Raw genomic sequence first — 144179 nt, forward strand, 5'->3', positions numbered from 1 at the left:
GGGGACTAACGTCCCCACAACATGCTCCATTGCCTCCATGGGGGCCACAAATATATTTGGCACCTGGCACACAAAAGGTTAGTCTGGCCCGTCTGCCCTTTCTGGAGCTACCAGTCTCGCATTAACTGCCAAGGGTGTCTGGCCTGTGCCCTAGCCAGAGGGATGAAGTAACAAAGTAATTTCCCAGTGGAAGTGACCCTGAGAGTGGCTCACCTTACACCAGAACTGAGCAGCGCAGACAGCTTCCCACCCTGCACAGATCTCAGGGCCAGGTGGGTCCCCAGGCACCTCTCTCTCTCTCTGCCCCACTGCATCTGGGCACCAACAACGCATCCCAAAGCTCTCAGTATCCAGAACACTCACCCACCCCTTCCTCCAGAGCAGCCACCCATCTGCCAGGGGCACTGACCATCTGCCCCTCCCCAGGACAACCACCCGCCAGGGCACTGCTCCCCCCAGGGCACCCACCCACCCGCCGGGGCGCCGACCATCCACCCCACCCCAGGACAACCACCCGCCAGGGCACTGCTCCCCCCAGGGCACCCACCCACTCGCCGGGGTGCCGACCATCCACCCCACCCCAGGACAACCACCCGCCAGGGGCATCGCTCCCCCCGAGGGAACCCCCCCACCCACCTGCCAGGGGCACCCATCCATCCGCCCCTCCCCAGGGCAACCACCCGCCAGGGGCACCACCCCCCCCAGGACACCCACCCACCTACCTGCCAGGGACACCCACCCACCTACCTGCCAGGGACACCCACCCCATCTGCCCCTCCCCCGGGCACCCACCCCACCTGCCCCGGGCACCGGCCCCTTCCCCGGGCACCGCCCCCCCCAGGGCACCCACCCACCTGCCAGGGGCACTGCTCCCCCCAGGGCACCGCTCCCCCCAGGGCACCCACCCGCCGGGGCACCACAGGACTGGAAGGGAGCTCGAGAGATCACCTAGCCGGTCCCCTGCCCTCGGGGCAGGGCGAATTACCTCGACGCGCCGCTCCCCGCCCCTGTGCCCAGCCCAGCCCCCGCGGCGCCGCCTGCCCCTGCCCCGGCCCGCGCTCCCGGCAGCGGCTGCGATAGTCACCATACACCTCGAGCGCTCTGTCCTGCTCCATGGCCGGGCCCCCCTGCGCATGGCCCCCGGCCCCGCTATGGAGCCCGGAGAGCCGCAGCACCCTGCCCAGCGTGTGCGACAGCAGCCCGGACACCAGCGACATCCTTCCGCTCCGCCATCGGAGAGAAACAGCCCCGCGCGGCCACCGTCCCTGCCGCCCTCCCCGGCAGCTTCCGGATAGGAGACGGCGAGCGGGCGGGGCCAGACCACGAGGGGCGGGGCATAGAGGGCCCGCTGGGGAACGGGCAGGGGTTAGGCGGGGCCCGGGCTCCTAGGGGCGGGGGAAGAGCTGGGGGCCTGGAGGCTACTCCGCCCCGCCCAGCGCGTCCCTGGCGTGCAGCTGGGCCAGGGGCAGAGACCTGACTTGAGCTTTGCAACGATTCAGTGTGTTAAAGCCTTGCCCAGGCTGGGGCGAGCAGCCTGCCAGGAGCCCCTAAAACAGTCATACCTGGGCAGCGTTTGTGGGGGTGCAACCCCTGCAGGGTGACAGCACATTCTAGAGATGTCAGTAGCAGAGTCTTCCCCAGGAATTGAAATTACAGGGGGTGTTTGAATTTCCGGGGCGGGGGAAAGAAGGGTTGGAAAACGACTACATTGGCAACACTGCGGGGGTAACTAGTTGACCACTGGAGGAGGATGGGACAGTTGGGGGGGTCTAGGGAAATCCCTCAGTGCTGTCAGTTCATTTGTACTGTAGTTTAGTGGCTGAAACAATCTGGATTTGAGCAGGTCTGAAATTCCATCCAGCACAGGGCAAGAGTGGTGCCTAGGCTCTGATCTTGCAACAACCTCTACTGGCACAAAGAACAGGAGTACTTGTGGCACCTTAGAGACTAACAAAGTCCCCTTCCTTGCAGCTGTCAACTCAGTGCGGAGCGGGGCCAGTGTACAATACAGTACAAAACTGATCAGCATCTAAAATCGTGGCTGCAGCAGACATAAAATCCCAGCTATAAACCATTTGTTGGGATTGTTGCTCCTCTGCTTTTCCTGCAGTGAGAGCAAGAAATAGGTTAACTGGAGAACAGCCTGGTGTCATAGATACATACACATCTATACTCCCAGTTAAACCAGCCTCCGACTTTATAGTTTGTGCACCTCACAATCTAGCTGCTGGAATTTAAATACTGTTGCAGTACTTGCTTTGGAGGACTACTAGGTGTTATTGTTTTATTTCCAGTGGGTATTTTACACCAGGAAATTTTATTATAGAATGTCTTGGTGGGGGAAGGAGTCATGGGAATGTTTTAGGATAATATTTTGAACCTATTAAATTTGAGAGTTTCCCCTCAAATAAATGATAGTGTTGACACACGCACAGGAGCAGAGTAAAAAGTCTCTGGCACTCCGCTTTGAGAAATCATGCTACTTTCAAACATTAGTACCCTGTAAGATTTTCAGAGAGCAGCTGACAAAGTGGTAAGCTTCATCGCCATTACAAAATGATTAGTCAAGGTCAAACCAGTTAGGAGTTACAAAATAGAAGATGGATGGTTGGACAATGGGAGTTACGGGTTAAGTTTGATCCAGGTTCTAGGCCCCTTCCAAACTCCTTGAGTCCCGACTACTTGCTCAAATGTGTGTCCCCCCCAGGCTCAGTGACTAAGACTGCATCTGAGATTAGGAGCCCATTGAAAACAGAAGTCACAACATATAATGCTTCATCTAAAATGGACTAGCTAGCAAGCAACCTATCCCAGAGATCCTCCTGATCTGAGCCGACAACTCGTCTCCATGTGGAGTGGCCCCAGACTACCAATTCCAATCACATGCTTCGTGGTTGCATTTCACAGCTAGCACGCACGAAGACTACAAATCCCAGCATGCAATGCTCCAGGTGGCGACAAAGAGCCTCTAGTCTTTACCGCATGGCATTCTGGGAGTTGTAGTCTCAGTGGCAGGTCCACTTCCTAAAGCGAAGAGAGAGATTTCCGGGTTTCCTCGGACCCAGCGAGTCGCATCAGATTGGCCGGAAGTAGTGCCCTGCGCAAGATGGCCGCGGCCCTTGTCCCCCCGCTGAAGCCGGAAGTTCGGTCGGGGGGGGAGCTGGCCGGCAGCCCCTAGGAGGATGGAGGGCGCGAAGGGGGAGCTGCGGGTGCTGCTGGTGCCCCTCGCCCGGGAGGCCCGGAGCCCGCTGGGGGACACGGCCCTGGTCAGGCTCAACAGGGCGCAGGACGCGCTGGGAAGCCTGCTGGCCTCGGGGGGGCTCCACCTCAGGTCCCTGGCTTGCGGCAGGGCTGGCCGGGCCCGCGGCAGCCCCACCCCGGGGCCGTGGGCGGAGTAAGTGGCGGGTCCGAGCGCAGGGGCGGGGGTCGGGTCCCGTGGAGGCCGGGGTCCGCGGCGCTTGGGGCGGGCACGCCGGGATCCGAGCCGCGCTCGGTCTCCTGCTCTCGGCCCTTTAACGCCGTCACGGGTTGTGGGGCGGCGCCCTGACGTGTCCGCGTCTCTCCCGGGGCTGGGTATGGTTTTCTAATCGCCCCAGGGATGCACCGAAGCGTGTTCTCCGGGGCCGTCTTCAAACCCTCACAGCCCTAAGTGTGGGAGACGGAATGGAAGGAGCGAGACTGCAGAGGGCAGTGCTTCTATAGCCTGGGAAATTTCCCCAAAGCTGGGAACTTTGGAGTCAAACGTTTTGAATGAAAATTCCCAATTTCCCACGTTGAAACATTTGACTCACATATTCGCAGGTTTGGGGAAATTTCCCAGGCTATAGAAGCACTGTCAAAAACTTTATCTGGGAATTTTTCACCAGATTTGGGAAATGTTTAGCACTAGGTTGGGAAAAGTTGTCATCACAATATAGAAGCACTGGGAGAGGGCTTGCTGTGACCCAGTAGCCCCCTCTGTTTGTCCTTTGACTGCAGAGATGTTAACCGGCCACTCTCCCTGGGATAAAAACACCGAGGAGTCCGGTGGCACCTTAAAGATGAACCGCATCTGAAGAAGCGGGTTTTTTACCCACGAAAGCTTATGCCCAAATAAATCGGTTCGTCTTTAAGGTGCCACCGGACTCCTCGTTGTTTTTGTGGATACAGACTAATACGGCTACCCCCTGATACTTGTCTCCCTGGAATGGCTTTTCCCATATGTGCTAACTACTTATTGCTAAGCTATCTGTTCCAGCTTGCATTTTGCTGTGACCCTGGGAGAACTTTTCCCAGACCTGAAGAAGAGCTCTGTCACTGTATAGTAGGTACAGCTGGAAAGCTTGTCTGTCTCTCTCTCTCACACCAATATGAGTTGGTCCAATACAAGATATCATTTCACCCACCTTATCTTTCTGAAGTATGGCAATCTCCTCTGTCTTGGAACACAGACAAACTGTTACAGCCTGCCTGAAAATTGAAGCATCACTGACAGCTTAAAAATCACATTATGTTTTGAAAGCGTTGTGCCTATTATTGTTACAAGTAACTCTTATGATCACTATAACTAAAATAGATAAAAGAGCAAGAAAATATTTTTCCTCTTTAGTGTTTAGTTTGGACATTTGATAGCACTTTGTGTGTGTATATTTCACTGTTTTCCTGTCAGTGTCCTGGTTTTATGTGTGTGTGTGTGAATAAAACACCACACTGGATATTTTTAAACTGCTTTGTTATGTTTTCTGAACTGTGGAATCGATTGAAGTTGGAAGAGAATAATGTGAATAAATGTAACATATTAAATATTGTTATTAAATATAGCTTCATGTGGGAGGATGCAGAAAATAATGATCCACAAGGAAACAAGCCAAAACTCCTGGCTCTTAGTAAAAACAATGAACTGTTTGTCTATGAGCTCAATAGAGAGGATGGAAAATCTGACACAACTGCCTTGTACAGCTGGAATGAAGAGAGACTTAAAAAACTTCTGGAAGTTAAAAATATTAGTGAGTACATTCAATGTATATTCCATATTTTTAATTTCTTGGTGATTATGGACCCAATCTTGCAACAACTATTAACATAAGAATGGGCTGCAGGATTGGGCCTTAGGAAGGTGTAAAATATTTTCATGCTGTCATTTTTAATCTGGTGGGTTTGGAACTCATCGGTAATGCTAATGAATTTGTTGAATGGCAATGATATAAATATTACAGACGATCATGCACTTCACCTGATCAAATGAAAATAAGAAGGTACTATAGTTGAGACTATTCTCCCTGATCCTGCAGAGACTTAAGCATATACTTAACTTTACACAGTGACTAGCCTGTTGAAGTCACTGAATAAAGTTAAGCAGATGTGTAAATCTTTGCAGGATTGGGGCCTTGATACATTAAATAACTTTAAGATCCCCCGCCCTGAAGTCTCCTTGCTAAAATATTTTATTTTCAAAATTAGTATTTTTAGTGCCTATCAAAATGTTGTTTTGTGTTCCCCATGTTGGCTTTGTGTAGTAGAAGTTGGTTAAACAAATTAGTGCTATTCTTGGAACTGTTCTGACCTCAGTGATCTTGGCACACTACATTGATCAAAAGGATAAGACAATGAATTTAAGCCATAAAGTGTCTCTCCAATCAAAACTACCAATTTGGATATGTAAACAACTTGATTCTTTAAAAATAATTTTACAGGTCTTTCTTCAATATCGTCTGTGAGGATTCTGTCATTTAAAAAGAACACAACTTTGCTACTGTTGAATAACTTTATTCTTGTGCACCTTGAGTTTCCTGGAGAAGATACAGAATTACAGGCACTTGACTGCTTTATCCTTGATTTGTCTCCACAAGCTTTGGAAAGAATAACAGATGTGAACTTTTGTAGAGGGGTTCTATTTTTGTTAGATAACTCTAGCTGGATATGTATCCTTTGCAATGGAGACTGTTTCCCAATATAATTGATCAAAAAATGTAAAGTCATCCTGTGAAGAAAAAAAATATTTCTTGAAACCCTTTGAGGATTAAACACAAATTTCGTGAAGGAAATTCAAGCCTCACTATTTTGAAGTTATTTCATCCATCTAGTCCATGTGATAGCATAGTTCAGTGTGAAAAGCTGAAGTACAGGTACCAACACGGTCTCACCAAGCCAGTGGAGCTTCATTATTACACAGTAGAAGCTAACTTTTCGGTCTCTTGTGGCAGGATGATAGCCATTTGCTTCACAAACTGTTCAGCTATCTCTATTCCCAGCTAATTTTTCTTACACTGTATAATAATCCCATTATTTTGTTCTTCCAACTGTGTTTTGCAATAAGCAATTGCCAAAAAAATGTGAATGCACGTTTAGAGAGGTCTAGCGTTTTTTAATAATATTTAGATTTTAATTGATTTTTAATTACATTCCTAATGGTTTTACTAGTAACTTCAAAATATTTGTTTAAAGCAATTTATAGGTTGTACTTTCCAAGACAACTAGATACAGTCGTTCAGATTTGAGCAAATTCTGTAGCTTGTTGTCCTGCTTAAATAGCAGTGGTACAATTTCTCATGAGAGACTGGAGTCCATTGCATCATTTTTGGTGGCTGACTTCTTGTTAATGCACCTACTCCAAGCTGTTGTCCAGAATTCAAAAACAGGCTTGTGAACATTTTTCAAGCAGTCTCTCACCAATACTCCAATATTGATTACGTTAATTACTATTCAGAGAGATTGTTTTACTTCAACTTCAGTCCACTCAGTCTGTTGTTCCAACAACCTTGCAATTTGTACTGCCAAAATTTAAAAAGACCTCTTCTGCTCTAGTCATCGCTAATTAAAACTGTACTTTGCACAGTTTTGCTTTTATAATCAAAAACACATATTGTCGAAGAGTGAAGTTTGGGGCAGCAGGGAGAGTGGATATAGAAATGGTGTTCAATATGTGCTCTGTTGGCATAGAGTTTCTAATTCAATTGGACTGTCAGCTTTTTATGAAGCAGGGCACACGTCATACTTTGCATTTTATACAGCACCTAGCGCAATGGAGCTCTAATCCTGATTGGGCCTTTGAGTGCTACTCAAAAACATCATAAAAAATTAATAATTATAAATACCTTGCTGTGCAAGAACTTGAAGACTATATACATATACACCTGCCTTGGGAAACAAAGTACAAGAAATTCACTGTCCTATTTTGTTATGTATTGTTTGCTTGTTGAATAGTTTGAAACCTGTCACTTTCTTTGACTTTGGTGTAAAGACATATTTGATACAGTAGATGGTGTGCATCTAGCAGATGTTGACGTTGCACTCTTCCAAGCAAATGTGGATGATGAGAACAAGAATACAACCATCCTATCTCCCCTCACTTCAGTAAAGGTGTCGCACGATCTCAATGTCGCTGTGATCGTTAATTCTTCTAATTATGCCTTTTCTATTGATCTAAATTTGTATTTCAGGTATGTTTGCTGCAAAATTTTAAAATACATTTTTATGAGGCTAGCTAGTTTTAAATTATTGCCAAACTTCCATCTGTTGCGATCAGAAGGCAAATTCTCATTAGCGTCCATTTGGGTAGGACTGGGCCTGAGATATAGTAAAAGCATATTAAAAAATCATGTTTCTTCAGAGTTTACAAATCAGTGTGCTTCAACATATGTTCTTCCACTTGAGCAAGCAGAAAAATAGCCTTCATGTACTATTGCTATCGGAGGCGAGGGATATCAGATAGCATTGGGTAGTAGCAGCTCCTTGAAGTATCTACAGGTATTATATTGGAACTGCCTAGCAATTTAAATTTACCACCTCTGTTTGATAACTGCTGACTGAAGATTTGACCCTGCAAGAATTCCACGCCTGAAAGAGGATTGCAGAATCATACTCTGGGATTGTATTATGTGAATGCGTTTATATGAAATGCTGTTGAGTTTAGAGAGAGGACCACTTCTCTGCAATATTATCTTCCAGTTTTTCATCAGAATAATTTTGTGACTTTATAGAATAAATATAAAAATTTGCATTTTAAAAATAGTCATTACAATTTTTGGAGGAGGTGTAACTTAAATTATTTTTAATATCTCTATTTGCAGAGAATTCCCTGGGCATTTATTTTGTAAGAAAATTTTTCAAAATCTTCCTGTGACACGACTGGAAGGAATTGATGAGGATGACCTTGCTAGCTCTGACTGCAGCATGAAACTTATGAGGTTTTCTTTCCGGACAGACAGGTATGTAAATATAAATACCTTCTAACACAAGCGGTGACAGTTCCTGCTGCATCATAATCTAGGTCAGAGGTTCTCAAACTGGTGGGCAGACCTCCCTGGGGAGGCATGGGATGTATTCTGAGGGGGCGTGAGAAGCTTTAGGAAAAAACTGCGCACATTTTACCCACAGCAATGAATAACTAGCAAAGCTGATTCCTCCAGACATACAAGGTCCTCCTTCAGATGGCGCTGTGCATTTGACTCTAGATAGCACTGTGCATTTTGACAGATTTCTGTTAAGCTTCCATAGTATTATACAAAGTTGTTGCCATCTGTACGTTAATCCGTTTGCTACGATGCGGTGTGCACATTTAATTGTAAGCATTGACTGCAATAGGAGTTTTGTTTTTGCTCTTATTACAATAGATCATTGGCTCTGTTTGAATCAATGACTTACTGTTTTTAATATTTAGTGAGAGTTGCATGTTAGGGTTTTTTTTATCAGTATATGTACTTGTGTCTAGGAGAAGGGGGCATAAACTACAGACACAAAGAAGGGGGCACAATCAAATAAGTTGAGAGCCACTGATCTAGGTGATTCAAATATTACTAGATTACTTAATTTTAATTACAAATTTTGCAAGTTCTGAAATCAGCTGTGCACAAATTTGTTAGCTCATCTTAGTTTAAAAATCGTGTGGTCCTTAGGTCACTGCTAGGAAATTAATTAGATGGTCTCAGTCCATTTTCCATAGGCCACTAACCAACCTTGAGACAATAGTGTCCTTGTCATACTACTTTGACTTAGATTTTAACAGTACCGACAGACGTGTCCTATTACAAGACCCCGCAAAACTTTTTATATGCTTGACATAGATGAATACATATCCTCTTCCATAAGAATGGCCATACTGTGTCAGACCAGTATCCTGTCTTCCGAAAGTGGCCAGTGCCAGATGCTTCAGAGGGAATGAACAGAACAGGGTAATTACTGAGTGTTCTATTCCCTTTCGTCCAGTCCCAGTTTATGGCAGTCAGAGACTTAGAAACACCTGGAGCATAGGGTGGCATCCCTGACCTTCTTAGCTAATAGCCATTGATGGACCTATTCTGCAGGAACTTATCTAATTCTTTTTTTGAACCCAGTTATACTTTTGGCCTTCACCACATACCATGGCAAAGAGTTCCACAGATGGACTGTGCATTGTGTGAAGAAGTACTTTCTTTTGTTTGTTTTAAACCTGCTGCCTATTATTTCCATCAGGTGATCCCTAGTTCTTGTATTATGTGATGAAGGGGTAAATAACACTTTCCTATTCACATTCTCCATGCCATTCATGATTTTATAGACCTCTATCATATCTCCCTGTAGTCATCTCTTTTCTAAGCGGAACAGTCCCAGTCTTTTTAATCTCTCCTCATATGGAAGCTGTTCCATACCCCTAATCATTGTTGTTGCCCATCTCTGCACCTTTTCCAATTGTAATATATCATTTTTTTGAGAAGGGCAACCAAAACTGCATGCAGTATTCAAGGTGTGGGCATACCATGGCCTTGTATACCAGCATTTTAATATTTTCTGTCTTCTTATCTAATCCTTTTCCTAATGCTTCCGAACGTTCTGTTAGCTTTTGTGACGTCCGCTGTACATTGAGCAGATGTTTTCAGAGAACTCTTCATGATGACTCCAAGATCTTTATTGACTGGCAATAGCTAATTTAGATCCCATCATTTTACATGATGATGTTTTCCAATGTTCATTACTTGCATTTATCAACATTGAATTTCATCTGCCATTTTGTCACTCAGTTTAGTGAGATCTCTTTGTAATTCTTCACTGTCAGTTAAATCCAAAGTTATCTTGAGTAATTTTGTATCATCTGCAAATTTTGCCTCTTCGCTATTCACCCCCTTTTCCAGATCATTTATGAATATGCTGTCACAGGTCCCAGTACAAATTCTTGAAAGACCCTGCTATTTACCTCTCTCCATTATGAGAACTGACCATTTATTTCTACTCTTTGTTTCCTATCTTTTAGCCAGTTACTGATTCATGATAGGACCTTCCCTCTTATCCCATGGCAGCTTACTTTGCATAAGAGCCTTTGGTTAGAGACCTTGTCAAAGGCTTTCTGAAAGTCCAAGTATACTATATCGACTAGATCCCCGTTGTCCACGTGCTTGTTGACTTTTTCAATGAATTAAAATAAAAATAGTCTGAATGTGTCTTGTTCACATGTAGTATTTTAATTTTTGTATTTTAACTATGATGTTTAGCTAGTCTTAGAGATAAACAATATACTATTAATATTAACTTCTTAAATCTTAAGCTGTAACAGCTTTATGTAGTCAGAATAGTTCTCTTGATTCGATGAATGTCTTATTTACCAAAAAACCTTACGAAGTCCTTGAGTAATTCTATGAGAAAATTAAAAACAAAGATCAACACTGAACTTAGTGAAATTTATGAGCTACTGTAGCTGTAAGCATACAACTCAGTTGCACCAAGTAAATAATCAGTATTAAAATAGTTTTAGGTAGATTACTTTGCCAGTATTTTGAGTGCAGGATTTTGGATGTTGTCCATAAATCTTAGTTTATGGTTTTTGGTCAAAGTAACTTTCATTATCATGATTTTGGTGGTTGTACGTTTTTCTCTCTTTCTCGAGGTCATGGAAAGCACACTTGTCCTCGCTATATAACACGTCAAAGAGACCTCACTCTCCAAATTTGGTGTCTAACGTTGGCTTACCTTGGTACCAGTACCTTCCCCATCTTGAACATTATGATTATAAAATCTCTGAGACATCTGAGAAGATCTTGTCCTCCATACCACAAGACATTATCTATATCCTTTCCGAATCAACAAAGAAAGATTATGCAAATATCAATGACGTAGGAAGACAATGGAAAAAAATCCATCCAGGAGGCCTAGAAGAAATGATGAAACTTGAGTGTAAATCTGTGACGGGATTTAGTGCACTGTTTGCATTATCAGCAGGTGACAAAGGATTGATTGTTGCTCTGTGGGACTTAGAGACACAAGATGTGACATATTATCACATTGGCAAAAACTGTATTTATGTGGATTGCAGTGGAGAGGAGCAGTTGTGTGTCATTCAGACAGGTGAGTTTTTTGGTTTTAACTAATATGGTGAAGACTTCTGTTGAAAACATTTTGATCTGTACTAACAATATGCTTCCCCTGTCTACCTAATATGATTCTCCCCAATTCATAATGCTTTTCTGCTGAGGCTGAGTGTCATATAGGGCCCTACCATAGCTTTGTGGCCCTGTTTTAACAGAAATTCAGTATGTGTAAATTAAACAAATTGGTGCATAGTTTGTCATTTTTTCATATACTGATTTAGTATGAATTCACCAATTATAGTGAATAATTACATTGTATAGAAAAATCTATAACCGTCCAATTTTATTTTCAGGGTTTAGATAGGAAGTACAGTTATATTTGCTAAATCTATGCTTTATTTTAAACCCTGCCATTTAGAACATTGTTTCAAAGACAGCGATTTATCATATGTCTTGTTGTAAATGAGGGGCTTCATGAAAAGTTTAGTGCCAAATCCTGCTTTGAGGTATACATTTGCACCTCATATAAACTCCACTGGGAGTTGTGTGTGCTATATTTGAAGGCAGAGTTTGGCCCATAAAACGTGGGCCCTTCCTCATGGCTAGGGTTGCCAACTCTGACTGAAGCTATTCCAGGAGATTTTTTCCCCCCAACATGACATAATGTCATTTTCTTAAAATATCCTATTAAAATCTCCTGGATTGCTTTCAGTGGTCTCCGGGAGATCAGTGCCAATTCCGGGAGACTCCAGGCCAATCCTGGAGGATTGGCAACCTACTCATGGCCTGTGACCCTGAATCTTAATCAGATTGGGGTCTTTCTGTTCAGTACATTTTTCCTTTCTTTTTTGGCTGCTTTGTTTCCCCTGTATTTTCCCTTAGTTTCTCCTTATGTTACCCTCAGCGTGGATGTTTTTACTTTTGCTGCAAAGTGAGCAAGTGGCAGCCTCTTTTGATCTAGGAATGGGCCTTTTGTAATTGCTGCACAAGCAGGTAGTTCATGCTTTCCTCATAGGTCACACACGCAAGCTCCATGGAGTGCTTAGTGAGTTTCCTTGCCTCCATGGATCTTCATTATGAAACCTGAATCTGTCTACTAACTGATATTCTTAGTATAGTGTACATCGTATTAACTAGTTTGTTAAATGCATTCTTTTATCTGCTGGAGAATCTTATGTTTTGAATATCTGAATTTGACCTTAATCCAATGATTGTTTGTTTTTTTTTCATCTGAATCCGTGAACCGTTCTGACTTAGTACCAGGAGAGAGAAGGTAGGTGAGGTATTATCTTTTACTGGACCAGCTTCTGTTGATGGAAGGGATAAGGAGGAAGGAAAGCTCAAAAGCTTGTACCTTCCACCAACAGAAGTTGCTCCAATAAAAGATATTACCTCGCCTAACTTGTCTCTGTCATGTCCTGGGAACAAGGCTGCTACAACAACACTGCAAACATAAAACACAGATTCTATGGATATTTACATAGGTAAATCACTCTGCCCAGGATGCCTTCCAAACAATGGTCCTCTGCTGTGTCACTTGATTCTCTGACTCAAACTACATTCTTGTGTTCTCTTCTGCTTCTTCTGGACATGAGCACATGTAATCGTATATTTCAGTGGATAAGGATTTTGCTTATGACTGATTTCTTTGCTATGTTTGGACATGAGGGTTTCTTTCAGGAATGGGACACTAGATTGTCATGCAAGTATCATGTATTTTTAGTTTTGATTAAAATACTTATTTTTTTGTATGAGAATTTATATCACCTTGTAACTTTGATGTTTATATACTTAAGTTGTGAGTTTAGAGATGTTTTCTTTTGAAAGTCGTAAGAAAATTAGTAAGATGGGTGTGAAAAGATGATGGTGTGACATTCTCTCCTCAGAGAGCCCAGAACTGTAAGCTGCTGTGTTACCTCTCTACCTCAGCAAGAGAGAGCTTTGCTGGCGCTTAAACTGTGTCAGCTCCCAGCCACACCAGTCTGTCTGTCTCACCAGCAAATTCCTTGAGGCTCTGCCAGCCATAACCTTGCCTTGCAGGTGACATTGAGTGCACCCCAGTTCCCAAGTTCCCCAGAAACGTCTCTCTGCAGTATCCAGCTTCTATCACTAAACAGTCACAGAAATGACCAAGTCTGCTGCTTCCAAAGAGACTGTGCACACCCCAACCTGTTAGTTTACCTGAAGACTCCACTTACTTTAATACACAGCGCTGAGATGGGTCAGAGTAAAACGAAGCATACATTTATTAACAAAGCACATAGATTAAGTGATACTGAGCAAGAGAAGGCGACAGGTCTGGTTACAAACAAAACAAAATCTCGCTTGAACTGTAGCAAGCTACAGTCTTTGCCTACACAGCTTTCTCACTTCCCTCAAGCTATCAGCATCTCCAGCCCCTCAGGCAGGAGGACCCTCCAATCACAGAACCAGAGGGTGTTTGGTCCCTTCGTCCCCAAAGTGATGGATAACAAAGGAGTTCCCTCTCTTTCCTTTGATGGTCCAGAAAATCTTTGACATGTATTCTTTGATAAGTAAAGCCAGACAGTTTTTCTCCCTGGTTGCTTGTTCTTTGGGGTGCAGGTGCCAAGCCGCCACTTCTTCATCTTCTGGTCAATTTGTTTTCTCAGTTGGCTTGATCACTTTGTTTACCTGGGAGGTAAATGGCCTTTCATTGTTCTTGACTTGTAATCAAGCCATGCTGTTTTCTCATCCGCCTGTTGGCCTGATCTGTGCAGACAGGTAAATCCACATTCCTTTCACTAGGACAGACTTAATTATCAGCTGCTTCCACAATTTATTTTAAGAACATATTTCCAGCACACCTACATAACTGTGTGTACACCACCCATCCATAGATCACACAATGATATTCATGACCCACATGTCACCAGGTATATGATACTTTACAGGACATTGTTTGGCTACATATTCTGACAACAGTGTGATGGATGTACCCTTTTCATCTGTGATGCCCCTTTATGCCACTGGCAAAGTCCAGTTTTAAAAATATTAAATGTAAACAATATATTGACTGTCATTTTGGTTCTTTTATTTAGAGCATGGACTCTCCTTGATTCTGTTTGGTTTAACTCAAGAGGAATTCTTGAATAGACTGATAATCCATGGAAATGCTGGCATTGTAGATTCTCTTTGTCATCTCAATGGGTGGGGAAGATGTTCGATTCCCATACATGCGTTAGAGGTAAAATAAAATGTAGTTTATCTATTATAGGTCAGGAGAATATGTCCTTAAAGTAGTGTAAGTAACTTATTTTAGTCTCTCATCATTAATAATGATTTTACCAGTCCAAAAAACAAACAAAAAACCCCACAACAAGTTGAGTTAAGGTTAAGAATGTGTAAGTGTGTATCAGTCACTTAAGGGTAAAAAAACAAAGTACAAGAATATTGTAGTTATTAAAAAACAAGCATTAAAAATCCAAGAAAATAAGGAAATGTGAAGTAAAGGCTAACATACTGTAGAGAGAGTGACATTTTTTTTCCTAGGCGAGAGCCCTGGACGAGTGCATGGAAAAATATTGGTCCTGAAAGCATTTGTACTGATCTGCCAAATCAACATGTTTACAACTCTCTCTTTCCTGTGATTTTAACAGTTGATATTTCACAAGTCACTAGTACTAGATTTTTGCTTTTACCATTTCAGCCTTACAGATCCAGTATGAAAATTTATAAGCTCAGGCACAACATTAACATTTACTTGCCTGGCAAAACAAACAAACTGCTTGTTTCTCTAGAATTTTTCAAGGCTGCAATTCCATCTTTTAGATGAGGGCATTGGTTAAAAGTCCTGATGGCTGGTAAAATGTTGGACCTTTAAAACTGTCGACCTACACCAGTTCCTTAGTAAGTGTCTGACTATTCAGAACTGGATCTTGGACAAGTTTTATTTATTTTTTAAACCCTGATGAGATGTATAATATTCATTGCTGAATTGATACTGTGTCTAAATTGCTTTGTTTTTTTCCTGTCCCATATGCTTCCACTTTATTATCACTGAGCTTAAAGAAAAAATATTAGCAGTAATTCACCAATGCACCTTTTTAGAATATTTGTGACAGCGTGGTTGCATCTTTCTTTAGGCTGGTTTGGAGAACCGTCAGCTAGACACAGTTGACTTCTTTTTAAAGAGCAAAGAGAATCTTTTCAATCTTACTACAGCCTGTTCCTTACCAGAGCAATCTACCAATATCACACCCCAATTTTACTTAAGAAGTAAGTCAAATATTTTCAGCAACATTAACATTTCAATTGAATTGCTTTTTTATTTGTAGGTAGTTATTTTTTTGTTAGGTCAAATTGCCACTTCATTTATTCCCACTCTGGTGTATGTTTGGATGGCAATACTCAGTCTAGGCTTGTCCCCTACAAGTGAATGAGAGAAAATTTGTACAAGACTTTCAATATTTAAGCTGCTTCGCTGTGTTCCAATATTGTGCTACACTAAACATTTTTAATGTGAAAAGAAAGTGGTGTATTTGCAAAGTGTGACTGGGTTAATAACACAGTGTAAAAGATTTAGGTGACTTACCTTTCTGGCCTATTAGTTTAATTCTTGTTATGTAATGTGATCCATCATCTTTTATTGTGTGTGGTTTTAATTTCCTATATGATTATAGGTGTGGAAGAATTGAAGCCAGCTTTAGATTTACTTTGCTCAGCAATCAGAGAAAATGATTTGGAAGCTCAGAGTAAACACTTCTCTGAGCAGCTGCTAAACCTTACCTTGGCTTTCCTTAACAAACAAATCAGAGAGATTTTTAGCCACACAGAAGGTAAGATTACGAACATGGATAAAACGTAGTAGCACATATCTGGCCTTGTTTCCATGAGGAAGAACTAAATAGCACATCTTTATTTTTAAGATTCCCAAACTCTGTGCACAGGTTCTAAGTTTTTCAAAACTATACTCTTAGGATTCTCACTCTCACAAATGAACTTGGGCTGGAGATTAGATTGAATCAGAGATCATATTTACAGGGAAGGGGGAGATGAAAAGTTAGGCTGAATAAGATGCACATGTCGGCTGAAATAACTAAGATAAATAACTGACCAAGCTCGAGGCCAGTAGGAGTCTGATTCAGCAGCCTTAACTCATGTGTAACCCCCATTGAACTTAGTGGGAGATTTGCATGTATAAGGATGCAGGATCAGACCCTAAAAGGGCCAATGTGTAACATAAGAGTTGATATCTCTGTAAACTCTTAATCCTGAATTCCAAAAAGTAGCTAAGTATTATTTCCCCTGCTCCTTTCTTCTTGGGTGGAAGACTTTTCCCTTCCCTGCTCCCCAGGTTACAATCCCACTTCCAAAGTCTTGTGTCGTGATCTTTCTAGCCAAAGAGAACAAGGTAGGACTCTTTAAAACCTGTAAATGCTACCCCCATATCAACTGGAAGGATTGTTGTGGACCAACACAGTGGTTCTTAACCAGGGGTCTAAGGCCCCCTGGGGGGCCGCAAGTAGGTTTCAGGGGGTCTGCCAAAACCTACAGGAGTTTTGCAGGGCCAGCATTAGAGTTGCTGGGGCCCAGGGAAGAAAGCCGAAGCTTAAGCCCCATCGTGTGGGGCTGAGGCTGAAGCCGAAACCCAAACAACTTAGCTTTGCAGGGCCCCCTATTGCGTGTGCCTCTGGGCAATTGCCTTGTTTGCCGCCCCTTAACACCGGCCTGGCTTTTAATCTAGTGGATATACAGAAAAACAGTTGTTGTGGCACAGCTGGGCCAGGGAGTTTTTATAGCATGTTGGCAGCAGGGCCAGCTCCCGGGTTTTGGCCGCCCCAAGCAGCCTAAAAAAAAAAAAAAAAAAGCCGTGATTGCGATCTGCGGCGGCAATTCGGCGGGAGGTCCTTCGCTCCGAGCGGGATTGAGGGACCGTCCGCCGAATTGCCGCTGAATAGCTGGACGTGCCGCCCCTCTCCGGAGCGGCTGCCCCAAGCACCTGCTTGGTAAGCTGGTGCCTGGAGCTGGCCCTGGTTGGCGGGACCCCAGAAAGAGAGAGGTTGAGAACCCTGGACCAACACATTGGCTCACTCTCCCTTCTCCTGAGGCTGAGCTCCTGTCTCGAGTGCTTAGTAGTCCATGCCAGCCGGGGGAAAAGAGATTATAACCTAGAAACTGAACTCCGATCTCGTGCAGTAGTGCACAGAGCCACGGGGAGGCCATGACAGTCATTGTAACATGTTATGCACTATAAGTAAGGCTGTGAGTCTTTCACGGAAATCACCGTGACCTCTGCAGCGGCCGGTGCAGCTGACCCTGCGGGAGAAGCCAGCCGCTCCAGCTGCCGCTCGGACAGCCCCAGGCAGCTGGTCCTAGGCTCTGCTGTCCCAGAGCAGTGGTCTAGGAGCAGCAGCGGCGTCCTGGGTCTCCCCCTGCCTGGAGCAGCGGCAGGGCCCCGGGCCGCCCCCCAAGAGCAGCAGCGTGGCCCCAGGCCACCTCCCCGCCAGGAACAGCAGCGTCCGCTAGAGTTCACCCCACCCCAGAGCAGCAGCAGCAGCGTCCGCTGGAGCTCCCCGCCCCCCAGCACCTAAGATTTAGTTATGGGTATTTATAGTACAAGTCATGGACAGGTCAGGGGCCATGACTTTTTGTTTATTGCCTGTGACCTATCGATGAATTTACTAACAATACTCATGACTAAATTGTAGCCTTAACTTTAAGTAGCACTTGAATGTTATATTAAAATGTTCGTATATTTTAAAGGTAACTTTTATAAATAAGAGTTGGTTGAATACTGTATAACTTTAATGTCAAAAATTAGGGCTCTGATCCTGCAGTCAAATCAATGCAGGTGGGCCTTTGTGGAGCACCACTGATATCATGGGCTTGCCCACACAGGTTGGGGTCTCTGTTTGTACCAATGTGCTTTGTGATCATTGAGATCAGAGATAAATGCTAAACTTTAATGAGCTATAAGGGTTAGTGCTGTAGTGTTCATTTTTATTAAAGTGGCCCATTGTTGTCCCCTACAGAACTCGATGAGTGCTTGCAGAAATGTGTGGATATTTTAACTACCTACATTATTGAACTTAGAACGTTTATGATAAAGTTTCCTCGAAAGCAGAGAAATCTCATAAATATAAGATGTGATTTTGATGAAGACATTCCCAGAACAGAACAAAGCCAAATGTGGGAAACGCTCACTCCGGAGGTAAAAACAAATAATCAGTTTGGGGATATTAAATTCCCATGAAATGTATTAAAGGAAATGATCAGCATGGAGTTATCTTCCAACTACTGACAAAATAAGCAAAAATTAAATAAACTTGGGTTATATTTGCTCAAAACAAAGAGCGCAAGGATCATAAGCAGCGTAGCCTGCAATCTCTATTGGAGAACAGATCTGTAGAAATTTTTTTGTTTTCTTTCTTTTTTTCTTGTAGCAAGTTATTTTTGAGGCCATTTTAAACAACAGAATACCAGAGGCTCAGACATTCTTCCGAGTGAATCAGAACCCTGCACAGAGTCTTCAAGAGCTGATTCAAATAGGTTTTGAACTTGTTTATGACAGTCTTCTAAAGGGCAATGTCAAAGAGGCCTCAGAACTCCTAAGGAATATGGTGAGTGGTGTGTGATTACAATATTGATAAATCTGAAAGAATTTCCTTATGGCTAAAAAACAAACAAATGTACATTAGAAGTGGGTTTTTTCTTAGCTTCCCACAGCTGTTATGATTACACAAAACTTACTTTGAATATTAAATAGTCTAATGAACATTATTTGTAGGAAAAATTATCCACTAACAGTCCTTCAAAACTCTTATGTAATATGCTGTGAATGTATTATGGCAGATATAATGGTTAGGAAAGAATATAAAGACAATTCTTTCAACTGAATAATGAGGAGTTGTTAATAGCTTCTTAAATACAGTTAACCTAGCTTTCTGCCTGCAGTGTTTAGATACAGTATGCTGCTGCTAGGTTTGTATAGAAGAGAAGTAAAATGTTTTTCTTTATATTTTCCTTGCTCTTTCAGTGTCTGTTTTGTCTGAGTAAAAACAAACAAACAAACAAAAAAAACCCCTAGACCTTCAAGTCTAAAATGCATCTACAAAGAAGTGAAAGTTGCCAGTGTAATAACTTTTTTCAGTCTGGATGTCATAGCAAGAAGCTGGGTAGAACTCTCCTGGCAGAAGAGGGAAAGGAAGCAGCTTTACTGGTTTCCTTGTGGGTTTTTAGTCGTAGAGCCCCTAAAAGACTTTCTAGAGAAGTGAAATGCATAAGAACTCTTCGGAGGGACAGACATTCAGCAAGCTAAAGCACTTCAGGAATGGGATTAGAGAGTGTTCTCATAGGAGATGACTTTGTCCCAGTGCAATTTAATCATTTTTACATTATCTAGGTATCTTCATGGTCTTTCTGCTGCACAGCTTCTCTTCTCATTCAAGACTAACATTTAATGACACTCCATCTGTGGAATTCAGAGGTGGTCCACTATTGTTAATTTTTATTTTATCTGATCTAAAATATATAAAAAATTCGAAATGAAGTAGTTTCAAAACAGAAAACTAAAACATTCTGTTTCAACCTTATCGAAAAGCATTGTTTAGATTTTTTTCTCCCCAAGTAAAATTTTGTCAAAATAATATGTTCCCGCAGAAGTCTTTGATAGACGTATTGACATTTTTCAACAGAATGTTTCTCACATTATTCTTACATTATAATGCGCTTGCTTTAAATGGGAGGATCTTCCATTTCTACCTATTATTCTACTATAATAATTATAACTCTGCTTATCCTTTCCCCCCTACTTCTGTGATTCATTGCTTGCTACTTTTCATTAGTGATGAATAAGGATAGAAGTTGTGCAGCAGAATAAAAATGTTTGTTACCAGATAATTTTCTTCGTTAGCAACTTTTCTCTTCATTCTACTTGTCACCCCCTGCCCTCCCGTATTCTGGGAAATGATTGGAATATAATTTGTAACCAATTAAAGTTTTTCTCTAAAGGGAGACTTATTTAGACATGTAATTGCTTTAAGTTTAATTAATAGATCAAGGTTTTGTCATAATAATAATCAATTGGTGGAGGGTTCTCCACCTTTGGAAGAACTTTTCTCATGGCCTGAGATGAAGAGTAGGGTTTAGCCCTGATGTCTCCAGCACCAACAGTGGCCTGCCTCCGAATTCCACAGGGGGGTGTGTGTGTGTGTGTGTGGGGGGGCATTACCCATTAGTGATTAGTGAGAGAAACTGCTAACAGAATATTATGGCATAAAAACTTTCTCTACTTATTGCCTTATGTTTTGAGTTCAGTATACCCATGCTTAGTATACATAGGGGCGTGCATTTTCTGGACTTGAACACTAACAGCTGGCTATAAATTTTATATCCAAAGGGATTAGAGAGATCAAACAGGCCCCAGGGCATTTGCAGTACTTCTGTTGGCTATATGCAGACTAGGGGAATGGAAGTACTGAATTCTCTCTTCTGATCTGTGGAGGGAAATATTATGATGCACATATTGAAGATGCTGTGCTTATGAAAGAAAATATGTGCTCTGTCTTGAGTGATGAAAACTACTTCTACATATAGAATTTGTATTACACTGTGTGATCTGTAATGGAAATCTGATTTTTTTTATAGGGTTTTGATGTGAAAGAGCAGTTGCACAAGATATGTTTCTACACTATTGATAAAAACATACGTAACTTGTTGGTAAGTGGAGAAAAGGCTTTTCTGACTTACATTATCAGTTGCACAGAACAGTTAACCTTTTGTACATCTGTATGTAGAATACACACTCTTTGCTATTCCAAAACCCATCTGATACAAACTCTATTGTGCCTCCTGCAACCAGGCATTTGTCTTAGATTTGTCATTGCCTTTTTTTTTTTTTTAGCCATCTGCAGTTGAAGTTAAAATTGGTTGAAGTGACAGGTTATCCTGTCCCAGGTGTATTTCTTGCATGACTTTATACACACGATGAAATTCTGACCCTACTGAAGTTGCTGTCAAAACTCTCATACTGACTTCAGTAGGGCCAGGATTTCACCCATAGTCTGTTGCACACTGCACTCACAGATCCTCGGGTTCCTTCCCCTGGATCACTTCTGTCTTAATGTTTTATAATCAAAGAAGTCAGCAAAAACATTACATTCTTTTTTATGTCATGACAATAATTTGTGAAATATATTTGTGATCAAAGGTAGTATTTTAATTTTACTCAAAGGTGAAAGTGTTGCAAGAAGAAAACTATTTTTCTGAAAAAGAGAAGACAGTGATAGACTTCGTGCATCAGGTTGAAAACTTTTATTCAGGATTCTTCCAAGACAATAAAGTGATTCAGCCTCTTTCCAGGTAACATGGTTTAATTGCCTTTTTATCTTAAGTGAACAACATCGATGCAGTTTTTAATATGCTAAGAACAATGGCAATCTGAGACGTGTATTCTATAGGTTTTGCTGTGCTAACAAATGTGGACTTTTGTAATTCGCCAACTACAGTGTCATGGGGTTCCTGTTACATAGTGTGAAGTGTTTTTAAGAGATCTGGAAGCTGATTATTTTCTTCATGGACAGGACACTTGTTATCCTGAACTTAGTGTAAAATCTTTGCAGACTACTCTCGGTCTATTATTAGTCTTAGAAGGAGACAATTTTTTTAATGGGCAAATATCAGTAAATGTTGATTTTGCTGTATACACAAACCAACAAAAAATATTTCCATCGATCATAATAGAAATTTACAGATAAGCTGCATTTTCTTTCTTTGCCTGAGAACTTCTTAGAGTCACAATCCAGTGATTTAGACTTTGGAATTAGGCTTGTTACAAATGGACTAGCAAGCGAATAGTAAAAATAGGTACGATTTGTTGATTTAAGGATACTTACTGTGGATATTGTGACGTGATGTTGACCGTTTGTATTTTTAGTGGTTCATAAAGCTTTTTTTGAATCTCAGCATCTACTGTCATTAAATAATTGTCTGGCTCCTCCATAGCTTTTGGTAACTGTGAAAATTTAAATTAATAAAAATCTAAAAAAAGTCCCTTAAATATATAAACATTGATATTATCTGTCAATTATTTAAAAAAAAAATCTGCCAGGCCTACTTCTTACTGCCAAATTAGTGGCGGCCTTTTTATGTCACCACTACTGTAAATAAAACAGTGGCTTATGCTGCTAGTGGCGGGGAAAAAGAAAAAAGACTAATGCGATCCTTAGATGCATAAATGGGAATCTCGAGTAGGAGTAGAGAGATTAATTGACCTCTGTTTGGCACTGGTGTGACCACTGCTGAGTCCAGTTCTGGTGTCAACAATTCAAGAAGGATGTTGATAAACTGTAGAGAATTCAGAGAGGAGCCACGAGAACAATTAAATAATTAGAAAACCTGCCTTATAATGATCAAGGTCTGTTTAGCTTAAAGATCGGGTTAAGGGATGAGTACTTACATGGAGAAAAAATATTTGAAAATGAACTTTTAGGTCCAGCAGACAAAGATATAACATGATCTAATGGCTAGAAGTGGAAGCTAAACAAATTGAGTAGAAACAAGGTGTACATTTTTAACAATGAGGGTAATCAACCATTGGAACAATTTACCCAGGGTCATAGAGGATTCTGCATCACCAGCAATTTTTCAATTAAGAATTGGATGTTTTCCTAAAAGATCTGCTCTATGGATCATTTGGGGGAAGTTCTATGGCCTATCTTATGCAGGAGGCCAAATTAGATGATCGCAGTGATCTCTTCTGGCCTTGGGATCTATGAAATTTATACTATTGATAAACTAGGTATATGAAACCAAACTAATGACATGTTAAGGCCTACTGCATGCATTGCTTACATTATGGTATTTCTTTATTCATTGCTTGAGGCACAATAGATGGCAGTTAATTTAAAAAAAAGTGTTTTGGCTTTTGGTTATTTTACTTCTGTGGGTAACTACCATGTGGAACAATCCTGCACTGGCAGAGAGATGAGCTCAGTGACTTAATAGGACTCTTCCATTGTTAACCTCTAATGAGAGTTCTGTAAGCTGTAACATTCGGTGAATGTCTTTGTGTGTTGCAAAACATTTATCCATCTATGTCTTGTACTAAAACCAATGGTTCTGCCGTTACCTGTAATACTGCTGTTTGCAGCACTCACGGGAGAGGTGCGGCACCAGCCAGTACAGACTAAGGCGCTCTACCAATGTTGGAATCACATGGTGAACCCTTTACTAGAGCTAGTGCAGTGTGAATAACTGACTTTTCAGTTAGCTGGCAGTTCTGAAAAAGATTTTTTTTTAAATTATTCAGTTCAGGATGAACCAAAACTACATTTCTGGCAAATTGAAAGAGTCAGAAAAATAAAACTTAATTTTTGGGTTGAACAAAATATTTTGAGCATTTTTAAGAAAAGCAAAGGCCATGAAGAGCTAGATTTACAAACCTGAGGCGGTGGTAGTGCTTGTGCCCGTGTGTAATTGTTAGCCCAGTGGTTAAGGCATTTACCTGGGAAGTGGGAAACCCAGATCTGAATCCCTGCTCTGGAGCAGGGACTTGACACCAGGTCTCCCCATCTCAGGTGAGAGCCCTAATCATTGGGCTTATAGAATCATCCTCACTCTGCCCCAAAAATGACTATTCAAGTATTTTATGAAAAAGTAGAACATTATGGGGTTCACAATCTGGTTCTTAATTTTTATCTTCTCTCATGATAGTTCCTTAATGGTAGGCTGGAACACACATTCCCTAAATATTAGTGTTGCTGTTCAGGTGAATCATTTTTGTTTCAACGCTATGAGTGTTCTATAATATTGCAAACCACAGAACTTTGAAATGAGAACACGCTAAGAGGCTTTATTAATATCATATTCATTATAAAGCACGCTTATTACAGTGCCTGTGATCTCAGTTCAGTTTTTACAGCATTGAATATTTACTACTGTGCCTAGCAATTAAGTAGCTCCCCCCCCCCCCATTACATTCATTTGTTCTGAAGCTACTAGTACATTATAAGCATTCCCCAAATCTTTTTTGAAGATACAGATCTTGTTGGTATCCCTTGTAAAGCACCACTAACAATTATAAATAACAAAGAGTTAATGAATTTGTTAAATGTATCAATATTGTGAACTACAGTTTGTAAGAAGTTTAGTAAAACATCTTAATGGGTAAATATTTCTGCCAGTTTCAGGAATTGGAAAAAAGAACAAGATCTGTCCAGTCACACAGCTGTTTTGGATACATTCTTGACTTGTGACAAACCGCAGATTCACAACAGGGAGCACAGAATTATGTTAAACTGGGGTCAGTGGTGGGATCAGCATATTCAGGAAATGATTCTTCTTCCCAAAAGATCACATGAAGGCAAGTATTCCAGGCCGAAGGAGTTGAAGAAATTAAACATTGAAAACTAAAGGTGCCTTTGTAGCATTGAATTGCATTTGGGCTGGTGGAGCATAGATGTGGTGAGTTCAGGATGAGCAAAAGGGAGGCTCAGAGTCAGGTTAACTTTATTTTCGCAGTTCCAGTGTGAGGAAAGGTTAATTTGTGTTTTGGGAGAAAAAACTCAGATAAATTGTGAAATTCGTCTGAACCAGCCTTCAGAATGTGGGCAAGAAAATCAGTCTACCCTCTGATGCTTTGGGGAATAGAGGAAAGAGGCTAGCTAAAAAGGACTTCTCAAAAGAATTTATTAGATTGTGAATGACTTGCATGATGTTTTTTGTTCCAGAAAACTTCTTATATTGGAGCATTTTGTTTTTCCACCATAAAGTTCTAACTAGTTATGACAGTGTATTTAATTTAGCATTGTAGTAGCAAAGGAAGAAACCTTGTATCCATTCACAAGATGTACATATGCGACTATAAAGGGATTCACTGTTCTCTAAAGTTGTGTGTGTGTGGTTTTCTTTTTTTTTAAACACAGAATTCAAGTCCTGTAATCCTGAGGTTCTTTGGATGTATCTGACATCCCAGCATGATTGGCTTAACATTTGCTCATGGATTGAAGAATCCCAGCCACATAGTCATACCTCATTTCAACAGGCTAACTGGCCTTCTCTGACACCAGATATTATTGACCAAAATACATTATGCAGCAGCTATATGAGAAATGAAATATTAGACAAGTTGGCTAGGTATGTGTCCTTACTGTGTTAATACTAAGTTTATCTTTTCTGGAGAGCCAGAATCTGATGGAGAAATGTATGTGTGTAAAATCGTAGATATACATTTAATTTTAATGATGTGGTATTTTTATTTAAATAGATTTAATCATTTACGAAGTGTGGGCTCAGTCCAGGATTCTTCGCATGCCCAAAACTCCCACTAAATGTAATAGAAGTCTTAGAAGCATAAGAAAATGCACGATCGGCCCTTAGCTATCATGCACAACAGTTTCTACTACCTATTTTAGCTGCCAGAAATCCATAAATGTAATATTTCTTTCTCTTCCACTTTTTCACAGTGAACTCCATCAGTTAAACTAATATATAGTGCATCGTAAAGAAATGTACTTTTGCATGTTATGTTCACTTCTGCAGTAAAATAATTCAGTGTCAGCAGAAGATCTCTTATTTAGCCATTCAGTGAAGACATCTTCAGCTGAGACAACTGCTTTTAAATTAAAGTGTGTGGTTTCTCTTTTTCTTGCTAGAAATGGAATTTTTGTCCCATCTGAACAAGAAGACTTTGAACTCCTCCTCCTAAGATTGATCCACATTGGAGGAGTGATGCAAAATCCACATCCTGTTCCAAAATACAGTACTGCGAGTGGTTTAGATTTCCATGCCCATTTCATCCTGTATTGTTTAGAACGTAGTCTGCAGCATCTGCTGTACACATATTTAGACTATTACAGGTACAAGTACTTGGATTTATTCATCAGTATAAAAAAAGTGTTTTATATGCAGATCTTTATAAACATGGAAACTGGTAAAATACAAGCTTAAATAGTTGATGAGAATTTTCCAGTGCAACTTAGGTCCTCGCTGTTTGGGAAGGACTGTTTAAAGGTGGTTAGAGTCAGTACAGTGGTGACTCGGTGAAAAGTTTGGAGAGCGAGAGATACTGAGCTTTGTCCCGTAACTAGCACTGTAACGGCTTGCTGTTGTAATTGCAGGTTTGGCTCTCAAATGTAATCCGGAGTTTAACACTGAGCTCAGACTATCACTTCTTGAGTTCCTCTTGCCATCTGATGTTAGTTTCCTTTGTGTCATCCTTGATGGCAACTGTTTTCAAACCATTTGGGATTTAAGGGGAAGCATTATAATTGTGACCATTTGAAACAGAGCAATGATTTAAATAATTTGATCTTAATAGTGAGTTAGTGCTATTTATTTATTTATTTATTTATTTATTTTATTATAAACAACAGCCGGTCTGGATCAGACTCAGGTATGGCCAAACTCTTGACACACGTTGGCTGCTAAATTCATTGCAAGATTACATCTAAATCAGAACTAGTTAAGGCTGTGGAAGAAGAGAAAATGTATTTGCTTTAAGAACGATTCCCTGCTCCCCGCCCCTCTGGCTAAGGAGTAAATAGTAGTTTGAAGCAGATCGTATTTGTTGAGATTACTGTTCTATCCTGTCCTAGCAGAATGAAAATTCCCCAGCAGTCATTGCTAGGATACGTCCACTCTTTGGTCTGGGAGGTGTAACTCTCATCTACTTAGTGCTCTAAAAATAATGTAGTCACAGTGGCACGAGCAGTGAGAGCTGCTCCAAATAAGCACCTGGGACAGGCATGTCTTGGGGCAGCGAGCCCTTTCTGCTGCTCGTGTCACTGTGGCTACAGTCTGTTCTCAGTGTGCCCGCTCACTCAGAGCTCAGCAGGTATGTCTCCTCAAGCTGGGAATTACACTCCTGCTCTGAGTCTAGACGTATCCATGGAGGGAATGGTGGGTAAAACAAGTGAGTGAGTCCGTAAGTTTAGTTCTTTTAGAAATGCCTGTCCCATAGAGTGCAACATAGTAACTGTTTAGAGGAGAGGACGGTGATTGTACATTGCTGCTTTTTATGAATGCATTTTATATTTTCATTATGCTACTGTTCTTGCCTTGTTTTCAGTTTAACTCCTTCGAATTGTCCTATTCTGGATAAAAAGGAATTGCATGAGGCTCACCCCTGGTTTGAATTTCTAGTGCAGTGTCGAGGGGTTGCCAGTAACCCAAGAGGTAGGATCCCAACTTTCATTCATTGCACGTTCTTTGGATGAACTTACCCTGTGTGCTGTCAGCTGGAGGCAGCGATGATTGCCTTAGTTAGTAAAAGTCTGAACAGAAACAGCACACACAGCAATACATTTACAGCTAACGCCTCCTCTGGGTTTTCTGGCATGTGCTGGCTTATCAATGTCTTCGATGATATGGTCCCCTCAGCAGGATGGTTTTTAATCAATGTCCCTGAAAGACAAAGGGACTTGTGCTCTTAAGTCATTTAGATACTTTGGAAATCCCATTCACCTTTTACAGGGCCAAGCATATCATCATTGCTTAACAAATTAATAACTCTTGAATGAAGCTTGCATTTATTATTTCAGAAAATATGTACACTATAGGATAAAGAATTGCTTTGAAATGCATTGTAAAAATATGGGACCTGATTCCCATCCTCTTTCTATAGGCTGAATTCCTATTTAAGTTCAATAGGAACATTGTCAATACATTGGAGGGGTTTTAGGATCCTGTCTGCCCATCTATATAGTGTGCCATCTGCATGAGTTTAATAAAGTACTTTTTCTTAATCCTGAATCAGTTTTAAAATATGAATCATTTAATTGTTTTTTCGGAGAAGAAAAATCTCACTTTTCTCTTTTTCCAGATCCAAAGATGATATTTCAGGCTAGTCTTGCAAATGCTCAGATCTTGATTCCTAGTAATCAAGCTAGCGTGAGCAGCATGCTGTTGGAAGGACATACACTTTTAGCACTTGCAACCACAATGTGTGCACCCGGCGGTATAGATCAGGTACTTAATATATAAAAAATGTCAGCTATTTCTGGAAACTTACTCCTGTAACTAGGAGCTGAAAGCCCGTGCTGTCACAGGGGTGTAATTCGTAAAGTCACGTGTGTTTAAAATAAAAAAAAAAAAAAGGCTGAAAATGGTTGAGAACTTAAAAAGTTGGGGATGGTAACAGACTGCAAATCCCAGTGATGATTGAACAGGTAATGTTCTAAACAAAGAGCTCTCCGCCAGGCTTGTAGCTGTTTCCATTGCTTCATTTCCATAGGCTTCAGAGTGATGATTGGGGTTATTGTGTGTGCAGGCTGTGTTGTGTGGGTAGTTGTTGATTTGTGTGTGGGTTGAGTTGTGCTGGGACAGTTGTGTGGGTGGCAAATCAGGGATGTATGCTGTGGTAAGGGGCTATGTCTAGGGTTATTGCATATGCTGCTGTGTTGTATTGTTGTGCTAGATCTCTGCTGATTTGTGTGGGTGGCAGTTGGGCACACAGACGGGCTGAGTAATCCACTATCCGCACAGTCTCCCTCACAACCAATGAAATTGTTGCATGCAAATTAGATGTAGCGTAAGGTAATTGGTTGAGTTATCTCTAATATCACAATAGTCTAGGACTCCTGGCATGGCGTAGATACCTGTCTTACTGTATCTGTATAACTTGCGGGTGTAATTTGTAAAATCAAAATGAGAACTTAATTTGGACAGTAACAGACCACAAATCCAAGTGATAATATAAAAAAAAAAATAATAATATATTGAGATATCCCTATCTCATAGAGCTGGAAGGGACCTTGAAAGGTCATAGAGTCCAGCCCCCTGCCTTCACTAGCAGGACCAAGTACTGATTTTTGCCCCAAATCCCAAAGTGGCCCCCTCAAGGATTGAACTCACAACCCTGGGTTTAGCAGGCCAATGCTCAAACCCCTGAGCTGTGTGAGCTTTCACAGAACCCAGTGATATTCTGAACAGAAAGGTCTCAACCATGCTTGTAACTGCTTCTGTTCTGTCACACTGACTCAGACATTTCGGCTTCAGAGTGACACGGGTGTGATAATCCTGGTCTCTTTTTACATAGATTATGAAAACAAAATGGGATGTTGTCTCAACTCAATACAAAGAAATACACAAATGCAATCACATAACTTCCTTTCATAGAGATGAGAGTATTCCTTTGGAGTAGTATGTTTGACTAAATAATGAAAAATTGATTAAAGGTTACTCTAAGTTTCAACATAATGCTACTGATGAGTATAATGCCTTTTTTTAAGTGGTCATGTTTCAGGTGTAGATAACAATGAAGTACAGAAGCCATTAGGATTGGCTCTTAGGGTGGTAGAATGTGTTTTTATATTTTTTTCCTATATATTTTTTTTAAAGGTAGCTGTAGTTAATAGATATTGACAGGGTTATTTTCCACACTTATACTTTTGTCATAGAAAAGTTTGTTGTACATGTCAAAATATGTGCCCTTTGTTTCACTTAGTCAAAACCTCTGACTTTGTACCACAAAGTCTGTGCTCTGATTAAATGGTTAGTGGGAATATGTGTGACTTAGCTGGTATGGTATTTTGCTCTGAATAGGTGGGATTCCGCTTCCACTTTTCAATTGTTTGTCAAGTTATGAATCATGGCACGTAACAGAAAATATTGTGCTTATTGGTTTATTGTTTTGTAAAGACTTAAAATATAAGCATGTTTAATATCTTTTTATTAAATATACTGCTTCATGTTTCAGATGTGACTTCATTTAATACAAACAGTTTAGTTGTTTGTGTATAATAGTGCAGTGATTGCTGAAAGTGGTGTTTTTAGAATAATTCTCAGGGATATCCTTGGATATTTTTCTGGACTGTAAATCATGAAAGTTTTGCAACAAATTCAACATCTAGTGCCCTGTCTTGCATTTCTTGAACACCCAATATATTTCTATTGATTTGAGGTAGATAAGGTAGTTTGGGGTCTTCAGTTTCAGGTGTACAAAGAATGCAGGATCGTGCCCATGTACAGTAACTTTTTTTTATTAGTGAAATGTTCTGTTCTTATTTCCTCTCAATCTAGGTTCTTCAGAATGAAGATACTGAAAAGCCTCTGAAGAAGGTGGATCCACAGCTGTTAAAAATGGCATTGACTCCTTACCCCAAACTCAAAGCTGCTCTCTTTCCACAGAACACTTCACATGGAATTTTGCCACCTGATATCTCACTCTACCATCTTATGCAGGTATATATAATGCAGCGTAAATTAAGCTGCATAGCAAAGTGAGCATAAGAATTTCAGAGAAGTTCCATTTTGAGCAACAGACAGTTTGAAAGTATGTGTTCCCATCTCAATTTATTACAAGTGTGAAGGAGTGACTTGCTGGCTGGTGCACCCCCTCATGACTAGGTGTGGCATAGCAGGTGCTTCTCCTGTTATGCCCCCTGCTGATGGGTGCTCCATTCTTGCAGTGGTCTGCTTCTTCTTGTGACTCGTCCCTCCAGACAGGTCCAGTCCTATCGCATCTGGGTAACAAGAGTCCCACAAAACAGTAGTCCACTGTCTGTACACCAGGTCTTCAGCCCAGCTCTGGGCTCAGTGGTCCTTATGCTTTTTATCTCCAGAGGCTTTCACCACATTTTTCAATGGTCGGTAAAGTAACCCAGGCCTTCCCTTTTCTCTAGGTTCCAGGCTCAGCTTCCTCATACTCCATGGTAGCTCCCTGAACTACTGAGCCTGTCTCTAGGCCCTTTTCCTCAGCCCCTTCCTGAGATCACTCCTCCACAGGTTATTCGCCCCTTCCCAGACTCTGCAGAGCCCTTTCTGGCTCTTGTACTGAGTGATGCCTCCTAGGACTTTTACTCTGGAGGCCCAGCTCCTGTCTGCCTCTCACAAGGGTGTGTGTGTGTGTGTGTGTGTGTGTCTTTCCTCTGTAAACCCGACTCCCTGGCATCTGCCCTTTTGTTAAGGCTTACTACTGGAGTTTGCTCCTCCCCTGTAGGTTCCCAGTGCCTCTCCTGGCCCTTTGCCTCAGGAGAGGATCTCAAGGCCTACTCTCCCCCGACTTCCTGTCTCCCAGCTCCCTCTCACTGCTCTGAGCTGCTCCCTATATGAACAACATCTACTTCCTCCTTAACTGCATCTGATAATGAATTGGTTCTTGTGCCACCAAGTGGGCTAATTGAACCCCCCGGCTCCTGTTATCCCTTTCGCTGCCAGCGTGGAGTATACACTTCATCAGAACAAAAATTATGAAACTTGTATTAAAGCATCCCTATTGTAATTTTATAGATACTTTTAAAATGTTGTATGTAAAGGCTCAAACCCGATCATTTATGGACAAAGTCTCGACTACTCTTCAATATCTCCTAGGCTGGCCTGCTTTCACAAATGACCATAGAATAATATATTGTTATATTTTACTCCTTGCAAATCCTGGGACTGACACTAAAGTTTTAGGCCAAGATTTTAGACAGTGGGTGCCTGAAGTTAAGCACCTGAATCTATATTTAGGCACCTAAATAAGCAGCCTGATTTTTCACATATGCTGCAACCCCAGACTCCAATGAGAACTGGCAGTTCTAGGATTATGTTATTAGTGGTTTCAATAGGCAGGTTATCAACTATGACTGAAAATGAGTTATTTTTTAAATTAAGTGGGGGAGGAAGGAGGTTGAGACCTAGATTGAAAGGATGGGTGAAAATGGAGGGACCCCATACAGACAGTCATATGAAAGCTCCTTGTTGGTAGATCTCCGTGGTGTAAGTTAGGTGGGTGATGAGATGACCCCCTAATAGCTGGGAATAGTCTACTGGACTAGTAACTACTAGAAAAGTATTAGCCGCACTAAGGCTACCATTCAGCAAAGCAATGCTTTCCCACTTAAGTGTGTGCTTAAAGTTGCAGTCACAATCAGGTCTCACATGAGTTGAAAATACGGGTTTCTCAGAAAGAGTTGCCCAAGATATTTGTTACTGCAGCATGAGCAAGCACTTCACTAACAACTGTTGTAGATACCTGATGTGTATTTTTGTTCTAGTTGGCTTTAAAATCATAGTGCTTTGAACAGTTTCTCTGAATATATTTTGTTTTTAATTTTTCAGTCATTAGCGCCTTTTGATCCCACTAAATTATTTGGCTGGCAGTCGTCAAATACTCTTGCCATAGCAGGTAATTAATTTTAAAATGTAAAATATTTGTGTTTAGGCTGCGAACTTTGAATGAAGTACTTTTCAGTGGATGTCACAATTTCCCCCTTGCTGGGCACACACCTTGTTCAACCCCGGTTCTCTGAGGTGCTAGGACAACCCTCTAACTTTCCTCTCGGGACACTTGCCTGTGAATATCCTGGCTGCTTTCCCTAATTCTGTTTTGAAGGTCTTCCGGAGCTCTTCAGAACCCACCAATTGACTACACCTCTGACCCTGGGTTTCAAAAACCACTAAACTTTTATTTGACCAGAGTAAACATAACATAATCAGAACAATAGCTTTCAGCGACCTTCTGCAGGGCTGCTGGAACAATTTGTATAGTGGCGGTGCTGAGAGTCATTGAACCGAACTGTAAACCCTGTGATGTGATGGAAACCACTTCAAGCCAGGGAGTGCAGCAGCACCCCCAGCACCCCTAGTTCCAGCACCTTTGACCTTCTACTTCTTATTCCCAGAGGGAATGCCTAGACTTATAAGAGCCCAGCAGTGCTTCCCTCCCAGAACACAGTCTAGCTATCCAACCCCCTGTGTGATCCTGCTCCCTCCCTCTCTGCTCAGGAGCCAAATGATGACCCATCAAATTTAAAACCCCCGAAGTTCTGAACATGCAGTTGGGGTGAAGCTTCCATCCAGGAGTCTGAGACTTTGTGTCTCTGTGCACCAGTGATATGTGCTCTTTTGGTCTTCAACAACATACCACTATAACAACACTTAACAATGTTGGTTGACAACATTTACCCTACAACAACATCTCATATCATGCCATTTCAAGTTAATATATTCCTTTCTCCACAATAGAATTGCCCAATAAATTACTCTTTTCAATAGGTATTCCTTTGTATAAAAAGATTTCTTATATTTTTCTAAAGGTTTTGTTTTAAAATGGTTGTTTACAATGGTGTTATTGGGTTTGGCTACAACACTTAGTTTCTGCAAGATAGAATGGGGAATATCTGAATATTAGTGGAGCTTTTTCCACAAGAAATGTTTTATAAGACAATAATCTTTACAAATCTTCTGTGAATTAGATAAGTAATATGATCCCTCTGACAGCGAGAGCCTCCTTGTCTCAGTTTACTTAAGTGACCTGCCCATGGCAATTTAAATAGAAGTCAGTGTCAGAGTTCCAGTTGTACTGGAACCAGAATTAGAATTTGAGTGGTACTGGGAAGTTTAATAATTTAAAGCAGAGCCAGTGTGGTAGTTGGTTTCCTCTTCCATAGAAGTTGTTGAGTAGCTGAAAGATAGCTCCCAATTTTTAAATCAGACGTTTATGCAATTAAGAAACACTGTGACATTCTTTCCAGACATCTCAAGTGACCTCCCTCATTTCTCGTCCCCTGATTTGGTAAACAAGTATGCCATAATGGAACGACTGGATTTTTCCTACTACTTGCACCATGGACGCCCATCATTTGCTTTTGGCACCTTTTTGGTCCAGCAATTAGCAAAGAGCAAATCCCCAAAGCAGCTGTGAGTATTTAAAAAGTAATAGTTGCCATGTGACTGTATAGAGGCATGCTAGGAAAAAATTAAAATGAGAAGCAGGAATGTCCTGCTAGAAATACTCGCAGCTTTCTATTTTGAAATGTCATTTATTTTGCATCACATCTAGATGTTCACTACAAAAATCATTTTAAAAACAAAAAAAGTAAAGAATGGTGAAAATGAAAAGTATAGATTAAGTAGTTGGATGGTGGAGTTTTAGGCCCAAAGAAGTTGATTTTTGAAAATTGCTTTATGTAAGTAAATTGGGATACAGAGTGTTTGTATGAGTTAGTATACAAGGGGTGGAATATAGAAAGGATTGCCTTTGGTTAATAGGTTGTTGGGTGTGTAATTAATATATAAAGTCTACTCTTGGAAACAAAGGGCATTTAGTTTCTTCATACATATGCCAAGTCTGTTTTACCTGAGTGGAGTACTCATGTTAATGATTGCAGGATTGGGCCTAGACTTGAAAATTAATATTAGATAAAGGGAAAATGCCTGTTATTTTTTTCTTTCCTTATCCATTCCTTCACTAACTGTATTAATTTCCATTTCCCTATTTAAACTAAAGAAAATGTAAATCAAGTGTAAATTTAATCTCGCTTTTAATTTATAGAAGTTATTTAGCTAAATACACCTCTACCCCGATATAACGCTGTCCTTGGGAGCCAAAAGATCTTACCGTGTTATAGGTGAAACCATGTTATATCAAACTTGCTTTGATCCGCCGGAGTGCGCAGCCCCCCCCAGCCGGAGCGCTGCTTTACCGCATTCTATCCGAATTCGTGTTATATCGGGTCGCATTATTTCGGGGTGGAGGTGTATAAAATGCAATCCCAGAATCTGACATACAAATAAGAAATCAGTCTTAAAGTACATTAACCAAAACAATAGGAAAAGTTGCTTTTTTTCATCTTCAGTGTGTGTGTGTGTGTGTGTGTGTGTGTGTGTGTGTGTGTGTATATATATATATGGCATTTTATTTGTATTAATTAGTGTGAAAATGTCACCATCAATCTGAAATCTAATAAACTTCAAAAAGTTAAAAGTAGTTACACTTAGTACACCTGCCTTTGGGTCTCCATCTTCTGTTGCTGTGTGAAACATAAGCAAAAAGGTAACTTCACTGACTATATGAGAGAAACAGTGAAAATGTCTATAAGGGAATTGCTGCCAACTGTACAAACTAAACACTTTGGGGAAATAGATTATTTCTTCTCTGATCTCTTTAGTATAGTAATTTTCAGTGTTGCTTGTAACATCAGTAGGTTATTAAACATCATCAGACAGAAGTGTGTCTAATTTGACTGTGTCACTTTTAGTGTGGATGGGGTTTTGATAATGTATAAACATTCATATATTCACTCACTTTTTATGGTACAAGGATCTGGAGCTGTTTTCTCCTAGTGCCTGAACTGAAAGAGCAACATTACTGGGAGACTGTTCAAAGAAGGGACATCTTTTCTCTATACAGAGAATGTACTTTTATGCTGGAGTTCAGGTCATTTTTCAAGAAGAAAACCCTGCCTGAGGTTGATAGCAATGTAATGCTATTCATTCCTAACTTTGACTGCACAAATTTAATTTATGTAAATAAAGGAAAGCTCATCCCATGACAAGTGTTTACTTTACTACCAACCTGCTGGTGTAGAAAGTTTTTCTAGAGAGTTAAAGCTTTCAAGTACTAATATTTAAATCATACATTTTTCTGTGCTCTTGGTAATTCCAGTCCTGTGAAAGACTATAGCATTTGACTCCCTGTTCACTGTTGGAAAGTATTGCGGTCACTCCATTTGCTAAATTATAACATCAAAGTAATTATGTTGTTACATTTCACCTGGGCAAAGCCAAAGAGGCATTAATGTGGGGTCTTTAAATAGATGGTGAGATTTTTCTTATAGTCCTATAGCCTCCAAGTATCCTACATTATTATGCTAATTACTATGGTAATTTATATGCACATAAGTACATACATGAGTTTCTGTAAGTATATATGTGCATATATATTACCATAGTAATGACCATAAGATACTTGGAGGCTACAGGACTACAAGAAAAATCTCACCCCCTTATCTGTCAACCCACCCACACTCTGTAGGTAACAAATGAAACTTTTATCACTCAGTATTTGAAATAAAGTACATTCCAAATATTCAGTGGGAGTATTAAGGTGCCATTCTGAGTATTCCCTGGTTGCATTGTCACTAATAACATTGCCTAGATATCAGAATCATTTTTCTAAATTATGGAATCATTTTCTTTAGCTTCAAGGTTTTATAAAAGCTTATTGAAACAAATTGCAAATTCTGGCCCAATTTTAAGGTATGTCCATTTAACATTTTTCATGTGGGATGTTTTATTCTCTTTCCTATGTTCAGGTCCACATTTGCCCAAGGCAGTTAACGTATTTCCAGCACAATTAAACTTATTCCAAATTCAGTTGATGGTATTTTTCAGCAATTGTAGGTATTAGTTTATATTGTAAATTACTGTGTTTTGAAATTTCAGTCATAATTTCTATTGAATTGATTTTAACATTTCCTTTGTTTTAGGATTCAGCAAGCAGGGAATGAAGCCTACGCTCTAGCTCTTTCTTTCTTTTATATACCGTCGATAGGAGCAGCATGTATTTGTTTTCTAGAGTTACTTGGCCTTGACAGCCTTAAACTTCGGGTTGATATTAAAGTTGCAAATATAATTTGGAACGTCAAGTCTAGAAATGAAGAGTCTCAACACAATTTAATAAGAGAATCCATGGGTAGAGTATACTTTTGCATATTTTATCATTATTGAGCAGTATAAATCGCTATCAGAGGATGAAGGCAGTTATGTGCCCAGCCTGAATAATGTCCAAGGAGTGTAGGAGGAGCCCCCCTCCTTTAAGGGGTCAAGAGCTTTGCCATTCTTACATACCCATTTTTCACTAATCTGCGGAGGGGTAATCCCATGGTTAATCCAGACTCAGCCTACTGATAAAATAGTAAAGGGTCTGTGTGCCAAAGGGGCGGCTGGAACTGGAATAGTCTACATGACTCACATGCAACACATTGGTGTCAATCTGCTACCCAAAGGCATAGAGTAAGCGCTCTTCCAAAAATGGTAGTCAGTTTTTGTTTAATATTGTAACGTAACAAGATGATTAGAAGAAAAATGCCAAATTCCTCCTCCCTTGCTGCATTCATTCTGTAAACTACATAGAAATTAGATATTTGCACTTGACAGTGAGAATTTTTCTAGGAAGAACTTAAATTAAGAAAATTACATTTTTAACTAGGGTTCCATGTGATGTAGCTTTTGTCTCCAGTTAGGAAACCTAACTAGTTTTCTGGTTTGTTTAGCTTTTGTGTGATAAAGCTCTTTAAAGTATGTTTATTTAAATATAGGGCACATTTTTCAAAAGTGCCTGAGTTAGGAGCCTAACTCACATTTTCAAAAGTGATGTAGGCACTTAGGAGAGTTTACCTCAGCACTTTTGAAAAATTTCCTTACTATAATGTGAAAACTGAGCCCCAGTAATATTATTTTAATTTTTTTAAATAGTTGAAAAGCTAACTAAATTGGTGGATGGTGAAAAAACAGCAGCAGCAGAAGTGCTTATCTCCTTGGAAGAAGCTTTTTGGGATAAAATCGAACATCAAGAAATAAAGAAGTGAGTGAACTACGCTTTTAATGCTCTTTATACCGGCCAACTGATATAAAGCACTGAATTTTACCCTCTATGTGGTCAGGCATTATCCATGTGTCATAGAGACAGCTACTTTGCATGGCAGGTACAGTAAACAAAACCTATGAGCAACAAGCGTTTCCACATGTTGGAGGTAAGAAATGAATATATCGAATACCATAGGCAGTAGTCCTCCATCAGCACTCATAATAAGGAAGGGAAGCTAGTGCATAATGTTGACTGTGTTACCTTTACTGCACTACTGGGACTTCCTGAACTAGGAGCAAAGAGTGATCTGGAATTCCTTGCAAGGGCAAAACGGTTATGAAAACTGGGAATTTGGATGGGCAAAGAATGTAGGGTTAGGCCCCCCAAGCTCAAATCTGATCCAGTCCCTGCTGAAGTTGCAGGAAGGGAATCTTGATTCGTTACAATTGGAAGACCTGCCTGCATCTGTAGCTGTTAAATACGGACAATTACTATTTAAATAATTAAAAGTGGACACATTTTTTTTTTAGTTAAAATTCTTTCATTTCTATACAGAACGTCCAGTGACTCTAGAAGACAGTGGTCTTTGGTGATGCAGTTCTGTAAGCTCCATGATATCAAACTGAGTACATCTTACCTAAAGGAATGTGCTAGATCCAACGACTGGCTGCAGTTTATCATCCAGACCCAGATGTACAGCTACCAAATAGATGAGGTGAGCGACTATGTTTAGTTTAAAAACGACAAGAGACATTTTAAACAACAAGCATTGTAATTGGAATAGTCTTTGTTGTTAAGATTTTTTTTAAAGCACATCTTTCTTTAAAGAAACAACATCAAATTTAAATCTAGTCAGTTTAATGATGTTAGAAATTTTTTGCAGGCTCTTAAATTGCCCATGAATCTCCCTATCATTTCTTTTTTTTTTTTTTTTTAGTCACATTTTCTTGTTTTTTGCATAATATTTTTCTCTGTCCTTCTTGTTGCTATGTGAAAAGTTGACACAAAAAGGAGCAGCAGGCTTTACAGCAGAAGCAGTAAGGACTGTACACAAAGAACTGTCAAATGCACATGAATAAATCGGTAAAATAGAAGTTTTTAGTCTAGTCTTTTAATTATATTAACATGAGGCGTTAATTTCTATCAGTAGTAGGTACAGCTGAACCTCAGCGTTACAAACACCAGAGTTACGAACTGACCAGTCAACCACACACCTCATTTGGAATCAGAAGTACACAATCAGGCAACAGCAGAGACCCCAAACAAAGCAAATGCAGAACAGTGCTGTGTTAAACGTAAACTACTAAAAAAATAAAGGGAAAGTTTAAAAAAAAAAAAGATTTGACAAGGCAAGGAAACAGTTTCTGTGCTTTTCATTTAAACTAGGATGGTTAAAAACAGCATTTTTCTTCTGCACAGTAAAGTTTCAAAACTGCATTAAGTCAATATTCAGTTGTAAACTTTTGGAAGAAACTTTTTGAACATTTCAGAGTTCGAACCACCTCCATTCTCAAGGGAACTCTGAGGTTCTACTGTATAACATTTTCAGACAGAAGTGACTTAATTTGAGTGTCCTTTGAGGTGAGCTGGATTCATAAATACCTGTCCAAATGGGACTTAATTCTGTTTTAATTTTACTTATGGCTATGGTATGTACATCCTGGATTTTTAGGTTTAGTTCATTTTTAAAAATTAAATGTTTCAGTTACTATTTCTGTATTGGAGATATGTTAATATTTGCAGCAGTCTCATTTGTATTAATAAAATAAATATTTTGTTTCACATATAGAATGATTAGTTAATGGTATTGTTGGGGTGCAAATATTTATGCTGTAATAATATTATGTGTTTTGGGAGAGTTTCATAAGTCTTCCACTTTTATTGTGCAACATAATCTTTAAAAATACTTGATCTAGGTAAAGTCTTGTACAAGTAGGTGATCATTCATTAAATGGGACTAAAAAAAGTCAGGCTTAGAATTTGTATTTATTAAGCTAAAAAGCTTCTCCAGAAGACCAGAGTCTCCCTTCTAAGAAACAGCTGTGAGCTGCAAATACACTTCAATTATGGACTAGTTTAAAATAAAATCAAGGTTTTAAAATATATTCACACACCCAATTTAACTATCTCTTGTATAATCAGCATAGTAACTGGGAAGGTTAAATTGACATAGCCAGAACTTCTGAAATATTCATAAATATATTTGCAATTTTTACTGTATGTAGAAGACACATACTTAGAGTAGAATTTTTCAGTCTTGTTACACTATGTACATTATACAGCGTTGCTGTGATCATCTTTGGCAGCCCACTTGTATAATAAGAACCGTGGTAGGTCACTTCCATTGAAATTGGTGAGATTTGAACAAACATATCTGGCACAATCGGCCCCTAAGGTATCCTTTCACAAATACTAGCATATTGTCTCTTATGCAAACAATTCTAGGCTGGAATTTTCAAAGAAGCCTAAGAGAGCTAGGCTCTCAAATCCTGTTGCCAGTGGGGAGCTTAATTTAGGCTTCTTTGAAAATCCTACCCTGAATGTTTTCAGAGTAGAAAAATATAAGTAAGTGTGCATTCACCTGCAAATAAACCTCAGGTAGCAACTTACTGAAAAATTCCTTTCTATGATATACCGTCTATGCCAGGGATGTCATTGGGGCTGAAAATGAGTGTATGTTTTATGGAAAGGGAGGAATTTCAATATTTTATTGTGATACTGTGCATTTCTAGAACACTTTCATCTGTAGATCTCCAGAAATATATCTTGTAAAATCAGGTTGATAAAGTGTCTTCTGTGTTTACTTTTATTTCATGTACACAATAGCTCCTCCACCCCCCGTTGCTCTCGGAAAGTTTTCTACATGTAACTGCCTTTGATCTTTTCTAGGTCATTTCCATTCTTCAAGATTTCACTCCCATTTTGCAAGATCATTTGATGCTGGCCTTTGAGAACTTGCAGCGCTCTCGCTCTGATACAGGAAGTCATCATAACAACACCACCAGTCCACTCAGGACTGAACACAGGCAGAGCGAACATACAAGTGATCTCTTTCAAATTCTGTTGTGCTGTCAAGAAAGTCCTAACCCTGGGTGCTACCTTTTGGCTGAAGGAGTGAGGCACCATGCTCCCTTCTTGAGTGTCTTAGCAGCCTGTTTTCAGGTAAGAATTATTCAAAAGTATTTCTCTTTTAGAGGTGTGATGCAATACAAGGAAAAATCTACACATCTGGAGACAATTCAGAAAATTATTTCACATACCTATGTCAGAGGGGAAATATATACGTTGTATAACCAAGTATTCCCCAATTATCAAAATAATTTGATTAGTATGAACCATCATGACACATTTCATGTGGTGTATGACAGCTCTCTAGCTAGATTACTAAGCAATAAGAGAATGTCTCTGACTTTTTTGTCCATTTGGCAGGATGCCAACATTATTCACTGTCTCTGTGTTTGGATAATTACCTCTGTGGATAATGTTACTGCTGCTGAAGCAACAAACCATATTCAAGGCTCAGTAGAAAATCATGAATGGGATCTTCATGACCTTTCTACCATCTGGAAGATGTTTTTAAGAAGACAAAAAAGTAAAACTCTCATGAATGGTTTCCAGCTCTTTCTTAAGGTAATGATTTACTTAGGTATTTTTAGACTATATTTTTTTCTGTGTGTTTAGATCTCCTGTACTAGAGAGTCTCTTATTTGCCTAGAGGAGGCTTTCCACCCTGTCTTTCAAGTTATTTTCAAGCTAATCCACTTTGCTATTCAGCCCTATGAGAAAATATTAGACTTGGAAAATAAACAGTTACAAACTTGCAAATAATTTGTCAGGTTTATATACCTTTTTGTAAACAACAAACCAAGACAACCATTGTTCTTACACTGATTGATACAAACTTTCCATTTATTAGACAAATGTACTTTCAGTGGAGTTTTGTAACCTTTTTGCTTATCTTTAAAGGATTCCCCTTTATTACATATGCTGGAAATGTATGAACTATGCATGGACTACAAAAAATACAATGAAGCCAAAACCAAACTCCACAACTTCCAGACAAGTCTTGCAAATGTAAGCAGATGTTCTGTGAATGTCTTTGCTTAGATGTCATCATATTACAGTTTGATGTTTTCTGATGCCATAGGCTAAAACAAAAAAATAGGAGTCTGCTTAACATAATTCAGGAGATGATTTTGGAGTAATAGGTGTCCAACAACTCCTCCATCATTTCCACTTGGTGGAAAACCTGAATTTTGGAGTGAAAAGGAGCCAGTTGCTTGAATAAACTACATGCACTTCTAAATCAGTACATTTTAATTATTTAGGGCCAGATTGTGATACCCTAATTCACAAGTAGTAGTATCTTATTCCATGTGCAATCCCGTTGACTTCAGTGGGATTATATGATCGTTCTTAGGGTGCCCAGGACTGAGAGTTACCTTGTTACCCGCCTGCCTCCAGTAAGAGGGAGACCTGCTTGCGCTTAAGTGGCTGTCACCTCCCTGATACCTCCAGCCTGTTAATTACCCTAGCAACCTGGTCTGGCTTATGTCAAGCCTTACTTTGCCTTGCAGGTTAACAGTACTCACAGTAATACCAGGTCTGCTGTCCCCAAGTGAACAGTGCAGACACCTGCTTGAATGATTCAACTCAAGATTGTCTCCTTGTAAAATACCACAGCACTGAGACATATTTATAGTGAAAACAATCATAAGTTTATTATGAAAGATCAAGATTTTAGAGCTAATGATAAGGATAATGGAAACAGAAGAGTTATGTATAAAACAAAATCATAACAAGATTCCTGGAAGCTAAATTTAACAGGCTAACCTTCAGTCTAAATAAGTTTATCTCAACCAAAATATCCTTAACAGCATTTCAACCAAGCCTAGTTGAGATCCTATTTTCCTTAATGTAATTGCACTGCCGGATTACTTCCTAGCTGCAGGATAAATGGGTGTCTTCCTGGCCTTCCCCCTATATTTCCCAAAGTTCATGGTCTGTACTTCAGAGTCAGGATGACCCCCACCCCCTCGCAGTTTATTCTCTGGTGTGCTGGTTTCCCATCCCCCACTGACTTTGTATGTAAATGACTCCCTATTGTGTTAATTTACCATGCTTAATTTACATACGGACTGATAGAGACAGGTGAGTAAACATCCATTGTCAGGCAGAAAACTATTTGTCAAGTCTGCCTTTATACAGACTTTAGGAATGTACTTTTTTTGCATACATACATGACTCCTTACATAGTATTTGTTTTCACAATGATATTAACAACCAGCATGATTCTGGCTTTTATTTAAGACCTCACTTGAAATTCTTTGGTGAACACGAATGTACAAGGATATTCTTATAACCCCCTCCCTTCTAGTGGTCATTGAAGGGTTCTTAGGGTCACAGATTCCTTATGGTGTAAGGTACTATTCGTGGTGAGTAATGGTATCTCATTCTCCAGGCCTTAGTAAATAGCATTCATTCTAGTAATAAAGTGAAAATGATGGTGCTGATAAGGTGGTAACTTTCAGAGAAAATCTTCTTGGGCTAAACAGTTGCTCTTGAATATATTGGCTGCTTTCGGAAAAATGGAAGTTTTCGAAAGGGGGCTGCAAGATCACCGTGGTGCCAGCAGTCTCAAAGACCACATTGACCTATTCTTTGAAAACAGCTGGGCCAAGTTACACCTAAGCAACCCCATGAAGGCCCTGATTCAGCAATTGGTATCAGTGGGACTGAAGCATGTGTAATGTTGAGCACATGCTCAAGTCCTTTGCTAGATCAGCAACCACCTGGGGACAGAATTTGGCCCACAAGTTGGTGAGACTCAAATTCATAGAGGGAATATTTGCAATTGTGTCTTTACTTGTTTTCTTTACATTGTCAGAGCTAGACATACAGCAATTACTCCTGCTCTCCCCTCTATATCTCTTTGTTCTTCCAGTTTTCTTGGATCCCTAAACTAACATTTCATGACCTTAGTGTTGGTTGTTTTCCTTCTTGTAACTCAAGTCAAGGATAGGTCCGTTTCCTTTTCCTACTCAGAGCAACATGTTGTGACCCCATGTAGTGGGTATGTATATAAAGCAGATGGGGTACATCAGGGCTACTAGTTTCTAATGAAGTTTTTTTTCCTACCTATCCATGCTCTTTCCGACATTTTATCTACTCAGTTAATACAGATTTTCAGGGGAAATTGCCAGAAATCTTGTCTATAAGCACAGAAAATGAACTATTTCCAGATTAAAATCAAGATATTGGTGATGGAGCAACTTGTCTTTTTTTAGAGCCACATCTTGTATATTAGAATTGGTATTATCTAGTTTTCAGTGTGACCTCATCTAACTAGAAACAAGTTGTATTTATATTCACTGTAGAATATGCTTGTAAGAAACTTATAAATCCTTTTTATTTAAACAGCTTAAAATTGCAGATAAACCAACACCTTCAATAATATCAGTACCATGGCTGGAGTCACAGGCATTCTTTCTTCTTGAATTGATGATGCAGCAATGTAGAACACAGTATGAATTAGGAAAACTCCTACAGCTCTTTGCAGATATAGATAAACTTCTACCTGATGGTAAGGATAATTTTTTGTATCAGATGGTCTGGTTGCTTTAACAACTTCAAAATGTATTAGAATTATTAAAAAAAATCTAACCCTGTGAGAAGTGAACTTTAAAAATTACATGCTCTGCCCTAATGTTGTACTGTAGCTTGGATTATGTTACTGTTTATTTTTATGGAGAGCGGAAAACGTGATAAACTTTTATTGTCAATCTGCAGGTAATATTGTACTATAATGTGAAGGAATTTCTGAAGCCAGAATTGTTTTTTTTTTTTACAGAAAGCTGTGGTAGAAAATATAAGCTTCTTTTGGAGCCGGTGTGAGAAATGTATGGAAAATTAACAGAAATGTTCCAGTTTTAAACTGAAAATGCATTGTGATCATATGAAAACTTTAGTATGTTAAACATATTATACATATACTCCATTCCCCACAGGCTTACTTGTTGTTGAAAATGTGTATGAGTGACTTCTTCAATTAAAGAATAGTTGCCTTAATATTTGTACTGTCTCTTTTGAAACAGGCCCAGATGTGAAGAAACTATGTGCACTCAGTCAGATTTTGAAGGATTCATCTATATCTATTAATCGCTCTATCCTGACCAGTTATGACCCAGAACATTTTCAGAATGAATGCAGATCAGTTCTAGAGCAGCTGCAAGAGAGAGGATTGTTCTCACTGGCGAGGAAGGTTGCAGAATTAGCAGAACTGCCTGTGGACAGTGTGGTTATCCAAGAGGTATAGTATGGTTATCGAATGTTGTTTTTTACTTAAAGTAAAATGTTGACTATGTAAAGTTTCTTTTCTGGTTGTTAAGCTCCCATACATCCGATAGTATCAAAAGTGTTACTTTTCACCAATATGAGGATGCCATCCGGAAGGACCTAGAAATGGCATATGTAAATTGCCTTAATTTGAAATATTATTCAGTTTATCTGCTAGTCATCTGAACTTTCAGAATGCTGGGCTGAACAAAATAGTGACATTTTATTACTTGCTGCATCATTCTATTATTTTTATTCATCCAGCAAAACAGGTATGCCTAGTACTTTACAGACTGGGACTGTAATTCAGTATTCTAGTGTTCTAATACTGGTGCATATTTATTCAGGAAATGAGAATTGTTTCTGTAGGAGGGAAATGGTGGGGGCGAAGGACCTGTCTGGTTTTAAGATTAAGCTAAATAAGTTTATGGAGGGAATGGTTTAATGGGATAACATGATTTTAGTCAAATAAACAGCGTGCCATCGCTGGTAAATAGTATCAATGGCCAATGAGGGTCTGGCTGGAGAATCTTGCCTGCATGCTCGGGGTTCTACTGATCGCCATATTTGGGGTCGGGAAGGAATTTTCCTCCAGGGTAGATTGGCAGAGGCCCTGGAGGTTTTTCGCCTTCCTCCGCAGCATGGGGCGGGGGTCGCTAGCTGGAGGATTCTCTGCTACTTGAAGTCTCTAAACCACAGGATTTGGGGATTTCAACAGCAGAGTCAAGGGAAAGGGGTTGGGACGGCTTTGTGGCCTGCAACATGCGGGAGGTCAGACTAGATGATCATAATGGTCCCTTCTGACCTTAAAGTCTATGAGTCTATAAGTCCTTTACGGCTTTTATGAATTTTGCAGGTACTTCAAGATTTACATCTTTTAAAGCATATTGGACAGTGGCATCAAAAACAAACTAGAATTGACTTCTGGAAAAAATGTCATGACAGTTTTATGAAAAATTTCATCTCCAACAAAGCAGCATCTGACTTTTTCTTAGCTCAGGCAAACGTAGTGTCTGAATCTTCAGCTGATGAGAAGGTAAATAACATTATGGAGGAACATCTGCTGCTTACCTTGGCTGGCCATTGGCTAGCACAGAGTGACTCTGTGGCACTGGACAAATTAGAAGAAATAGAGAAACAGATCTGGCTTTGTTGCATTGCACAACAAACCTTAAATAACAATGATGGATTGATCAAGTCAAGATTTTCTCACCAGGTTTCAGTGAGTGGTGAACTTTCCTTTGATAATTTAGCTAAGGAGTTTTCCTTTTCAAAGCTAACTGCTCTGAATACATCAAAATATTTACAACTTGATGGTCTTGCATTCCAAGATATGTCTGAAAACATTCTGGATAAAGCTGAGGTAGAATCGCTTAGCTTTCTGATTGGACGTCTTCTAGATGAAGGAAGCATACATGAAGCCAGCCGTGTTTGCCGGTATTTTCACTTTTATAGCAGAGATGTTTCATTGGTATTGCACTGCAGAGCACTGGCCTCTGGGGAAGCTGATCTAAACAACTTACACCCTGACGTTCGAGCTATTCTTCTAGTGGGAGATACAGCAGATGAGAAAGACACACCTCAGCCCAGAAGATTACAAAGCAGTAAGTAATCCTAGCAGTCAGTACATTTTCCCCCAATATTTGCATGTTATAAGGGAACATTTTTGTTTTTTTGTTTTCTATTAATAGTGCGAAAAATAGTGATAACATCTTACGTTATCTGTATGTGAGTGTGTGTGCATGCAGTCTTAGTAAAAATAATTCTATCAGCTAGAACCAGAATGTTTCTTGCTAGAACTAAATGCATTAATCCCATTTTTCAGGCTGCAGAAAGATAGCTGAACATTGTCTGGGCTGCTTTACATACTTGTATTCAGATGGTTTTAAGAATTTCACAACTGATGTTATATTTGATAATACTGTGTTGTGGTGGTGGTTTTTTAATGATGCTCGTCTCCTAAAACATCATTAGGGTAACTCTCCCATTCTTCACAAATACTGGGAGTTCAGTTTTTAACGTTTGGAAAACTATAACACATACTATTTGCACTGATTCCTGGAGTTTTATTCTAGGTGTGAGCCTTTGTTTTTACAAGCCCGACCACTGTGCTTTTTCCTTTGAGACGCGCATTTTCAGTATTCACTTTGCTTCCAGCCTCAAGCGTAGAAAATTGGTCACATGTCCAGGCTCCAGCTCCAGATGATCTGGTTATTACCGGTCTGAGGACTCTAATAGATGAGTGTGTTCATGGGAGAAACTACTGCAGACAAGTCCTCTGTTTGTATGAGCTTTCTAAGGTATGTATCTGGCAACAGTTACCAGAACTATCATGTCATTTGCCTCAAGCCAACCCACAGAGTTGTGGAGACTAAAGCTATTGTGAGGTCACAAAATAATTTACTAGGTGCTCATTCCTGAACACTTTTGAGCACTGAAACGAAATATAAGGGGGATATTTATCAAATGGTAACATGGCCCACTACTCAGACAAATCCTAGATATGATCAAGTATTGAAATACACAAAACCCTTCTGATCTGTCAGCTTATTTCATTAAGCCAAATTCCTACCTATGTCTCTTTAATTGGCCTATTTTATAATGTGCTAAGAATAAATTTTTAGTCATTTTGGTACTTTAAGTGTAATAATTATGTGTTGACTTCAGAAGGCCTAACATCAATTTAAAACCTGAGTGGAGGGCGGCGACAGAGATACAGCACAGAGGTATTCTGCAAACCCTCTGTTCTATTGCAGCTCTCTACTACAGGCATGTTTGCAGGTGGGCCCATAAGACTGTGCAGATCCACTGGGCTAACCCCAGGTGTGGCAAAAGTAGTGGGCTACATCTGCTGCTGCTCGTCTTCATGGCCGTCATGTGTGGCTGTAGCCCAACTGCACAGGTTGGGGCAGAGGATTCTGCTCCAGACGTTCTTTGTCCCTTCCCCAAGATTTGCCCCTTAGTTTTGGAACATAGCATTTGCGCTGCTGAATCAAACCAGCAGCGTATCTAGTCTAGTATCCTGGACACGTCAGTGTCTACTTGTTTCTGAGGGGCTATCTATCTTTACATGTAATATTCTTTTTAAGCTGGAATTTGCATCTTTTGCATTGAGGCTTTGGGATTATTTGGCGGTGAGAAGGTAAATCTGATCAGTGAACACTGTGGAATGATCTTTAGTAAAACCAGAAAATTCTAGCTTGTGAAATATTTTTTATCTGTTTTGATATAGTCCCCAATTAAGAAACAGGACAGCTGTTCAGCACACATTTAACTTCAAGCAAAAAGTTAAACATGCATTAAAATGCTTTCTTGTATCAAACCCTTAGTAGTTAACACAAATCAATGCAATATTGATTTGTACAAAGATGGGTTAGACCAGGGGTGGCCAACCTGAGCCTGAGAAGGAGCCAGAATTTGCCAATGTACATTGCCAAAGAGCCACAGTAACATGTCAGCAGCCCCCCCACCAGCTCCCCCGCCCTGCTCCCAGTGCCGCCCACCCGCAGCCCCGCCAATCAGCGCCTCCCGCTCCCTCCCTGCACCTCCCAATCAACTGTTCTGTGGCGTGCAGGAGGCTCTGTGGGGGGGAGGGGGAGGAGCGAGGGCACTGCAGGCTCAGGGGAGGGGGTGGGAAGGGGAGGAGTGGGGGCAGGGCCTGTGACAGAGCCAGGGGTTGAACAGTGAGCAGGAAAGTTGGCGCCTGTCGCTCCAGCCCGGAGTCGGTGCCAATACGAGGAGCTGCATATTAACTTCTGAAGAGCCGCATGTGGCTCCGGAGCCACAGGTTGGCCAGCCCTGGGTTAGACCTACATCTGCTTTTTCACACACAATTTTGAATAACCTTGCTTGTTTTCAATATGATAGAGCTTTGTTGGTGAAGACCTGCTCTGTCATGTGCATTTTTCTCTATGTAACATTCTTTAAATGTGCTGTACGCGTCTTAGGAACTGAATTGCTCCTACGGTGAAATATCAGCCCATGATTCTGAAAAGGTGCTTCGAGCGATCCTTTCGTCCCAGCAGCCTGACAGATGCAAGAAAGCCCAGGTGTTCATCACAACGCAGGGTCTCCGGTCTGAAACTGTGGCAGAACTTGTGGCTGAAGAAATCATGCAGGAGTTACTGGTATCTTCTGAAAGGAAAGGTGTGATGATGGTGGTTTGTTGTGTGTTTCTCCTCTGCATGCATCTGACATCCTTTTTACAAACTTTTGGTTTGTAAAGTGTGTGTGTATTTGAAAAACACTTGCTGACAGTGTATATGTGTTAACTATAGTATTCAGTGTTTATGCAATACTTTGAAACTGTAAAGTTCTATTCATGTATTGACTGGTGTTAGCTGTTGTATCCAGTGCTTTGTTGCTTTAATGAAGGCTCTGACAAACAAGACTTTTAATAGCAAAAAATGTGCTTTTTTTTTTTTTTTTTTTTTTTTTTTAACAAGTCACAGCCTTTGTAACCCCAGCCATCCAACTTGTGAGTGAGACTCCTCCATTAATTTCTTACAAAGGCAAGAATGGGAGAGTGGCCTGGTATTTTAAAGATTTGTGTATTTTTTTCATGGCAAAATAAATGATATTTTGCTCAAAATAATGTGAATCGGTTTGAATTGTTTTCTATAAATGGTGAGGCTTTTTTCAGGTGTGACAAAGTCAATGTATTTTTGGATAACAAACAACCAGTCTTAGCTGTAACAAACAATATAGCCATGCAGAGGGTTTGTATTGGATTGATCTAGCAAAGAAAAAATGTGTGACTTTTAGACATAAATGATTGGACTAAAAGGGCCCTCTTGGATTATATCGTTCCAGCCTCTGCATCAGGCAGGAAGAGGATACGCTATGTTTTCCATAAACGTAGGCTAACCTTTCCTCCAAGAACAATTAGTGTTTGTGACATAACTGTCTGTGTCTCTCATGTATGCACAGGGCAAAAGCAGATTGTGAACCCAGCAAATGAGACTCAAGCATTCCTAGAGTTGGCCAAATTGTGCAAGGATCATACGCTTGTTGGCATGAAGTTATTGGATAAAATTTCATCTGTACCTCGTGGGGAACTATCTTGCAGTAAGTAAATAATACTATATGTAACTAGCATTATAATAATATTGACTATTTTGGGCTCTGTATTACATCATGAAGCGTTTGGAGCACTGGTAAGGGGAATATTCATTACTGATTTTTTTCTAAAAACCCTAAAAATTATTAAAGAGAAATTTCAAAATGTATTCACAAGAAATAGATCAAAGCATAAGTACCTAGGGCATCCATACATGAATTCCCTATTCTCTCTAAGACTGAAGAGGAGTTCTTGTATTTATAGCTTGGAAATCTCAAGTCAATAAGTTATTTAAAGTTTTGTGGATGGATTTAGAAAAGTCTTCTGGCTAAATTCTTAGGAAGGTGATTTAACAGCCTGGTATTTTACATATTTCTTTGTTAAATATTTATAGGTCATCTTTGGCCAACACTTCAATTCCGTTGTATAGCTGTCCATTCATGGACATGGTGTAATTATGTTTACAAAATGTAGCCAGGATACTTTTGGCAGCCAGCCAGCAGTGGCTAAGTAAGGTCCTTTATAAATACTGAACATGTCCCTCTGAGAAAAAGGATAAGGACAGTGTTTTAGTGAGAGTTATCTGTCTCAAAGATTACCAACATTAATACAGGTTCAACTGGAAAGTCTCCATTCATATCATCTCTAGTACGTTGGGATAATCTACAGCCTGAAAAGAGCTTTATTCAGAAACAAAATCTTGGTAGAAGTTAAGGGTTGAAAGTGTGTTACAATAGAATCCAGCTAATTACACCCCCACCCCACTCCCCAAACCCCCCACTTTTTTTCTTAGATTTTTTAAAACAGATAGCCAAGTTTTGAGAATGAAGAATTAAGAGATCCAGACAGTTTTCCACTTCGATATAATCTTTCATCAGTCGTTTTTATCCCACTGGACTTGCACTGTCACCCAACCTTAACTTTGTTCCCTTATTTTGTTCTGTTATGGAGATATGATGTAGGACAAATGCTGTTTTCATATACTGATTATTAAACTTGGGGTACAGACTTTAAAAGGAGAAGTCCCAGGGAACATTCAATTATGCCAGAGTTCTATAGCTTTTCCCAGTGTAATGTCTGGGTATTGGAGTAGAAAAACATTTTTATGAATGGAATGGGCACCAGTGATTAGATTGATGTTCTGAAATGTGCTGATGACATGGTGGTGAAGGTTTCTGTAAATTATGATGCACCTTGCATGTATTTGTCATTGATGTTGTGTAGTAGCGAACATTTTATAATGCGTGACGATGAGGCGTGTGTGTTTGTATTGTGGTCGTGCCTAGGAGCTGTCATGGACCAGGATCTCATTGTTCTGGGTGTCGTTATGGTAAATTAAAACTGATTCTCTATAGGAGAATGAATTGCATAATATGCTAGTCATTTCTTGTTTTCACTTTTTGAACACATTTTGCACACCTTGGGGGCGTCAGAGTAATTCCAGTGTAATGATCATGGACAAGCAAAATAGCTTCCCATTTCCTTTTCTGTCGGTGCCTGGGAGCCTTCTTACCTCTTCTGTTCCCTAGGGAGAGCACCCTCGTCCCCTGCCACCTGTTTATATCCCTGCTCTGAGTCCATGGTTAACCCTTTTCCCTGCTGGCTGGGTTCAGATACGACAGTGAAGGGCACTGTCACCCAAGCCTGGATACATGCATAAAATCTTATCTCCTCCCTTCCCCCGCCCCGCAATGTTTAATAATGTAAAACACCAAGCGACCCTGCCCCATTAATCAGCCAAATGTGACTCTTTCATCTGTGCTCTTGTAAAATGGTTTATCTGCAAACTGATGCATTTAATCCGTTTTAAATTGTGGCTGAGTGAACTTGTGCCATATCAAATCCCACCTGGTATATCAAATATATGAATGGTCTTTTCAAACCAAGATGCAAAACTTTTAGTGTGGAAAAATGGACTTATTGCAACAGTGCCCTCTCATGGCTGGGTATGATGTAGCAACTCTTTTTTCATCTACCACCCCCTGCCTCTCCGATCCTTCTGTGGTCTCTCTTCTCCTGACTTGGCCCTCCAGAAGTCTCTCCTCTTCTGCAGTGTCAATGTCCCACATAGGCAATGTCCCACTTGACAAGTCATTGATAGAATGTCTTCCATTCCCCTAGGGCTCCACTTCTGTTCCACGCAGAGTAGTGGCCTCACAGCTCTTCTGGAGACTTCTTACCAAACTCAGAAGCAAAACACAAACTACAATGGAAGCAACTTCTTCCCCCTCCCTTGCGCTTACATTTTTAATCCATCTTGGGTCCCTCCCCCAACTCTCCATTCTTCTGCAGAATGCTGACTCTCAAGAGTTACCTCCTGGGAGTCTTGTCTGTACTCTGGATCCTTCGTTCCTGTCTATCCCAAGGCTGTCTGCCTATCAGTTGGCCTCCTCTCAGGCCCACTCCAGGAGTCTCCTTCACCCTGATGCCCTCTCCCATCAGGGCCTGTCTGAGGGTGTAAACGCCCTCCTGAAGCTCCTCTTCAGTTGAATGCCTCCCTGGGTTTTTTCTCTGTAGGCCCAGGTCCTGCCCTTTTGTCAGAGCTCATCACCCAAACATGCTTCACCCTGGTGGTTTCTGGGTCTCTCTTCAGGGTCCACTCTGTACTACTCAGAGAGGGACTGCAGTTATTTCCTTCTCTCACTGTAGCCACCGCCTACTCTGTGTTTCCTGTCCTTGCAGAAACTATCCGGGTTCCTCTGCTGGGACTCATCTTTCATGGGGCCTTAGCCACCCTCCAGGTGGAACCAAGTGGTGTTAATTGGCCTCCTCAGGCCCCCATTAACCCTTTCATCCCCTGTGTGGGGTAGACCCCATCACACTTACCTTTTTAAATTGAGAACTGACCTGGCAGGATGCTGGCTGGTCTATACGTTGTGCATTTGTCAAGCGGTCTCCTTTCCTTCTAAGGCTTATAGTCACGCTGCAGAGAATAATCCAAAGGATCAGATTCTAGCACCAACTGGAAAACCACACTGAACGTGTGCAGTTACAGAAGCTGTAAAGGGCTAGATGCCTCCAATTCGCTTCTCGTGCTCGTAACTTGAAAAACGATAAACTATCTGCCGAGTTAGCACCGATTTCAACAGAGACGCCGTGACTAACTTGCTCAGCTTGTTAACTGACCCAGCCACGTTTTCTCATTCTCTAGCTACAGAGCTCCTGATTTTGGCCCATAATTGCTTTAGTCTGACATGTCACATGGAAGGAATTATTCGAGTCCTGCAAACTGCTCGACTTCTCACGGAGGAACACTTGGCCCCCAGTGAGGAGTACGGCCTTGTGGTATGTATCCATCACCATACTGTCCTAACCACACTCCGTACACAGCTCTCCATGCAAATGGTAGCAAACCAATGAGCATGTGGACTAGATGGCTCATGGAATTGGAATGCAAAGCTTTCACTTCTAGGTCACTGGTCTTTGCCCAGCCTACATCTACAGATACCAAAGGTTGTTACCTTTGTGATGTGTGTTTTGTGGCCTGATGATCACAGCTGTTCCTGGCCAGGTTTCCACATCACAAAAGGGTCACCATAGCAGTTGGGTAGAGAAATGGATGAGGCTGGCAGAATGGAGGGGTGGGGAGCATGCAATGTCTTGGTTTTGGAATTTCAAGGTATTTTAGACACTGTTTTGTGAAATGTAATGATCCACATTACCAAGCTAACCTGCATCTTCTGTTGCTGCTTAGTAAAGGCCCAGCGGACTTGAGACGTACCTACTTAGTGACATGAGGTGTCATTCCAAGTTGGAATTACTGTCGGGGACTGGAAAGCTCACTGCATGGATTGCACTTGATGGAAAGCTTTACTTTTGGGGTCTGGTTATTTGGGCTGTTGATCATTTTGCCTTTTAAAACAAAAACAAAAAAAGAAAAAATTCAGATTTTTTAAGAAGGGAACAAACTAACCCTAATATACACGGCCGCCTCTTTGTGAGAGAAGATTTTCCATCATCCGCTGATCTTTCTGCCATTCTCTCTCCAGGTCCGACTCCTTACTGGTATTGGAAGATATAATGAAATGACGTACATATTCGATCTGCTGCATGAGAAACATTACTTTGAAGTGCTCATGAGAAAAAAGTTGGACCCGGTAGGTGCAAAAAACAAAACAAAAAAACCCACTAATGTGTGTGTGAGAGTGAGTGAAAAAACACATACCTTCGCTACCAGTACATTATCTGGGGAGTTTAATAATTGATGAGTATTGGGATTGAAACCTCACCCTACAAAGTGAATGTCTTTAGATGTTTGATGAATACAAATCACAATGTTAAATGAAATACTTTACCGTGTTTTCTTCTTTCTAGCATATAGTTATAAAGAGACTCATATGGTTACTTTAGCAGTGTAGATTGTCTCATGATGTCCTAGACACAGTAAAAATCAGTGTAGGAGGGAAGGAAAACAGCTATTTCTCACAACTTCGGTAATAGAAATTCAGAGGACTCTATATATTTTGTGCTGGGTTGGACTCTTTTTGTGTTTTACATGATAGATACTCTGTTACAGAGTGCTGACTTACAATTAAACGTACAAAAATGTGGAGGCTGCCAGATTTTAGCAATTCTGTTAAGTATAATTAGGAGTCTGCTATTCTCAGTGATACTTTAATCATATTCCCATTATGTGTTGAAATGTTTGAGGGGCAACTTAAGGTGGCGTGGATTTGATTTTCCTTGCAAGTTCTCTGATAAGACGCAACTCTCTGAATGCCTGTTCTGATGCCCTTTCTCCTAACCAGAGTGGGACTCTGAAGACAGCTCTGCTAGATTACATAAAGCGCTGTCGCCCAGGGGACAGTGAAAAGCACAATATGATAGCCCTGTGCTTTAGCATGTGTCGAGAAATTGGAGAGAATCACGAGGCAGCTGCCTGTATACAGCTTAAGCTCATTGAATCTCAACCATGGGGTGAGTAGGAAATACGGAACCAAGACTAAGTGTGTTCTCGTATCAGCACATTGCATCGCTGTGCATCATCAAAAATTGGCTTAAATTAAAATATTTTTAAGTTTAATGTTTAAGTGAGATATGGCTGGTGCGTCCCAGTGTGTTAGGACATTATGCAGTTTTCAAAGTATTTTCTACCTTTGTGGGTATAATGATAGATACTTTAACCAGCCTAAGCTTCCAGTGGTTGCATGCAGCTCTGATGTCGTAGTGAATGGAGCATGTAGGAGTGTCACTGTGGAACAAGACCCAGTGATATAAAGGGATCTAAAACACTTGAGTTCTGTTGAATGCTTTCCTTAGCCTGGTTTGTTGAGGGCAGTCAACACACATGACAAAAGCAAATGGATATTTTGTATTTGTTTTCAAATCGCCTTTAAAACTCCTTATTGGATTCTTGTAATTGCTTGGAATTTTGTTCTGTACACAGCAGAGCAGCATTTCTTACGCTTTGTGCAGAGTTAGCGCATGAGATGCTTTCTAAGATATTTTGGCATGTTGCTTTCTGAAATGTTGGTAGACAGAAATTTTCAAATATGAGTTACACAAGTGTTCGTTGCATATTGTCTGCTGCTGCAGCTGTAAAAGCCAGGGGTGGTTGCTTTAAAGTTCTTTTTCCATTTCAGAAGAGTCTCTCAGAGATGTGCCCAACTTAAAGAAACTGTTGATGAAAGCTCTGACACTCTTTATTGATGCAGCCGAAAGTTATTCTAAGGTAAATTGAGATGGAATTGGAAGTTTGTAAAGGATTAATTATCAGCATTGGCCAAGTCAGGATGAGAGATGGATTAAGGCTGAGTAGCAGGTCCCTGGGAGTGATGCTCAGAGAGACATCCTGATTGGAGAGGAAAAGGTGCTTTTGAAGCAGCCACTGGTGATCTGCCACACTGCAGGGCCGGGGGAAAAGAGATCCCTCTGACAGAGCCTAATACCTGAGCCTGCTTATCCACGTGACCACTGAATCAGAGTAACTTATTGCTCCCTGCTCAGCTTTTAGTATTAGTAGTAGTAAATTTAGAAGCTTTCATCTCATGGGAAGGAGAGAATCAGCTGGCTTTGGTGCTGGTGCTCAGCTAACCGGTTTAATTTGCGGTGAGGGAAAATAGAACAGTATTAAAGGTGTGATTAAAGACTGGCCTCCACTTATTACAATAAAAGTGAGTTGCTGAGTGGGGCTTCATATATATGTGCATTGAAAGTGATTAATCAAAGAAACTGCAGTGATTTACAAGACAAAATACTAACATAGGTCTGAAGCCTCCAGAGCTGTGCTTGGGATCATGTACCACAGATTTCCTATAGAAACGCTACTCCAGAGCTTGGTTTTGCTTTTCTGTTTTGACTCTTTAATTAGGATTCCTGTGTCCGCCAGTCCTTGCGCTGCAACCGGTTGACAAAGCTGATAACTCTCCAGCTTCATTTTCTGAACACCAATCAGAGCACGATGTTGATTAACCTGAACAGACAGAACCTGATGGATTGCATCATGTCCTTGCCCAGATTCTACCAGGTAAAGTGACTGAGTAAGGGATGCTGCCTCCATTTCACGCACCACAGCACTATAAAGGCTCACAAGGTGAAATGCTGCTCCTCAGGTTTAGAATAGAAAATATGTTTGAGAATAAAGACAGCTGGTGGCAGTGGCCATATTACAGGCAGGTGACAGCACCTGCAGCCCCAGCAGTGTGGGAAGCCAATGGGAAAAGGCATTTTCCTTCTCAGCTTCTGTAATTCACTCAAGGCAAGAAGGACCTCAGACAGAAACAAGGACTTTTTAAAGAGAACAAATAGCCCTTCAACCCCAGAGATGGACCCTCCCTCCCAACAGCAAGTTGAAGTGAGAATATTCTGGCCTCTTTGGCTTTCAGAGTTAAAGGAGATGAAATCTCCAGACAAAATATGTTCCCCAGTTGTGTGTCCTGTCCTTCCTTTCCCCTTCTCGCCATGTTCTTAAAGAAATGTCAAGGGGACCTGCCACTCCGAGTTTATATGTTAGCTACAAAAGGATCTCTCAGAACTGGGTCACTGGGCAACAAAATGGCAGATGAAATTCAGTGTTGATAAATGCACCATAATGCACATTGGAAAACATAATCCCACCTATACATACTAAATGATGAGGTCTAAACTGGCTGTTACCACTCAAGACAGAGATCTTGAAATCATTGTAGATAGTTCCCTGAAAACATGCACTCAATGTGCAGTGGCAGTCAAAAAAGCAAACAGAATGTTGGAATCATTAAGAAAGAGATAGATAATATCATATTGCCTCTATATAAATTCATGGTACGCCCACATCTTAAATACTGCGTACAAATGTGGTCGCCCCATCTCAAAAAAGATATATTGGAATTGGAAAAGGTTCAGAAAAGGGCAACAAAAATCATTAGGGGTATGGAACAGCTGCCGTATGAGGAGAGATTAATAAAACTAGGACTTTTCAGCTTGGAAAAGAGATGATTGGGTGGTGGGGGGTATGATAGAGGTCTATAAAATCATGACTGGTGTGGAGAAACTAAATAAGGAAGTGTTATTTACTCGTTCTCATAACACAAGAACTAGGGGTCACCAAATGAAATTAATAGGCAGCAGGTTTAAAGCAAACAAAAGGAAGTATTTTTTCACACAACACACAGCCAACATATGGAACTCCTCACCAGAGGATGTTGTGAAGGCCAAGTCTATAACAGGGTTCAAAAAAGAAATAGATAAGTTATGGAGGATAGCTCCATCAGTGGCTATTAGCCAGGATCGGCAGGGATGGTGTCCCTAGCCTCTGTTTGCCAGAAGCTGGGAATGGGTGACAGGGGATGGATCACTTGATTCCCTGTTCTGTTCTGTTCACTCCCTCTGGGGCACCTGGCACTGGCCAGTCGGAAGACAGGATACTGGGCTAGATGGACCTTTGGTCCTATGGCCGTTCTTGTGTTTATATGTTAATTTTTCTGGGTCTATTACAAATTCCTGCCTTCTCCTTTCGCTCCTCTCAGGGCCCCAAACTGCTCCAAATTCCCTTTAGCTTCAGTAAGAACAGAATCGTCTAGCCTTGAATTTCCCCCCTATTTTCAAGTTTCTTCTTCCCTCTCCATCATACCTACTCCCCACTCCCCACCCCTCTGTTTATCTAGAGTTTCACACTGACCCGTCCATTCCTCCTTAAAAGAATGGCCTTGAGACAACAGTGTAGGAGCTGAGCCAGAGAGGCCAGGGCCGTCTGCACCTGAAATGCCTGAGAACAGGCAAAACCATCAGTTAAACCAGCTTGTGGCCCGTCCCAGTCAGTAATTCCGGCACGTTCTCCTTCTAGGCTGCTATTGTGGCTGAGGCTTATGACTTTGTTCCAGACTGGGCTGAAGTTCTGTATCAACAAGTGATTCTAAAGGGTGACTTCAATTACCTGGAAGAATTTAAGCAACAAAGGTTCCTCAAATCGAATGTGTTCGAGGAGATTGCGAAGAAGTAAGTATTTCGGCAACCCTGCCTGGCAAGGGTTGCCTTTTGTCTTTCTGGCAAGAGACTTCAAAGAGAGTGGTTTTATTGGTATTTGCTTATCGAGTACACGTCGTCTGGCTCGGTATCGGTACAGTACGCTGCTTGGGGAGAGCACAGTTCAGGAGCGATTCTTGTCCCTTATCCCCAATCTTAAGTATATTGTGTTGTGGAGACCATGTGGCTGGCGCTCCAGAGGGAACAGTACTGTAAAGTAATCTGCCTGCCTTTCTAAGAGCAGCAGTGCTAGTTGGGCTCTGAGGTAACTGTTTGCTCTGCCCTCCTTGCCAAGTGCTGTGGTGGAAGGAGACCTGGAAACGTTGAAGGGTAAAATGGTGATCCCAAAGTGAGTGGCATGGAGAGCCCCTGAATACGAATTGTAGTTGAGTTTTGTTGTTCTCTCACAGGACCGTCTCTCAAGATAGTAGATACGCTGTTTCAATAATTGTTCTATTTGCAGGCCAGTGTGAAAACAGGTTTAATTTATTAATTCATCAGTGCTTAAAGGCAATTCATAACATAGATCACTTGTTTTTATACGTACAAAACTACAGTTTTTGTTGAGGTAAAAAATTTTCCTGAATGAAACTAGTTAGTGTTGTTCTTACTTTAATTGATCTCGCAAACAACATGGAAGAAATTAGCAGCTAATTCTTCCATTGCATAGTCATAAGGAGAAGTTACTGTAATGCCATCAAATTAAATATGTTTCAATCATCTCTCACATACCCAGCTCAGATCTTGATCCTTGTACCTTCTCATTGACCTCACGTACAGACTCCAGCCCAATCGATACCTCCTATCTGTAAAATTATAACTATCCAGAGGTGGTGTGAGAATTGCTTTGTGTGCATGTCAATCACTCTAATTGCTCTGGAGGGGAAGGAGGATTGTGTGGCTAGCACAGGGAGTCAGGACACTTGGATTCTATTGCCAGCTCTGTCATAGACAATGCTGTAAAAGCATCTTGGCTGAGTAACTACCCTATGGTATTGCTACCACCTCTCTTGGGTTCCCTAAGCCTTGTTCTGTTGGCCCTTTGTTGCATCATGTACAGAATTAGATTCACTGCTCCTGGTGGCAGGGTCCATGGTGCTATTAATACATTGTGAGGCACTTAGCATTTGACAGCACCCGTGTGTGCTCTCAGCCATTTAGTGTGGTGGAGAGAACTTCCTGCAGAGCTCGGAACGCTTTAAAACCTAGTCAGATTTTTTTCTTTAACAAATGTCTGGCTTTAAAATCTTTGCAGAAGAGTATGGAGACGCAAAACACAAATCCTTTCCAAGAACTGTCTGTTCCCCATCTCCACAAGTTCTCTGCCCCTCACTCCACAGCCTGCATTTTTCTTTAGATATCAGAACTTCTTCCCATCTCATGTGATGTTCTTCAGCTTTGTCAATCTTATTTGAGAGCTTGCCCTTTCTCCCCTTTTAATACAACACGAAATTCTGTCTCAGGGTCAAACAGCACCAGCCTACTGAGACGGCTCAGAAAAATCTGAAGACGTTACTGACCTACTGTGAAGACATCTACATGTACTACAAACTGGCTTATGATAACAAGTTCTATGATGTGGTAAATATGCTTTTGAAGGACGCACAGACTGGCTGCTGTCTAAAGGATATGCTGGCAAATTAGATTCCTCTGGCTTGCACTGTGATTTAAAAAAAACAGAAAAATCTTACTTTAATCCAGCTCCTGGTCACTTGCTTAACTCAGTATATGCTGCCAGGTGCCTTAAAAAAATACTGGTTTCAGTATGTGAAATTTACCATAAAATCCCAGCACTGTCTTGAATGTCCCTGAAATGCAGAGACTATTAACCCAAAGTTGTTTTGGACAATAAACAATTCTTAATATTTAAATCAGAGTTGAACAAAATGTTTTATAAAAGCCTGCTTAGTGGGCCTAGAAGATGGTGCTCTGGCTAGCTGGGATTTCAGTCAGACCTTAGTCTAAAATGACTTTGGCTAATTTAGGGGCATGGATTACTGGCTTCAGCAGGAATTACAAGCCTCCTTAAAAACAAAAAAATGACAAATTTTGCAGCAGTAAGATCCTCAGTATTGATGTGTGTGGTACTTACAGTAACTTAAACTGAACATCAGATCAAATATTTATCTGCTTAAAATAGGCTAATAGATGTTCTGCAGGCCTTACAGGACCACTAGTGCTGGTAGAATACTTGAAACATTCATATTAAAAAGTCTTGCCTATTTTTCCAAAATCTTCAGCGGAACCAGTTTGCCTAGGATACTCCTCTCTAGTGCTTTATACAAATGAGATTATTTTTACCTGCCCCCTGTAAGATTTATAGGAATACCATAATAGTCAATGACAAGAATGGACTACCTCTGTATTCACAATCAGCTCCCTACTTAGAGTTAAGATGTTGGTATGTGCTTTTAGAGTACACTCTTCTTTTACCAGTGAAACAAAGGAGAATTTGCTACATGAAAGTGAATGTGTGTTGTGCACACACAGTACCAAATTGTCTAACATTCACCCTATACAATTGTCTTGTTTGCTTCTATATTTGTATTATAAAATCTTTAAAGCCTCTAGCATAAGTACTGACTGGCTGGGAATAAACCTCTTTACAGCTGTATGCATTTTGGAAACTATTGCTTAAATATTAGTTCCTAATCTTCGTGTCTTACATGCAAAAGTAAATCACCACTGCCTGCTTTGGGTGGGGTCATGTGCACTAGTTCAGGCAAACTTATCCAGAAGTGTTTGGAAAACGGGGGGAAATCAGTTTCCAGACTAGTTCCAAAGCTAGCTGGGAAGTAAAATATCTAGACATTTATTGTCCAGAAATCTTTCCCTGAAGTGTTCTGGCTGCAGCACTGTCAGTGGCAGCCTATCACTGTAGTAGGAATAGCAAATATAATAATTGGGCTTGGGTGTCTTTCAACAGGCTGTTTAAGAATGATCCTTCCATCAGGAAAAGCTTCATCTCTGATCCTTATGACACTGGTCTGTAGGGGAGTGGAAGGGACCAAGTATCCCTGTACGGCTATTGCAGGAGGCTGTTTTGCCACAATGTTCAGCTCCCAATGGCGCTGCTCTGTCCCAATGGCACTAGTGCAGCTCCTCATTGAAATGAAGGGCTGGAGTTTCAGGATTTGCTTCCCCACCACTGGCTAAGACTCTTCGTCAGAAAGCTGCTTAAACTCCCAGAAGTACTTTGAGCACAGAACTGCCTTACTGTTTCAGAAGGGCTACAGGTAAGACTCAAATGCTATTTAGCTTGGGCCATACCAGTGTATTTTAAGAGAGGCCGATTTCTGGAGTTGGGTGTCTTGCTTGGAAATGTTGTGTTTCCATCACCGGCGTGTACACCCTTCAGAAATGGGAGATTGTCCAACTGTAGCAAATGCTTTTCCTCAAGCTACCAAGAGATCCAGCAGCATAATCACCTTCAGCAGTGTTCCCACTCACCCACATACGGCAAGCTTCAGCCAATTGTGGCTTAGGTGCTAGGCTAATGCATTTTTGTATGATTGATTCTAGTAATTTGCTCCTTATTTGACTGTCCTACCAGATCTACTGACTATTAACAACCACGAAATATGGCACTCCAATAATCAGCTGAAGATTCTTTACCCAGTCAGTCTATAATATAATGATTAGTGGCTCTTGCATCTAATTGGATAAGAAGATTATCTTGAAGGGCCTGTGTACTTTGCAGCTGCTTCCATTCCATTCTTAAATTAAAAAATGGAGGTTTAATAGTTATAGGCTATAAAAACTGAATTTAATATAGAACCAAACGTCTGCTAACTTTATTGAAGTCAGGGGGACTAGTCACATACTTAACTTGAAGTATGTACATCTACAGCGGTTTGCAGAATGGAGGCTTGTTTGGAATAAGCACAGCTGGCTTTTTCTGCTAACATGATCTTCACAGTTGACAACTAAATCTCATCTTTAAGAAACATCCCACTTAGGTAAGGGTGGCGAGTGACTGCATTTCATTTGGGGCTGTTAGTCTGCACTTGGTTAACATTTTCAAGTTTATTTTAATGATAAAAGCTACAAAATAACTTGAACAGTGATTCCTAAACACCATTCTTCAATTCTACCCCACAGGCAGCAGAATTTCAGTTCACACTTACATCTCTGAAAGATTCCCCCCCCCCCCAGCAACTGAAAGCAGTATTGGGGCTAGGGAGTTCCGCAGGTAGAATGAGGAAGCTACCAGTCAGTCTCTTCCAGGTAAAATACTTGTTCATAGAAAAAGCAACATAGTGAGGATTTGTTATGCCTATTAGCCAAAACATGTTTTAAAGAAGGTCCTGTCAGATCAGGGCTACATCTTTAGTGATACTGTATAGTCAGATGAGAAACTAAACTACCACCCCATACATTAGAAATTGGCTGCCAAAAAGAGCAAGACCATTAAGGTTGAGCAATAAAAAGGTAGCATTAAGACCCATCTTAATTGGTATAATTTAAGACAAAAGTAAATTCTAGTGACACCCAAGAGGCAGATACATACCTGCCAACTGTGCCTGGAAGTAGTGGAGCATCTACAGTTAGAGACTCCATGACTTGTAACATTGGGGAAAAAAGTCAGCAAAATAAAGACTGATCACATAAGCCTAGACTTAGATGCTAATAACTTTCACAGCATGTAGAAATACACCTGAGATAAAAAGGAGGAAGGCTATAGCGCTCACTACACCTCTGACCCCTCACTTGTCTCTAGATGCATCCATGTCTGACTAAGCTCTAGCCCTGTGGCAGTGTACCTGGCAGGCTGTGCTTCTGAGCATCCAGCAGAGGTGTGAGAGAATCTGTTTGCCAGGAACAGCTCTGCCAGCTGCATCTCACTAGCGTGACTGTTTAGTGTCCTTTGATCTTTCAGCTTCAAGCCTTGTAACTTTGGCTGGAGCCTGGAAGTAGTGTCAGCTCAGGCATTCTCCAGCAATGACCCCCCCACCATGTTTCCCAGGAGATGACCCAATGTCTCTAGTTAAGCCATCTCCCTTTGGGGGTTTGCAAACATCCCTGCTATTAAACTTACACAAACAGTAGTATAGCCATACACTGTCCCCATAACCAGATTACACACAGTATTCAGGCCCATGCCCCTCACTCATTCCATTAAACAGTTTTAAACTATAATTCCAGTTTTGTTTAAGTTGGGGCTCTGTGTAATGCAGAAATAGAATGACCAGAGACTACAGACTGAGCAGTTAAGAAAACTTTAGTCACCATTTTGTCAACACCTCACACTGGCAGAGATGTCACATCTAACATCCTTCCTTTCTTTAGTTAAAGGGCAAGTTTCATGAACTCCCCCCATATGGAAATCTCCAAAGGTCCACTAAGCCCACGCTTAACATTCCTGATATTAAGGTTAAAAACTAAAAATTATTTTGTGCTGCATGAATCTGAATTTAGTGTTAAAGATATCCTAATTGTTTTTAGTAACATTGGGTGTAATGGTATGTCTTGGTTTAAATTGCTGCCTTAGGGTCAACTAAGGTTGGGAACAGATTTCAATTCATGGATCACAGTACTGAACACTGCAATCCCATGCCCCAAGTCTGTTTCATTACACTGCCAATTTCAAGGTTCATCCATTTGGAACAGTAAAGTAAACCACACCAAGAAACTGGACATGCATACTGTACGATAGGGACAGGCTGCTCTGGTGGTCACTCACTGAAGCAAACACTTCAGGAGTAGTAGAGATGCTTTAGGGGGCATGGGTTATTCTGAGAGGCAGGCATGAAGGGCTGAACCCTTCACTAGTAATTATGGTGCATTTGGTAACCAGCCTTCAGCTTATGTTTTGCTCCTGTTAGGCAACAATCTGAGAACGTTGACCCATCTGCTTCATAGTCAAGAGAATCCTCTTGTCAGCTTAGCTATGTGGCCTAGAAACACTGTTCTAGAGCTTTAACACTAAAATAAGTACTCCCAATACACAGGCTCTGAAGTCCTCACAATAGTGATTTTATTAAATTAGTTGCTTTATAAAACATTGCAGATGTCATAATTGTTAACATAACAATTTGCCCAACTGTAGTAACTGTTGCAGTTTGCTAAGCAGGTTTTTGTAAATGAAAGAAAATGGTAAAGTCCTATCACAGCCCATGAGAACAAAGGAAATTTGGTTCTCAGACACTTAAACCAGGCAGTTGACTGTTAGAATAACCAACCCGTACAGCTGCATTAGTAGATAATGTAAACTAACTGCTTATACTCAAGATATCACAAATCATTTTTCAAATGCAACAAGGAACTATTTTCTTGTTTTGACCAAAATAAGTTTTATTTTAAAATGTCAAGCTTTGAAAGAATGGGTGTGTATCAAGTGATTAATTTTCAGGTGCAGTATCCTTACTTTGAAGTTAGCAGTCCCCTTCACAATCTATTTAAAAAAAAAAAAACCCAGCTCTAACTTAGACAAAGCAATTTTAATACTAAGTGCACACCATGCCCTTGCTGCAAACTGCTTTTGTTCACAAGATAAATCATTCAAGGAGGTACAGTTAAGGCTGTATTACTAAACTGTGCTGGTAATAATACAACTTTTGCTTTGTTGAAATTCATGTCCAACTTAGTGGTTTTGTTACTATGAAACCAGATAGCAACAATTAAAAACATTATTAGAATTTTGTTTTTTCTGTGATTGAGTTTCATCATTTTAACCCCTTGACGGGACTTTAGCACCACCCTGTCAAAGAGTTAAACCACCAGCACAAAGATACTGCACTTTCCATTGTAGCATTTGGCAGAATTTAAAGGAAAAGAAGTTGTGCTACATGTTTAAGGGCAACAGAAAGACAACACAAGGAAAGATAAATGTCACATGAAGTCTTCAAAATCTTGTACATATCCGCCATCATATCCTCCGTAATCTGCCAGATCATCTTTCATAGTGGCCTTTAAACCACCTCCGGGCACAACGCCTTTTTTCTTCTTTTTGGCTTTACTTTGCTGAGGAAAGACCAAAAAAGATTTGGTTTATTTTAGAGTCACTATTAAATATAACATGCTAATTTCCTAGAAGTGCTGGTAAAACATAAGAAGAATATTAACCCTAGGATCGTGGGAGTTTCCTATCTGGGTAATTAAATACAGCACACTTAAATTCCCCTGTACTTCTGATCTGTTAGTTGGCAAAAGTGTTCACTTCCTACCATGTAATGTGTGTGCACTACTGCTATTGACCCCAGAGGCAACTGAATTTCAGTTCAACTCTCATTCATGGCAAAAACACTGTCTAGGAGACTCGCTTCACCATAATCAGAATAGCAGCATGTACTCTATGGTACACAACCACCCTTCACCAAACTTGTTACACTATATGTAGCCTAAGTTTATTTTCCTGAAGGAGGAGAGGCACTGTCCCAATGCAAAATTATAGATATTCAGTTTTATACTGTTACTGATGTAGTTGGGGGGAATCTTTATTTTAGGGTTTTATATGGCTGCCCATCACCTTAGGGTATCAGAGCATGTAAAGTCAGTAGCAAAATCCCTAGTGAATTTATGGAGTTTCTGGCTCTTCTGTTTTAAGGTAAAAACTTTGCTTGGGTATGGTCTTTTTGGTTGGTTGATTTAAAAAGAAAAAATGAAACATGATTCAGCCAAGATCACTTACAAGTGAGATGTTGTGAGCTTACTCCAATATTTTAAATTAATATTTCAAAGAGCTACAATATTGTGAATTACTGAGTTGAGAGGCAAGCTATTTCTTGCATGTTAATATTAACCACTTTGGTACATTCTTTGTAAATGGATGTGGCAAAGATGTCAGGCACAGAAGGATTAATAAAGAAGTTAGCTATACCAAAGAGAAATAACTGACATCCAAATCTGAGATTTTTTTTTTTTTAAATAAGAAGCCAAGTTTAGCTTCCTGATGAAACTCAGCTACCAAAATCAGCAGTGAAGCACAACAGCACCTGCCCTTCTCTCAGCTTTGTACATAGAAGGGGACGTTCATATCTCAAAGTCTAGTTCTATTAGAAATGCAGAATTAGTTCAATATCACTTTACAGACGATATTTTATGGCCAAGTTTCTACTGTTAATCTTCTCTTGAACTAAACCATTTATTGTAAATTGCCACCCACTAGAACAGTTTGGAGAACATGCCTAGAAAGTGTTTCCAATCCCCCACCCATTTTGGGTAAAAAGTAGCAGAGTTGTGCATTTATGGAGCACTTATTATTCACATTGAAGGCCCAGAAGCGGGTTGCTTCCTTCAAGAACTCCCTAGTACAAGTTTTGAAACTAGTCTCATTTCAATTCTCTGCTGGGCAGTATGGCTTGGATTTGCCAGTTAATTAATGTTCAGTTAGCTATTTTTTTAAATTCTGGTCTCATTGACATTTAGCTATGCAATTCCCTCAACTTCAATGTTATAACTTTTGCACAAGAAACATTTTACACAATTTGTATAATCACAAAGCACTAATTATACTATAATTTGATAGTGTTATCACTCACTTAATGCTTTTCCCAGTTAAATTGTATGGACACCAGAGAGGCATACTGACATGCTATCTAGTTCTGTTATCTGCTGTTAAGTTGCTCTGATCACATTGATCTTCGTTTTATTAAAGGTTGAGAATAAAGATTTTTAAATTACTTCCATAAAACACATTTAACTAAGATTCTAGTTTTCTGCTTTGAACTAAAATATACACTTCTCCCACCTGTCCAGGACAACTGGACACTTCCACTTCTATTTCTACTCCAGCACAGAGGCAAAAAAATTGAACAGAATCAGTGCAAAGATGAGAGGGGGGGAAGCTAAAGATTACTGGCAAAATGGTGCTCACTTTATATGAGTACACTTGTTTTAAGTTTATGGAACATTCCCAAGTTTAGCCCTAGGACAATATCCCAAATCAGAATTTCAACTATCTTCTCATTAACAAATTGTGTTAAGTCAAAAGCACATTTGATTTCAAAACCTAGAACCCCTTAAATTTATAGAAGGTGCACATCTTAGTGCATATTGGTATTATGCAAGTTACGGAAAGACAATATAGAAAGAGATGCAGAAGTCTTACCTTCTCTTGTTTTTGTTTTTCACTGCATAGCACTGTCAAAGCATTTGTGATCTTTTTCAAATCATCAACTTCCACTACAAAGAGGAAGAAAATTAGACTGCTACCAATATTGTTTTCAGAAAGCCTTCAAATAATCACTGAATCCTCTAAAATCCAGTAAGTAGAGATTTATATCTGGTAGTTTATTCCTTTAACTGGAGTCAAAATTTCATTGTAAACAGTGGAATACATGCAGGGCAATGTTGATTCTCAGCATCAGTCTAGGATTTCACATCCCCCTGATAATTTGTGTAATGGGCAGCGTAAGATGGCCAATGTAATCAATAAATTTAGGAGACCAACATTTGAACACTGTTACATCTTACATTTCTAAAGCTTATGCTGCAAGGTTTCAGTCTGCCATCAGTAGGGGTCAGCAAGTGATTCCTCCCACCCCCAAACTTTTTTTTTTTTTTTTTTTTTTAAATCTTCTTCCTCTGGATCATCAGGGATGGGACATTGTGCAAGGGGGGGTTAGGTCTCTGAGATGCCACTGAGAATTTTCTCAGGTGCATGGCTGACTGGTTCTTATTCACATGCTCAGGGTCTAACTGATCACCATATGTGGGGTCAGGAAGGAGTTTTCATCCACATCAGACTAGCAGTGACCTTGGGGGGCGCAGGTTCAGCTTCCTCTCCTGTGTGGGGGTGCTGGTCTCTTGCCAGGATTATCTGGGTATATCTCATTTTCCTGCCATTGTGGGGGCCTCAAGCCCTGGTGCAGTTCAGTCCCTCCTATGCTCTCTCTTTGGCACATAAATCTAGTCTCCTGTGGGCTGTAATACCTGCTCTAAATTTGGTTGTTCGGTATCGCTTGCAAGTGCTGGGTGGTTTTGGTGGCCCATGATATACAGAAGGTAAGACTAGGTATGTGGTGGTCCCTTCTGGCCTTAAACTCTGATGAGCACATTATGCTGCTAGATTTGTAATATGGTCAACTGTTTGTGTCTAAAGGTCAAATGGTTTGTCTAAAATAAGTTTGAAGGCTTTTAGAGAGAAGATTCCAGGAGGAGAGGGATGTTACATGCACTTAATGCTCAGTTTAACAATCCTTCATGTTAGAGGATTTGGACTCCAATCTAACAGTTCAAAATCAGTTGCAGTAGGCCAACCATCCAATGTATTTATATGGCACAAGCTACAATATCAAATTGCCACTACACTGAAGGACAGGATGTACGAGCACAGGAGAAAGGGAAGTCTCAAAACAGAATTATGCACCAAATACCTCAGCCAGCCAAACCAGTGAAAACAAGTCAACTGTACTTTTATTTCAACAGACAGTTGTGTTTTGGAATTAAACTGCTTCAAATTTCCAGTGTTATACGAACTCAGTTTTGTATCTCATTCCTCTACTGAGCTATTTAGAATTACATGGATCAGGGAGCCTTTTTCTCTTCTTGAATAGAGGTTCTGCAGGGCTGTGTAAGACTTAGATCAGTACAAAATTTGCCTGTATGTTTAAGTGGGCTATCCTGACCTGACAGTACCAGTCAGAGAAGATCAATCACAGAGGAAACACCACCTGCATTAAAAGATGAAGAGCATGCAGGTGCTGATTCTCAGTCAGATGAATCATTTAATGTAGGACTGCATAAATCCCAATTCCATTTTACTTGATTAATATGTTTGCTACTTTAGCCCTCCACAGAATGTGCTAGGAAATCTCACACTTGAAGTAAAGACTTACATGAAATACATACGTCTCGAACTAATGCTTCCAAAAAACTGGCATAATGTAGAGATTTTTCATACTGTGTAATTTTTTCTTTTAATAATCTGCCAAACTCCGTAAAGTCATCTTTTGAAGATGGATTCATGGCATCTATTCCAAAAGTATTATTTACACCTGCAGTGAAAAACATAGTATCAGAGAAAATACTGGTGCATTTAACTGTAGTTTGTGTGGGAGGTCAAACAGACCCCACTACATAAGCCCTCTAACCACAGAACAGGTACTTTATCTCTGCTCCCCTTCAGTTCCTCCCCTCAGCTGAAATGATCAACAAGGCAGCAAGCGTCACTAAGCTGCCAACTCATTTCACATTAAGCAGCCCAAACGATTTATGCTGGCTTTGAACTAGTGATTTAAGTGAAAGGCTACATATGCCATGAGTTGTACTGAACCACCCACTCTGGAATAGTACTGGAGAGACTATTTTCTCCTTACATAAATTCTAGGCCTCAAGCTTGCAGTGCTAGGTTTGGTTGGGATTTTTTAAATTGACTATTAAGACTGATTTTTCTAGGGCTGTCAAGGGATTAAAAAAAGATTAATTGCACGGTTAATACCAGAATACCATTTATTTAAATATTTTGGATGTTTTATACATTTTCCATTTTATTGATTTCAATTGCAACACAATACTAAGTGTACAGTGCTCACTATTTTTATTACAAATATCTGCACCGTAAAAAACAAAAATAATATTTTTCAGTTCACCTAATACAAGTACTGAACCACGCCCCTCAGAAAGCCACACCCACCTCACAGGTAATCTGGCTGCACTATGGAGAGCATCCCACACAATTAGAGGCTACCAGTTTCTTCCATCCGACTTCTCTTCATACAAAAGATGGCTATTGGCTGGGAAGTTCAATCAGGCAAAGCATTCCTACCTAACTTCCTACAAGCAGACACTACAACCACTAGTTGGCAGAAAATGCAATTTAGTTTCTAAAGCTGTTGTGGGGTGCTTGAAATTAGAGATTCGTTATGATGTATACTTCCAGATATAAATAGACATGTTGTTTGAACACAAACTTCTGGTTGACATCAGTGTAACTCACATCCACGGTGACATTCGTAACATCTGACTCCAAACTAACAAAAGTAATTCTGATCAACAACACGCGTCACAGGATGTTTTCCCAAACATACTGTGTCTTAAAGGTTCTCAACACCAAAAGGCATCAACTCTTACCTACGACTGTCACAATCTTTTAAAAAATATATAGAGAGAACACACTCCAAAGTGCTGGTTAAAAAGAGAGGAACAGTTATGAAATAGCTTTAGTTGGATGCAAAGTTTCATTCTGATATTTTTATAACAGTAAGAGTAATATCACAGCAGTCCTACTTTTTTGGATCAATATACTGCTATACTTGAAAGCTAGATTAAGAATTGATTGCAGTTAACTTTCTAAATTACTTCTGTCATACTGTAACACCACCAACTGCTTGCTTGGATTAGGTGTATCCACACTTACCGAACGTTTCTTTTGCTAACTCAAGATCTGATTCCTCTTGTAATTTCTTTAGCCGTAGTTTGTCTGCTAACTGTTCTTCTGGTGTAAGTTCTTTAGCTTCCTCTGGTGCCTCTAACTAAAAAAAGTATATAAAGTAGATTGATTGACCTGTGACAGCTTACATTGGTGGCAAGTGAATTACATTTCTTGCCCATGAATGGAGCAGTTGCAGGTGTGGTCATGTCATCAAGCTAATGGAACAACATGCTTCTGTTTGAAGTAGTTCTTCCTGAAACGCAGGCGTTCTGTTCTGAACAGCAAGCCTAACACTTGTGTTTAAACATTCCAAGTTGAAATACTGATAACCACAAGCAAGCGACAGGCAGAAAAATACCAAAACCCTCACCAAAAGTAATTTCACACACTGTTGAGTATTATAAACTCAATGGACACACTTAGAAAAAGGATGGAAATATGATAAGTACTATTTCAAACTCTTAGATGTTCAAGTTCTTATGCAGACTACATCAGGACTATTCTTCTCTAGAAGAACAGGGTGACAAAACTCACTGTAGGGGCATGTCATAAGTATCAGTCCTTTAATTCTCAGACTACATTTGTTTTTCTAGACTAAACAATAAGCTGATCTCCCTCTTCCCATAAAAAGCTAAAATCCTGACAGTGAAGTCTTACTCTTTTTTTAATCTCCTCTTGCTTTTTCTTCAGCTGCTTTTCTCTCTCTTTTATTTTTTCTGCTATTTTCTTCTTTTCTGAAACTTTTGATTCTGTAAAACAGTGAACAACAAAGCCTTTTTAAAGAAATCTAGTGCATAAAGAACATTGTCACAATGTGGGGAAAAAAGCACCTAGAGCGATGATCCAATCAGAAACCAGAGGTGACCAATGTAAAAAGCATGCACTGTCACCCACACGTGCACAACCCTTGGTCTATTATGTTCCATAAATATAGTTCATAAACTTGGAATACAGAATCCTATGTTTTTCTTTGTTCTATATACAATGAAGTGTGCTCCTCAAATAGTCCTCACCTGCTTTTATCTCTGTCTCTTTTTCTTCCTCCTCCTCCTCTTCATCATCCCAGTTATCCTACCAACAGGAAGGAGTATGAGTTATCAGTATTTATCTTACTTCTGAACCACTAAAGGTATCTGTGCAGAAAGAAGTGTCTGCACTGCACTTTCATCATTAAAACTTTTGTTGCTTGGGATGTGAAAAAAACAACCACCCTAAATGATAAAAGTGCCAGCGTGGACAGCGCTTGCTCAGCAGGAGCTGCTCTCCCATCGATGAAGCTCCCGCCCCTCTTTCGGAGTGGTTTTATTTTGTTGCCAGTGACAAAGAGTGGCTACGCTGCGCACCTTACAATGGTGTGGGTGCAGTGGCAAATCCGCACCATTGTATGATGCACAGTGTAGACATGGTCTTAATGTTTCCACAGTAACAGAAGCAAGACAAAAAAACTGCCACAATCCATTTGCTGGGCAAAAATTGTTACAGACACTCCCCGACTTATGCAAGGGTTCCGTTCTGAAATGCCTTGCATAAGTCGAATTTTGCATAAGTCAGGAACGTATACCCAACAATTACGGGGGGAAAAAAAGCTTATGGAACTTTTTACATAAGTGCAGATTTGCGTAAATTGGGTTTGTGTAACCCGGGGAGCATCTGTATAAGAAAAAATTAATTTATGAGTAGATATCTGATAGAATGATTTGATTCTTCTCTATAGCACATTCATCACCAGAAACAAAATGGGCGTAGCAGAATAGAGAGGACACCGATTTTGTGCAATAAATTAATCATTACAGAATCAGGACGGAGATCTCTGATGGGATGTTGCCCTGGTAGCAGTAGCAGTGTTATTTGGTGATTAAATCTGAACATAATCCATTTAGTACCCATCAGGATTTAAAAATGTCAAAAGCTGCCATTACAGGCATACCAGTTAATGCACCGGGGGGGATGACAAACTATCAATACATATGACTCTTTGATTCATAGAGTTAAGACAGAAGGAACAATTATGATCAACTGATCTGTCCGTTTCAGGGTTAACTGCACCTTTGATCCCCTTCCTAGTCTTCCTTGAGGGCATCCACTTAAGATTTTAGGCTTCCCAGCCATCAGCACTCATGGCAGAGACCTGCGTCTCTCTCCTTTCAGACTAGGGGTTTAGGTTCCCTCTGCACCTCATTATGATTTTCCAGCACCTGTGGTTAACTCTTTCTCCAAGGGCTGTAACTAATCCAGGTACCAACCAGCCTTCCCAAAGCAAACTGCATTTATTCTTGGGGTAAAAACATTACAGAAAAAAAAACCATCTACATGCATGCTAAAAGCCTACAGAAGTCACGTCCAACCCCATCAGGGGACTCTGCTGTGCCAGTCTCTCAAACGCCACAACTGGGTTTGCATGTGTTGTTCCTTGGTTACATGTTCACGTAAGTTTTTGGGATCAGGAGCCAGATCCCAGCTGGACAGTTCAACTATTTCTTTATACAGCTCGGGCCTTTGATCTCCAGTCTCAGGGAATTACTAGTCAATGGCCCTCTCCTTAGGAGTGGCTTCAAAGGACTGGGGTTTTACATAACCCGCATTAACCACTCCCTGGAAAACCACTTAACACTTACCGTCCCTAAAGTCCTTGCCCATCTAGTACATTCAATAGTCCTTTCAACTCCTTACACTTCCAGTTCAAACATGTCACACAAGCATTCGTAAAACTCCAATACCCACCTGGGGAAGTGAGGAAACAGATTGACAGAGCAAGACAGGTACCCAGAAATTACCTACTACAGGACAGGCCCAACAAGGACAATAACAGAACACCACTGGCCATCACATACAGCCCCCAGCTAAAACCTCTCCAGCGCATTATCCACGATCTACAACCTATCCTGGAAAATGATCCCTCACTCTCACAGACTTTGGGAGGCAGGCCAGTCCTCGCTTACAGACAACCCTCCAACCTGAAGCAAATACTCACCAGCAACTACACACCACAGAAACACCAACCAGGAACCAATCCCTGTAGCAAACCTCGTTGCCTACTCTGTCCCCATATCTACTCTGGCAACAGCATCAGAGGACCCAACCACATCAGCCACACCATCAAGGGCTCATTCACCTGCACATCTACTAATGTTATATATGCCATCATGTGCCAGCAATGCCCCTCTGCCATGTACATTGGCCAAACCGGACAGTCTCTACGCAAAAGAATAAATGGACACAAATCAGACATCAGGAATGGTAACATACATAAGCCAGTAAGTGAACACTTCAATCTCCCTGGTCATTCTACTACAGATTTAAAAGTCACTATCATTGAACAAACAAACTTCAGAAACAGACTTCAAAGAGAAACAGCAGAACTAAAATTCATTTGCAAATTTAACACCATTAATCTGGGCTTGAATAGGGACTGGGAGTGGCTGGCTCATTAAGAAGCAGCTTTTCCTCTCCTGGAATTAACACCTCCTCATCTATTACTGGGAGTGGACTACATCCACCCTGATTGAATTGGCCCTGTCAACACTGGTTCCCTGCTCTCCATGTGTCAGTATATAATGCCTGCATCTGTAACTTTCACTCTATGCATCTGAAGAAGTGAGGTTTTTACTCACGAAAGCTTATGCCCAAATAAATCTGTTAGTCTTTAAGGTGCCATCAGACTCCTTGTTGTTTTTGACTTCCTGTATACAGTAACTCACTTCAAATCATCCGGGTTAACATTGTTACATTGCTGATCAATTAGAGATCGTGCTCATTCAAAGTTGTGCAGTGCTCCCTTATAATGTTGTTTGGCAGCCGCCTGCTTTGTCCACGGCTTGCAGAAACAGCAGCCCGTTGGAGCGAGCTGGTGGGGGCCTGGAACCAGGGTGGACCTGCAGCCCCCTATCAGCTCCCCACTCCCCTAAGTTCCCTTGTGGCAGCTGCCCAGCAGGCTAGCAATTGCCAGCAGTTCAGCTGTCCCTCCCCCACTTCCAAGTGCTGCTCCTGGGAGCTTCCTGTGCGGAGGGGGGAAGGAGGCGGCTAATGTCAGGGTATCCCCGTCCCCCCGGCTCCTCGCTTACCCCATCTCCAGAGAACAGGGGGACACACGACAGGATTCAGGACGGAGGGAGCATGCTCGCAGCACTGCTATCTCAACTTCCTGGTCTACTTAAAAAGGCAATGTACTTAGAGTGCGGTCAGCGTACTTAAAGGGGCAATGCGCATCTCTCTTTCTCTCTTACACAGGGGAAATTGGATTTGCTTAACGTCGTTTTACTTAAAAAGTCGCATTTTTCAGGAACAGAACTACAACGTTAAGCAAGGAGTTGCTGTACCACAAAGACAGAATTTTGCCCAGTAATTCCAGCATAGAACCCATAGCTTCTGGTTGAGCTGTTACAACTCATCTTTTAGAACATCGCTCAATCCTGATGTAAGGACTCCAAATGATGGAGAATCCACCATGTCCCTAGGTAAATGTTGTTCCAATGGTAGATTACCCTCACTTAAAAATTTGCACTTTGCCTAGTCTGAATTTGTTCAACTTCAACCACTGGATTTTGTTATGCTTTTCTCCGTGTGATTAAAGAGCTGTTTACTATCAAATCTCTTTTCTATAATTAAGTCACCTCTTAGCCTTCTCTTGGATAAACTGAATAGATTGATATTAACTCTCTCACCCAAAAGCTTATTTTCCCAATCTCAACTCATTCATGTACTTTTTCTGAACCCTTTCCAATTTTTCCATCATTTTAAAATCTCCATTAATGGTCTCACTAAAGCTGTACAGAGTGGTTCACACACCTCCCTATCTCTAGTCAGTATTCACCTGCTTATACATCAAACAATCACATTAGTTCTTAGCCAGTGCACTATATCAGCTCACGTTCAGTTGACCTTAACATTTCTTTCAGAGTCACTGCTTTCCAAAATATGGTTCCCCATTCTATAACTGTGACCAAGATTCTATTCCTAGGTGTATGACTCATGTATTAAAATGCACATTGTTCAAGTAAACCCTGCTTACCGAGAGAGAGATTGCGCTATAGAACTAACCTGTCATTATTCAATACTTCACCAATTTGTGTCCACTACAAACTTTGCCAGCAGTGGTTTCTTCCAGATCATAAGATATTGAATAGATTGGGCCAGGAATAGATCCCTGCAGGACTCTGCTCAGAACATCCCCACTGGATGGGGATCCTCATTTAGAATGTTCAGATCAGTTTAAATGCATTTAATCTGTGCTGCTTTGATTTTGTAAAGGGTAATGTTGTAGTCAGAATGTCAGGCAGTACTAAGTCAGCCTCCTTACGGAAATCTAAGGATGTTAACACAATTACATTATCACCTACACTTGACCTCAACAAATAATATCAAATTTGACAAGACCTGTTTTCCTCCCAATCATATTAATAGTGTGCTACCATACTTTACTCCTGTAGGCTATGTCTACACTACAGCTGAGAGCGAGCCTCCCAGGCCCAGAGGGCTATGATAGAGGTCTGTAAAATCATAACTGGTGTGGAGAAAGTAAATAAGGAAGTATTATTTACCCCTCCTCCTAACACAAGAACTAGGGGTCACCAAGTGAAATTAATAGGCAGCAGATTTAAAACAAAAAATGAAGTATTACCTCACCCACCTTGTCCCTGGAATTGATAGATTACTATAAGCCAAGGTAATCATAAAATCGTAGGACTGCAAGGGACATTGAGAAGTCATCTAGTCCAGTCCCCTGCATTCATGGCAGGACTAAGTATTATCTAGACCACCCCGACAGGTATTTGTCCAACCTACTCTTAAAACATCCAATGATGGAGATTCCACAACCTCCCTAGGCAATTTATTCCAGTGTTTAACTATTCTGACAGGAAGTTTTTCCTAATGTCCAACCTAAACTGCCCTTGCTGCAATTTAAGCCCATTGCTTCTTGTCCTATCCTCAGAGGTTAAGAACAATTTTTCTCCTTCCTCCTTCTATCAACCTTTTATGTATTTGAAAACTTATGTCCCCTATCTTCCCTCATGGGTCATGTTTTCTAGACCTTTAATCATTTTTGTTGCTCTTCTCTGCTCATTCTCCAATTTGTCCACATCTTTCCTGAAATGTGGGGCCCAGAACTGGACACAATACTCCAGTTGAGGCCTAATCAGCGCAGAGAAGAGCAGAAGAATTACTTCTCTTGTCTTGCTTACAACACTCCTGCAAATACATCCCAGAATGATGTTCACTTTTTTTGCAACAGTGTTACACTGTTGACTCGTATTGAGCTTGTGGTCCACTACGACCCCCACAATATGCTTATTGTTAATGGAAATTCATGTCAGCTAGTTGAAGTGTACTGGAGGGGAAGCTAGAATCCGTCTTACAAGTGCCAAATAGTCTTAAATGAATTTGTAGATGAACTTGGATGTCCTGGTACTTGGCTCATCAACTCACAGTTAAAAACTGAGGTCTGCTGTCTTATACTAGTGGTTAAAGTGAGGTATTGATGTTTAGTTCCATTATTGCCAGGGCATCAAATAAACACTGTAGCATAGCAATAAGAATGTAAACCTTGAATTTTGAAATTGCTAGGCTTATCTTAATGGGTAACTATACATCGGTCAGCTGGACATTGATCCCAGGCAAAATTATGAAAAGACTGATGCAGGATGCAGCCAATAAGGCAATGTCTACGATACAGCTTCGAGTGAGCCTCCCAGCCCGAGCAGACAGACGCGTGCTAGCTCAGCTCGAGTATAGCAGTGTGGATGCTGTGGCTCGGATGGCAGCTTGGGCTCTCCAGCCCACCTGACTCCCTGAGTCTGAGTGGTTAGCCCAAGTCTCAGCCGGAGCAGCAACGTCCATACTGCTGTTTTCAGCGTGCTAGCTGTGTGCTGAGCTAGTGCAAGTCTGACTACATAAGAACAGCCAGACTGAGTCAGACCAAAGGTCCATCTAGCCCAGTAACCTGTCTTCTGACTGTGACCAATGCCAGGTGCCCCAGAGGGAATGAACAGAGCAGGGAATCATCAAGTGATCCATCCCCTGTCGCCCATTCCCAGCTTCTGGCAAACAGAGGCTAGGGACACCATCCCTGCCCATCCTCGTTAATAGCCATTGATGGACCTATCCTCCATGAATTTATTTAATTCTTTTTTGAATCATGTTATAGTCTTGGCCTTCACAACATCCTCTGGCAAAGAGTTCCACAGATTGACTGTGCGTTGTGTGAAGAAATATTTTATTCGACCAACTTCTGTTGGTGTGAGAGCTTTCAAGCTTACACAAACCTGAAGAAGAGTTCTGTGTAAGCTCGACAGCTTGTCTCTCTCTCACCACCAGAAGTTGATCCAATATAAGATATTACCTCATCTACCTCTCTAATATCCTGGGACCAACACGACTACAACCCTGCATTTATCAACTACACTCATTTCACAGATAGCGACTTTCACAACTGTTGCAGCGTACAGTTTACAGATTGCTTCCTCGTCTGATGCCATCCTTCATAGATACACCCTTTTAAAGAGAGGGTGGTTGGGGTGAAATCCCCATGTAGAAGCAGGGTGCTGTGACCATGAGATTTTGCAAACTCATTTGCAGACAATAATGGGTCTGGTTGAAGCTCCTTGGTATCTTCCTAAGGAACTCTCTCTGAGGGGAGTTGTGGGCAATTGTCCCTCTGCCCCAAGGACACTCATGGTATACACAGAAGCCTATATTGTCACCTTCCACTCAATGTGCATATGATGCTCCTGAGAAGTTTAGTGAGGACATATGGGCTGCAGTGCATTTAGCAGGCTGATGACCCCCATCTCTATCACATCTGGCCCAGCTAGAACAAATCACATGGTGCCTAGATGAGAGCAAGCTGAGATTTAATCGAGACGAGACTAAGAATCTTGGCAGGCTGGGAAAAGCAGCTGGAAGAATTGGCATCAGCACCCCTTACAGAAAGAACACAATCATTGGTAAGACAGGTAAACAACTTGGGGGTGTTAGACCCTGGGCTGCTCTTGGCCCATGAGGCGCTGCAGCCAAGAGTGCTTTCTTCCCATCTGTGCCTGCCCAGAAGAGTGTCACCTTTCCTCTCCAATGCAGAGCATGCCACAATTACCCATGTCTTGTCAGCTCAAGATTATATTGCTGTGATGCACAACATGGAGCTTCCCCTTGACCTCATTTGGAAGGTGAAGCTAGCATAGAATACTGCAACTCACTTGTTAAGTGTAGTTGAACGCTGGGAGCATACTAGACCAATGCTCCATCATCTGTATTGGGTTCCAGTGAACACCTGGGGGGAATTCAACATGTTAATTTTAAAATGGAAAGCCCTAAATTGTCTGGGACCTGACTGTATGAGTGAGCATCTCTCTGCCAGTGACATACTGCCACAGTTGAGATTAGTAGAGGCACTCTTTCTGCAGTTCTTTCTAGATGAATGAGGGGGATCTGCTAGCAGTGCATTTTCTGAGAGGGATCCTGTTTCAGGACTCAGTGCTCCACCTTGGTCTGCCAAACCTATCTTATCCCCTTTCCCTGCCTTCCGCACTTCTCTAAACTGCTGGGGGGGGGAGGGGCCTAGATTGAAGTATATATATTTATGGGCAGTCCTTTGTGATTTTTTATTTATGGGATAGGTGTCCAGGGCTCAGGATGTGCACCTACAATTACATTCTAGAAATCTAAATACATTTCATTAGGAGAAAACAAGTTTCACCTTCTTTTCATTGTTACACCAACTGAAAAGTCCAGTGGCAACACATCCTTAATTTCTTCATTCCGATATTGACACTATTACAATGTAGTTTAAATCATTGAAACTCTTGAACTTAATCAAATATGTTTATAAATGACTAAATGAGTAATAATCCAGCAATAACATATGGTTAGGGAAAATGTCTCCCTTTCCACATAAATGATCCCCACACCAAGCAGAAGTAATCAGTTGCTTGCTCTACATTTATATGTGCTATCATTTGTAGCTTTAATGCATGACAATTCAAGTTCCAAAAACAAAGCATTCTTGGAAAGTGACAGGATACTCCAGTGTCTGAGTCCCTGATGACTTCTATTTTAAACAGAACTATCAGAAATATTGATCAAGGAAATCTCTAGACTGTTTCCCTGAACACGTTTCCTAGTTCTGGCTCCTTTAGCTACAGGACTGCCGAAGAGTAAATAGACCTGCTGCCAAGAAATTTCTGTGTGTTTTCCTGGTAATTTCTGTATTTCAGGTAACATTTTAGAATAATTTCCTTTTACTTTAAAAGGATATCTTAGTTGTAACTTCTGCAGCATCTAAAGTTCCGCCAACTCACTACTTACAATAAGTCTTGTAACCAAAGTATTTTCAGAAAAAAAACAAGATCCCAACTCCTAAATCAGCAATAAGAAACCCTAAAGAATAATGAAACACCCTAAAGAGAAACTGTTAGTTGAAAAACACTAAGGGCCTATATATTTAGGTCACTTCGCTTTTGCTTACTGGTGCTGTAGTTTTTCTTTTTAGTTGCCAATTTTGGAAGGAAAAAATATCTAGCGCCAGGCAAACACCTAGCTTGCTGTAGATTCTTCCCAACTTCTGCACCTACTACATGAACACAGATCAGACTACAATAAAAAAGATCACTAATTGTAGTAATTCCTTTTCCCACTCCCTCCAAATACACCATAAACTTTTTAATTTTAAAGCCATAGGCCTTCAGAGGAGTACTAGTGGAGGAAATAAAATATCTTATGTTAAAATAGCAACGTAAAGCAGGAGTCTCCATATTTTTGGAGGGACTATGATTTTGTCCAGCTATTGTTCACTGTCCTTCAAGAAGTAGACAGCTGGGAAGCACAATTAAGTAGCTATTAGATGTTCAATTACAGGTAGTAAACTCTTCAGTTTCAGGGAAAATGTGAAAAGTAAAGCCTCTTTTGCCAAAAAATGTTTGGGGCTGTGAAGCTCCAATCCAGGTTGTCACTACTCTCTTTTTAAAGATTGATGTAAATACTGTGCACTGAGATATCTTTAACCATTTTGCTTGGCGGGGTCACGTGTGGAAGAACGAGCACATTTAAAAGCTACAGAGCACCCAGTGTCAATTTGTTCTATCACATTTATTAAGCTTTACCTTGCACAATAGGTGACGTTAAGCTAGCATGAACACCATCCAACCTTAAAAAACTTTCAGAAAGCCTTTGACAACCTCCCTCACCAAAGGCTCTTAAGAAAAGTAAGCAGTCATGGGATAAGAGGGAAGGTCCTCTCACAGATCGGTAACTGGTTAAAAGATAGGAAACAAAGGGTAGGAATAAATGGTCAGTTTTCACAGTTGGAGAAAGGTAAATAGCAGGGTCCTCCAAGAATTTATACTAGGACAAGTGCTCTTCAACATATTTATAAGCGATCTGGAAAAAGGGGTAAACAGTGAAGTGGCAAAGTTTGTAGTTGATACAAAATTACTCAAGACAGCTAAGTCCAAAGTTGACTGAGAAGAGTTACAAAAGGATCTTAGAAAACTGGGTTACTGGGCAAGAAAATGGCAGACAAAATTCAATGTTGATAAATGCAAGTAATACACATTGGAAAAAAACAATCTCAACTATACATACAAAATTATGGGATCTAAATTAGCTGTTATTACTCAAGGAAGAGATCTTGGAGTCATTGTGCCTAGTTCTCCGAAAACGTACACTCAAAATGCAGCGACAGTCAAAAAAGCTAACAATGTTGGGAATCATTAAGAAAAGGATAGCTAAGAAGATAGAAAATATCATATTGCCTCTATATAAATCCATGGTACGCCCACATCTTGAATACTGAGTGCAGATCTTGTCGCCCCATCTCAAGAAAAGATCTACTGGAATTGGAAAAGGTACAGAGAAGGGCAACAAAAATGAATAGGGGTATGGAACAGCTTCCATATAAGAAGAGATTAATAAGACTGGGACTTTTCAGCTTGGAAAAGAGATGACTAAGGGGGGATATGATAGAGGTTTATAAAATCATGACTGTGTGAAGTAAATAAGGAAGTGTATTTACTCCCTCTCATAACACAAGGGCTAGGGGGTCACCCAATGTAATTAATAGGCAGCAGATTTAAAAACAAACAAAAGGAAGTATTCCTTCACACACAACACAATCAACCTGTGGAACTCTTTGCCAGAGGATGATGTAAAGGCCAAGACTATAACAGGGTTCATAAAAGAACTAGATAAGTTTATGGAGAATAGGTCCATCAATGGCTCTTAACCAGGATGGATAGGGATGCAAAACCATGCTCTGAAGCGTCCCTAGCCCCTGTTTGCCAGAAGCTGGGAATGGGCGACAGGGGATGGATCACTCGATGATTACCTGTTCTGTTCGTTCCTCTGAAGAACCTGGCATTGGCCACTGTCAGAAGACAGGATACTGGGCTAGATGAACCATTGGTCTGATCCAGTACGGCTGTTCTTATGTTCTCCAAAGGAGTCATAACAAGTAATATATTTTATCTATTTACATTTATAGTACATAGAAGAGCACCATCCCAAGCCCCCGTCACCACTAGTGTGCAGAAATACAGTGCATGCACAAATGGTCAGTTATTACAGATAGCACTACCTTGGCGCAACATGAACAACTAGTGCCAGAGTCTTCAATTAGCAAGGATCAATTACTCTAATCTGAACTGCTTTCTTCTTCCTGCCCATGTCTCAACAAATGATAAAATATTAACCTTTCATTTATCTAGTGATCAGTACTAAGATTGTCAATAGCAATCTCTCAGTGTCTTGATTTGAAACAAAATCATGATTCAATGTTTAACTTTGGACACTAAGTTTACCAATTTTTTTAATACTTCCGCAGAACCGGAGACCCTTTCGAAGAGTCCTAGATACCAGATGTAGTATGTACCCTCCCATCATTCTGAAGTCTATTAGATATAGTTCTATAGAAGTCATTGCCAGTTGCTGATATCTGCACTGATAATCTGGCCAAGCTCTAAGAAAAAGATCTGGAATTGTTGGGGTATCCATCACTCAACTGATCTTTTTTGTTAAGGGACATATGGGAACTACACTGCATGGGATTTAGACATTTTAAATGTTTCTGATTTAATGGAGAAGGTTTACTGTTGGACATTAGTTCAAACTCTAATGCAAAAGACTAACACTGAAATACGGTGAAACCAGCTCCATGATTCTCTAGTAGATAAACCCCATTTTAACACTCTGAACACAATCTAATTCTAAAGCAACACTGAGGGACTGCCTAGTTTCACAGAACTGAGAGGAAGTCAGAAGAGACAACAGTAGGATGGAGGAAAGTTGCTGGCCTGTAGGAGATAGTCCCAAAATAGGACTATTTGGAACAAGTTCAAATGTTCAAGCCTCAGTCATCCCCTCTGTACCCACCTCTTCCCCAGATGCTCCCTCAGGCTAAAAACCTGCAAGGGGGCAGGGAATAGAGAGACTCTCCACAGGAGAGGCCAATAGTTGAATACCATCTGGCAGATCCCAGAGCAGTTCTGTACTGAGAGGCCTGCCAGCAGCTTAGAGATGGCAGGTGGGCAAAAAACACGATTCTCCATTCCCTGGGATGACAGTGGAGCTGGGGAAAAAGTTACAGAAGGGAAACCGTGTTTATTCAACTCAGAAACCAAAGAACAAGTACAGGTCTCAGCTGGGGGTTAAGCAGCCCATTTACAGAAATGTATTCCAAAGTTTTATTTGCCCTTCCAACTTTTGATCACCCAGTGCACCAATTCAGACAGGTTTCAATGCCTATGAAACTGCATAACACGGACTACAGAACTGCACCTCATAATTCCTACACCAAGCTCAACTGCTGACTGAACAGACTATCTTAAAGACTTCAAGCGACCCAAAATCTGCCACATCCCTACCCACCATTACACCGATCCCTCAAGTGCCCAGCATTAGCAGAACTTCGCCAGAATTATTCTGCCCCAGCTCACCCCCCCAAGAAGGGTGAAGCTAATCCGTCCCCACGCGCTCACCGGACAAGTTTTACTCATCTGGTAGGAGACTCCCCGAGTCTCCATTTTAATTAGGCCGTTTTCAGGCTCCCCTCCCCTCTGGGAGCCACTCGCACGCCACTGATCCAGGCGGGCCAGGTTTTGACAGCCCCTCGCTCTGAGCCACGCCTGTCACCGCCCGCCCCGAGCCACGTCTCGCCCCCCGGCCCGGCCGCGTGTATCGGCCCGGCCCGGCCCGGCCCAGCCGGGAGGGCGCCAGTCGCTACGGTTCGGGCAGGGCCGTGCAGCGCCATATGGCCCGGCGCAGCGCCCCAGCCCGGCTGGCTCCGCACCGACCCCGCGGGCGGGCGGGCCGAGCTCCGACCGCCCCCCACAGCCCGGGAGGCCCCCGCCGCCCCCACCTTCACTTCGTCCTCTTCATCCTCCCCGGCCCAGCGGTCCCCGCCGGCCGCCGGCACCAGCCGCGTCGCCACCGGATCCGCCCCCTCGAAGGTGTCGGCATCTGCGGGGGAGACGAGAGCGGGTTAGCCGGGCGGGGGGGGGGAACCCGGCCGGGAACCGAGACGCGGCCCGCACCTACCCCACGAATCTGCCTCCGCCGCCATCTTGCCGCCGCGAGTCCCGCAGGCCCCGCCAGAGCGAGGCGGGCTGAGTCAGCCGAGAGCGTCCCAGCCGGCCCGCTCCGCGCGCGGGGCACGCCGGGATAGCGGCGGACTCCCAGGGCCCGCCCCACCCCGCCCCGCCCCCGGGGGCGGGGCAGGGAAGCGCTGAGGCCCCGCGAGGACATGCCGGGGGGGCGCGCGGGTCCCGCCAGGAGCTCGGTCCCGGGGCTCGCGTGAGAGCCCGGCCCGGCCCGGCCGCCTCTGGCAAGGGCCCGCGTGAGGGGAGGGAGCCCGTGTGGGGCAGGACTTGGGGGGCGGGGGGTCAGACCAGGTGATCCAGCTCCTGGCTAAGGGAGCCTGGGGGACCCCCTCCCTGCCCCGCCTGGCTAAGAGCCATGGATCGACCCATCCGCCATGAACTTATCCAGTTCTCTTTTAAACCCTGTGACAGACTGGGCTTTCACAACATCCCCTGGCAAGGAGTTCTACAGGTTAACTGGGCGCTGTGTGAACAAATACTTCCTTTTGTTTGTTTTAAACCTGCTGCCTGTTAATTTCATGTGGTGACCCCTCGTTCATGTGTTATGAGGAGTAAATAACACTTCCCTATTTACTTTCTCCACACCAGTCATGATTTTATAGACCTCCATCATATCCCCCCTGAGCCGTCTCTTTTCCAAGCTGAAAAGTCCCACTTTTATTAATCTCTCCTCACCCCCTAATCATCTTTGTTGCCCTTGTCTGAAGCTTTTCCAGTTCCAATTTGGAGGCAGGAAGCAGCAATGAGGGGCTGGAAGCAGGGGAGGATGTTGAGGTTCCTGCAGTTGGGGGAAGTTTCTGGGTGGGGGCCGGACACAGTCCCAGCCACTCCTTGCAGGGGAAGAGGTAATCCCATCCTCCCCTGCCCCCAGCCCGGTCAGGACTAGCAGCTGATCCCACCTCAGGGTAGGAGCCACTGGCTGGGGTGTCCCCAGCCCTGCAGTGATTTACTTCTCCGCTGGCTGCTCTGGGTACCTGAAATGATCAACCTGCACAGCTAGGGAGTGGTGCGTAACTGCTCTTGCAGCTTCCCTTTGATTCCCTGTCAGAGTCATTTTTCTGCAGAGAAGCAAAGAAATCTGCAGGGGACATGAATTCTGCACATGTGCAGTGGCACATAATTCCCCTAGGAGTAGGATTACCATACGTCCAGTTTTTCCCGGACATGTCCGGCTTTTTGGTAATCAAACCCCTGTCCGGGGGGAATTTCCAAAAGCTGAACATGTCTGGGAAAAATACTCCCTGGCTTACCTTACAGCGAGCGCCAGGGGCTGCTGTGCTACCTGATTCCTGGGCTCCGTAAGAGCCGAGCTGCCCGAGCACTACCGGCTTCATGGTTTGCTGGGCAGCCTCCAGCCCCTGCGCCTCCAGCTGGGCACTTCCCCTCCCGGGCTCCAGCTGTGCTGGGGAAGCGCCGGCCGGGGGCACAGGATATGGGGGCTGCCCAGCAAACCATGAAGCCGGTAGCGCTTGGGCAGCCCTTTCCGAGTGGCTGGGAGTGGGAAGGAGGAGGGGGAATGCGGGGCGCTGGGGGGGGGGGGCGGAGTTAGGGCGGGGACTTTGGGGGAGGGGCGGGGCTAGGGGCCCATGGAGTGTCCTCTTTTTTTTATTTTTTAAATATGGTAACCCTACCTAGGAGTATCCTTTTCATTTATCAACATTGAATTTCATCTGCCATTTTCTTGCCCAGTCACCTAGTTTTGAGAGATCCTTTTGTAGTCTTCACAGTCTGCCTGGGACTTAACTATCTTGAGTAGTTTTGTATCATCTGAAAATTTTGTCACCTCACTGTTTACCCCGTTTTCCAGATCATTTATGAATATGTTGAATAGGACTGGCTGGGGGCTGGGCCGGGCCAAGGGCGGGGCTCCTCTCCCCGGCATTTCTGGCAGGCCTGTGCCGGACCAAGGGAAGGGCTCCTCTGCCCCAGCAAGTCCGGGGCAGATCAATGCTGGGGTCAGCAGGGAGAGGCGCCTCTCCCCCGGCCGTGGCAGGTCTACACAAGGGCTGGCAGGGAGGGGCGCCTCTCCCCACCACGGCAGCTCCACGCTGGGGCCGGTGGGAAGGAGTGTCTCTCCCCGCCCCAGCACTGAGCCCTTGGGTGGGGCTTACTAGGCAGCTGTGCGGCCATAAATCTTAGAGGGAACTTAGGTCTCTAGGGGAAGTGAGGGGGTCTCTGGGGTAGTATGGAGGGGATCCTGTCTGGGTTTGGGTCCCTCTGTTGACCAGTGCTTTGAAAGGGCTAGGAGAGAGCTCCCCACCTAGTGGGAGGAAGGGGGCAGCAGGGTTCTCTCTGGGTCGCTTCTGGCCTTAGCTAGACTAGGATAAAAAGTGTGATATAAGAGCACATTCACTAAAATGTTCTGACTAGTGGCTGAAAGGTCTGTAGCTAAGGCACACAGCCTTTAATATATGCTGAGCTGGTGGGGTTAAATTCAGGAGGGGAGCATAGGCTACAACATGGCTTCATGCATGTTCTCCTGCACTATCTACACTGTAGTCAGAGTGATGTGATGGCAGCACATGTAGATGTACCAGAGCGAGCTTTGATTTAGTACAGTCCGACCCCAACTCTTGAGTACACGCTTGGGCAGCTAGTGCAAGCCAGCACTTATATAGCCTTAGATGACTGTTATTTTTAGTGCATAAGCTCAGCAGAATTAGTGCATGTAATGTCCCCCGGAGCTGGAAGTCACACCTTCCAGGCACTGTGTAGACATACCCTTTGGGTGAATCTATAAAACAAAGTGTTTTGTCTTTTTTATTACAGAGTAAAATCCTAAGTCTGGTCTGCACACACTTCTTGGGCCGGTAATACTATTTTTTTTTTTAAACCAAAACATTTATACTAGTGTAACTCCTGATGAATACAGTTATAACAGTTAAAAAGGTGCCTTACACAGGTACACCACTACCTCGATACAACGTGACCCCATATAACACGAATTCGGATATAATGCAGTAAAGCAGTGCTCCGGGGGAGAGGGGGCGGGGCTGTGTACTCCAGTGGATCAAAGCAATAGAACGCGGTTTCACCTATAACGCGGTAAGATTTTTTGGCTCCCGAGGACAGCGTTACATCGAGGTACAGGTGTATAGCTTATTCTCCTTCCCTACAACTGCCTTGTCCACTCTAGGATTTTACTGTGTGTTAATTAGTTAACATGTAGTAACACAGTAAAAAAAAAAAAAATTTTCTAGTTAAGACAAGGACTCTATGTCTATTTAGACTGTAACCTTTTGGTAATATACATATAGTAACAGCAAAAGGTATGCAAGTCGCATGCATTGTTTTATTTCATTTATATATAATGGAATGTCTAAAAGGGCAGGAAATAGACAAAGCAAATGGAGAAGCAATGGAAACAATGTAATATGATAAAAGCTGGAACAAATTATGAAAAAAATCTTAAAGCCATTAAAAGAGTATACAAGTTAACATATTAAAATACATACTGGAGAAATTCGTCCCTACTGCAAACAGCTGCGACTTATATAAACTCCTCTAGGAGTGCACCCACTTACACCAGATTTCTCTCTTCTTTTTCTAAAAAAGAAACATTTAAATGCAATCCACAGTGTTTTGAAAATGCTTTCCTCTATTAAACATATTTATACAGTACTCAAGCAGAGTAAAATGCAAACAATAAACAGCATGAATGATGAAAATAAATTAAGACTGCTAAAGTTCTTTTAGACTTACCATCCTGTGCTGTGATCCAGTCAATTCTAAAACAACTAATCAGGGCTGAGCAGTGTCTGGGTTAGTACTAGGCTGGGAGAGATCCTAGGAACACACAGGTGCTCTGGAAAGTGGAATTGATGATTTAGTAAAGGGCATTGGTTCAGTACTGACTCAGTGGGAAGAGTGCCACCTACTGTGCTTCTGTGGGTACAGTCATTTGCATGAAGGTCTTGACTAGTGCTTAAAGATTTCATTTGCAGTGTTGTAGCTGTGTTGGTCCCAGGATATTAGAAAGACAAGATGGGTGAGGTAATAGCTTTTACTGGACCAGCTTCTGTTGGTGAAAGAGAGACGCTTTTGAGCTGCTCTGTGCATGTCAAAAGCTTGTCTCTTTCACCAACAGACGTTGGTCCAATAAAAGCTACTACCTCACCTACTTTGTGTCTCTAAAGATCTCATAGCACTTTGCAAGACAAGGGGGTTAACGCCCATGTCTTCGCTGAATTCAAACTGAGCATTTGCATCTTTCTTCTGAAATTCTATGTGTTTAAATTGGATTTCATATTCTTCACTTCCTGCCTTAGACTGTTGGCAGCATTGATGTATGCAGTTAAACAACTGTTACATTTCAGACTAGAATTGGTTGTATTTTATGTAATATGTTGCATTTGATTATTTTTAAAGCACACAGAGATCCTTCAGGATGCAAGGGGATCTTTAAATCTAAAATATTATTTAATAATCTAAAATATTATTGACAGGTAAGGAATTTTTAATGCAATTTTTATCTTGACAGTGCCATTTTTGACTTTTTAAAGGTGAGTGGATCATATATGTCTTCTTAGAAGCAATGCAGTGCTGTTTGTAAGCTCTTAGTTGTTGAGCTCTATTTTCAAGTGTGCTGAGAGACATGCTTTTGATACTAAATTGAACAAATTATTAAACTAGAGATAAATTTGAAGTAAACCACCTAGTATGAGAATCATCGTTTGACACTAACCATTTTAATTAACCATTTTTTTCAAGTCCTCCTAGAAGCAGTGTCCAGAGGCACCTGGAAATCGGCTTATACAGGAGCGTGTAATTGCAGTTGGTAGTTTATACTGCTTGATTTGTCATTTGAGAGTCTTTAGCAGAATACTTTTTGGCTAATCATCATATATGTACTTGGCATGTGCAGAGTAAAAAAAAAAAAAACCAAAGCTAGCCCAGAAAAAACAATTTATGCCATTCTTTAAAAACAAATCCAACTTTTATAAACATAAATTATATGCTAGGTTTCAACTCAATAAAAATTAGCTAGCCATCCCTGCTGACTACCCCTGCTGACTACCCGTGCTGAGGTGTATGGGTCTAGAATGGGTTCAAGATAACATCTGAGTCAAAGACAGAGAAACAATCTGCCGGTTTGAGTGATTGCTACCCTCATGTAAGGTTCTGTCCTATAAAAATACAATCCTATCAACCTCCAACCTAGAGCAACAGACACCTTCCACCAGGAGCTCCCTGGGTATATCGCCCTCAACTAAAGGCAAAGCTCATTCCTCTAAAAGATTGAGGATAAGAGCTACAATCCCACCGCAGAGAAAGGCGATTAAAAAGAAACAGTCTTCTGCCAGGTAGCTGTCCTCGGTGCCAACCATCCTGTGGGTCAGCACCTTTGCGGCACTGGGCACTTCTGGTACCATGACCTTTGCTGAGTCATCGGAAGGACAAGGAGTCAAGACACATAACCTCCCTAACCTGACAGTGCAAATACGAATACCAACCAGGTCTTTGGCCACCGATTACACCCTTTTTACTATGTCTGGGAATCAATCACTACAGACTAGGGCTGTCAAGCGATTAAAAAAATCAATCGCGATTAATTGCACTGTTAAACAATAATAGATTACCATTTATTTAAATATTTTTGGATGTTTTATACATTTTCAAATATATTGATTTCAGTTATAACATAGAATATACAAAGTGTACAGTGCTCACTTCACATTTATTTTTTATTACAAATATTTGCACTGTAAAAAACAAAAGAAATAGTATATTTCAATTCACCTAATAACAAATACTGTAGTGCAATCTCTTTATAATGAAAGTTGAACTTACAAATGTAGAATTATGTACAAAAAAAATAACTGCATTCAAAAATAAAACAATGTAAAACTTTAGAACCTATAATTCCACTCAGTCCTACATCAGTCAATCGTTCAGACAAGTTTACAGGAGATAATGCTGCCCACATCTTGTTTACAATGTCACCTGAAAGTGAAAATAGGCATTCTCATGGCACTGTTGTAGCCAGCATCGCAAGATATTTACGTGCCAGATGCGCTAAAGATTCATATGTCCCTTCATGCTTCAACCACCATTCCAGAATACATGCGTCCATGCTGATGGCGGGTTCTGCTCGATAACGATCCAAAGCAGAGTGGACATATTAGTCAGATGCCACCAGCAGAAGGTTGATTTTCTTTTTTGGTGGTTCGGGTTTTCAGTATTGCGTGTTCCCCTTCAGCCTCTCCTCGGCTCCGAGAATGTTCTCAAAGGTTTTGTCAGTAGTGTCAGTATCTACGTCATCAGGCTATCATGGTATTCCCATACTTCAACTATTGGCTACTCGGGGTTGATCCTACCAAGAAGTGTTTTCTGCCCCAAGGACAGTGTTCACTCTCTTTTTGGACCTGTGCCTTCAGCTGAACATGGAAAAATTAACACTAAATCCCGTTCAGGACATACAATTCATAGGGGTGCCCTTGGATTCCCTAACATCCATGGCATCTCTTCCCTTGGAGAGATTCCGGACTTTATCAAGCCTTGTCAAAATGACTCGGGATAGCCCCCAGACCTTCAACTTCTGGGTCACCTTCATGATACAGCATGTGAGGTTACGCCTCTGCTTTTTCCAGGGGTGTCTCAGAACAGTTTATTCACCAAACAGACAGAGTCTAGGCAAGTAGGTGTTGGTCCCCCAGCATGTAAAATATTCCCTAGATTGGTGGAAGATTCATCACAGTGTAGGGACAGGGGTCCCCTTCCTCTAACGGGTGTCGACAGTAACCATAACCACGGATACATTTCTGTTTGGATCAGAGAGAACAGAGGGGTGCATCTTGGCTCTCTAACAATCCAGGGCAGATGGTCAGCCTGAGACCACCCTCTATATCAACCGTCTGGAGATCAGAGCTGTCGGAAATTCCTGTCTTCATTTCCTTCCTCTCATCAGACACAGATCCATCAAAGTCATGACAGACAACATGGCTTGCTTGTTTTATATCAAGAGGCACGAAGAGGCAAGATCACCTTCCCTCTGTGCAAAGGCAATAAAATGAGTGGAGTTGGTTCATAAAGTATCACTTAAGAATCTTAGCAACAAGGCTGCCCAGCATACAGAATGTCACAGCTGACATGCTCAGCAAGTGCTTCTTCCAAGACTACAAATGGGAGTTGGATCCCAGGTTCTGGCTGGAATCTTTTGGGCTTAGGAGTTTCCACAAGTAGACCTTTTTGCCACAACTACAAACAAAAAATGCCACCTATTTTGTCCAGGGGGGCGGGTTGGATCACAATTCTCTGGGGGAGGCCTTCCTCCTGCCATGGACAAAGAAGCTGTTTATACCTTCCCTCCAATGCTTCTCATCCTCAAGACAATAAGATCAAACAGGACAAGGCCAGAGTCATTCTGATAGCCCTGACATGATCAAAGCAAGCATGGTTCCCTTACCTGTTTCATCTTGCTCTCTAGCTGATAAATCTCCCAACTGCTAATTTCCTCTCCCAGCACTCTGGTCCTCTGATGCATCCCGACTTGGGAATTCTTTGCCTGAAAGGTCGTTCCTTGATGGTTCATGGGGCTAGAGTCATTCTGCTCTGTGAGATATAACACATACTATTAAATAGTAGAAAAGTTCCCACCAGAACTACTTACCTTCAAAAGTAGACAAAAATTTGGCCACTGATGTGAACTCCACAATGCTGCTCCCGAATCTGCCCCGCTTCCGTTCATCCTCAAGCACCTGCTATATCTTAAGAAATCAGGATGTCCCATAATTCCCTCAAGGTTCGTCTGGTGGCCCTAACATCCTTTCAGACTACTATTGAGGGTTTTTCTCTGTTTCCTCACCTCACAAACGCAAGATTTATAAAAGGTCTGGGGAATGTCTTCCCAGAGATAAAGGTTCCTACCCCTGCCTGGGACCTGAACTTGTTTCTCAAAAGCCTCAGAAAATCTTGTTGAACTGACGTTCACCTGCTCCTTATTGGATTTATCTAGTAAAACAGCCTTCCTAGTGACTATTAACTCACACTGCGGAGTCAGAGAGATTGGGGCCTTAATGGCAGACCTCCTCCCCCGCTTCACAATATTCTACAAGGATCAGGTTTCTACCTAAAGTAACTTCCGAATTTCATCTGAAACAGATCATATACCTACCAGTTTTCTTTCCCAAACCACATACTTCCAACTCTAGATGTCAGGAGGGCATTATCCTTCTTTCTGGATAGAACTAAACCATTTCGTAAATCCACTGGACTCTTTGTTTTGATTGCAGACAGGTCTGCCATTTCTACCCAGAGACTTTCTAAATGGATTTCCAAGTGTATTGTAGTATGCTACTATAGTATCGACAGTCCATCTCTACCGGTGCACTTGACTAGATCACAATCTACCTCTATGGCTCTCCTTAAAAATGTTCCTATTTCAGAGGTCTGCAGAGCCGCTACATGGTCTCTGGTGCATGTCTTCTCTCTAGACACAATGTCCTGGTTGATGCCTCCAGATCTGACACTACATTTGGCAAGGCAGTTCTCGCCTCTGTGATGGACTCCATTCCGAATGCCCCCACTCCTCCTTCTGGGAATACTTCTTGGGAGTCACCAAGGATGGATCACCCATAGGGACCCTACTCAAAGATGAAAGAGAGGTTACTCAACCTGTGCAGTAACTGTAGTTCTTCAAGATGTATCCCCCATGGGTGCTCAACTACCCACCCTCCTTCCCCTCTGCTTTGGAGTTTCTTCTGAGACTCAGTCGTGCAGAAGGAACTGAGGGAGTGGTTTGCCTGTGCAATTTGACATAGCCTCGGTGCAGGGCATGAGGATACCAACGGCATGTGCGTGGGCCGAACAGACACTGCTAATGAAAATCTCCAATCAAGAGTGGAGCACCTATAGAGGAACACATCTCACAGAACTTCAGTTACTGCACAGGGTAAGAAACCTCTATTTATTCACTGTGACCCCACATCCTTTTCAGAATCACAAGTTATACATCTAAGAACAAAGAATGTAAGTCACATTTACAGAACACAATCCTACAACCTATGAATGTGGCCAACATTGTTTGTTCCTAGTTGTATAACCTTTCATTTTCCTACATGAATGTATCTTTTTACCTGTATCTGTCTTGTCAAGTGTACCCTCCTCAGAGTGAGGACTGTGAAACTACATCTTGTACAGCACTGAATACATTATTATCATTTAAATATTTTCTGTGGTTGAATCTATTTAAATATAGATGTGTGAGCTTTTGGAAAACATCATGTTTGAATTGATTTTCCTTGCTGTGATTTTTAAAAGCATACTGTCTTTTTGACTACCTGTAAAGATGATGGATGTGCTCTTTCACTACCTCTTTCTCTGTGGCGTCACTTGAAGTGAGAGATTAAAAATAGTCTTGGAAAATTAAAATAATGTGAAATTTCTTCTTCCTCCAAAGACAAATTAGATGAATTATCAGTCTGGCTTTTAACAACTGGAAGATGCTCTGAAGATCTATTTGAATCAGTTGGAGAAAAAAAGACCTCAAAATACATGGTTTCCTCTTTGTTGTCCATTTACCTAGTATAGGAGCAGAAGTAATAGAAGCAAAGACATAACTAAATGTTAACACCATCAAGTTCAAACACATTTTCATACGCTCCATGGTAGGAGTCATCTTTATGAGACTACCGTGAAATATTGGGGGGAGAAGGGGCCATTGTTAATTATAAAAATACTATGCACTTCTATAGCACATTTCACCCCAGGACCTCAAATTGCTTTAAAATGTCCAAGTATTATTCCCCTTTTACAGATGGGCAAGCTACAGTATAGACAGACAAAATAATTTGCCCAACATCACTTGCTGCATCAGTGGCAGAATTATGAGTTTCTGACTTCAGTTTCCTCCCATCTCCTAGACCACATGCTCTCATTTAATATAAATGCTTTCCATATCTAAAGATTCCTGCTTAGAAGATAAGATAGAGCTTTATGTGAATAATTCTGACCTATGATAGTTTTTACAAAAGATATGCGTTGGACCATGTACAATATATAACATCAGAATCAAATCAAGACTAACCAAAATGAACCAGCTATAACAATTTTATCAGATAAAGTACATGTATTTGGTATTTTTTTCTTGTTTGATCTCCATTACTGACTTTAAATATATATATATATATATATATTTTCCTCCAATTTTAGAGCCTAAAAGTTACATAAAATCCATATTCTGAAGAAAACTGTTTCTGCAGCGAGTGTAGGCAGGAAGGGCATTTGCTGATAAATGCCAGCTGAAAGAATTAATATAGGCTAAAAATCCCAATATAGTAGCTAAAACAAATATTTAATACAAATCTTGTGATTCTTAGCACTAGCAGTGTTGTCACAAGCAGCACAAATTGGTAGATCAGTTCTCTCTATAAAAATACTTACTCAGGATTCAGCACTTCTCAGTACCAGAATTGACACAAGGATCAACCAAAACAAAATAAATTGTTTCACGTGTTACCATCAAGATTAACAAGCTAAAAATTGATGTGCTTCAACAGTGGACCAAGTCAATAAATCTTCACCTTCATCAATCTGTCCTTGCTTGCTCCCCCACAAGAAAAGAAAAAAAGATTGCAGCCTGTGCTGAAAAATATGAACAGCATAATGAGATATTTAATTTATAGTATACAAAATGATACACCTATGCTATTTCCTATCAGATACACACTGGTTCATTTAAAGTTTTTTTTTAAATATTCAGTATCAGGAACAATGGTGTAAATCTGGAGTGACACATTGTTAGTCTAAGCAGTCCTTGAGTGCATCCCTTTAGTTTCTCCTAGACAGTCTGTAATGTTGAAACCTAACCTCAGGTGAATGACGTCAGTGTGTTTATTATTCCTTCTTTCAGAAGAAATACTTTTCCTTACATATTTATGTAGATTGTAAGCCCTCATCTTTCTTCTAGCATGGAAAGCACCATTCACACTTACGATTTTATACAAACTTGTATAGTCAGGGACGGATTAATGATAAAGGGATGCTAATCCATTAGAATCACTTCCCCCCTAAAAAAAAGAAAAAAACAACAACTTTGAGGCACCTCTCCCTCCCCTAGACAAATAGTTGCCTTTCTCCCAAAAGAGGAAGTTTAGCCTACCTCAGAAGGCAGCTGGCCAACATCAGTCAGCTGTGCATGGCGGTCTGGTACCCTACCTCTGTGGCTCTCGACCTTTCCAGACTACTGTACCCCTTTCAGGAGGCTGATCTGTCCTGCGTACCCCAAGTTTCACCTCACTTAAAAACTACTTGCTTACAAAATCAGACATAAAATACAAAAGCATCACAGCACTCTCTAATTGGAAAATTGCTTTTCTCGTTTTTGCCATAGAATTATAAATTAGATCAATTGGGAATATAAATACTGTATTTACATTTAAATGTACGGTATATAGAGCAGTATAAACAAATCATTGTCTGTATGAAATTTTAGTTTGTACTGACTTCGCTAGTGGCTTTTATGTAGCCTGTTGTAAAACGAGGCAAATATATAGATGAGCTGATGTATCCCCTGGAAGACCTTTGCATACCTCCAGGGGTGTGTGTACCCCTGGTTGAGAACCACTGCCCTCCCTCATTGCTCCATCTGGGTCCTTTTTGAGCAGGGCCTAGATCCGAAGCTCTTGCATTAATCTACCTCTGTGTCAGTCTTTAAGTAGTTTAAAAAAATCTTTAAGGGATTAATTGCTTTTATATAACCAGAATGATTGTAGACTAGTTGGATGGCGTGCTTCCCCAGGCCACATATATAGACATCATTTCCACACTAGAAAAATGCTGCAGCTTTTCAAGTCTTACTATCAATGGAATAAAAAAAACATTGTGATTGCTTTCTCTCTGCACCTGCTGAGACTGTAGAAACACAACTTGTCAGTCTGAATTTGTACAGGAAAACAAGTAGACAGACTTGGGTCACTTTTTGTTTTTTAATTGGTAGCAGGTTTAATGTCTACGTACATGATATGGGTAGTGTTATCCTATTAAGCATCTTTTATCTCGATCTAGTATTTTATATTTCAATAATTTTGAAGTTTATTAGTTTAACAAATAATAATAATGGCGTCTGATGAAGTGGGCATTCACCCACGAAAGCTTATGCTCCAATACTTCTGTTAGTCTTAAAGGTGCCACAGGACCCTCTGTTGCTAGTTTAACAAAGGCTTCTCTAATAGGGTTTACCAGTCCAGCCACACAGCTGCCATCAAGGAGTACTTGGCGCTGCTGTGGGATGGAAGAGGGTGCAAAGTCACCTATTCCATTCCCCCAATTCCATTCTGTGCTAGTTGTCCCCAATCACAGGGGAAGGATAGTACCTTAGTCACAGATCACAGGGACCCACTATGGCTCTGCAACTCAAGAATCCTATGAAAGGGAGACCCTCTATTGATTGGATCCACTGGATTTAGGAATGCTTTGCACCAATGGAGCGGTGCAAAATAGATTGTGTGCTGCCCCAGATTGGGGCCACTTAAGGGGTTGGAAAAATTATGCTTAAATGACAATGGCTCATTAATTCTGGCTCATAGCTGCTGACTTTAGTGACAACAATAAGTTTATACCACTCCCATTTGCCCTCCAGAACCCACAAAGTGATGGGAAAGCAAAATGAATTATTTTCTGTCGGTTTCAATGTCAGAAATAAAGAAAGAGCGTATTCTTGTCAATTCTGATAAAGTATTATCAGATGATGACTTAGCAATTTGAAGTTAAATTGCCAAATGACTTGTAATACTTAGAATCAATTGTAATATGATAACAGAATGGAGCTAGATGTTTAGACAAAGAAGAATAAAGTAACGTGATTAGCAATTTGAACACTCCAAGGAAACTAGGACCAGAAGAGAAAGCAAAGGAAAATGGATGCATACGTGACTGTTTACTTTCTTGTACAATGTTTGTCAAATGTCCAAAACAAGCTCTGTGGATGAAAGCGTGATTCAATAAAGCACTTAAACATATAATTAACTTTAATCAAGTGTTTAAATGCTTGAATCAGTGTCTTAGGGAAGCTGACACACTATCCTTAGTTTACACTTGGTTGACAAAGAACTGCCAACAGAAGGATGCCTTTGATCAATATTTGATCAGGCCTCAAAGAATTCAGACTTTTAAAAGTTTGAGTAATAATGAAAGATTTTCCTATGTAGATGGAAGGTGAAACAACTGAATGTTAACTAACAAACAAAACAGTAAAATCGAGGCAGTTACCCTTCTATATACACAGTAAATTAAAAATAAGAGCCTCCACATGTATTGCACATTGCAAAATCCTAAGAAACTGTAATAATCTTTCATCCGAGCATAGTTCTGCTGTCAGAAGTAAAAATGATCAAAGCTAGACCAGAACATGTGCAGAACACGTAAAACGACCATACAAACAGCAGGCTGTAGTGAAAGAGAGCAAACAAAATCACCAAGAATTTACAGTAGAAAGAGGATGTTATGGTATGCCTCTGATAAATTCTCTAAAAATAAGAAAATTAGAGTAAGTGATCCAGTTACAAGATTAATTGCATAATAGTGAAGTAACTCAAAAAGGGCCCAAGCCTGAATACCTTGTACACCCAACCCCTCCCCTCCCAGTTATCAGCGATAATTTTGGGTTGTAATTAGCTGTGTATGATATTCTAAGATCAGAGTAGTACTTAATCCTTGTCATTCCACTCCATCATAGAATCCAATAAAATGAAAAACAGGAAAAAAAAATCTGATTACATTTAAGTGAACTAGATGAAAAGATTACGTAGATCAGAAGTATTTGACATTTTTAGAAGCTTAATTTTTTTAAAAAGACACATTCTCTCAGCAAAGCAGGATTATAATTATAAAAATCAGATTTGCAGCATGTTAACATTCAAGTATTTAATATGTATTATGGAGCAGTCTATATAGATTAGTTTTGTTGTGCATCTAGATAGTACCAAATCACCAATTTTCCCTACATTTCCTAGAAACCAGATTGCAATATCTCACATTCTAATTTTCCTCAGTGATCTGAAATCATGACATAGATACATGTATAAAATGAAATGTGTACTTTGCCTTAACCAAAAATACCAATTTTGTAATAGTTTTACTCAAAATGGCGTAAATTAGAACGCAAATGCTTAGGACAATGATTCTAATCGGTGGTAACCATGTACCATTTTATTGAGTCACAGAGAATGTCCATGATTAACTTATTCAAGGTAGTTCCATTAAGCTAGATTTATTTAGCAATGAATTAAAAAAATCCTAATACGGTATAACATATTATTTATGGTAATTTGGAAGAAATTCCACTCTGAAGAGGAGTTCATTGTTAAATTAACTTAAAAAATTCTTAGATTTACGTTTGAGAGGGAGATTAAAAAATAATAATTTAAAAATTGTGGGAGAATCTTGCAGCAACTCAAACACAAACTGACCATTTTCAAATCTGTAAGAGTATCCATTATATTAGCATAAAAACAGGAGGGGTGGGGATAGTTCTGGGGTTCACACGTCTGCGCAAAAGCATATATATATATAAAGGTAATGTTATGTACATTTTATTTCAATAAAGACATAAGACAAACAGCGTAAAGATGCCCAGATGCCCTAAAGATAAATACATTTAAAAGATTCTCTTTAAAATGAATCTGTAGTATTTCTTTCCTGCAAGCAAAATACCTTTCTTTAAATACAAAAAAAAAAAAAAAAAAAAAAAATCAGTATTCTGAATTGCAAATGCTTTTCACTTTTTTTGCAGAAAATCTGCCATGATGACTTTTTTTTTTAATGAATAAGGATTTTCCACAAAACAGGCTTGCTCTACATGCTAATTTTTTTAACAGTTCATTGACACAATGTGCTAGCTACATACACAACAGATAATATAGTAAGAAAACACTCAACCTGATGAAAAGTTAAAATCTTCATTAATACACTGGAAAAAGTTGACATAACTCATGCCTTTTAAAATCAAAAATACAAAATTAAATGTTTTCCTAAAAAGATTTTCCTTATTTTAAGGACTCATTTGAAAATGAAGCTGCATGTAATTTGTACAATAAAATTGTACAAGTAAACAGGTAATATACATAAAAAATTAATTGACATACTTCTCAATTATCAGTTGTCCACCTTTAATTTCCAATACTGTACTTTCTTAACAAGCATACAAAATATCAAACTTCTCTTTAGAAAAAGTGCCGTTCTGTGACATCCTTTACACAAAAACAGTCCAAGCCTGTGGCATGTTAATGCAGTCGAGAGGCAAAGCATCCTAACTTTTACAAATTATACCTTCCATAAAAAGCCTCCTGAAAAGGAGATTACACACCATTATAAAAATATCAACCTCTTGTGGTAGCTGCATTAGAGAACCAAGGCTTGAAGACTATTTCCATATAGCATAGAAAACCACTATGATAGCATATTAACTGCATTGGTGGCATGGGAGTGTACTGTATCACAGGATTATGCATAGTTACTATTAGGTACCTTCACTGTTACACAAAGTTTAAAACTGATTGTAACAAACAGCATAACAGGAGGTACCACCAGCCCATGCAAAACATCTTAAAATACTGAGCCACTGTGCAGAATACTTCATTCTTGGAGGAATCCGAAGGCAGCAGTAATTGATTTGCATCAAACCCAACAGGTTACCAAATAATTCTCCTTAAAGATTTGTATGCACAGTATAATCTGAGGTATTCCTTGTCCATCAATTGAGCGTGCCACTGCAAGATATTGTCTGTCCAGAGTACATGCCATCACAATGGTTTAAATATTCTGAATATTAGTAATTCTTATATTCTTATCTAGCCAGTCTCTTGATTTTTGAAAAGATTTCAACTACAGTAGAATATTACAGAAACAAAATATAAATGCAGGTATTTCTAAATGAAACTTACATGGACTAAAACTAGAGAATATTTTTAAACAAATATACAGTATGCAGGCAGACAAAGCAGGAAAACGGCCATTCAATTGTATAATAAAAAAACTAATAAAATTTGGCTATTTCCAGAAAAACTATGAAGCGCCTCAACTAAAAGGAATGCATAATGAAATTCTAAGCTAATACAGGTCAAAAATGTAAAAAGGTTATAAACCTTAACAGGAAAAATAAAACAACTTTTACTGGCCATTCCTGTTGAAATGAGAATCTTAAAGTAACAGAAAAGTGGCTACAAACCCACTTAGAGCACCAAACAGAGAGAAAATAAGAGTCCATTTTCAATCTCTGTTATATCATAAAATCCTGTGTTTCTACAGGTCAAACTGCTGGTGGCAGAAACAGAATTCTTTATAAACTGCAGATGTCCTGTACATAAAAAAATTTCATTGGAGTTGCACTAGTTCTAAAGACTTTTCTGTTCTCGCCTACCTACTGTATTGTACTGTATGTATTCAATCTGAGATATAGAAAGTCTCTTTCTGTAACCCTTGATTACTGTTGGGCACCAAAGATAAGAAAAGCAAGACGGGGTACAAAAATGCAAAATTTCAACAGTAATGGCAATGTTTTTGTTTTAGTCCAAAAGGGTCCTGCATTTTCTCCCCCTTCAGTAATTTGATAAAAGGCTTGGTGTTTAATCTGGGGGTAGCAAGTCATGCAAGCGAAATCTGTCTCTGATGTGAGGTCGGACATCTTCATTCTGTAGAAAAAAATAAAATTACAGTTTTTAAAATAATAAATGTATCTATACTTCAGATTTCAAGAGTTATGTTTTTAAATTATGTTAATATACATAATAATACAACACCATTTACAGTGCTTTGTATTTTCAAAGAGCTTTACAACATTAACTAATTAACATTCACAAAAACCTGGTGAGATAAGTAGTATCTCAGTTTTACAAATGAGGAAACAGATGTGCAGGTAGGCAAGTCACTTAACAGAAGGTCCCATAGGTAGTGTCAGAGCTGGTACTAATCTTCTAACCATGTACTCAACCCAATACATTCTGCTTTTTACTAATAAAATAATAAGTACTCCCTATACATATTTTGGATTATTGTCCAGACAAGACAGAGTTTTGGAAAGTTCCTAAGTAACATTTTCAGAAGTTTCCAAGTGATGTGGGCTCCTAAATCACTTAGTCAATTTTGAAACTACCTAGAGTGTATATGAAAAAAGATGAATACATTACTCACCAGCTCTACAAGTTTCTCCAGAAAAGGAATTAATTTTAGGAGTTCATTGTCATTTTTATCCATGAACCAGCTCTCTATAGGAATTCCATTTGAAAGCTAAAGTAAAATCACAGGTATGTTAATTTTTATGCTGAATATCTCCAGAAAAGACCACTGATGATATAGTGCATTTTGAACCATTTGGGTATTTGTGAGGAAACCCACTGCCCATGTTGATTGTCAACGGACAATTTATAAGGATATTACCATGCAAAAGGCAGAGAGGCCCCTGGAAATAACTGCATCCAAACACCAGTACATATTAGTAACTGTTGACTAAGCAACCAGGTACCCAGAGGCTGCTCCCCTTCACTCAGTGAAAACTACGGCTATAACCCCAGAGCTCTCAAAGCTAAAAATAAATAAATAATAATATATGGAGATATCCCTATCTCATAGAACTGGAAGGGACCCCGAAAGGTCATCCAGTCCAGCCCCCTGCCTTCACTAGCAGGATCAAGTACTGATTTTTGCCCCAGATCCCTAAGTGGCCCCCTCAAGGATTGAACTCACAATCCTGGGTTTAGCAGGCCAATGCTCAGACCACTGAGCTATCCCTCCCCCCATGCATAGGATTTCCCCAAGAAATACTAACAGATAAAGGGACTAACTTCAGCCTTCCTGAAGCTCAAGTCCCTGAAAACCTGTGTGTACCACCCACAGCCAGACAGCCTACGTGAGCAATTTAATAAAACTCCAAAGGGAACATTGAAATGCTTTGTTAGTTATGACCCGAAGCAGTAGAACTGGCTAGTCCAACCGTTCCTTTTTACCATAAGGGAGGTCCTGCAGGCCTTTACAGGGTTCTCTCCCTTCAAGTTATTTTATGACCACCAGCCGCAGGGAATTTTGGACTTGCTCTGAGAGGGCTGGGAGGAACAAGACGTAGGTGCTTTAAGTATGATTCAGTACATCATACAACTAAGGGAATGACTCAGAGATGAGGGGAGTTCACCAGAGGACATTTAAGAAAGGTCGAGTAAGTGCAGGTGCAAAATGATAATGGAGGGGCATGACTATGGGTCTTTTACCTGGGTGACCAGGTCCTTTTACTGCTTCCTTTGGCTAAGTCAGTTAATGCCCAGTGGTAGGGTCCATTTGAAGTTATTAAACAGGTAGGGCCATTGGATGATGAGATAAAAATGACAGGCAGAAGGAAGGAAACCAAAATTTACCATGTGAATCTTCTTAAACCTTAGAAGACGCAAGGAAAACCTGCTGATAACTCCCTTCCCTACGGAGCCTGAACTAGGACTCCAAACACCCAGTGGCCAAAACCCGACACCAACTCTTGCGGGTCAGGGACTTACCGCTGTAAAGAGGAGGCAACTCTTCCAATTGACCAATGTCTTTGCTACTGTATTTTACTCCTCCCTGGGAGAACACAGTTAATCCAACACTACCCTAGAGACCATCTCGGGCTAATGTCTCAGGGAGAACCCCAGGCCTTACCATGGAGGCTGTAGTGTACAGTCTGAGAAGTCATGATGCAGGTGGGGATAATCAGGGGGTCAAAAAGTGAATGGCGGAACCCCATAGTTGTGGTTCCCAAACCGGACAGTTCGGTTTTGCATCAATTTCAGGAAAGGTAACTCCATCTCAAAATTTGATGCCTATCTGATATTACGGGTAGACAATTTATTAGAGTGACCGGGACCAGTGAAGTACCTGAACACTAATAAACTGATGAGGAATTACTGACAGATCTCTTTATTTCCATTCTCACAAGAGAAAACTTCTTTCTCAACCCCTTTAGGCACTTCAGAACTCCATGGAGCCGCAACAGATGTTTTCCAGATGTTTACGAATAAAATCATCAGCCCTCATCATCAATATGCTATGGCAGCGGTTCTCAACTGGAGGTCTGCAAGCCCTTTCAGGGGGACCGCAGGGCTCCGTAGCTGAAACCCATCAGCCCCAACTTTTCCCAGGCATTCATACTACATGCAGGCACCTAAGATGTTGACTTTGGCACCATGCTTTTGCAGAACTTGGTGGGGGGAAAACACCTGATCCTAAATCTGAGCAAGAAGCTATTCCATCAAGAAAAGGCTCACTCAATTACTGAAAAGGAGGCATTAGCGATTAAGTGGGCTGTGTATTCCCTCAGATATTACCTGCTGGGCAGCCCCTTCTCCTTGATCACAGATCATGCTCCTCTATGCTTGCTCCATGACATGAATGATGGGAACCTGCACATAAGGTGGTAGCACCTAACCTTACAGCCCTATAGCTTCAGGGCCTGCTCGACCAAAAAAGAAAAGCTCATTGCATGTGGCAAAACGACATCACACCAGCAGAAGAAAACGTCATACAAGCAACTCAAGGCTGAAGCCCAAAAGAAAATCCGTGACATCAGAAATAAGTGGTGTCCAAAAAGGACAAGGAGATTGAGCTTTATGCTGATAAACATGACATGAGGAGGGTTTTTTTCAGGCAAGAAGGGCCATTTACGGTCCATGCTCCCATGGACCCACACCACTCCAAGCCAAAGACAGGTCAACGTATTGTAAGGATAGCAAAGCCATCAAAGCCAGATGGAAGGAGCATTTTGAGTTACTCCTGAACTGTGAGTCAACTGTCCCTGGTGCTACTATTGAATCTATACCTCAACATGAAAAAGAATCTTTTGCTGACATCCCCCGCCCCTTGAAGAAGTAACACAGGACATTATGCAAACTAAGAACAACAAGGCAGCAGGACCTGATGGCATACCAGCTGAAGTCTCCAAGTTGGAGGTGAAGAACTGGTAAGGAAGCTCCACAAACTTTTTCTTCATATCTGGTATAAGAAGAAGATTCCAGAAGACTTGAGAAACGCTAACATTGTTACAATTTTTAAGAAAGGAGATGAGTCAAAGTGTGGAAACTATAGAGGCACTGCTTTGCTATCTACAGCTGGGAAAATCCTTGCCCGTATCCTCTTAAATCGATTATTTCCCCTTGCTGAGGAAATATTGCTGGAATTTCAGTGCAGTTTTAGATCATCCTGTGGGACAACCAACATGATCTTCGTTGCCTGCCAAATCCAGGAAAAGTCTCAGGAGCAAAATCAGGACCTGTACTGTACTCACTGACATCAGAAAAAGTCCTTTCCTTCAACTGACTTTAGTGGGTTCTGGATTAGGATCTTGGTTCAGAAGCCCAGTTTACAATATGAAATTGAATTGTGCTGATGAGATCAGTTGTAAGCAGTGGATTTCCCTGAACTAGTGCTGAATTTATAGACAACAAAACTGTATCACTAGTAGGCAGACTACTGTTTTCAACACCAGTTCTATTCTCTAATGTAGAGGGACTCCTGAGATTAATCTCCACTTCCCTCATGTCTATACAATTATGGAGACTGGATTATATATAGAGCATATTTTTGGACTAAATCTGGATCATGGAATGTATATTGAACACCTCTAGTATACAGAAGTATGATAGTTGTACACACTTCACCTCAACCAGCAATTTGTTTGCTCATAATTCTTCTACTAGTTCTGAAAGGGTATATTTTGTGAATAATCCTAACAGACTGGATTTTTCTTCTACTAGTTCTGAAAGGGTATATTTTGTGAATAATCCTAACAGACTGGATTTTTCTGAATTTCTAGAAGAGGTAATTGATTGAGTAAAAGTGTTAAAGCCCTTCTTATCATTAAAAATAATCAAAATACAAAGGAAATGTTGTAAGTATGGTGAAGTATTCTGAGTTTTCTGAAGAACGTTTGCCGCACAGAAATTCTTTTCACTTATATTATTTTACTTTTTTAAATTATACTATTTTTGAAATGGTCAAGTAACACCTAAAATGTTCCTATTAAAAAAGTACCCTACATATTTTGAGGTGAATTTATTACAAATGAGTTAGGTACTTTTTTTTTTTTTTTTACACCTAGCATTTTCTTAATTTACCTAGTTAAATTAAAAGTTTATGTTTTCATTTTCAGAGAAGGTTTTTACAAATTCTAGAAAAAGTGTGACTATCACAAAAATGCTTACCTGATAGGCAAAGGCTTGTGGTGAATTGTCAATTATGATAGTTTTTGAAAGATCTCTACCAAGGATATTTAAATCCTTTATATAATTTCCTTGTACACAAACACAATGCTCACGGAAAAGTCGATGCCTATGGGTTAAAGGAAAATTAATTAATTTAGTAACTTAAAAAATATGTTGCACAGAGAAAAAGAAAATTAAATGCTGCCAAGTGTTATGGAAGTTAAAATCTTAATTTTTCTTTCTTGATGTGCTTAGCTCTTCTTAAGAAGCTGCCCTTTTAAAAACTGGCTCTCTCTTTTGGACTATTCTTTCATCATCAAAATTCTTAGCAAATAGGTATTGCTATTCAAGTATTGCCATGCCTTAACATGGAACTTGTGTGTTACTCTAAAAATATAATGTTTAAAACCAAAGAGAGGGATTAATGCAATTCTGTACTTTTTTTGGTAATTCATTTACCCACAACAGTTAAGATGCAGTATCTGGCTGTCAGTGAGGTCCTGATTTTTAACCAGTTTTCCAGATGAGTTGACAGAGGCATACAAGAACCTCAAGCGACTTCCCAAGGTCACACCGTATGTCAGGGGCTAGCCCCTCAATGGAACCCTGGCTTCCTTTGCTCTAACCAGTAGAGAACAGAGCCTCCCTATCCCTGTACCTGCCAGAATAGAAAATACTAGAAGGAATGTTTTCTGTGGACTGTTACCTGTGTTGGCAATTAATCTATTTCAGTTACAATATCTTAAGAAAAGCCTCGAGGCCAAAACAGTCCATCAACTGCTTTTTTCCTCCAATTACCCTGCTCCCACTTAATTCAACAGAGAGAGGCTGTATAATAATTAGAAATGTTTGGATAGTGTACAAGGATTCAGGTTGTTTAAAGTAGTATTAAAAATACAACTGAAGCTTCATCACCTTAACTATAGAATAAACTGACTTTCAAATATAGGTTACATTAAAATCATATTACAATGTAAATGCATCTTTCTAAGCTTTACGTTTTCTTATTATGACAATCTCTCTAAGGCTGTTCATCAATTTAGGAAATCTGATCAAACAAAATTAAAAAAAAAAAGCTGTATCTGAAATGTTTAATTTCACAAAGGGGTGGAGCGCCCACTGTTACTATAAATAAGCTGATGGCTCAGTGACAAACAATTTGATATGTAGATTCTGAGTCAGGTGTGTGGCATGCCTGACAAGTTTACCTTTAGGCTAAAGTCAAAACTAATCAAGCCTTGATGTCAGCTTTTCAGTGGCACATGAATCACAAGTGTGGATCCAGTTCAAATTCTTAGAAGATAGTTCAGATGCACCACCCCATTTCATTATCTCCATCCTGTCCCAATACGTTTAAAATTGCATTCTGAGTCATAAAAATTAGAGCTGTAAAAGACTTTTTCAGAGAGACTTGTGAAGTGTTATATAAGTTACTCCCATTAAGAATGAGATAGCCATGTAACCTCCCACACATTAATGGGATAGATTCCTTCAGTACTTATAATTCCTTTTTATATTATTCATATTTGATTATATTTAAAGACTTTAATCAAAAACAAATTTATAATGCTGACTAAATGAGATAAAATGCATCTAAAAACATTTGTTTAGGTTTCCTAAAAATAATCTAAAAGAATATTATTACTGCATGTTAAGGACGACACTGGCAAGATGAATATAATAGTGGTGAATCTGTGAATAAACAAATTTTTAAAGGTACAAGAAATATGTCCAGATTCCACACACCAATACTGAAGATCTATTTAACTGAAACTCACCCAGTTTAGATTCCATAAATAGATAAAAAGTAGTTCTGTATTTATAGTCCTTAAATAGAAACTCATAGATTTCACGGCCAGAATGGCCCATTGTGATCACTCAGTCTGACTTTCTGTACAACACTGGCCGTACAACTTCCCTAACATAATTCCTAGAGCTAGGCTAGCATATGGCTAGAGTTGTCAGGATTAGATTTTTATCAGTAAATGTCTGTAAATGTTGATTTCATCATACAAACACAAACCAACAACAAAAATGTGCATTGATAATAATCAAAATGTTGATAGGCAAAGTAAGGAAAATGCTGCTTGAGAACTTATTAGAGTTTGATTTGAGGATATTTATTTTGTATATTTTGACATGGGATGTTGACAATTAGTGTTTTAAAAGTTATAAAGCTTTAACTTTTTTAATCTTAATATCGATCATTACATTACTGTCTGAGAACCCTATTATCTGACTTTCCCATAATCTCCTGCAACCGTGAAAACTTAAACCAATAAAAATTAAAGAAAAAAAATGCCTAAAAATAAACAGAAATCTGCCAAAATTATGAAAAAAATAAACATCAAATTCTGCCAGGCCTAAATATAGCTTTAGCTTGGGTGCAGAATCTACACTGCAAAACTTTATTATTATGTGTCTGACTATAGCATGTAAGTGTCCCAATCATCGACAAGGGCTCTGGTGTGCTGTACATACAAGTAATAAAAAGACAGTCCCTGCCCCAGAGTGCTTAGTATTTACAGAAAAATATCTATTAGGTGAAATGCTTCTAGAATACTGAAGTTTTAGAAAGTATAAAATATTTGGATTAAAATAAGTTGACAATATATCTTTAAAGCCTTAAAGTAAATTATGATTGGCGTCCTATACTTTAAAAACGACAGGAGAAATCCTGATCTCACTGAAGTCAATGGGAATTTTTCAATATACTTCCATGGGGCTGGGATTTCACCCTGTTTTCTGAGCTAACATGATGCAAATGAGAAGTTTACAAATGAGCTCTTGGGCATAGTATCTTGCATTCCCTAATCAGAGAAGGCGGAAATTATTTATTCCCCTTAATAAGGATATCACATTTTGAATGGATCCCTGAGGATTTCCCCTTTTTTTCTGCTTTAACTTTCCCATCCAAAAAGTCTATCATCCTTCCAGATGAGGATCACTATGCAAATCCCTCCACCAACATTTCCTTAAAAATCTTGAGGAACTGTTCTTGAGCAATGCAAGACACGCTCCTACATCATAGCCCAGGGTTCAGGTAAAAGACTAGGAAATGAACAAGGCTAAATAACCGTTACCAGAATCATCAACAAATCATTTCATGCTTGAATGAAAGATGCAAATATTTTGATCCTGCAAATAACAGATTTAAAATTAATTTTATGAATTGTCCTTTAAAAAGTAGTTCATTTTAAAAAGTCATCAAATAATGAATTATTTTCTGTCAAACTATTTGTTTTCTTGATATACACTTAAAAATCAGTCAAATATTGATGATGATGTAGCAGAGAAACAGGTGCTATTAGAATTACATTTGTAATGAGTAACTCTCAAATATGTTATGATGGATCAAGGGATACATATGCTTTAAGCGTCAGAATGGAGTAGAATAATGATTAGGGTTTATGTCTCTATCCCTTGTACAATAATTCAATTACCTTTCTACCTCTCATTTCCCCCCTTCATGCATACACGCTTGGTCAATTTAGTGAGGCACACTACAACAAAGAAGTTAATGTGTAATGATTGATTTCTTAATTATAATTTTGTGAAAAATAAATTGGTTAGCCTAACATTAGATATTTACATGAGTTTTTAATCAAGTTTACCTGACTAGTTGCTTTTTAGGGTCTAGTATGTTCAGTAACTTGTCTGCATACACCTTCTTAGAAGCAGTAAAAAGAATGATCTATAAATTAGAGGAGGAAAAAGTTGCATCATTACTGCATTATTTAGCATCATATAAATGAGTATATATAATATAAAAAGAAATTTCAGGGAAATATCGAAGTATTATTACCTCATAAATCTGAGACATACGTTCCAGGAATTCTCTGAAGAACGGCCTTAACCGCACATAAACCTATAGAAATAAGAGATGGATTTAATTAAATAATACAGAAAGATTCAAAGTGGCTTTACTGTAGGGACAGCTGAAGCTATAATCTGTACAGATTATTAAATAAAAATGGTCATTATGAATACACTTAACAGAAATGATAGATTACTCATATAGTAATATTTGAGCATTCAAAAAATATTTCAACCAACTTGCAATATCACTCAACTCTTCTATGAGTGAAAAGGTAAAATGGTAAAGTAATCTTTATCTGATTTACTGGAAAACTTAATGAAGTTAGAAATCATTTTAAAAATACAGGAACCAGGCAATTTCTTAACTAAAAATTGTATTTTGCAACTCTGATCCCTCAATTTGCTTCAGGTTCTGTCTGTCAGTCAGCAGCCACGCTGAACTTCAAAAGAAAATCTTAACCACAAAAGAAATCGCACTGTCAAATGGCAAACCATCAGTGTTACCCAGCATAATCTTAACTGCTGCATCTTGAACATGGCAGAAAATCTAAAATTGAATTAAGACGACGGATTCTTAGACAGGATTTTAAGCTGTCATATACCACTGGCCTTGTGACACTGGATTTTACAATTGGCAAATGGAAATTTCTACTACTGCTGAGTAGGGATGAGATACTGGACACCAGGATCAGGGAGGCCACCAAAGGGCAAGGAGGAGGAGATTGTCCTCTGTTTACCGNCACCAGGATCAGGGAGGCCACCAAAGGGCAAGGAGGAGGAGATTGTCCTCTGTTTACCGTTTTTACAAACTTGTTTGCATATGGAGTTGCACCAGTTTAAGGAAAGGTGTTATTTTAAACCAATTACTTAAACTGGTGCAAAAGACTGTGCAGGCACTTTTATTTTGTTTTAAACCAGCTTTATTTTTGTTTACCTTTAAGTCAATTAGGAACAAATTTAAGCTAAACTGAAATAAGTCACTCTTGTACCAAACTAAGAGTGTCCACACAGGGTTTGCACTGATTTCACTAAACTGGTGTAAATTTTGTGTGTAGGCAAGGTCTGAGTACTCAGAAGGAACAAACAGGGAACTTCACAGATTAATAGGAAGTTCCATATCATCAACAGTCATATTGCAATGGATCTTGGTCTTCTGATGGAAGCACACATTTCTTGACCACTGAAGACCTGATCTTACTTGAACAGAAAGCTTTCTACAGTGTTTGTAGCCATAACCAACTTCTTATCAGGTCTAGGATTTTTCCTCAGCTTTCCAAATCGGTCTTTTGTCCTATTCAAAGGATCCCCTTTGTAGGTCCCATATTGGACTCAACCGCAGGGAGAGCCCTTCTGCCGGAAGAAAGATTCTCAAAATGGAGCAATGCCTATGAAGATCCAAAGTTGCCCCACACTGATGATAAAGTTCTTCCTGGATCTCAAAGGGGTTTGTAGCAGCCACTATCTACATGACTTCATTTGCCCCTCTGACAATGATACCTTTGCAACACTGGACATCCCTGTATACTGTCCAAATTTGGACGGTCTTCAGTTGTGTCTCACTATGTCCCAGAAAATTACAGCCTCTCTACACTGGTGGTCAAACAGGACCAATATGCTCAAAGGTGTGCAGTTCACTCCTCCAGGTCCATGCTGGACAGTGACTTCAGATGTATCAACAAAGGATTAGGGAGCACACTTGAACAACGTAATTGTTTAAGGACATTGGTCTTCTCAAGAAAGAACACTGCACAGCGAGGTACTGGAATTAAGAGCTGTTCACCTGGCCCACAGATCGTTCCTTCTTCATTTGCAAGGGAAGACTGTGCAGATAGTAACAGACAATAAATTGACAGGTTTCAGAGTAGCAGCCGTGTTACTCTGTATCCGCAAAAAGAAGAACAGGAGTACTTGTGGCACCTTAGAGACTAACAAATTTGTTAGTCTCTAAGGTGCCACAAGTACTCCTGTTCTTCTTTAGACAATAAATTGGCAATGTATTATATAAACAAACAAGAGGTTGCTCCCTCTGGCTCTTTGTATGCGGAAGCAATAAAGAAATGGGATTGGTGGATCCGCCACAACATTTACCCTGTACCAATACATTTGGCAGAGGAAAACAATGTGGCTGCAGATCGCCCCAGGAGAGATGCCTCCCAGATGCATGAGTGGTCCCTGAAGAAGCAGTTGGTTCAGATCTTTTCCAGATGGGCTCGACCAATCATGGACCTATTCATGACAAGTTCTTCACATGCTTGCACATGTCCATTCCATTGTAGGTGTGTGCAAGCCCCAAGTACAGTCGCCGGAAATTTTTCCCTTAGCGGTATCCATCGGGTTGGCCCTGGCACCATCTGGTGCTGCACGTCCATAGGGCTAGCATAAAGGGCCTCGCTGACCCAGATGCGAGCTCTCCTTAAGTCCTGGCCTTGAAGGTGACTTTTCTGTTCTTTTGGAGTCTCTCACCACGGAGTGGGGTCTCTTCCTCGTGGAAAGGTTCACTTCTGAAGCTGACCCATAGTCCTCACTCAACAATGCTGAAGGCACTGGCACAGTCAGAGAAACCGTGACCAAAGGATGCAGGACTCTCCAGAACAGCAGACACAACGGAATGACTGTCACTGAAGGGAAAAGACCTGTGGCAGGTATAGCAGGTTTAAAAGCCTGGGATCTTTGGAATAACCTAAGCAGGAAAAGGACAGAAAAGATGCAACTGCTGAAAGTGAAGGTTCTGGTGACAAAGGAAAGGGATTAGATGTGGGAACCTCTCCCTCAGAAAAGCATAAATGTGTGCTAAAACATTAAAATTGAAAAAAACAGATTAAAATAAAATACTAAGCAAGAGCAAGGAAGCTGTAAATCTAGCAGCGGACACGGCTAAGATATATCTTGAGCAAAGGACTATGGAGAAGGAATTGGAGTGGTGGTGGGTTTGCACCTCCTTAGAAACCTTGATACTGGAGCATGCCGATGTATGGTGTGCAGTTGTGTACTCAGACACTGCTTTCTAAAATCTTCAATTGGGTGCATACAGGCACTCACACATACTATGGTAGAGAACACACAGGGACACATACTTGAAGAAGAACCTTAATTCACATCATGGTAGGGGTCCACTACAGACCACCTAACCAAAAAGAAGAAGTGGATGAGGCTTTTTTAAAAAATAGCTAACAAAATCATCCAAAGCACAGGATGGGGAACAGTGTCAGAGAGGCTGAGTGACTTGCCCATTGTCACAAAGGCAGTCTGGGGAGGGAATTGAACCCAGGTCTAGACCTAGGTTAGCACCTTAACCACTGGGCCATCGTTGCTGACTACAAATCAAGTGCCTTTGACATCAACAACAGGGTGAAACGGGTGTGTCCTAACCTCTGTGTTCTTTAACTTCTACTTTGCATTCCTGCTCTCTCATGCATTTAAGGACAGCAATGATGGCATTGATCTTCGAACCACACTAGACGAAGGCTTGTTCAACATAGCAAGAATTAGAGCGAAAGCCAAGGGGAAAGAGCTGGTTCTGAGAGATTTCCTGTTTGCGAATGATGCAGCTTTGGTTGCCCACAGTGACTCTTCCCTGCAAAATCTCTTGGGTAGATTTTGAGTGTCATTCAAGAGCTTCGGATTGACAATTAGTTTCAAGAAGACTGTGATCATGTATCAAAGGGTGCAAGAACCAATGCCTGACATCACTCTGGAGGGTAAATCAGCAGAACAAAAATTCATTTGCAAATTTAACACCGTTAATCTGGGCTTGAATAGGGACTGGGAGTGGCTGGCTCATTACAGAAGCTCATTATGGGCACTTGTCTGATTCAGGGAGAGGATGATGGGGGCCAGGGAAACCATGCAGAACTTCAGCTTATTTAGCTCTCGCAGGTCCAGAATGGGATGTAGACCACCTTAGGAATTAAAAAATATTGGGAATAAAACCCCCTGATCCTGTATTCTAGAGGAACTTCCTCTGCAGCTGGGGGCAGTATCAACCCTTGAACCTCCTGAGCAAGGTGACTCTCATGAGAAGGGTCCCTGAAGAGGGATGGGTAAGGGGGGGGGGCAGAAAGAAGGGTAGAAAGAAACTGTAGGGTACAGCCCTGCACCACTGTGTTCAGGACCCAACGATCTGAGGTTATCACAGTCCATGCAGGGAGGAAAAAGGAAAGGCAGGTGGAAAAAAACAGAGAAGATGGATCCAGGGAATAGTCTGATAGGTCACCCTCGGGCGCACCCTCAAAACGGTCGCTTATTCCAGGTGGAGCCTGACAGAGCAGGGGCTGGAGGCGGGTGGCGCTTGTAGCCCTTGGCTTTCTTGTAGGGCAGATCATGCCACGGTTGGTTCCCTTGTCCCTGAGGCTGCTGCGGTTTGAACCGCTTACGTGCCAGGCCTGGGACATACCAAGCTGCATAAGTTAAAGGACTCCCGTACCACGCTGAAAATGTTGGGGTGGTACGGGAGTCCTTTAACTCATGCAGCTTGGCATCAGTCTGTTTTGCAAATAGGGCCTGGCCGTCAAAGGAAAGGTCCTGCATTGACTGCTGAGCCTCGGTGGACAAGCCCAAGAAGAGCAGCCATGAAGCTCGCTACATGGAAATAGCGGAAGCCATGGTGCAGAGTCCACCATGTCTGAAGCCCCCTGGAGGGCCACTCTGGCCACCGTTGTGCCCTTCTCAAGATCACCCGGAATTCCTTCCTGGAGCCTTCAGGGAGCAAAGCCTCTAACTTGGCCATGGCCTGCCACATGTTGTAATCATAGCAGCCAAGGAGGGTGTGGTGATTGGCCACTCTCAGTTGCAGGCTGGAAGACGAATAAACCTTACGTCCAAAAAGATCCAGCCTCCTTGAGTCTTCATTTTTGGGGGTAGCCCCGGATTGACCTTGCCTCTCTCTGTGGTTAACTGTCTCGACCACAAGGGAATTGGGGGCCGGGTGGGAGTATAGGTACTCATGCCTTTTTGTTGGCACAAAATACTTGTGCTTGGCCCTTTTGAAGATAGGGGGCAAGGAGGAGGGAGTCTGCCAGAGGTCAGTAGTAATCTTTGATACCCCCTCGTGAAGGGGTAAAGCCACCCTGGCAGGGACTGAGGAGCAGAGGACATCAAACATGGAGTCCGAAGGCTCTTCCAACTCCTCGGCCTGCAGTCCCAGGTTAGATGCGACCCTCTTCGATAGTTCCTGGTGCGCCTTAGCATCATCCTGAGGAACTGGGCGAGGATGATGCTGGTACTACAGGAGCATCCACGTCCATTGGTGGTCCAGCAGGCTGCTCCCCTGGGTCCTCCTGGACCTGTGGTGTCCTTCCCCCCAAAGTCCCCGGCACTGGAGGAGGTCAGGATGTTGAGGCCGCTGGCCTATCCAAGGCTCCCGACACCAAGCGGGCAGCCTGGGAAGTATGGGTGACCCCCCAGGGGTTCCATGGATACCATGATGCCAGCCACTGTGCTTGGGACCATGAGACAGGTTTTGGTGCTGATGATGTAGGCGGCACCACAGGTTGCCCCACAGTTAGGGAGCCCTGCTCAGTGCCAGAGCTGTAGCTGGAGCGGTCACTATCCAGCGACCTGGATCTGGCGGAGCGGCAACTCTTATCTGACCTGGAGCCAGACTTGTCCGAGCGAGACGACCGTCTTAGTCGGGACCTTGGGGACTGACAGTGTTTGGCGGATCGGTGTTGGAAACCCGGCAATCGACACCTTATGATATCTGACCAGGACATCGAGCGGGACCGGTAGCTATCACGTGCCGGTTGCTGGGAGGAACTCCTGGAATGCGGTGATCCCAGTCTCAGAGACCAACAACGGTCTCTCAACAATCGATCCCTCAACTGGTCACAGAATCTGTACCGAGCTCTCTGCGACACGAGGGTTCAGTTTCGCTGCTCCTGTCGGGGGGGGGATGGGACGATAAAGGAGAGCACGCCTCAGTGAGTCTGCGCCAGGCTACCATCGAGGTACACCTCGAATCCTGCTGTCAATGCCCAAAGTCCAGGGACCAAAGAGGGCTCCGCTGAGCCTGCCTATCTGAGGTGTGATGGCTTCAGGCCGGCAAGTGGTGGCAGCACATCCCACGCAATGGGGAATGATGCCGCTGAGGCAGGGACATACACGGAGGTCCCAAGGTGTGCTTACCCCAAGACCTGGGTACCGCTGGAGCCGGTGTGGACGGCATAGGAAGCATCAGGATCTCCTGAGCTGTCTGCAGAGCCTCGGGCATCGACGGCACCTGGAGTTGACGGAGGCCTGTACCACTATCTGGAGTCGCAAGCAAACATAGGAGTGCTCAGCATGAGATGAGGCCTGACTTCCTGAAGGGGGCGTTGAGCTGCCCATCGTAGGTCTTGGCTAACCCCCAGCCCTCTCTTTTCCCTTGCTGGAAGTAGGGGATCTTCCCCTCCCTGTCTTCTTTGGCTTCTTGGACTGAGCCACGGAGGGGGACTGGTGCCAGCTCATGGATGGTGACGGCAGAGCACTGCGCCCCGATGCCGCGGTGCTCGGTGCCGAGTTGGACTGTTGCTCCAGTGCTGGAGTGAGTGCTGACTCCATCAGGAGCGCCTTCAAGAGACTGTCCCGCTCCTTTTTCGTGCTGGGTTTGAAGGACTTATCGCTTATGTACCCCTCGCCCAAGCACCTTAAGCAGCTACTATGTGGATCGCTGACGGGCATAGGCTTTTTGCAACGATTGCAGGGCTTAAGCCTGGGGATCAGGGCATGCCCCGTCCCCCGGCTGAGTCCCATTCGGGACTAACGAAGAGTTTGAGAACTACTACTAAGGGTAACTAATTCAACTACTAACTATATACAACCATATTATAGGTTTTCGAAGTTCACAAGAACAGAGAACGAAACAATGCTAGCCGAAGCAGCAGATGTTCCAGCACTGTCACTGGCGGCAAGAAGGAACTGAGGGTGGAGGGAGCCATGCGGGCGTCACTCCAGAGGGCGCCAGAGCTGGTCCCCTATGGATACTGCTGAGGGGAAAACTTCTGGCACCGGTGCATGTGGCAAGCTCACACACCTAATGGAATGGACATGAGCAAGCACTCGAAGAACAACACATGGATCTGTGAAATTTGTAACAAGCTGGATCGCTCCCAAATTCGGCTTGTCAACAATTAGCGGATTCATCAGGCACCTGACTAGACATTTTACACATACACCATGATCCAGTAGATCAACAGTTGCTTATAGGATTATGGCATTCTAGTATTTGTGGTCTCAGGTTAGATTAAACTGAACTTTAAATGTACATTAGATTTTAATCCCCACACATCCCCTGTCATGGTGCTGGATCCTCCCTCCCCATTTTGTCAGGGATGTTTTTAGTAAAAGTCAGGGACAGGTCATGTGACTTTTTGTTTATTGCCCGAGATCGGTCCATGACATTTACTGAAAATATCCATGACAAAATCATAGCCTTACTGATATGTATACTCAACCTTACCTCCATATTAACATACCTTTCTCTAAGAATTTCCCTGTTTGTTTTTAATTTAAAATTTCATAACCCAAAGAGAATATTATCATGTGTTATTTCCAATTGTTTGAAGATACGAAATATCAACCTTAATTTTTTTTTTTTTACTTTAACTTTTATGGTCAGTTCACTGGTGTGCTGAGACTCCTTTATGCCACTCTGCAGCCAGAGCATACTAGCCAGTTAAACTGCATTTACAGCTGCTTTGTTTCACCAGAGCATAGCAAAGCAACTGGAGGGTATATCCCAGTTTCCCTATCCTACAGATCTGCCCTTTCTTCTGTCACTCCCTACATATCCCTGTGCACACACCCCAAATGCCCCCTCCCTACTTTCTTCTACATTCTCCTTCATACAACCCAAGTTTCCCTCTCTCCTCTGCACCCCAAATTCCCTTGAACACGTGTACCCTTCCCACCTGCATCCCTTCATCGTCCTGCATACTCACACACCAGTTTCTGCCCACCCTCCTTCACTGCCTACATTCTCCTGCCCATGCATGCACACATACAATCTTGCCCCGCCCCGCCCCACCCCCAACTCCGGCACTTTCTGCTGAATCTGGTGCACCACGTAGTTTTTGAAAAGAAATAGCTATGATTAACGGTCATTTTTGCCATTACTTTCCATGACTGAGGCAGAGAGATTTGCTCAGTTGCCCCAGGCCACACTGAGTCAGTGGCAGAATGAAGATGAAAACTTATAATCATACTAGACTGTCTCTTATTTGCACAGTAAAGTATTGTCTCAATGTAGAGAGGTACTAGGAGTGCCTCATGTTTTTAACGTAGTAGGGTGTAGAGAGTAAGTTACAATCATATCAGGTAATAAACATAGGGCTTGATTGTGTCTAATCTGGTGTACAGGAGCAGGGAAAGAGATAATGACACAAGGAGCCTTACCTTTAGATGCCAAAATGCTATGGCTCCACTCCCACGGAGTGAAGAGGCAAGTACACCTGTTGAACTGTCCCTACAGTGTGCACTACCTGGAACCCCTGAGAGGGAATGCCAGCTGACTAAATCAGGATTCCTTATGGGGTTCCTGCTATACTGCACCCCTTCAGCTCGAACCATGACTTAAAAGTCACAACATGGACCAAAACATTTTTGAAAATGTATACTAAAATTTTTCAAGCCAGCTGTCAGACTTTACACTATTAGCCAATCTTTGTTGAGAAAACCAAAATTATCTGTAATTACACCACTACCTCGACATAACGCTGTCCTCGGGAGCCAAAAAATCTTACCGCGTTATAGGTTAAACTGCGTTATATCGAATTTGCTTTGATCCATCGGAGTGCGCAGCCCCGCCACCCCCGGAGCGCTGCTTTACCGCGTTATATCCGAATTTGTGTTATATCGGGTCGCGTTATATAGGGGTAGAAGTGTATAAGTGTTTGAAAATGTCATCAAGTGGCTAATTTGGAAAAAGCATACAGCATTTATTTTATTTAATATACAGTATGAAACAAATTCTTCTAAAGGAAAAAATAAATCAAATGAAGAGCTATGGAACTCAAGAAACTGGGCTTTTTAATGTGACTCTCAGAATGAGTATTCTATATTTTTAAGACAAAAATGATCAATTACAAGTTTCAAAACTAGTAAGAATGAAAAAAGTAAACAGATATTTTAAAATAGTTTCATAATGATATCCAGTAATTTGCAAGAGCAAACAGAAAAATTAAACATGATCTGGTTAAGTTAGCTAGTTAATCTTCGTTAAAGAAGTTATTTTGTTTTTTAATGAAAACTTTACATTCTCTTAACAAGGAAATGGAGGCATTAATGATCATAGGTGAAAATTTGAGCCATGTAGTTTCTTCCTATATATAGTCCATGTAACTGTGTATATCCGACTTCCATCCATGAAAACATGTACAACTCCCGCCCCCACAATGTTTCCATATTGTTACTATGTTTTTTCAAACAACAATGCCAGCAGCTCAACAACAACAAAAATGTCTGTGCAGAATAGGGGTAGAAACTGGTAAGGACATAAATTTTAGTTAAATTTCTAAGGAATTATTACAAACAAGAGGAGGAGGAGAAAATATTCTGTAATACAGTAAACACTTTCACACAGCTCTAAATAAAAATCCCATAATTAGCTAGACAATCATTAAGACTTTATCATACCAGATGAACTAACTACTTATTTTTCCCTTCCTTCTTTCATGTCCCACAGAAATATCTGTCCGGTTACGCAGATATCAGATGATGATGACTACTAGCAGCTGAAAGCCCAAGCTGTTGCAAAGATGTGACAGTTGGGCCAAGTAATCCACCATCTGTACAGTCTCCCTCATACAACCAATGAAACCAATGCATTGCATTTAGCTATAGCATAAGGGTCGTGATTGGCTCAGTTACCTCTGATGTCACAACAGCCTGAGACTCTTGGAATGGCATAGATACATGCCTTGCTTTCACATGGATGTAATTTGTAAAGTCAAGTGGCTGAGAACTTTGTAGGCTTCCGAATGACACACTGAGTGACAATCCTGGAATCTTATTATACGAATAGGCAACAGCAACCTAGCTAAATAAACAGCTTGACCTGTATTTTAATAGAAGTAATCAGTAAAATGCTATTTTACTAAAGGAAGAATGTAACAGGAGCAGAACTCCAGATATGTATTTCCTATTAAATTTGATGTCAACACTGTGCATGCTTTAGGGGTCGTCTTCCTCTGTCCTTGAAAGAAATGCTGAGGAGTTATAGGTCAATGAAGTGCAGCAGCTCTGGATTTGCAACTAGACTCATCTTACCCAACTGTAAGAGACCCAAGATGAAGACCATCATATAAATGAACAGAAACAGCAGGTTCTTAGTTGATTGTGGCTCTCCAAGTGAGAAAAACATAGTTCTAAAAGTCCAATTAGATCAAGGTTAAGAGATCCCAATCTGATCGTAGCTTTCTTTGTGAGTGTCTACCACGGACTGAAGTCTGAACAACTGATCCAAAGGCTGCTGGTTTTGTTGCTCTTTTAGAGAAACTACTGGGATAGCATTTCACCAGAAGGGGAATGAAAATTCTCAGCTATTACTCTGATAGGATGTGGCAGGGGTAAGTTGAACAATCCAGTTATGTTTGGCTGCAGTGGAGTAGAGTATGTGAAATGTCTTTTGATTAGCTTCTATTGGGCCCTGTAGCTGAAACAGGAAGATCAGTGAGACTGTTGAGCCCAAGAACTAAGTGAACAGAAATCTCTTGACTGGGTAAGGCCTACTTGTAAAGGGAGGGTATTCTCTGGATGGAGGAGGGAGCAAGACGACCTAGTGTCTAGGATTGGTGGCTCTGCAGCATAAACTAAATACAGTGCAAACCTCTTAACCAAGTAACAAAAGGGAGTGCCTGACACAAAGTGCTAATACATTATAAAATAAATGCATACACTAGTACTAAAGAATTAAACATTAACTCTTTTTCTCCAGAGACAGAAGTATTGTAGCATTCAGTATATACTATATTTATAATCACTTCATTACTGCAGCATTGTTGGCCAGTTTTGGAATATACTTCAAAGTAAGCTGCTTGCTCATCCACCCTCCCACTACTGCAAAAGTATCAGTTCATGGCCTTCAGTTAAGTAGAGAAATAATAAAGGTATGAAGCCCAGATCTCCATTTACATAATTATTAGTGAAACTGGGTGTGAGAGAATGGAGAAATCCTGTAGGAAAAGAAGTCCTGAGCTAAGTTTTACTCTCTCTTAAAAAAAGATTTAAGCATGTTTTTGATCATTGGTTTCATAGTATTTCTTAAAGAGTCTAACTGAAGGTATTAAATGTTCAGAGACTAATAGAAAACATCTTCACAAACTGATTTTACATATCAGGTATTGTTTTCAATGAGCTACACTGTATTGTAGTTTATAAATACATAACAGTATTTTCTTACCTAATAATCTGTCTTCAACTTTTGCTCAGACATTTACTTCCTCCTTGCCAGCAGGAGGAGACAACACCAGTGAAAGCTTAAATGACACTCTATGGGCGAGTTTGGAGAACTGAAATTCAGATGGGCCTATTGCATAGGAGATGACCAAATTGATAATTGAAAGAATCACTTTTCAAAAGCAGATGAAATAGTGAGTTATTGTCTACAATACAAAGCTAAGAATGTATGTAATATTAACCAGTTTCTGTTCAGCAATTATCTGAAGAGGAGACTTCTCTTTTTACCCATAGCCTTAGTTAATTACATGTTTTACGGTTATAACTAAACTCTTGACTGTTTAGTCTCCTGCTTATTGTCCCTCATGTAGCAAGAGGTGAATGTTTTCTGGGTTGCCATGTCTGGTGTATAAGCACCTCAATAAAATAAACAGATGGTTAGGAATCCTAAAACAACATACTTGATGTAGACACAGGCTGTCCTTATCAAGTCTACCTTGCAAAGGTACTGCTCCTTTGCAATTCTAAACTTGGGAAATAACTAAGGCACAATAGATGAAACTGCATCATCATCTGATTGGATAAAAAGAGGCATAGGCTTACGTACAATGTTAAATACAGATATAGAAACCTTGTAAGATAGTCTTTCCATTGACTTAAATTTCCTTTTGCTCAGACCCTAAGCTGGCTCTCAGCTACACTCAGTAAAACACACCATCACCAAAAGAGCATAGTTATAGCCAGAAATACTCAAATCATACTGAGAGCCTCAGAAAGGGAAGGAAAAAACAGGCTTGAATCTATTTGCCCCCAAAGAATTAATTTGAAGCTTCCTCCCCAGCTCATCCAGGAGGAAACTGAGAATGGCAGTCACCAAATAGGAGACAAGTTAAGAAACCCATTAAAAAAATTATTTTAGTTTCAAAATTCCAAGGGGTTTTATATGCAACAATGAAGAAAAACATTTTTAAAATTAGGAAAAATACCTGGACAAGTGTCCTTTTAAGGTGCCTGATGACTGGCTCATTCTCCAAAGATACTACAGAGGGGTCCAATATCGTGCGAACTACATGGAGGGGAAGCTGTTGCCTCTCCCAGGTACATCACACAAAAGGACCTGAGAACAATAGCCTGGGTCAGTGCAGCATCTTTGGCAGTTGCTGGAACAGATCTCCTCTTTCCCATGCTTGTTCCTCTATGGTATGTCAATGTAAAACATATAAAGCTAATAATACTGCCTGAAGCAGGAAAAATGACTAGCAGTTTCCACAAGACAATCAAAAGTAACTGTAATCACCAAGTAGCATCTAGCTGGGGCGGAAGAGGTGGAAATGTTACCGGCAAAGGATATGCAAGACTAGGTGCTAGATAGAAGCTAGTTAACTTCAGGCTCTGAAGATTAGCCTTTTTCACAGTAAGAAATGATCAACCAGCATGAATTGGTTTCCCCAGGCAGGGAAGAAAGTTAACAGTTTGTGGCAAACTATTACATGGGAAATGATACTGCCTGAACTTTCAATGTTCCTGCCTCCATCTGCTGGTAAGGAGAAAGGCTGCTATAGAATACTGCTGCTAAAAAGAATATTTACATTTTCTTACTAATCATTGTTGACATTTTTACTAGTAATCATCATTACCACGTTGTAGTAATAAAAAGTACTCCACAATACTTCTAATACATGACCACCTGCCTTTCAAAATTTCAAATCTGCAGCATTTAACTCAAATGGCTGTTTAGATGCCAATCAATGTTTATCTTTCTCCTGACAAGAACATATTACATATGCATGATGACTTTATCTATTAAACAAACAAAAAGGTACATTTTTCCTATATATTTCTAATTACCTGGTAAATGACATCTTGGAAAAGCACTGGAAAAGTGAGTGCAGCATCCTCTAGCTCGTTTAGACTACAATGCACTAATGTTTCATCCTAGAAAAAATAAAATAAAAAGATCATACTAAATTAAGAAGCTTTTATGACAGGATTATTGAAAATGAGACTATTTGCTTCGTTATGTTCTTTTGGAAGGGAAATATACTCTATAATTCAGTATGGTCAATTTAATTTTGAATGTATTGCTGCTACGGTTTGAAAGACAGCTATTAATATATTATACAATTCATTAATGTTGCAAAGCTAAAAGAATTTCATTTGTAACTGTGGCACTAACACAGAATCCCAAGAGAAAGAAATCTTGATTTTACAGGTACAACAAATTCCTCTTATTTAATACAACTCTGTTCCTATCAGTTTGAAATGAGTACTCAATTCATATGACCCGTGTATAACAAGTTACATAGCACATGATAAAACAGTGCTTATAATGTCAATCTCAACTTAGTTGTTATATAATGAGTCTTCCTAAAATTATTTGTTTTTTTCCCCCTTCATTAAAAAAATTAGACTTCTTTATTCATTAAATGACAACTATATATAGCCAGTGACTGAATTATCCAGTAATAACTGCTTAAATACAATAAAATGGATCAACAGAGGGTGAAAACAAATAGTTCTAAAGAGAAGCATGCTTTCTTCTCTGTGAGAAAAGTCCTCTCGGACTTAAGGGAATCTCACTGGGAGACTCGTCCTTTTGTAAGTACTGTATTTGATCAAATACAGGTGATGCTGAATTTTCTCCTTTATTATATCTGATTTTCTCCACTACTCTTTTGGGAAGGTCCTCTGGAGGTCAGCTAACTTTTGTTCATGAAGATTTAAAAAAAAAAAAAAATTGAAATGTTTAAGAAAAATGTTGAATCATGCAACAAATGCAGTGAATTTTCCTTTCTTGTTACTCAGTGACAGTTTCTCAAATTATTTCTTTAAACTTGGTGTCTTTTTAATTGAAGTTTTTTAAATCTGTTTGAATACTTTAGAGTCTTTCAACGTGTGCATTTAATAAAAGGTCTCTTTTTAATAATGGGAGCATCATGTTCCCAATGTGTCAAATATGCAAAATAAGTGGAAGATAAATTCACTCTTCCCCCACTACACTAACTCAAGTCTATATGCATATTTACCAAGTCTAGAACTAAAGAGAATTCTGGTGTGCTTCTTGTTTTCAGTGGAAGAGCTGGCTTCCTATTAAGTTGTTCTTCAGTTAGTGGTGGAACATGTTTGATGAAATAATATCTAAAAAGGAAAGAGAATTTGTGGTATAACTATGTTCACATTACCTTAACTTACAATACAATAAGTCAACTAAAGTAATTTAAAGTAATCAAGACTAAGAAATAAATAATTTAAACTGAATATAACAAGCCATGACCAGTCACAATATACTAGTTTTACAATTAGCAGTTTTCAAACAGAACTCACCACAGCAAGCAAGTTCTAAACATGACAAAGTACTTGCTCAAATTCAAGGTTTTTTTATCCAATGCCCAAAATTATAGAAGTAATGTTTCAGTAAAAATATTAACACTTACGGATCAAAGACTTCCCAGTCTTCTTCATAGGTGGCTTCTGCATGAGCTGATGAGTAACCACTGTCTGGAGATACTGGTGCTAAAATTCAATGGAAATGCACAAAACAAAACAAAAAGCCCCACAAGAGCTAGTCTTATTAGTGCAGTTTTAAAATGTGAAAATTTTGCACTTAATGCGCAAGTCTTCATAGCAACAGTGAAAATTCTTCATCTTCTTCTCCTCACCTCAGCCCTACATCTTTTAGGGTGAAATTCACCTCCCAGCAGTGAACCCACAGAAATATATGCTCTACTTAAATACCAATTTTGTGAAACTTTAAAGTTGAGACGTAAATAGTGCATAGGCTTGTGATGGCCCTGTGCACAATGGTAAATTTAATGTTTCTAGAATTTTCATCCAAAAAGGACATGATGATTCTCTTGAAGAAAACATTGTAAATTAAGGAGGGACCTATATAAATCTGTCATTTGTCTATGTTATTTTGGTGACAGCAACCAAAGGGTTGAGAACTTCTTTTTGGTGATGGGCATTTCAAGAGTTTACATTTTATTTTAATACATTTGGCATTAAACATACTGAGTCAGAAAATCTGACACTTGGAATCGCAATATTCATTTGAATAGGCTTTATTTAAATGTGGAAGTCAACTGAGCCACACCAGGAGTGGATTTGGCCTGAGAAGTTTACAATGAGATTCTATTTTTGCCAAATAAAGTGTGTTTCCTAGGCTACTGCTCACGAAAATCGGCATGCAAGTAAACACTTTGGGGAATGAATCTTTGTTTATATAAAATACAGGAACACTCTGGGCTTTCTAAGAAAGCTTCTACTCAAATGTGCAAACACATTTTTATTATTGCACAATTAACTTAAGAGTCCCAGGAAAATGCAAGTTTCTTACCTGTAAGTGGTGGTAGATCACGATCAGTTGTTTCCTCCACTTCTTCCAAACCGTTGTTGACAGTAGATCTGACTTGCACTGCTTGGCTAGTGTAAACGGCTCCATTGGTCGATGTTGCAGTACTGGTAGTGATCTCATCCACCTGTTCCATATCAAGTTGTTTGACTATTTCTTCAGCTTCAACAGCTTGCCCAGGGGAATCTGATCCTGATGTTCCTGAAATGAGGTTTCAGTACAATCATTATCCTAATGTTGAATTACTTAACAGAGTATCAATATTCGTAGATTCAGAGATAATGTGTTCTGGAATAACTGAAGATGTCCCTAATTTAATTCATGATATTACAATACAAACCAAAGGTGGGTGGAGGGAGAAATCCATTTTAGATAGGGTGAAAAATACCAAATTAGTTTCTTATACCTTGTAAATCAAAGTGAAGTGTGAGACGTATACAACTAGGAAACAAATATTTTAATGCAGCTAAGCCCATGCCTCCTCTTATATAGCTCAAGCAACCCTTCTAATAGTTAGATAGTTTCCTTTACGGCAACTGCAGCTCTTGCTCTGCAGGTCAACAAGAAGGATCATCTGTTCCATTAGCCGTCTAAACAACTTCAAAAAAAAATTATGAACCATACTTAGCTTTTATGTTAATCTATATTATGTAGCTTTAGATAATAATTACCATTTTTATTTGCTGGTGAGAAAAAATTGAAAACAGGAGAAAATATGGTCCCCAATAATGTAGTCCGGGGCGGACTGCCCGTGGCAGGATTATCTTCTAATTTTCCATTTTGCTTTACATGTTGGTTTGTCATTTCGTAACTTCCAGCTTCTGTAAAAGAAAAGAAAAAAAGAAAAAAAAGAAAGATATAAAACTGCTGTGGACTGATTTTGTTCCTCATGTCTATTTGCGCTCTTTTCTTGTTGTAATTTTTTTTATGAGTTACAGTGAATTTTCCTCATTCTACTCCACAGTCAAATAAGCTGGCATATGAATTTAACTAAAAAAGAACCATCACTTACTGAAAATTAAATATCTCACCATCAAAAATAACATCAGTTTTATACAGCACTTTAAATAAGCAATCAAAATGAGCAAGAATCAGTTATTATAAAAAGAAAAAAAAGTTAAAATTAATGAGTAGAGGTTTATGAAATACTTTATTTAAACATTTAGCGATCAACCCTGCAAGGTGCAGAGTGCCTTCTGCAAGGTGCTGAGCACCTTCAGTGCCCACTGATTCCAGCATCAACGGGACTCCAATGGATATTGAGTATGTTTGTCACGTCCCAGGATCAAGTTCTTAGCTATTCTGTATGCCATTTTTGATTCTCTAGTAAAATACTAGAGCTACTCTTCATAACCACAGATACCAACAGCCATGGAACATAATTAAGCAAATCTCAGTTTTAATTAACAAGTGAGTAAGGCTTTTTATAAATGTGTGTGTATTATCATGTGCATCCCAGAGCTGAAAAGTGCCAGCTCAGAACTGGTTTGGGTAAGAGCCAGAAAATAAAGTGGTGTCATTCTGATGCTGAAACAAAGATAGTTACTTACCTTACAGTAACTGGAGTTCTTTGAGATGCCTTTGTGTACACGGATTCCACCACAGGTACGTGTGCCTCATACATGCGAATTTGGAATCTTTTAGCCAGCAGTATCCGTTGGGCTGCATATGTGCCTTGGATGCCCTCACACCCCCTACAGCAAGGGTATTAAGGGTGGAGCAGCTGCAACCACCATTTAGTTCCTTCACTAATATTGAATATCCATGTAAGGATTCCATGCCAATTGGAAAGCAGAGCAGACCATAGGCTCCATGTGGACAAAGGCATCTTGAAGAACTCCAGTTACTGTAACATAAATAACCTCTGCTTTTAGCATTTGTCCACACGGATCCCACTATAGGTGACTGACTAGCAGTTACCCCTTAAGGAAACAGGAGTCTTATCTAAATTACTGAGACACCTCTGCCCAACAGGGCATCTGATCTAGAAACTGTCACAGCGGAGTAGCGATTGATAAATATATGAACCAAATTCTTAGCAGCTGCTCTAACAAATCTCAAAAACAGGGACTCCCCAAAACAAGCTACAGATGTTGACTGAATGTGCCCTGATTCGACAGGGAAGGGGTAGTTTGTTTAATGAACAGGAAATCTTAACACAATCCACCACCCATATAGAGTCTCTGATATGACAGAGTTGGCCCCTTTATATGTGACTTTTGGTAACAAGTCTGTCTAGCTAATTTAGAGAATGGCTTTGACCTGGATAAATAAAAAGGTATAGCCCTAGAAACATCCAGCATGTGGAGCTTAACCTCTATAAGAAAGTCATGAGGTTTAGGAAAAAATATTGGTAAGCATATGAACTGGTTTATATGGAATTCCAAAACCCCATTTGGTAAACATTTCTGATCCAGCTTGAAAGTGACTCTGTCCTTATGAAACACAGCATATGGCGGGCTAGTCATCACAGCCTGTATTTCAGTCACTGTGAGAGCTGATGTGATGGCTATCAAAAACATTGTCTTAACAGAAAAGTGATATAAAGAACATTATGACATGCGTTCAAAAAAGATGTAAGTCCTATATTCAAGTCCCAGTTAGGGAAAAGCTCTTTAAATGCTGGAAATGCATGAATCAGGCCATTAAAAAATTTAGACACACTGGGTCAGAGAAAATCAAATGACCTGCCTCTAGCAGGAGATATGCTGATAGAGCAACTAGATGAACTCTAACAGAACTAAATAAGAATCCTGAGTGTTTCAAAGACAATAAGTAGTCCATTATATTCTGAACAGAAGAGTCCAAGTGGTGAACATGACTCCACTATGAGAAGCATTTCCATTTAACTAGGTATGTCTTTCTGTTTGGAAACAAGACCTCTTGTACAACCATTGAATATCAGAACACCATCGCCCGAGTCTTTGAAAGGGGTAGGGAAAAATCATAATTCCCTAGCAGACATTTAGTTGATCTGTTCACCAAAGGACAGATGACAGCACATTTTAAGAAACTTCTACAGGTAAATCCATGTTGCATCTGAATGGCTGATAAACAGATCACAGCCAACCTCGCAGCCATCAATGCAAGCTGTACTGAGAGAGAGAGAGAGAGAGAGAGAGAGAGAGAGAGAGAAAGGAAGGAGGACAAAGGGAATCTGAGATACCAAAAAAAGTGGGGGAGAAGGGAAAGAAGTAAGAACAGGGACAAGGACGATGAAACACAACTACAAAAATAAACTGTTTTACTCAACCTATGTATTATCAACTCAATCCAAAACCCATTAAAGTAATTTCATTTTGGGATACTAGTGACAAACAGACTATTCTGGTGTAAGATAGGATTCATGGTTTAGGTCATTATCACCAGTTTCCAATGATGGAATTATTGCTTTACTAGGTAATTAAGAACACATTATTCTTTATACAACTATTTTTCTTGTCAAATATAAGAACTTGTACTCAACTGATGTAAAATAATGAGTTCATTAAGAAAATTTTGCACTGAATAATCCCTACATTCTCTGAAAATAGAACATTCCTTTGTTACTGCACCAGACAAGTCACGGCAAGTTAGAAAATAGCTTGAAAGCTGCAGTCTGATCAGCTGACAAAGAATTCCAAGTCATGTAATTATCTCAATAAACACACAAGTTGAAAATAGAAAGTCTATCTATCAACCAGATCACTAAGCTATTCAACAAACCTTTAAGAAGATTTTAAGATGTTTTAAGTAAACCAAAGAACAAAACACTTCTGGGTTTGCTTTTCAATAAAAAAAAAAGGGGGGGGGATTTTAAGTTCTGAGTTCAGTGGGAACCCTGTTTGAAGTTGGAAGCCTGACTTTATGGAGTGGGTTAGGGCTAGAACAGCAGAGGTGGCTAAGGACGTTAAAATATGAATGTAGATTTTACATTTTAAAATTGGCATTACTATAAGCACAGAATAATACATGCCCGTGTGTGCATTTGTGAAAGAATTCCATTTCTTGCACTTATTTGACCAAGTGCCTTCAGCACCTGGAAGGTGGAATGATTCTCATACAAACCACCTGCTATGGAATGACATCTCATTGTTTGTAAAACAATGTGAAGAGGAGCAATTTCGCATCACTAAGTATCCTCTTGCCTTTCTGAGTGGAGAATACTATGGATAAGTAGTTCCAAGATAGGTGGTGGTTTTCCCATAACTGAATGGTTCTTAAAAAGAAAAAACATATTCATCAGATTGTTTCTCAGTCTCATCCAACCCCCGTATACTTACAATTACTCTCCAGGAAAGAACATTTCAGATACTGTGGGTCCAACTCTGCTCCCACTGACGTTAATGGCAAAATTCGCATTTACTCCAACAGGGCAGAGTCAAGCCCTGTATTAATGTGTCACCATACAAGTATTAGATCTTGACCCTCTAACTCTGTCCTATTAATATAGGTATGGAATATTTACAAACCTCCATTTACTTGACTTTTCCGTCTTACTCGAGAGATCTGTTTGTTAGGCTTTTCTCCTGTTCGAGGTGTGGAAGAAATCAAGTTGTTATCTATGTCACGTTCAATTCTACTTCTCTTTGCAGGATTTTCTCTTTCTTCCTTAAAACAGAAAAGGAAAAATACACACTGAATAGTATCTTTTCTTCCACTAAATACACCAGAAAAGTCTACAAAAGATCCTTTTATTGATCCTCACTTCCAGGTGAGCAATGTGCAGCATATATCTATATATAAATATACTGCACATTCCTCACCTGGAAATGAGGAGATATACATATCTGGAATTTCAAACTCCCCCAAAATGTCAGAAATTAATGTAAAAAGTGGAGTACTGGGCAAGAAAACTGTATATGCAATTTCTGTTGTAGAAAAACTTTCTTCAGATTTTTTTTCCCCTGAAGAACAGATCTGTAAATATTAAGGGTAATGACATTAAACAAATGGCATGCCATACTGGTTGAATTAACATATAAATCTGATGACTAAAATTAACTGTGACTTGCTTTCTTTGGATCCTAGCATACACAGGAAGCGAAGTACATAACGAAACCCAATATAAAATCCTTCATTTGTGGCCATCCTTACTTAATATAATGAAATATAGTGTCTGCTACAATACAGAATCTTGCTATACTTCAGACGGGTAGCCGTGTTAGTCTGAATCTGTAAAAAGCAACAGAGGGTCCTGAAGAAGTGAGGTTCTTACCCACGAAAGCTTATGCTCCCAATACTTCTGTTAGTCTCAAAGATGCCACAGGACCCTCTGTTGCTTTTTGCTATACTTCATGATACAAGAATTGTACAGTTATTCACAGTACATATTCAGAACTAACTGTATCCGGGCCTATGACAAAAAATAGGAGTCAAAAATGTTAAAAGTTAAGGGTCATGTTCCATTGTTTTTTGTTACCTTAGGGTAAGGTGACTTGGCCTCTTATGACTCATATATTATTTGGCTCTCATGGAAGCAAAGCTTTTTGTACATTTTCTTTGTCATGTGTGTGCGTTTTTTCCTCCCTCCCTCTCCCCCACCCCCCCACCGTTCTTTCAATAGGTTCAAATTGCCCCATTAATAGGGCCCTACCAAATTCATGGCCCTGAAAAACATGTGACGGACCGTGAAATCTGCCCCCCCGAAATCAGGTCTTTTGCCTGCTTTTACCCTATACTATACAGATTTCATGGGGGAGATAGCATTTCTCAAACTGGGGGTCTTGACCCAAAAGGAGTTGCAGGGGGTCACAAGATTATTTTAGAGGGGTCGCGGTATTGCCACCCTTACTTCTGTGCTGCCTTCAGAGCTGGATGGCCGGGGAGCGGCGGCGGCTATTGGCCGGGCACCCAGCTCTGAAGATAGCGCCCTGGCAGCAGCAGTGCAGAAGTAAGGATGGCACTACCATATCATGCCACCCTTACTCCGGCGCTGCTGCCTTCAGAGCTGGGCGGCTGCTTACGGACGGCCAAGCTCTGCAGACAGCAGCGCAGAAGTAAGGTGGCAATACCATACCATACCAGCAGCGGTGCAGAAGTGAGGTAGCAGTACTGCAACCCCCCCACAACTCCTTTTTGGGTCAGGACCCCTACAATTACAATACCATGAAATTTCAGATTTAAATAACTGAAATCATTACATTTATGATTTTTAAATTCCTATGACCATGAAATTGACCAAAATGGACCGTGAATTTGATAGAATAGAATTTAATAGAATGTTAAATCTGAAACCTAAAGATGACAATCTGCAGCATACTGAAAACTGAAATTGTGTGGATAATATAAAATAAACTGAATTTGATATCAAAACAAACAACATAGAGGATACTGTACCATTATATTATTAATTAAAATCCTCAATATAAAAAATGCATCTGGAACTGCTGCAGAATTTCCAGAGAGCTACAGAATCTAAAGATTATATTAGAATTGAAATCCAGCTTGCTGCAAAGCACAAAGGGCCTTGCCTATAACACACTTCTGAAATGAAATTTTAAATACACATCTTTCTCCCCAAGTATCATAATGCTGGATACACATAACTTGCAGAACACAGGCTTAAAACTTGGCAAAGAAAAAACTGAAATTTCAAAACTATGCCAAACAAAGGTTTTAGACTATTTTATAAAACACAGACATCAACATAGGAAGAAAATGTGTGCACTTCATTGGTCCCACAAGCCTCCCACTGAAAATAACTGGGAGTTCCTGTGATCTCCTGCTTTCTCCAATGGACAGTACTGTATATGTACAGGCAAACTCTAAATCTTTGAGAAATACAACTGCAGAGATTGAGAAACTAGATGGCTCAGTGGACTGGAAAAGAAACTAAGGCCTTTTACCTTCCAGGTCACTAGTTCAAATTTAGCTCAGGTAAGAATGACAGAAAGCCATTACCACCTGAAGGCTGTTCAGTTCTAACTGAAAAGCATTGGTGTTCTCATTCCAGTTCCTAGTGGACAGATACAGAATCATCACAAAATCCACTATCATGACTGGCACCTACTGGAATTCCTGTTGATAGACTCAGCAGAGAGGTAAAGAATTGAATGAGTATGGAGACTGAACTACCCTTTCATCCTAGAGGTGGTCCCTCCAAAAGAATAGATCACAGTGGTGTGGGGAAGCTACCACTGCTGCTGCCCTTGCTGTAACTGTTCTGTAAAAAAAGGATTTCAGTCTCCAGGACTGTCAATCTTGCATCTCTCAGGAGCATTACGTTTACTAAAAAGTTAAAACCCAAACTGTAGAGACATCTTTCCTTTTCTTGTAAGAAAGGCCAAAAGAAAACTCCACTACTTCTAAAAGGTATTTATTTGATGAAGAATAATTAAAATAAAATACCTAGAGAAAAAACTAAAAGCAGCAATACAAATAATAAGGAAAGAAAAGCCAATGAACAAGAGGGGTTCTGGCAAAATCACAATCAATAAAAGTGGAGTTAAGTGTCTGTCAACAGCACTCAAGAATAAAATTGCACAATATTAGATCATTGTTCTATGTGCTTTATATCAGTAAATTTCTACCGTAAAGATTTCTGTTTACAATCAATATGCCAAATATATCCAATTAGTATTACTAATTGCATCATACTGAAACTAATATGGCAATGTCACACTGATATCAATAGGATGTCTGATTTTTAGATTTTTCAGAAACCATGGAATAAAAATGCAAGTTAATGAATGGGTTGCAATGATTCCAAAGGAGAGGATGCACTGCAAGTCAGAAAAGCAAAGATAGTGTAATTTATGATGTTACCAGAACCCACAAATTAAATAAGTTTGGTATAACTTACTTCAGTCAATGTGTTGTAATGTTTCAAGTTTTAAAACTTTTTTAAAAATATCACTGGATGTGTATATCATTAAAAAAACCCCACTTTGTTAAACTTCTTACAAACTGTTAAAAATGCTTATTAAACAGGGTTCAGTCCTGCAAGGTACCTGATCTAAACTACATCCTTATCTGTATTAGTTTCTCTATGATATCAGACTGGTGGGCTGTAACTCTGATATTAACTTTAAAACAGGCATACTAACTCCATCTATTGACTTAAATGGGAGTTGAGAGCATTATGTAGCTTATAAGATAAGGCCCAATGTCATCAGAATTTTATTGACCATATTTTAGTTACTTTTATGTAAGTAAATAGCTTGAACTTTTTTTTTTGGGGGGGGGGTTAAAGACCCACCCCCACAAGCCATCACTGTGATGTCAGAGTGATGGACTATGACTCTGATGTCAGAATTAGTATATTTTAGAGTATATGTTGCTATACATTTACTGTCACAGATCCACACAATCTCTCTCTTAATTTATATTATAATATATAGGTAACAGAACTATTGTATAATATAACACACATACCACCTGAAAGAGTTCTGATGTTACCATGGTAACCACAAGACTACTTTGTGTTGTCATGAGAGCTTTGCAGTATAGCCCAGCAATATCACTCAATAGCATGCATGTTAATGCCACTGGGACCACTACAAGTGCTGTTCTGGACACAGAAGACAAGAAAGACAATATATATGAAAAACATGGAATTTTATATTTAAAGGGAAGCTGTGAAGATAAAATTTAGGATGAAAATTTAAGATTAAAAAAGGGATGGGGGGATTTTACAAAACCTAAATCATCAGAAATCTCTCCATTTATTTTTTAAATTCCAATGAAAACTGTTTTTGTTTGGACTTAACCATTTCCCTGAAGTGTCTGCAACCTAAAGTATTTTGCTTTGTGCTAGAACAAGGGTCTCAAACACGCGGCCTGCGGAGTTATTTCCTGTGGCCCGCCATAGGTACTGACTCCACTGGCAGGCAGCCAAGCTCCCCCTCCCCCGCCTCCCCGCCAGCGCGCCGCGTCCCTGCTCCTCCGCCTACCTCCCAGTGCTTCCTGCCGCCAAACAGCTGTTTGGGGGCGCTTAGGACTTTCCAGGAGGGAGCAGGGAGGAGCAGGGACACAGCGTGCCCAGGGGAGGAGGCAGAGAAGAGGTGGGGCGGGGATGGGCTTAGAATAGGGGCAGGGAGGGGGCGGAGCTGGGGCGGGGACTTTGGGGAAGGGGTTGGAATGGTGGCGGGGAATGGGGTGGGAAGATGCAGGGCAGGGGCATGGCCTCATGGAAGGGGTGGAGTGGGAGCAAGGCCAGGGGCAGGGGGGGCTTTTGTATATTTGTATGAAAAGATTTCAGTAATGCGGCCCTCGGGCCAATGTACTAGTCCTCATGTGGCCCTCGTGGTGATTTGAGTTTGAGATCCCTATGCTAGAGCATAGGAGTCAGAAAGTGAAATCAATTTATTGCCTGAGTTTAGTGATATGCAAAATTTAAACAGTTTTAACAATACACAATTTTCCACAGGTAAAGAAAAATTTTAACATATACATAATTTTTTACAGTTCCTTTAAGTCAGTGCCTAAATCCTGCTGAACAAATTCCTAAAACACATTGAGTTGCATGGTATCTAAGAACATAAGAATAGCTATACTGGGTGAAATCAATGGTCCAATTAGTCCAGTATCCTGGTCAGTGCCAGATGCTTCATAGGGAATTGAAAGAACTGGACCATTTCAAGTGATCCATTTCCTGTGGTCTAGTCCCAATTTCTGGCAGTCAGAGATTTAGGGACACCCAGACCATGACTAATAGTCATTGATGGACCTATCCTCCAGGAACTTCTTTTTTGAAGCCAGTTATACTTTTGGCCTTCACAATATCACCTGGAAACAAAGTTCCACAGTTTGACTGTGCATTGTATGAAGAAGTATTTCCTTATGTTTGTTTTAAACCTGCTGCTGATTAATTTCATTGGGTGACCCCTGGTTATTGTGATATGTGAAAGGGTAAACAACACTTCCTTATTCACTTTCTCCACACCACTCATCATATAGATCTCTAACATTTCCCCACTTAGTCATCTCTTTCCTAAAATGAATGGTCCCAGGTTTTTTAATCTCACCTCATATGGAAGTTGTTCCATACCCCTAGTCATTTTTATGCCCTTCCTGTGCCTTTTCCATTTCTAATGTATCTTTTCTGAGATGGGGCGACCAGAACTGCATGCAGTACACAAGGTGTGGGGGTACCATGGATTTATATAGTAGCATTATGATATTTTCTGTCTTACTCTCTCTCTCTTTTCTAATGGTTCCTAACACTCTTTTTTTGACTGCCGCTGTAGATGAGCAGATACTTTCAGAGAACTATCCACTATGACTCCCAGATCTGTTTCTCAAGTGGTAACAGCTACTTTAGAACGAAACATTTTATATATATAGTTGAGATGATGTTTTCTAATGTGCATTACTTTGCACTTATCAACACTGAATTACATCTGCCATTTTGTTTCCTAGTCACCCAGCTTTCGGAGACAATTTGATTAGAATGTTTTAAACTTCACTGCATCTTTACATATTATTTTAACTATAATGCAAAATTATAAAGCTGCCATTTTTAACACTTCACTTTAACACTAAAAAACTAAAATGGCAATATCAGAACTTCTGACTGATAACACTGACTGAAGAAAGGTTTTATAAAATCAGACCATCTTTTAAAAAAAACAATAAAAATAGCAATTTTGAAAACTATTTCAAAGTGGCACTCACTCAATAAAAGTAACGTACTGTATATAATCTTCCCCTAAGAATTTGAACTGAGCAGGTTTTAATATGAAAATCTTTGTGCTTCAGATCTGTGCCTAGATAGAGTTTGAAAAGATTCAAGTAATTTAGCCCTGAAACTTCATGTCTAAGGTGTGATAAGTAGATACAAAATTCACTGAAGCACACGGAAATTATACCTGATTATACTATAGCTGAATTTGGCTTCTTGTATTTATAAGGCAACTTTTCTTATTTCTCCAATGGAACATCTGATACTAAATCCTCAAACTTATGGCACAATCATAAACGTCTGTAATTGTTTTATAGCCGGACAGTGTCAGCAACTTTGCAATGTAACTTGTATATCTGCATTCACACACAACTATTATGGGCAATTTTTGTATTCTATTGTTTATAAAGCTGTTCTGCCTCCATAGAACATGCCTTTTACAAATTCTTATTCTTCTTAATACAATACTTGATCAAATTTTAGAAAAAACTAATATGACTCAATTTATTTTTAAAAAGCAACAAAACACTGAGCTCATACCTTGGGCGTGCTTCCTTTAATAAATTTTTTGATTGATGACAACAGACCGGTTTCATTCTTCTGTGGTTTTCCTCCTCCAACAGGTAAGCTCTCTTCTACCTCTGAATGTTTCCTCTTTGCTCTCAAAGCACGCTGGGTGTGAATTTGATTTGACCGCTGAGAAGCCTTCCGCGTTCTCAGCCTCATTTTTTATATGTACCACATGTAAAACTATAAAAGGAAAAACAAGAATACTAGGTTACTGAGGTACTGTATTAAGCTCGAAAGTATGAATCCCCCACAGTTATATATTTATAAACGTTAGTCTGATGCACTGTGCTTAGTTTTTCACTCAATATGTATCTCCCTTAATTTAAAGAATACTGCATTTTCGGGCAATAGAGCTAACTTGGTGTCACGCTTTGCACCGAAGTATAAATCATAGTAGAGACTGTGCATTAGATGTGTGTTAGGCTATCACAATTTACCAAAGGAATAGAAAGCTGATCTTCTGGACTACCGTACCTGGAGTTATCATAAGAGACTGATGTTTATGTCCTAAACATATTTATGACATAGGAGTTAGTTATAAAATACCCATCACTTGGTTGTTGTTTTTTCTCAGAAATTTCTTTAGTGCTCATCTAACTCCAACTGCTGAGTAGACAGATGAAATTACCTATACTATGTAGATGTTTAGGTACTGCAAAACAACTGCTCTGAGGATTTAGGAAAAGATACCAGTAGGGAAGTGGATGGTTCATGGTCATAGTGATATGATTCTGAGCTTTTCACCTGTAGGCCACTTCAAATCCAACCCAAGTGAACAGTGACCAAAGTTACAAAAAAATACTGGCAATTGGGTAGTCTCATTTCCATTCCTAGTAGAGAGATGATCATGTAACAAAAAGTAACATTACCTACATGCTTTTTAGTAGACTCAACAGGCAGCAAAGTGATGAATTGGCAGGGCCTTTCAACAGAACAAGGTTGAACTGCATTAGAATGATTTGTGATGCTGCTAGTTGTGTTGTACTTTCTATAACTGTTGACAAACATAGGGCTTTATTTTCCACAGATGTCAATCTGGAGCTTTTAACCAGCACCAAATTTGCCAACTATTATATCAAAGAGTAAAAGGAGTTAAGATTTTTCAAAGATTGGAATAAATACTTAGTGTTCTCCAGAATTTAATGAAGGCCCACAGAAACAGTAACACAAATTTATAAAAGTTGACCATTTATAATCTTGTGTGTATCAAGTAACAGAAGCATTACAACTCAGGGTCTAGGTTTATGTGTCCTCATATTAATATTTACAATAAAATCACATTTAGTTGTAAAACAATGTATACAGAAAGGTTAAGGCAAAGAAATAATGAAAACATTCTATAAGACTTTAATCCACTTTATCTCTTCCCACCCATTCACCGAAAGAGGAGGTTATTTATCTGTAACTGGAGGGTCTTCAAGACATGTGGTCCCTATCTATACTCTGGGGCTGGGGAATTCAAAAGTAGCGTACTTTGATCTGCGTACATGCCCTGACTCAGCTCATGCCTCCGACTGAGGGGATAAAGGGCAGGGCGAACCAATCGCTTTTCCAGTTCCTTCTCTACCGTGAATCAGATAAGATCCAAAGCAGAGGGGAAGGAGGGGAAGTAGTGGAATTCAGATACACATCTCAAAGAACCTCCAGTTACAGGTAAGTAACCTCCTCCTCCTCCTCTTTGAGTGATGGTCCCTACTGTATTCCACTGTGGGTGATTGACAAGCAGTACCTAAACAGGAGGAGGGTGCAAGGATGAGTACCGGCATCCCAAAGGAGGATCAGCAGAAGAGTCCTGCAACAGGGCATAATCCCTTGCAAATGTGTGAATGGAACTCCATGAGGCCATTTTGCAAAGGTCCAGGAGGACTTTTGAGAGCTGACAGCAGGAGTAGAATGCAACCAGTTATCCATTTGGAGATTCTCTGGATGAAGATGGCATGCCTTGACTCCTTCTGCTACAGTAACAAACAGTCTCAGGGATTTCCTGATTGGTTGTGTTCTCTGCAGGTAAAAAAACAACGTTCATCGAACATCAAGGGAGTGGAGTCTTCATTCTTCTGCAGAAGAATGTGGTTTCAGGAAGAACACAGGTAAGTGAATGGATTGGTTAAGGTAAAATTCCAAAACTATGTTAGGGATTAATTTGGGGTGTAAACGTAAAGAACCTTATCCTTATGGGATACTGTGTATGGAGGTTCTGCCATCATTGCTCCAAGTTCACCAATCTTCTCGCTGATGTGATAGCTACGAGAAAGACGACTTTGACGGAAAGGAAGGACATGGAACAAGTAGCTAAAGGCTCAAAGGGGAGCCTTGTTAGCACTGAGAGAATGAGATTCAGATCCCATTGGGGCGCTTCTGAACAGGTGGGAAGGTTCTTATTAAACCTTTCCAGAATCTTATGGTCAGTGGGTGTGCAAAAACTGAGTAGCCTTGAGAAGGTGGATGGCATACATGATCACCGCCAACTGGATTCCTAAGTGCTGATGGATAAACCTGATGTTTTCATGCATAGGATATAGTCTAAGATGAGAGGAATATCCATAGTTTCTGGTAGAAGGCCTCTTTGTTGTGTCCAAGACGAAAAGCATTTCCATTTAGCTAGGTAACGTTTTCTAGAAGACTCCTTTCTACTATTAGAGAGAATGTCTCATACAGCTGAAGAGCAAGAACATTCTAAGGATGCTCCCCATCCAAATGTCAGGCCCTGAGGTGGAGCTGCCATGGATTGGGGTGTTTGATCTTGCTGTTCCACTGGGTAAGTAGCTCAGGGAACTTTGGAAGGATGATTGGTTGGCAGGATGACACGTTAGGAGGTTGGGGAATCAGAACTGTCTGGGCCAGAAGGGGGCGATCAGGATGACCCTCTCTCTGTCCTGCTGGATCTTGCATATGACTCATGGCAGGAGCGGTAGCAGTGGGAACGCACAGTTGAAATGGTCTGACCAAGCAAAAAGCAGAGCATCGTCCTGGCAGTGATGACCATGGGCTCCTCTGAAGCAATATGTGGTGCATGTGCTGTTTGCTTGAGAAGCAAGTAGATCCCTGGCTGGGGTTCCCCATAGAGTAAAAATGTTGCGGAGTACTGCATCACGAAGCTCCCACTCATGGTCAAATGCAAAATGTCTGCTGAAGGAGTCTGCAAGCATATTCTGCTTTCCCGGAAGGTAGGCTGCTCGTAGGGTGCTGAAGCACCAGTTCCAGGGGCTGTCTGCCTCTGCACCCAGGGAGGCAGACATCGCTTCCCCTTGCTTGTTGATGTAGAAGATAATTGTAGTGTTGTCTGATATAAGGACATGGTGAGCGCTGATGGAAAAGACGACTTGCACACCTTCCATACTGTCCGTAGTTCCAGGATATTGATGTGCACCCTGGCCTCTCAAGATGTCTAAGTCCCGTGTGCTCTGTGGTTGTTCCTGTGCTCTCCCCAACATAGTTGGGATGTGTCTGTAACAATGATCCTGTCTGGAGAGAAAGGGGACCCCCACACATACCTGCTGAGGAATTTGTCCACCATAACAGGGAGGACAGTACCTTGGCTGGAACTGTACCATGGGGTTCATGGAATGATGCCTTGGGGAGTATACTGACTATAGCCAAGTTTGAAGGCAACAACAGTGGAGACTTGAGAACAGGGTGATATATGTTCACAGGTCATGTGACCTAGTAGGGACAGACGTGTTTGGACCGGTACCTGAAGGTTGCGTGTGATGTGAGTTATGATATTGTTATGGTCTGAAAGCTGTCCATGAGCAGGTACACCCCTGTGGTGACAGAATTTAGGGTTACCCTGATGAAGTCTAATCTAATACTAAAACTACTGTTAAAACGGCTAAAACTATAAACGATTAAGACTGAGAACTATTTACAATAAGGTTCTTTATTGTTTGTAGGTGAAGTCGAAACTGCAGACACTAAGGGTTCTGACCTTGACCATGAGGTGACGAGAAGGAACTGGAGAAGCGAACAGTCTGCCTTTCCCTTTACCCCCCCATCAGAGGCACGAGGTGAGCCAGGCTCACATGTAGAACAACCATCACTACTTTCAAAATTTCTGGCTCCAGGCTGATGCTGCACATGCATAACCCACAGTGGAATATAATAGGGACAATCACTTGAAAAAGAACCTGAAGTTATTTACAACTTTTTTACATGAAGGTTCAAAATAACAGCATTTACTAATATAATTTGTGTCTTATCTTTTCTTCTTCATGACCTGAGGTTGCTAAATTCATTTTTTGTGTAATCTATAGCAGGGGCACTTTAACAGGGTAGTTCACCCCTTGAATTAAATCAGGCCCAGTTCTCCTGTTTCAGTCCAAGCGTGTCCTCGTTTGATAATATGAGGAGGGTGGGGTTGCCTCGGGAGTTGTTATAAATAAAAGACAGACCAAAGCCAAAAGGGTGTTCAGAACCCTGCGTCCAGAGAGAGCTTAGAGGAAGAGCAGAGCTGGGTTGACAGCTTCAGGAAGGGGGATGCCCCTGAAGGAAGGGGTAGTGAGATGGCCTAGTTGAGCAGTGAAGTCAAATCAGGCTAGTGAAAGCAGAAGGCAAGAAAGCAGAACGGGGGAGGGGGAATTACCTACAAACTTCCCCAGGCTAGAGAGCCCTGGCCAGAAAGGGCTAGAGAGAGTTGAAGGCTGAGAGCAGCAGATGGAGATGCCTGCCAGAGAGCTGAAGCCAAAGGGCCAAAGAGGGTTGCAGGCCAGGGCCCACTGATGTCTCTAGACAAGAGCTAGAATTGTATCTCGGCTTGGGTAACGTGGTCCCTGAACAGTGGAGCTTGGCGATGGACGCTCGAGCTGTACAAGAGAGCGGCAGACTGTTGTGAAAGGTGCTGGAGTTGTACTTGAATTGTCGATAAACTGCTGGGGACTGTTGACGGTGATGTACTTTTGGATTGTGCTGGGGGTTCTGGACTGTGGTTGTGGGACTTTCATAATAAATTAACCCTGCAAAGGTCGACTTATATACTAAGCTGTACTGAGTTACTGGGAACTGCTGAAGGGGAAACTGAGGCAGGCACACTGGGCATGCCACAGCCTGACATAGAAGGGCAACCCAGGTGGAACCCCTCTATCACATATGGTGGAAAAATGTGGACAGGAGATCAGCCCCTGAAAAGCGGTGACACCAGAAGAGGGAAAACGAAGCAAGAGCTGCTTGCAGGGTTACCCTGAAATCATTAGGGAGTGCATTGGTGGTGGCCGTCCTGACAGCCACCTAGAACCCTAGTTAGGTGCTTATGTACAAATCTAAAGGAAATGTATTCTATAAAATGGAAGAAATTGACAAATATTTACTGGTAGTTTGGGCCAAAGATACTTTAACATCTATATTATATAATTTAATATTAAAAATATATAAGTTCGTGATGATTTTGTTTTTATCTACTCATTGTGGGTTAAAGGGGCTTTAAAGGCTTACATCATAAACTAAACTCATGTTGTTGGTTATAGGCAATGGAAGTAGTGACACCTATAGTCAAGGTTGTCCAATATTTTCCATTATATGTCCCTGTTTTCAGTTGTTTATAACTTTGCCAAATTTCAACTGTTTTGGCTGAAATCTTCCATGCCCCGTCTGCCTCAAGCTGAATTTTTTGGGAAAGTTTCAACTAAAATGGTTCTGCTGTGTCTAAAAATGAGGTTAGGGGAAAATATGCTGTTTTGTCACGTTAAAAAAAAAATCTGACAATTGTTTCAATGAGAAGCTACAGTGCCTCCATGCTTTGAAACAGAGACTTGAAATTTGGCAGATGGGTTGCCCTGCTCTCAGAGATATATCTTTTGCCATCCTGATGAAAATTTGCCCAAGTTACAAGCCTCTGAAAAAGTGCAGTTTGCAAATGCTCAGCAGAGACTTGTTAGAGTAAATTTTCTAAAGGCTCTGTCTGCATTGTGCATGTTCCATTCACTCACAGCCAGTATTCCCTCTAATTTTTCCCACCCATGTGCAGAACGAATTTTGTTATGTGCATCACCTCCATATTGGTGCACATAACAAAATTCATATGCTTGGGGTGGGGCTGAGGGGTTTGGAGTGTGGGAGGGAGCTCAGGGCTGGGGCAGAGGGTTGGGATGCAGGGGTGTGAAGGTTCCAGCTGGGGGTGTGGGCTGGGGATGAGGGGTTTGGGGTGCAGGAGGGTGCTCCGGGGATATGGCAGAGAGAGCGAGGACTCCCCCCAGCTCTCTGTCCCTGCAGCAGCACCTGAGCTGGGGGAGAGAGTCGCCTCTCAGTGCCACAGCAGCTCCGGGGCTGAGGATGCAGGATAGAAAGCAACAGAGGGTCCTGTGGCACCTTTAAGACTAACAGACTGTTAGTCTTAAAGGTGCCACAGGACCCTCTGTTGCTTTTTACAGATTCAGACTAACACGGCTACCCCCCGATACGATGCAGGATAGGTGCCCCTTCCCCAGCGGGTCCGGGCCGGGACTGGGTTCAGTCCGGGGTAGGGGCACCCTGGCCACACCTGGGTTTGGGCTGAACTGTTCCAGCCGGGGCCAGGCCAGGCCGCAGCAGGTTGGGGGCCGGGCTAGGTTGGGGCCGGGGCGTCCGTCCCTGGCCGGGCCTTGGGTGGGTGCCTAAGTGCCTGCACGATGCTAAACAGGCTACTGCATGGCCACACAGCTTACAGAGAACTTAACTCATAGCTCCTATGCACCATCCTCATAGATCATGCTTCATCGTAGGGCTGCAGGAGTTGAGCAGGACTTTTCCTATAACTGTTCTTCCAGACTCCAGGGGCCACTGTGGCGCTTGGCACAGTGCTGCCCCGGAATGGAGGGGTGCGTTATCCCAGAATTTGAACAAGCTAATTGCAACCATATTGTGTGCATTCAGCCACCATGCATTAATCAAATAGAGCACCACCTAGTTAAGGGTTAATTTGGACAAGCAGAGATCCTAGAGGCAAGGTCAAATGCTAGCTGCAGGCTTGCAGTTTCTGCTAATCAGAATGGGAGGTGGTGAGAAAAGGGTCAACAAATTGAGACTGAAGGAAAAGAAGTGGATGGAGATCTTGAGTTTGGGCACCTTTGATATAGAAGCTTATGACGACTACGGCTTTGTCTACACTGGCAGAGGTGTTAAAAAAAAAAAACCACCCCCCCAAAAGACAAAAGTTTTGTCGAGGAAAAGCGCCGGTGTGAACAGCGCTTTGTCAACAGGAGCGTTCTCCTGCCAATAAAGCTACCGCCGCTCGTTGGGGTGGAAGGAGAGCTCTCCTGCTGACAAACAGCAGCTACACTGCGCGCCTTTTAGCAGCACGGCTGCAGCAGCATAGCTGTGTCGCTAAAAGCTGCGTAGTGTAGACATAGCATAAGACTGTTAGACATGTTTTGTTAATAAATAGTTTATTGAAGTTGGAGAAGAGATGACCCAATAGAGGTCACTATGAGTGATGTGTTTTGTAAAAATTAGTTCTAAAAAGACTAGACAATAGAGTGTGCTTTGGAGCAGTTCTCTGAAGCTAGCTTGAGATTTTTTTCCTGACACCATACTCCCTGGTGGGGAAGCAACCGGCCATCGCTGACATGCTGCTTATTACTCCATACCATCTCAGATTCTAGGTAATTAGTTGGAACGTTCTAACCTATTGCTATGTCTGTGTGTACTTAAATCTAACAAACAGTAGTTTTAGATACGAGCACGCTTACTTGCATTAATCTTTATTCAGCTGGAAGTGCTGTGTTCCCATTGATTTATTCCTGATACCACTTGCAGTGAAACAGTTAATTTACCACTGTTTTGGGTTCTGAGAACCCTGGGTAACAACAGGAACTGAGAGACTGTCTCTCCTCGACTCTCAATGCTCCCCCTCAAAGGAAGAAATATAAGGCACAAGGGGGGAAGTTTCCCGAGCTGGAAGGGAGGGACACAGGGGCAGAAGCTTGGAACAGGAGCAGGAGCTGAGGGGGAGGGAGTACAGAAGGGCTGGCAGGGCACAGGGGGAGAAGATGGACAGGAAATGGAGGCGGTGGGAAAAGAGCAGAAGGGGTGAAAGAAGAGGCTGAAAGGACAGGAGGATAAGGCTCTGTAACCACAAGGATACACCCCCCTACAGAACCTGGAATT

At 40.9% G+C, this 144179-nt stretch overlaps 4 protein-coding genes and 1 long non-coding RNA gene across 7 annotated transcripts in view; 1 reads left to right on the top strand and 4 right to left on the bottom strand.

Annotated features, from left to right (window-relative positions):
* CIAO2A (cytosolic iron-sulfur assembly component 2A) overlaps positions 1-1322 on the bottom strand; it is a 15410-nt gene extending 14088 nt beyond the window's left edge. Inside the window, exon 1 of one of the 2 annotated variants that reach the window (XM_034784379.1) lies at positions 1085-1314. In XM_034784379.1, coding sequence (XP_034640270.1) covers positions 1085-1217 — 133 coding nt within the window. In that variant the 5' untranslated portion in view covers positions 1218-1314. Of the gene's footprint in view, positions 1-1084 lie in introns of both variants that reach the window. The other variant, XM_034784380.1, reaches the window with a different exon arrangement.
* A 1746-nt stretch (positions 1323-3068) lies between these two features.
* On the top strand, positions 3069-64755 carry SPG11 (SPG11 vesicle trafficking associated, spatacsin). The gene is made up of 40 exons (XM_034784103.1): positions 3069-3394; positions 4801-4985; positions 5673-5900; positions 7220-7418; positions 8049-8186; positions 10835-11292; positions 14315-14460; positions 15359-15491; positions 15896-16051; positions 18248-18426; positions 18659-18835; positions 20862-20933; positions 21448-21575; positions 24398-24576; positions 25139-25349; positions 25868-26071; positions 27283-27389; positions 28036-28181; positions 30234-30395; positions 32256-32322; positions 33671-33836; positions 36407-36612; positions 37395-37503; positions 38062-38221; positions 40396-40668; positions 40936-41136; positions 41473-41580; positions 43927-44089; positions 44601-44815; positions 45698-46445; positions 46999-47141; positions 48789-48987; positions 49771-49908; positions 53052-53185; positions 53890-53997; positions 54649-54817; positions 55483-55571; positions 56211-56366; positions 58164-58315; positions 59806-64755. The coding sequence occupies exons 1-40, from the start codon at positions 3183-3185 to the stop codon at positions 59984-59986; spliced, it is 7305 nt and encodes a 2434-aa protein (XP_034639994.1). The 5' UTR covers positions 3069-3182; the 3' UTR covers positions 59987-64755.
* Positions 64298-84304, bottom strand: EIF3J (eukaryotic translation initiation factor 3 subunit J). 2 transcript variants are annotated; one of them, XM_034784105.1, is made up of 8 exons: positions 84177-84304; positions 83998-84098; positions 71669-71726; positions 71313-71404; positions 70641-70755; positions 69121-69279; positions 67392-67465; positions 64298-65305 (listed from the first exon to the last, which is right to left on the bottom strand). In XM_034784105.1, exons 1-8 carry the CDS (start codon positions 84199-84201, stop codon positions 65174-65176), a joined length of 756 nt encoding a protein of 251 aa, XP_034639996.1. In that variant the 5' UTR covers positions 84202-84304; the 3' UTR covers positions 64298-65173. The 2 variants fall into 2 exon arrangements, with proteins under 2 accessions (XP_034639996.1, XP_034639995.1); XM_034784104.1 differs by having other exon boundaries at positions 71313-71428.
* A 6096-nt stretch (positions 84305-90400) lies between these two features.
* On the bottom strand, positions 90401-93410 carry LOC117884444. The gene is made up of 2 exons (XR_004647564.1): positions 91644-93410; positions 90401-91229 (listed from the first exon to the last, which is right to left on the bottom strand). It is a non-coding gene; the product is annotated as an uncharacterized LOC117884444 (long non-coding RNA).
* Positions 93411-98352: 4942 nt separating this feature from the next.
* The window catches only part of CTDSPL2 (CTD small phosphatase like 2), a 71161-nt gene continuing 25334 nt past the window's right edge, over positions 98353-144179 (bottom strand). Inside the window, exons 2-13 of the mRNA XM_034783735.1 lie at positions 136074-136283; positions 129382-129520; positions 125602-125751; positions 124916-125131; positions 124014-124092; positions 123606-123717; positions 122428-122514; positions 109196-109258; positions 109005-109084; positions 105391-105517; positions 101363-101458; positions 98353-100863 (exon numbers count right to left, since the gene is read on the bottom strand). Coding sequence (XP_034639626.1) covers positions 100798-100863; positions 101363-101458; positions 105391-105517; positions 109005-109084; positions 109196-109258; positions 122428-122514; positions 123606-123717; positions 124014-124092; positions 124916-125131; positions 125602-125751; positions 129382-129520; positions 136074-136259 — 1401 coding nt within the window. The 5' untranslated portion in view covers positions 136260-136283 and the 3' untranslated portion in view covers positions 98353-100797. The remainder of the gene's footprint in view (positions 100864-101362; positions 101459-105390; positions 105518-109004; positions 109085-109195; positions 109259-122427; positions 122515-123605; positions 123718-124013; positions 124093-124915; positions 125132-125601; positions 125752-129381; positions 129521-136073; positions 136284-144179) is intronic.

This window comes from Trachemys scripta, chromosome 10 (assembly GCF_013100865.1).
Source record: "Trachemys scripta elegans isolate TJP31775 chromosome 10, CAS_Tse_1.0, whole genome shotgun sequence".
In the NCBI taxonomy this organism is placed as follows: Eukaryota; Metazoa; Chordata; order Testudines; family Emydidae; genus Trachemys; species Trachemys scripta.

Excerpts from the sequence above, each read along its gene's own strand:
- SPG11 (XM_034784103.1), top strand. The coding sequence starts at position 3,183 with ATGGAGGGCGCGAAGGGGGAGCTGCGGGTGCTGCTGGTGCCCCTCGCC. Across the intron at positions 27,390-28,035 it reads GGTTGCCAGTAACCCAAGAG|ATCCAAAGATGATATTTCAG; the intron begins GTAGGATCCCAA and ends CTCTTTTTCCAG. Across the intron at positions 40,669-40,935 it reads TCTTAGCAGCCTGTTTTCAG|GATGCCAACATTATTCACTG; the intron begins GTAAGAATTATT and ends TCCATTTGGCAG.
- EIF3J (XM_034784104.1), bottom strand. The coding sequence starts at position 84,201 with ATGGCGGCGGAGGCAGATTCGTGGG. Across the intron at positions 70,756-71,312 it reads AAGAGGAGATTAAAAAAAGA|TTAGAGGCACCAGAGGAAGC; the intron begins GTAAGACTTCAC and ends TACTTTTTTTAG. Across the intron at positions 69,280-70,640 it reads GTTAGCAAAAGAAACGTTCG|GTGTAAATAATACTTTTGGA; the intron begins GTAAGTGTGGAT and ends TTTTCACTGCAG.